Source organism: Nicotiana tabacum, chromosome 8, assembly GCF_000715075.1.
Source record: "Nicotiana tabacum cultivar K326 chromosome 8, ASM71507v2, whole genome shotgun sequence".
In the NCBI taxonomy this organism is placed as follows: domain Eukaryota; kingdom Viridiplantae; phylum Streptophyta; class Magnoliopsida; order Solanales; family Solanaceae; genus Nicotiana; species Nicotiana tabacum.
In genome coordinates, this window is record NC_134087.1 from 184,110,391 (window position 1) to 184,254,569 (window position 144,179).

General features: G+C 40.1%; 4 protein-coding genes and 1 pseudogene across 13 annotated transcripts in view; 3 read left to right on the forward strand and 2 right to left on the reverse strand.

Annotated features, from left to right (window-relative positions):
- The first annotated feature begins 5,231 nt into the window (after positions 1–5,231).
- On the forward strand, positions 5,232–9,633 carry LOC107820598 (14-3-3 protein 9). Of its 2 annotated transcripts, none has more exons than XM_016646912.2 (7): positions 5,232–5,434; positions 6,161–6,467; positions 6,587–6,674; positions 8,081–8,190; positions 8,269–8,417; positions 9,072–9,127; positions 9,211–9,633. In XM_016646912.2, exons 1-7 carry the CDS (start codon positions 5,371–5,373, stop codon positions 9,211–9,213), a joined length of 777 nt encoding a protein of 258 aa, XP_016502398.2. In that variant the 5' UTR covers positions 5,232–5,370; the 3' UTR covers positions 9,214–9,633. The 2 variants fall into 2 exon arrangements, with proteins under 2 accessions (XP_016502398.2, XP_016502399.2); XM_016646913.2 differs by having other exon boundaries at positions 5,233–5,434; positions 9,075–9,127.
- LOC107820599 (uncharacterized) lies at positions 9,209–12,495 on the reverse strand. Of its 3 annotated transcripts, none has more exons than XM_016646915.2 (5): positions 12,308–12,495; positions 11,481–11,522; positions 11,091–11,394; positions 10,518–10,578; positions 9,209–10,433 (listed from the first exon to the last, which is right to left on the reverse strand). In XM_016646915.2, exons 1-4 carry the CDS (start codon positions 12,446–12,448, stop codon positions 10,553–10,555), a joined length of 513 nt encoding a protein of 170 aa, XP_016502401.1. In that variant the 5' UTR covers positions 12,449–12,495; the 3' UTR covers positions 9,209–10,433; positions 10,518–10,552. The 3 variants fall into 3 exon arrangements, with proteins under 3 accessions (XP_016502401.1, XP_016502400.1, XP_075076032.1); XM_016646914.2 differs by having other exon boundaries at positions 10,518–10,584; XM_075219931.1 differs by lacking the exon at positions 10,518–10,578.
- Positions 12,496–16,430: 3,935 nt separating this feature from the next.
- Positions 16,431–21,999, reverse strand: LOC107820600 (ketol-acid reductoisomerase, chloroplastic-like). Its single transcript, XM_016646916.2, has 10 exons — positions 21,523–21,999; positions 20,788–20,880; positions 19,987–20,052; positions 19,724–19,864; positions 18,873–19,100; positions 18,661–18,778; positions 18,446–18,585; positions 18,165–18,332; positions 17,675–17,830; positions 16,431–17,144 (listed from the first exon to the last, which is right to left on the reverse strand). The coding sequence occupies exons 1-10, from the start codon at positions 21,820–21,822 to the stop codon at positions 16,776–16,778; spliced, it is 1,779 nt and encodes a 592-aa protein (XP_016502402.1). The 5' UTR covers positions 21,823–21,999; the 3' UTR covers positions 16,431–16,775.
- Positions 22,000–36,854: 14,855 nt separating this feature from the next.
- LOC142163440 (uncharacterized) lies at positions 36,855–97,872 on the forward strand (annotated as a pseudogene).
- A 43,510-nt stretch (positions 97,873–141,382) lies between these two features.
- LOC107763969 (uncharacterized) overlaps positions 141,383–144,179 on the forward strand; it is a 4,882-nt gene continuing 2,085 nt past the window's right edge. Inside the window, exons 1-2 of one of the 7 annotated variants that reach the window (XM_016582481.2) lie at positions 141,383–141,589; positions 143,224–143,399. In XM_016582481.2, the coding sequence (XP_016437967.2) occupies positions 143,313–143,399 (87 nt within the window). In that variant the 5' untranslated portion in view covers positions 141,383–141,589; positions 143,224–143,312. Of the gene's footprint in view, positions 141,590–141,881; positions 143,400–144,179 lie in introns of those variants that run through there. The other 6 variants (XM_016582480.2, XM_016582479.2, XM_016582482.2 and 3 more) reach the window with 6 other exon arrangements.

The following is a 144,179-nucleotide window of genomic DNA, read 5'->3' on the forward strand; positions in this document are numbered from 1 at the left end:
ATCCACCGGAGTGATGAGGCCTTTTGTCACACCCCTGACCACTTTCCTAAGCTAAAACCATCTCGACTTGCCCGACAACATTGACAGCAGTCTGAAAAGAAATCTAGCTCCAGTCTCTTTAGCCATCTGCAATCTGATATGCTGATTGAGTCCCTCAATAAACCTCTTCACCCTCTCCCTCTCGGTAGGAAGTATAAGGAGAGCATGACGGGCCAAATCAACAAAACGGGTCTCGTACTGAGTGACGGTCATACTGCCTTGATGGAGACGCTCGAACTGCCTGCGATAGTCCTCTCTTAGTGTAACAGGAAGAAACTTCTCAAGAAATATCTGAAAGAACTGGTCCCAAGTCAAAGCAGGCGACCCAACTGGTTTAGTCAACACAAAGTCATTCCACCATCTCTTGGCGGACCCTATCATCTGGAACACAGCAAAATCGATCCCATTGGACTCCACTATCCCCATGTTCTGCAGCACCTCATGGCAGCGGTCAAGATAATCATGTGGGTCCTCAAAAGCTGCCCCACTGTAATGAACTAGAAAGAGCTTGGTGAACTTGTCCAATCTCAATAAGCTCTCGGAGGACATAGCTGATCCACCAGTGGCACGTACCGCAACAACTAGCTGAACTACTCCAACTAGCTGAGCTGCTGGAGTATGGTACAGGGGAGCCATCTGCACTAGAGTGTGAGTAGCATGAGTCTATGCTCCTCCTCCAACCTGAAAGATGGCTGGTGCTAGAGGAAATATATCGGTCTGGGCCACACTCTCCATGAAGCCCACTAGACAGACCAAAGCATCCTGGAGTACGGGGGTAGCAATTAAACCCTCTCGGACCTGAGCTGGTCCCACTAGAATGGTTTGGGCTGGAGCCTCCTCATCAAATAACTGGAAGGGGACTCCAGGATCTGCGAACGTCGGCAGATCTACCTTGGGTCTCATGTGAAATAGAAGTCAGCAACTCAACTCGGGTTAACATGGTCCAGTACCGAAATCTGCATAGAAAGTGCAGAGTGCATTATTAGTACAACCGACTTACCAACCTCGGCGAAGTAATGACGAGGCTAGGACAAGACATTATCAAACAAACCTGTGCAATTTATCAATACATGTACACTAATAACAATAACTAAAGAAACAAGGCAAGAAGTATTGGGAAGGGGGCATGCTGAGGGGATTACAAGACAAAGAATTACAGCGGAACTGAGAACATGAACAATCAATATACCTTAAACAGATAAAAACGGGTAAACACAACAAAAGAAAGTGCACGGCATCACCCTTCGTGCTTTTGCTCTTAACCTCACCAGATAAAGTAATATAAACGTGCACGACATCACCCTTCGTGTTTTTACACTCAACCTCACCATAATAAATAACAGAAACGTGCACGACATCACCTTTCGTGCTTTATCACTCAAGCTCACCATAATAAATAACAGAAACGTGCACGACATCATCCTTCGTGCTTTAACACTCTCCCTCACCAAAATAATAAACAATGACAACGGGGAGATAGGAATATCAAGAACAAATCTTGCTTCAACACTTAGTTCCACAATACCCTCAACTTTGAGTCAATACTCAATCAATACTAAATTCAGTAAAACGTGATAAGAAATTGCTCAACACATCAAATAGCTAGTCTAAACATGAACAATGTGATCAAGAATACAACATTTACAAGAATAAGACTCACTCACAAGCTATGAATCGACAACAACGTATAGGTACTCGTCACCTCACCTATACGTTGCACTCAATATCCAAACACGTAGCAAATAGGAAAATAATACCTAATCCCTCAAGCCAAGGTTAACCACGACACTTACCTCACTCCAACGACCAAACTCAAAGCTCAATCACCACTTTTCCCTTCACACAGGCCTCCGGACCAATAGAATCTAGTAAATTACCAACCAAACAATTCAATTTAAGCCTTAGAAACTACCCACGATTGCAAGTAATTCAATTTAGGCCTTTTTTTTTTAAAAGTCAACAAAAGTCAACACCCAAGCCCGTTTGGTCCAAACCCAAAATTTGGACCAAAACTCGATTATCCATTCACCCCCGCCCGGATATATAATTAGTTTTGGAAGACCTCAATTTGAGGTCTAAATCTCCAAATTTCGAAATCCCTAGTTTCTACCCAAAAATTCCCAATTCCACTATGAAAATCTTAGATTCTAGGTTGAAATCTTGTAAAATGGAGTGAAAGATTGGAAGAAATGAGTTAAGAATCACTTGCCTATAATTTGGGAAAGAAGTGGTCTTTGGAAAATTGCCTAGATGGTTTCTTGTTTTGAAAATTTTGAAAAATGAACAAAAATCCCGTCTAAGTTAGGTTTTACACAGCTGCAGATATCGCATTTGCGACCTGAGCTTCGCAATTGCGAAGGGACCATCGCAAATGCGAGGTCCTTCACATCTCTGCTGCTTTCGCAATTGCGAACTTGAATCTCCGCAAATGCGACGAAAAATTCGCATTTGCAATCACTTCCCCTCCCATCTTTACTTCGCAAATGCGAAGAATTTTTCGCAATTGCGAAGACTGTATGGCCTAGCTTCTCTTCACATTTGCAATGAGAAGCTCACAAATGCAAACCCCTCAGAGGTCGCAATTGCGATGCCTGACCTTGCAATTGCGAGATCAGGGGCCTGCAACACCATTAGTTACACTAGCAATTATTTCCAAGTTCAAATCACTCCATAGCCTATCCAAAACTCACCTGAGCCTTCAGGGCTCCAAACCAAACATGCACACAAGTCTTAAAATATCGTACGAACTTGCTCGCGTGATCAAATCGCTAAAATAACACTTAGAACTACGAATTTAGCACCAAATCAAATGAAATTCTCAAGAACACTTTGAAGTTTTTATTTTCTCAACCGGACGTCCGAATCACGTCAATCCTACTCCGTTTCTCACCAAATTTCACAGACAAGACTTAAATATTATATTTAACATGTACTGGGCTCCGAAATCAAAATACTGACCCGATACCAACAAGATCAAACATTAACAATTCCTTAAAAACCATTAAATTTACAGACTTACAATTTTTAACAAAAAATCATAACTCGGGCTAGGGACCTCCGAATCTGATTCTGCGCATACGCCCAAGTCCCATATTTCGATACGGACCCACCGAGACTGTCAAACTACGAGTTCGATTTTGTTTACTCAAAACGTTGACCGAAGTCAACTAAATCATCTTTTTAAAGGCAAAAATTATTATTTTCATTAACTTTCAACATAAAAGCTTTCCAAAAATACGCGCAGAGTGCGCACGCAAATTGATGAGGGATAAAATACGGTTTTAAAGTCCTTGGAACACAGAATTTGGTTTTAAATTATAAGATGACCTATCGGGTCATCACAATTTAACTCCAAAAATAGTCTACGATGAAAGTGTGCTAGCCTTGATCCTAACCTCTATTTTAAAAGGTATAATTGGGACTCGCCCGAGTCTCGCTCTGGGGCGGATCTTTCGTAAAGCGCCCCTAGGCTTATGTGTAGGGCTTAGTACCGTGATATTTACACCTTGGTCGTCGAGGCTTACGCCTCAGACGTGCCCATCGCCCAACGTAATGGCCTCGCTTAATAGAACTTTATGCAATTGTGTGTAACTAAGATTGTAAATTCTCGAATTTTCTTAATAAATCGTTGACTATTCAGAATTATTTTTTTCTTAATCATAAATCATTAAGCTGAGAATATTTTATTTCATAATTAAAATAAAAATTATTACACTTTTATCCACTAACAGTTTGTTTGGATGGTTGTTACCCATTGTATCGTATCATATTGTTACTTTAAATCCAATATTTATTTTGATTGTTACTTAAATTTTATTTTATCATATCGTTAAATCCGTCGTTATATAACGACAAAATGTGTCACTTTATGTAACGACCAATTTGGTGTGGTCGCGTCATTACCTTGTCTTTTTCTCTCAATCTCACCCTTTATTATTATTAAATTATTTTATTTTGTCATTTACCCTACCATTTTATATAGTAATTTTACCTTGTATCGTATTTTTCTTTATAATATTGCAAGTTTATTCTTCATATTGCTTGTGCGTGATATCATGAAACGATGACAAATGACGCAATCTATCCAAACATTGTATTTATCAAACGATACAGTATAATACAATACAGTACGATACGATACATTATAAAACGATGCGTAACAATCATCCAAACAAGCTGTAAGACTGCTATGATAGTAAATTTTAAATAAATCTTTCATTTAAAAGTATTTATTTATTAATTTTTGTTATGTCTTTATCATATAATAGTCCATAATTTTTTTAATAATTATTTTCCAAAATTTTATTTTTTCACATTTACAAGATACGATACTTATTAATTTAATAACTTAGTATTAGCTAGTAACTATTTATAAATAATTAGTTATCATGGTATAATATGGTGAATTATGTGTCACTTTACTAACTTGTTGAAACTTAAAAATAAATGATGCTAGAGAATCAGATTTAAATTGTGAATTATGTTTTTATATAAATTCTCTTTCAAATAGAAAGCTTATTAAATAAAAGGAGTATTTTAAAAAAATCAAATTATAATATCAAAATTCTTTCAAGATTCATTATTCCTTAAGAGATACATATAAGATTTCGCAACGAATACATTACTTTTGAATGAATTATAATTTATTCATAGTTGAATTAAAATTTATAAATATTTTAAATGAATTATTTGTTATAATTTTATGATTTTAATGTAATTTTTATAATTATTTTTTATTTTATATTATCTTAAAATTCTTGAAATTAGTAAAATTTAAAGATCTGTGGGACTTACGCCCTATGTCTCAGAACTTACGCCTCGCCTCGTCAGGGATAAAACGCCTAGCCTCACGCCATGCCTTTTAAAACATTGATCCCAACTACTCACTAGGAACTGAATAATTTTGTGGAACTACATTAGTGGATTGTTACACAAATAGCGATCAAATACTGTTACTTTTTCTAACCGGTATATATAGATTACACATCAATTATATATAATTATACATAAATTATATATATATATATATATATTTGATATATTCGGTGGCTATTTTTAGTTTAAGAGATTACGTGAGCGACGATTTAGGTTAATTCTTCAAATATAAATAAATTGTAGGGGCTAAAGTATAGTGACAAAAGAGTTCAGGTAGAGAATGTGCATATACTCAGTCGAGAAGCCCTACTTTTGATATTTTCATTTTCACTCTCTGTCTGACTGCAGAAAAATCGTTGTCAGAGTAAGAACATTTGTCAGTGCCACAAAACCAAAAAAGAAAAAGGGGGAAAAATTCTTCCCCTTTTCAACACACAGAACAAAAATCTTCGGAAAATGGGTGAACGTGAGAACTTCGTGTACATCGCTAAGCTTGCCGAGCAAGCTGAGCGCTACGATGGTTAGGGTTTCATTCCTCTTTTTCCTTCTTATTTTTTCGGTCTACATGTAAATTAAGCTTTTCTTTAGATCTCTATATGCATAGATCTAAGTTAATGTTTGTGTTCTTTAAGTTTACTGCTTAAAAGCTTAAGTAGAGTAGTTGTGTATTCGCTTACTCCTTATTTATTACATAAAGCTTCATAATCTAAAATCAAATTTCAATGCTTTAAAATTTCAAGTTTCAATGAGCTACTAGCTGCTACTGTGTATTCGAAGAATTTGCAGGCTGGGCAATTTTTAGGAGAAGTTAATTTTTTTTATTGATTAAAAAGTTTTTGCATTAGAGAAAACTAGTGTATGGATAATTGTAGCTTTTGTAAAGAGTTGCCTAGTACCTGTGTTAGTGGGAGGTAGGAAGTACCCAGTGGAATAATCGATGTGTGTGTTAGTGGGAGGTAGGAAGTACCCAGTGAAATAATCGATGTGTGTGCAAGATGGCCTGGACACCACTGTAATGAAAAAGGATTGTAGCTTTTCTGAAGTTCTCGGTGAGCATTTTTTGCTGCAGAAGTCCTTCAAGAATCAAGACACTTCTTCCCCAAAAATGTTTTTGTTCAGAACTTCGACTAGTGAAATTTTTCCTTCACTGAGCCGTTCAGAACAGATTCTATATGTTCTATGACCGATTGGATTTGCTTAATTTTATTCCGTACTCTTTTTGTAATATTTAGAGAATATGTTACAGAGATGGTCGATGCGATGAAGAATGTTGCAAATATGGATGTTGAATTGACAGTGGAAGAGAGGAATTTGTTTTCTGTTGGTTATAAGAATGTGGTTGGAGCTAGGAGAGCATCGTGGAGGATCTTGTCTTCCATCGAGCAGAAGGAAGAGTCTAGAGGAAATGAGCAGAATGTGAAGCGGATTAAGGAGTACCAGCAAAAAGTGGAGTTAGAGCTCACCGACATTTGCAATAATATCATGACCGTGATTGATGAGCATCTAATTCCTTCATGTACTTCTGGAGAATCAACTGTGTTTTACTACAAAATGTGAGGCCCTTGTATTATATAGTTTGTTTTGAGTCAGAAATGTTGAGTTTGGTGTTTAGAAAGTTCAGAACTTCATAGGTTGTTCATTTTTGTTTAGCTCGTTTTATCTTTTGGTGCAGGAAAGGGGATTATTATCGATACCTTGCAGAGTTCAAAACTGGGAATGACAAGAAAGAGGTTTCTGATCTGTCTTTAAAAGCATATCAGGTATTCAGTTACTTAAGCATGTAAGAAAAAAATTATACTGTTTTTATAAAGAAGAATACAATGATACATATTGTCTGTTGCCTGTGATCTTCCTCTTATTTCTTGGTTGATTCCTTTTTAATGAGTGCCAGCATCCTTATCTAAAAGTAAGTGCTAGCATATGCTCTGCTCGATTGCTCCATGTCTGATTACTTAAATTGAGGCTATTCACTCTCTAGATATAACTTTTGTATTTGAAACTATCTAAATATTCATTCTGATTGAAGATTGAGTTCTTTGGTGAGAAACTACTGGGTTTGTTGTTGTTGTTATTGTTGTTGTTGTTGTTGTTGTTGTTGTTGTTGTTGTTGTATTGAAGATTGAGTTCTTTATGCAAAAGAGAAGATTTCAAAAGGTTGATTCGGTGGAGTGGGAAAAGTCGGAGATTTCGAATGTGGAAGGATATTTTTTTTTATCTGTATTGCTTATGTTGAACTGCAGCACGCGTGAGAAAGATCCTGTTTTGTCACTCATCTATCAGGGCTTGGAAAGAATCCCGCTTAAGATGGTCAATTACTTTTGGTATGTCTTATTAAAATGTAATCCACGACTGTTATTCAATCCAACATTTTACCTCTAATCCTATCTGAGGAAAGATAAGCAATGGTTGGCATGCTCGATGTGAGTGCTATCTTCATTTTGGAACACTTCACTGCAATTCTGAAGCTCCTAAGAAGGTTTTTGGAGTGGAGATTTGGTTGTTATTGAATGGTTGATGTTTAGCTTCATGATTTGCTAAAGAAGAATTTGATACAGTGGATAACCTTTTTATGAATGAAGACTGTTATCGAGGTTTGGCTGTGGTAATATCCTTGAATAATTCTACTGGATTAGTTTGCATTTATTGTTTCTTGGTTTTCAACCAATCCTTTTAATTTCTAAGATGCATGGCAGTGGACGTAAATGTTAACATCTGCATGCTAGCTGATAACAATGTAGCTGACAAATACAGACTATAAGATTGATATACCCATGATCTATTGGTTATATCCTATGGAGCCTCAGTTTTTTGCCACAATGCCACTTGTACCAGGGCTCTCCTTAGTGTATTACTTTTGTTTTCTTTCAGCTTCATGATGCAGCACATGGCATAAACATGATGTTTAAGTGTGCAACAAATTTCTTATTTTTCTTGTAACATCTACTAATTTGTGTCAACTACCACATTGTGTGCCCCAATTTGGTTACTTGGATGTTGGGAAGTAAAAGGCTTTTCGGGTTAAATTTGATTGTTAATGTGATATAGGGCCTCTCCCCTTGTCATTTTCTTCCATTCCCCTCTCTTCATGTTACATGTGTAGTGATTGTATTTGTTTTCTAACATGTATCTACTTCCACTTATTGTTCGTTCTAAACCTTGTGTACAGACAGCTACAACTACTGTGGAGTCTGAATTATCAACTACCCATCCCATTCGGCTGGGTTTGGCTTTAAATTTCTCTGTTTTCTACTATGAGATAATGAACTCCCCTGAAAGGTTTGTGTGGTTTTCATTAATTGAAGTCTACTCGCAACATGTTTTTCATCTCAGTTGATTAGAATCTGTTTTCATCAGGGCATGCCACCTGGCTAAGCAAGCTTTTGATGAAGCAATATCGGAGCTGGATGCCCTTAATGAGGACTCCTACAAAGATAGCACCTTGATTATGCAGCTTTTGAGGGACAATCTCACCTTGTGGACTTCTGACATTCCAGAGGATGCAGGTATGTGCAAGGCATATTCTCAAGGTTGCTTTGGTTTTTGCATAATCTACTAGTTGCTGGTTCATTAACTTTCTACCTGCTCTATTCTCCTCGTAGTTGCTACGGTAAACTTGAGTCGTCGTGGGTGCTAAGTTGCCTATCACAGATGAGAGATATCCTCTGAACGAATTAGTTGATCTATTCCGACCTTTAGATGGTATTTAGCGTGGAATGCACTGTACTGTTAGCAAATTATTTTCGGGAATTAAAACACTAGGGGACAAAAAGAAGAGTTGTACACGTCCTTTTTGTAGGGAGAAGGGAAAAATCGGGCAGAAAATACTAATAGTTGGAGATTTTTTTTCTTGTTCATACAGTGTATTATCAACTGTTGGATTATTTTAAGAAAGGATCTGCACAAATCTGCCCCCCCCCCCCCCCATTTTTTTTAAATATATTTATTTGCTTTCTGATTTAGGGTGAAGTTAAGATTACTTAAACTAGCAGGTTAAGACTTTTGAGTTGACAAAGGCTATAACAAAGGTGCCCTCTGTGGCACTACAACAATGCAACCAAATTGAATATATTTCGTTCTTTGTTACCATCAAGAGGAAACTCATCAGTCTGATATACCATATTATTGTTAAAAGTTCTCTCTTTTTCCTTTCTGAATAGAAGATGTACAAAGGGGAAATGCTGCAAACAAAGCGAGTGGAGTTGAGGATGCCGAGGTGGGTTCTTTATACATCTTTGTCTATGTTTTGGGATTAATGTAGTTTCCCTACTCATTCTAAATTTTGGTGTGCGCTTGCAGTGATGGGCAAATGAGTAGAACCTACCATGTGTGTTGCAGAGGGGAGAATGATGATTCATCCAGGCGATTGTTTATTAAGTCTTAATAGATACTTTGTTTCACCTACGGTTGCATCTTGCTGGAGATTGTTTTCACATTAGTCGGATGTCATATCTATAGTGAATTGTTTGAGTCATTATAAATGATTGGTTGGTCTCTAGCTGGTTTTATTTTTCAGATGACAGCTGCAGCTGAATGGAGGATATCAGCTGTGCTTGTCTCTCAAACCTTTATGATCCATCCTGAGTTTTGGTATAGTTCGTGCCTCCCACATGTAGCTTTAAAGCTATAAGCTTTCTTTTATAGCGTTGGTGTGCAGATAATATTCTGGAAGGAGAAGGTGTCTGCATCTCACTCTTTATATCAAGAATTACACTACTTTCTATCTGTTAAAAATCCCCAACTTTTGGAATTTTTTGGAACATTTGCTTTAAAAATGATAAAATCCGACGTTTATGATTTAGTAATAAAGTGACAAATATGAAACGAAAAAAGAAAAGTTCACTGAGCTTTTGGCTTGGGTTGACCATATTTGCTTACATCAGCAACTAACTGATACTGTTGGTTCAAGACTCCTGTAACAAAAATGTCTCTTTAGAGTGATGACGAACAATCAGTGCATGTTCTTTTGACAATCTAACATAGACCCATTCCAAAAGTTTGTTTTCTTTGTTTATTTTCCTTTTGGAAATGCTAGTAGTGCCCTTTGTGCAGTAGAATTCCAGTTTATCAAGAGGATGATGCATTTTGGCTGAAACTGCTTAATGAGCAGTAAAGAGTGCATCCTCATTAGGTGTCCCATTTAAACTGTAAATTTAAGGCAAAAATCCAAAAACACCCTTCAAGATACTCTACTGCTTAGAAACTCTAGACTTCTTTTTAAGCGCAGTAGTAACATATTCAGTCATGATTCTTCTCTTCACACTCCTGCCTCTCTTAGAAACACCAACAACATCATCACCTTGAGTAGAACCACCATATCCATCACGTCCAACAACATCACCTTGACTAGGAACACCATATCCATCAAGTCCAACATTAGTAACTTTAGTAGAACCACCATATCCATTACGTCCAACATCATCACCTTGAGGAGAACCACCATATCCATCACGCCCAACAACATCACCTTGAGTAGAACCACCATATCCATCTCGTTCAACATCAGTACCTTGCGTAGCAACCTGAAGGACCAAATCATGTAAAAAAAATTAAAACTATAAGAACGTCGATACATTAATACATAAAATTTTTAGGGAAGTAGTCACCTCAGTAATAGTTGACTGCTTTGTCAAGTTAATACTCAACCTTCATCAGCAGCTTGACTTCCTGTTACTTCATTTGTACCAGAATTACCCCACATATCAGTGTAAAAAATTTCTGAGAATATTAACTGTATTAATCCATTTCACTAAATTAATTAGAGGATTAGAATAGTCGCGTCAGTTTTCCGGCCAAAATTTGTATCTTCCGGTCACTTTTATCCTTTTTTATGTCAACTAGGTTTTACTAAAATGACTTTTGTGTCACCAGAAAAAAAAAAGGTGACTTTTGTGTTACAGAACTTAACTTGAATGACCATTGGTGAAATTTATCCCAAAGCAATCCAGTAAAATGTGTTAGAAATGGGAAAAAACATTGTACCACACAATTTGCATTTGCTTGCCACTCTTAAAAATCAATTGCCATGGTTGTCAATCAATCAATCAACTATATATGCATCAATCACTACTACTTGTATCCACTATTTGGAATTCTATTTCATTTGAATAATGCTGGTAAAAATCTTATGCAACAACGAAATTAGAGAAATCAGTACATCTTTTTCTAGCGGATCGAACCTTCTTTGTCAGTTGGTGGCAGCATAATATTCGGCATTGAGGAAGCTGAAGCATCATTGTTAGTCTTCTTCTTCTTTGTCTTCTTCTCGTGGCAGTGATTTGAGTAGTCTCTAACAGCTTCATCAGCAGAGAAACAAATGGTTTGAAGAGAGGCGACACAGCACTCTTGCCAGTTGAGTTGAGTTAGGTGTTTGATTGCTTCATCAACAGAAACAAACGCTTCTTCTGATGATATTTCCTCTTGTAATGTGGAGCGACTAAGGTCCATTAACTCCATTGTTTTCACCGCCTCAATCAGAACGTTCTGTGTAAACAATTTTGGCAAGGTAAGTAAACATTAATTAGCTATAATAATAAAAAATAGGAACGCCGTGAGCTATATTTTTTTACCTTTGTAGTCCCCATTTTTTTGAATCCGTGCATGCTAATGATCTGCAAAAATCATCAGTATATACAGAAAAGGATTAAGCTGGATTTATATGTCTCGAATATTCCCATTGCACAAGGAACAGAGACTCAGCACAGATTGATAATACATTTTATGAAATTGGCAGTTTCAAGCATCAAAACAACTCTACAAATAAATTATAAACAAATTTGCTTTGCAAATTCACATTATTGAGCTCCGATTAAAAACAAGTTGGAGAGATTCTCACCTCCGAGCATGAAATTTAGATAAACAGCGAAACAGTATAGAAATAGTACCAGTTTAAAACAAGCAGATCTATGCAGATTTTATCAACAATTTTGTAATATTGAACAACAAAAATATTATAATAAAATTCAAGGAATCGATCGGAACTGTATCTAATTCACTAATACAATACATTGTAGAGTAGAGTAATCTCAGTTTATATACAGACTGATATACAGAGATTGATGGCCAGTTCAGATTGATAATGCTTTTTATTGAAATTGGCAGTTTCAAGCATCAAAACGACTACAAACAAAATTCCTTTTTAAAAAGCCACATTATTAAGCTCAGAATACAAAGAAACAAGTAGGAGAGACGTCACTGAGTATGAAATTTAGGTAAAACAACGAAACAGTGAAGAAATACTCTAAAACAAGCAGATGTTAGCGTATTTTCTCAAACGATTTTTGAAATACTGAACGACAAAAGGAAATTATAGTCAAGCAAATCGATCGGAACCGCATTTAATTCACTATACAATAGACTGTAAATTCAGAGAGGAGCTAAGAACAGAGAGAGATACCTCCTTGAGATTAGCGATATTGAGATCATCGAGTTGCTTGTGACTGTGAATAATATCCAGGTAATTCTCTAAGCTTATCTTCTTCTTCTTCTTCTGTGTTTTTCCGCTCATCCTTCTGCCTCCATTTCCACTCATTTCCATCTCTCTCTCTGTTTCTCCGCGTAATTTTGCGTGTGTTTGTGAAAGTATGTGGATTTTGAAATTTTGAGCGTATGCGGGATATTTATATAGAGTACTAGTGATAGAATTAATGGTAACACGTTAAAAGCATTTTGGGGTCCACTTTCCCGCCACTACAGTGGAAGTAAACACAATACAGTTTTTTTTCCCCCTAACATTATTATAATCCAACTCATAAGGTTTGTGTTTACCATTATTTGGTGGTAAAATAAAAATAGAAAGGAAATATCTACAAATTTAATGGATGTAAGCTTCGCAACAGTAATCTTACTTGTGGTTCGGTATATTATACTTATTTTTAATTTTCTTGTAACCATTAGAATATTCAATTAAAAGATTCAATGTTTATCCTTTCATTACATGATATTGCCCAAAAAAAGAGGTGGCAGATGTAGCGTATTAGCTACAAATTCAATGGAACTCAATATTTTTGACATGAAATACATTCAAAAAATACTAAACCTTTCACAAACGTTATATTTTGAACCCTTAATTCTAAAAGAATAATAATGTTAGAATTAAGTGAGAATCATTCAATTGCTAATATCAACACTGGTATACGAATCGAGAGATGGAAGTAGCCCTTCCCTTTACCTTTCTACTTAAATATCAAGCTTTAATTAGCAACACGATTAGTACTCGTGACATACACCTATTACACATTTTGTGCCTTATTTCTTTACCGTTGAACTAAAACCCCATTTTCTCTTTTTTCTCAGTGGAAACATAACCGTCTTCGACATCAAGAAAAAAGAATCAGATCTAGGGTGTGTTTGGTACGAAGAAAAATATTTTTCTGGAAATTGTTTTCTTGGAAAATGAATGGTGTTATCACTTATTTTCCCATGTTTGGTTGGTGAATGAAAAACTTTTTCCGAAAAATATTTTTTAATGTTCGATTATTACAGAGTAGATTTTTTTTTTTGAATATAATTTTCTATGATACTCTTCTCATACCCACCCTCCCCCCAATTCCCATGTTCCCCCCCCTCCCCTGGCGCCAAATTACTCAACGTTTTCACAACTCTATTTTCCTTCAAGAATCCAATTATTCTTTTAAAAAATTTCACATAAACCCAAAGGAACTAATATGCTGATTTACTTTTTCACACGAGAACAATTTGAGCTTCATAACTAAAAAAATACAATTAATTTCGACCGAACAACCAATTTTGTATTTTTAAATGTTTCCTCCAAAGTTTCCCAAAATTATAAGCAAAATAAAAAATATTTGGCTGCTGAATGACTCAACAATACATATTTGGCTTGACCAGCTTGTTTTCTTCCTTCTATGATTTGTCCAGGTTTCGATGTTATTCTGAATTATTATATTTTTTAGCTGGAAATAAAATTCATTTTTAATTAATTAAGAGGGTAAGAAGTTTCAAAGAAGTAAAAGTGGTAAATTATGAATTTAAAATCCTAAATATTATTTCATTTAAAAGTTTTAAATAATGGCAATATTCAATTCAAATTCTTTTTCTTGCTTTTGTTTTACATTTTAGAATTTTCGAAGGATATTTAACGATGGTAGTGTAGCTTTGCTTTGGATGGTACCGTTGGTTTTTGATTTAATTAATATGTTACATGTCAGTTAAAGTCCAAATATTAAGACTTTTATATAGTTCAAATAAGAAAAAATATAATAAGTTTTTAATTGATTTTAAAGTCTATAAAATTAGAGAAATAATAAAATAACTATTTTGTCTAGTGTAAAATTAATTTTTGGAGGGTAAAAAAGATAAACGACATTTCAATAGGGGCTTTGTGCTTTTAATATATTATAGATTTCTATTACGCGTGGGTGGTGGGGGTCGAGGGTAGGGTGGGGTAGGGTAGGGGTGGGGTGGATGAGGGTAGAGGCGTGGGGGATGAGTTGGTGGGGGTTGGTAGGGATGAAGAATAGGGTGGGGAAGATTGAAAAAGAGTTTTGGAAAATGTTTTCCTTTATCTTAATAGGGAAAACATTTTCCTCTAATTGGAGGAAAATAAGTTGATGTGGAAAATATTTTCCAAAATATTTAAGCCAACCAAACATGGAAAAATTGGAAGACATTTTCCGGAAAATGTTTTCCTTCATACCAAACACACCCCTAGTGTCCAGTTTACTTGTAAGTGGACAATTTACGTAATTTTCATAAAGCACTATCTTTTTGTGGTAATTAGCTATCTATAGATACCATTTGCTATAGTACGGATTGTAGATACGTTTTCGGTTGTTATAAGATGTATTAGATGTATTTAAGCTACTTTTGATGAATACAGTAACAAAAATAGGCGTGAATCAGGGAAGTCCAGCTAATCAGTTGTTGTATTCGACTGTATTTATGGAGTAAAACATGGGATTACACCTGGACAGATTATTGTATTCGACCGTATTCACGGCGTGAAACAGAGGATTACACTATTTTTAAACGGAAAGTGAATCAATTAACATAATAGACTCCTAATATAACTCAACAAACTCAATTATAACACACAAATTTTGTATTTTCTTGTATAAAAAAGATTCTCAACCGAAAAATACCTCAAAAATATAGCAATCTTCAGAGAAATTATATAATACATCTGAATACATAAATTATATTAATTAAAAATATATATGAATACATTCATGGTATATAGCGAGACAGTGAATACAACGAAATACATAGAATACAACGGGATACGTTGAAAATACAATGAAAACAAAAGATAGCGAATATAATGAAATACATGAAATACAGCGAGATACATTGAATTACAATGAAAAAAATACAATGAATACAACGAAATACATTAAAATACAGCATAAAAACCAAGAACCAACAACTCTTTTCATCGGAAAAACCATAAACCCAACAGATCTTCGTCCATCATATTGTCTTCCTCTTGCTCAAAATTCATTGTCTCCAAGTTTTAATTTTGACTTTGATTCTTCATCTATTTACTAAATAATAATGAAGATGAATATTCATATGGCTCGAAGTCTACTACGTCCTCTCTCTTTTTCTCTCTGTTTCTATGTTTTGGACCTCCCTTCCCTTATGTGAGTCAGACTCAAAGTAAAAAAATTTGATGATAAAGTTAGAAGTTTGAAGGCAAATCAGAGCACAATTGAGGCTACAAAGTCTCCAGTTAATGTGAATCAGACTGAAAATTCAGCACCAAAGTACTCTTCTAGGGATAAAATTGCAAATGAGAATGGAGAAAGGGGAATTATAGAGAAGGAAGTGAGAAAAATTTCACTTTTTTTTTTTGGTGAAGAAGCATAAAAATGGGACAAATTTGGATGTGTCAGTGAAGAAAGGAGATGAAGATTTCGTTAAATCTTTGTTGAATTGTGATTTCTTTGATAGGAATTGAGTTACAGGTGAATCTTATCCTTTGTACAAACCCGGTTCTTGTTCTCTTATTGATGAGCAATTCAATTGTATTGTCAATGGTAGGCCTGATAGTTTGAAGATCTGAAGGGTCGTCTGAAAGTGCAGGAGGGAGGAGAGTGGGGTTTTTAACTAATGGTAGGTGATGTGGGTGAGAGGAATTTTGAGATTGAGAATCGTATTTTTAAGGAGTGGGGGAAGAGAATGGTATGTATGAAAGTAGAGAGAGAAAGAAAATAGTGTAACTGAATAGCGTATTTAGTGGCTTAGAGCTAACCAAAATTAGACATTTTGCTATAAACATTAAAAGATATCTATAGAATATAATTTTTTAAAATGGTATTTATTTACAATAAATAAGATGTTAACCTTAGGAGGTAAAAAATCCTATACTACACGCAACTTTTGTCCTTGCTAAGTTATAGCAGGTTGCTTGCCTAGCACTAAGGCTAGCACTATTGCCTATTGGAACAATGCTGATGGTTTCCATCACCTCGAGAAAAATTATAACAGATTGCAGAGGTAAAAAACGAAGAAGAAAAACAAGAACAAATTCGATCATTGTTCACAACGACACCCTGTTCATACAACTAGACTTGCACCTTTTATTTCGGAAAATATTTCTGTAGCTAAAGAGATACTGAGCAGTGTTATTATTCCGTTGATATGCAAAAGCTACATATAAATCCGAAGTACAGAGATCATATAGTTTGATAACCACAAACGAAAAGGTTGATTTTTTTTATATATAAATTACTAATAGAAATATGTTTACTTGGATCATACCCTCCAAAAATCACAGCATACAGCAATGATTCGCCTCTAAAAATGCTCAACTAGAATACACACACCTCCTAACTCAGAGCCTTACTCCTTCCAATTCCACCGAAATAATCACCATCTCAAGATGAGTGATACAAAGAGCTTTAGTTGCCAGTTTGTCTGAGCTCGGGACGGACAAAGTCAGCATCAGCAGGAACTGAAATGTCAACTGTTGGTCGCAATTGGGCACAAACTTCAATAGCTTCGTGCACAGGATCACATACGAAATTGGTCATAAGATCCATATTGATGGGAGCGTTATTGTCGACTGCCACCAATGCTTGCTGGGTGAGGTTGTAATCAAATCGAGGGGCCCACTTCCTAGATCCTAAACGAGCTGTTGTTGAGCAATTGTCAACCATGAATGACACTCCACGTGCATGCATGAAAGGATTCAGGGAATCAACTGACTCGATGACACTTTCATTTATGATCTCCGAGTAAGAATGACCTTTCTTCCTCAGAATCTCTATCTGTTTGCATTTGATAAAGAACAAAACATTAGGTGACAAAGATCTGTTACATAATACGGGCATATCTCTTTGCTTTTTCTTTTTAGATATTAAGGTAAGTTCCAATATCTCGACTGAGCTTTCAGGTTGTTTTTATTTTTTAGCACTTCAGGAAGCTTTCTGCAAGAGGCCACCTGTTAGAATTTTGCGAAAACCTCGAGCAAAATTTTACTTCCAGAAAGCTGAACTTCATCAAACAAGACCGAGATGCTCTCACACTTAGCTAAAACCATAGGTGTTGAACATCCATGTACCGTTATCATATTCAGAAGGAGAAAGAAGCAAAGAGGAAACCAGAATAAACAGAAAAAAGAAATGAAAATAAATTGGGAGGAAGGTAAAAAGGGCTTGTAGCTAAAGAGAGAGCAGATAAGAGAAGGGTTTTAAGGAGATATAAGTCAACAGAAGCTCAAAATACACACAGCAAGACGTCCTTTAACGGCTCAAACATAAAAATAAAATTAAACAAATGGATGAAATAAAAAGCAAACCTGGGCCATCATCAATGCGACGTAGACACCAGCAGTGAAAGGATACAGAGGACCCAGATCACCAGATGGTCGTGTTGCACGAACATGCTCACCAACTTTCCACATCCTTGTCTGGTCTATTTTGCCCATTGGGAAAGCTGGTAATCCCTCTTTCTCCTGTATGTACAAAAAAGAAGGTTAATAATCTTCATCTGATAATCAGTATTTGAGTTTTCCAAAATGCTGCAGAAGCCCTTGTATAATTAGGTTTCACCACAAGGATACACAATTTTGTCATGTGGTCAAACGAAAATGTAGGGGAAAAGCACCAAAAGCTAATTAGTACAGGCAATACAATCTAGTTTCCATCAAGGATATTAAAAACTAATGCGCCTCCACCATTCTCATCATCGGTGGGTTTTTTGGGCGTGGGGGGAGGGGGGGTGAGGGTGTGTGAGAGAGAAAGAGAAAGATCAACTGTTACGAAACTAAAGATGAAGAATCAACTTACAGAAAAGCGGCGGCCTGCCAAGACAACACTCCTGATCTCACTACCTGTTGCAACATCTTCATAGCACTCATACAAGATCTCCATGCAGGGGTAGTATGAAGCACTGTATGCAATCGCAAACTCCCGCTTTTCATCCCCAGTAAATGAATTGTATAGAGCTAACATACCCTAGTAAACATGTATAGTACACATATAACACTTTCAGAACAATTTGAGAAGCTACAAAAGCATCTTGCTAGAAATGATACATCAAATCAAAAGATTGAACAGTTAAGTTTTACCTTTGTTGATATGGTCCTAGAAATGTTTCCAGTTATGCACTCAACAGTATTCTTGTATGCAAGCTCTTCACTCATTCCATTTTCGGTGTACCTTCTGAACAATGACTCAACAATGCCATGGACAGCACCAAGTAATATGCCTAACAAGAAAACCAGTGAACCTCAACAATACTGGTTTAGTAAGTGAAAAAAACAGACTTCGGAAACATGCTAACCTCGCTCTCCAAATATATCACTTCTGTATTCCTGTTCTAGGGTAGTAGCAAATGTGAAGGGGGAACCAAGGGCAACTGACCACCCAAGAGCAACATCTGTGGCCCTTCCATCAATATCCTGTACAGTGAAAGGCATTACATCTCATAGAACATAAAAGCCAAGAGTTTGAGGGAAAATGGAAGAGGGTGAATTATAAAGGGCCGCGGAAGACCTGGTGAACTGCAAAACTTGCATTGATTCCAGCACCATTGATTTCTTTTCCTTGCACATATAGTCTCCTGACTGATGGGCCCATACCCTTGGGACATACAGCAATCACGCTAATGTTCTTGGGAAAGTCAAGGCCCATTGACTGCAAATGGCCGAGAAGGAATCCATGCGAAAGACCAAGAATACTATTTGGCTTCATGTGAGAAAACACTTCTTCATAGTTGTCAGCCTGCACATACATCAGAAAATTCAGAAAAAAAGGAGTAGTGAAGCAACTGGCACTACCTGCAAACCTGGTGAAGGAATACACTGTCTGATAAGCTATCAATAATTCCATTTTCTTGAGGTAAAATGTGTCAAAAAAGTTTATTTTTAATCCTTTTTTTAATTTCCATCCTTCGGTTCTCTATTTCAGTTCAAATATGTGTCCATTGAATAACAAGTTCAAGGATACAGTTGGTACACGAGATTATCAATTGATGACTTGGAGAAATATTCTTTGAAAAACGTGATTCCAGTAATAATCTGTGTTTTTGCTAACCAAAATAAACTAGTATCAATTCTATTTAGAATGTTCACAATCTCCCCATAGAAAACACTAAGTTTAGTGAAAGTATACACTAAACAACAAAATCACATCTAATCACCAGTGGTGGGAGCAGAAAGCACAAAGTTATGACTTTTGACATACGAAAACTAAGTTTTATCGTGCTTTGGAAGAGTAGGAAGCACTAAAACAAGATATCTAGCATCCTAGGCAAGACATTGAACTATCAGGTCAAGGGCAGCCTTCAATAAAAAGTATTACCAAGTCGTCACGAAAAAAACATGAGGCTAAAACAATGTGCCAACCTGAGCTGCATCAGAAATCAAAAGCAGCACTAGATCACTGGCAGAGATAGTTTCATATATGTCCCCTAAGGTACCATTCTCTTCAGTAAACCCAGCAGCACGGGCCTCAGCAAAGGAGTGTGAACCCTTTCTCAAACCAATCTGCATAAGACCAACATTCTTACTTCATAAGCTTCAACACTATGAGGAATTAATCTGTATCAACACCAGATTAAATCCAGTTTCAACTTCAACTTCTAAACCAGAAGAAAATGAAGTGTTACCTTAACAACTATATCAGATTTTGCTTCTGCAAGAGAATCCCTCAAATTCTGGGCTTGAGCTGGTCCCTACCAATAAGAAGTTATCACTAAGCTACTTGAATGTAGAAAAAAAAGGAATGAAGCATGAACAGAAGAGAGGAATAACATCAAATCTCACCTAAACCCAAAAAAAAGTGCATTTTTAGCTAAAATAATTCAATGCTATATATTTAAACTAGCCCACTAGTCAAAACAGTATTCAGATATATTGTGAAAAAATACCTTCTATGTTAATGATGAAATCCAACGACATAACCGATTATCAAGGGAAGCACAGTGTGAAATACATCAATTTTGAATGGAGGACGAAGTAACCTCTCGAGAAATACTAGAATAGAGAAACATTTTTTTTTGAGAAGGTAACAATAGAATAGAGAAACATTATCAGCAAATATGCTAGAAATAGCATGTAGAGCAGACGCTGGGCGAGAATACGATTTCTGAAAAGTCAACAAAATGAGTAGTGTTGCTTTTATTAAGTACATCCGAAAGATTGAACCTCTCTCGAAAAATAGCAAATGAGACAAAAAAAATTCTAAACTTCTACATATAGAAAGAGAAATCTTTTTCAAAAATTTTAGTTAACTAAACTCGTGGTATCAAATCGCACTCAAAAATACTATTCCCTCAGACTTCATTGAGCTTCAAACAGCAAGCTTTCTCTTTGCATTAATTTCATATTCCAATATGCAGTCAGAATGAAACATCCTACAGATATCCACATTGAATCAACTGAATAAAAACAAAACCAAGAAATTTCACCTGAGAACCCCAGCCTATGACTCCAATCTGCTTGATTCCCTTGAATGCATCCGGCAACAACTTGAACAAATCTCTCCCTCCTCTCACAATGTACTACACCACAATCCCAAACAATATACGTTACACGTCAAAGCCAAGAACTTCCCCATACAAAAATAAACATTTTCATCACAGATATGCCGAACAAAAATAACACTAATACTTCCGCTGCCAAAAAAACTGAATTATATGGTACTTCTGCCAAAGTTTTCAAAAATAAAATGCGAGACTGTTTGTTTGAGTTTTTCAAAGAAGATTTTGTAACAATATTTTAAAAAGGGAAAATGGTCAATTTATCCCTTTGTTATTCCAAACTAAACAACTTTACACTCTGTTAAGTTTTTGTCTAACATCATCCCTACCTTTGGAAATTTAGATAACAGCAACAAGCTCCAACTTGAAATAATTTCAAAACAGTAAAAAGTTGTAGGATAATTTGGACCTTTTTCCTACAAAAAATTTGGACACGTGAGTCCACACATTTCACGTAGTAGCTCCGTTGATGACAAGGTCAACTACAAGACAATTTGCTAAGCAATAGACCAAACGTGTAATGGAGAGCAAATTTGAGCTTTTTCAATGTAGTTTATAATATCTAAAATATAACCAAAAAACAAAATTCACACACAGACATACGCCATTCTTTTTGAAACGGAGGTAATAGGTGAAATACATTAGATAGGGGAAGAGATGCACCTCGTCGTGACCAGCAAGGGTAACTTTCTCCTTGTTGAATACGGAAGTTTCAAAATCGAGAGAAAACGGTGCCTTGATAGTAGCAGGCGCAGCGACCATGCGAGCATTAAGAGCCGCGCCGGAGCTTGAGCCAGAGCCATTACAGGAAAGAGATTTAGCTCGGAGAGGCTTAAGCGATGGGGACGAAGAAGAAAGGAACCCTAAGCTACCGGAAAGAGCAGGCTTTAGGGATTTGGATGCGGAAGAAGTGGAGGAGGAGATGGAGAAAGAAGTGGCCGTAGCCGCCGCCGCCGCCGCCATTGCTGCTCTGTGAGCTGCCGAAGTCTGTTAAAAGAGAGAGAGAGAGAGAGATGTTTAGATTTTTGTATAGCTAGGGTTCAGATATGCCGCATATATCTTCTGATTAGAGAAGCAGCGAGCTGAAACTGTGATTCTAATACCTCTCAACTTTTAGCTTTTACAATAGAAATTAGTATTACGCAATGCACGTCACCAATAATATTATATTAAGTTACAATGTTGCTTATTTTAGCATTTTAAATCTAATTATCTCAAAAAAAAATCAAAAATATCATATTGCTTCTCCGCATAATGTATCCCAAGAACGAAAACTTATGAAATTAAAAGATATGAATTATATGATCATCGAATAACAATTGGCATTATTAGTGATATAAACCTGAAATGTAACACGATTCAAGAATTTATATTAATTAAATAAAATATATATAATAATCTCTTAATTTAAATTACAACAAATAATTCTTTAAATATAATATTTTATCATTTGTCAATTTTCATTACCATCATACTATGTGTCAATCATGAAAGAGCGACATAAATTGTCCATATGCAGAAGCACGTTTCTTTAGAATTAATCCGCACTATATAATAATAATTGGATGTAACTCTTAGTTAAGTTAGTTAGTTTCAATTATGGCTTGAAATGCAAATAGTTTATGAATAACATGCAAGAGCTGCACATTTCACCTAATTTTTATAGCAATTATTTCTATTAGCTACCTTATATAATTTGTTTAATCTCTTAATTGTATGTATCGTAGTTTATTTCCGATTATCATTCCCTTTCCTTCAATAATCCTTCTCTCTTTTTTATTTTGAGTGGAGGAGCGGGGGAGTCAAATATTCACTTCTATCGTCATGATCATATGCACAAATCTAGAACTTAAAATTTAAGCATTTTTCTAGTGTTCTATCAATCATATTATATGGAGTACTAATTATTGGCAAAATTCTTATGCCTCTTTGACTTGGGAAAGAAATACCCCTTCCAACTTTCGCCAATTGCAATTTCCCCCCTTTTACGATGCAAGGTTTGTTTTACATGTACCTTATGTTTATCTTATTCCCTTTTTACATCTTATTTTGATACGATATTTTAATTAATTTTTTACTGTTAATGTGTTACCTTTAATCCAAATGGTATCATATTTTGGCCTAAATCATATATTGAATTTGTTTAAAATATAAATGAAGAATTCTTTTATATGTCATATTTTTATTCTAATAATATGAACAATATAAGTAATTACATTTTTTCTTTTTTATTTCATCATAAAATTATGAGAGTTAATATTCATTGTTGAAATTACCTACATGACTAACTTATTTATTTCTAAACTATTAATTTGTTGCATGGAATTTTGAATTATCATAGTTGATTATTATTTATTTATTTTTCTCAGTCATTATAAATAAATTTTCGCTTTTTGTGACAACCCGGCCAGTCGTCTCATGAGTTACTGCTCCGTTCTCCCCCCCCCCCCATTTCTGCTTCTTTATGCTTCGTTATCCGTGATTTATGTGATCGAGTTGATGGGTTTGCGTTTGGTGTGGTTTTGGTAAGAAATGAGACACTCAGTCTCTTTTAAGAAGGCTTAAGTTGGAAAAGTCAACTGAATGTTGACTTATGAGTTAGAAGGTTCGGGTGTGAGTTCCGATGGTTCGGTTAGCTTCGGGAGGTGATTTGTGACTTAGGAGTGTGATCGGAAGTGATTTTGGAGGTCCGGTGTAGAATTAGGCTTGAATTGGCGAAGTTAGTATTTTGGCGATTTCCGGTTGATAGGCGAGATTTTGATCTCGGGTGTTGTAGCTTCGTTATGTCATTTGGGATGCGTGTGCAAAATTTCAGGTCATTTGGATGTGGTTTGATTGAGTTTTTGATCAAAAGCGTGTTTCGAAAGTTTTTAGAAAACTTAGGCTTGAATTCGATGTGAATTGGTGGTTTTAGTGTTGTTTGTGGTGTTTTGATGATTGGAACAAGTTTGAATGAGGTATTTGGTTTGTGTTGGTGCCTTTGGTGGAGGTCCCGGGGGCCTCGGGGTGATTTCGGGTGGTTAACGGGAAGATTTTTGGACTTAAGAGAATTCAGAGTTTGCTGCTTCTGGTATTTCCGCACCTGCGAATTTTGGACCGCAGGTGCGGTGCCGCACATACGGAAGAAGAGCCGCAGAAGCAGTTTGGGAAGAATTTGCCAGGGGCCGCAGATGTGGCATATGGACCGCACCTGCGGAGTCACAGATGCGGCTCGTGGACCGCAGATGCGGAACCTGGCCCCCTAAGTGATTCCGCAAATGCGGAGGAATTACCGCAGAAGCGGCGATGGAGGCCGCAGATGCGGAACAACTGGGTAGAAGAATTAAAAGAGCTTTCGCGAAATTTTGGGTCATTTCACCATTTTTGACCTCGGCTTAAGAGCTTCTTGGGCGATTTGTGAGATGGATTTCAAGAGAACTTCATTGAAGTAAGGATTTTGGACCAAAAACTCGTTCCTATGCTATTATTTCATGGATTAGAGCTAGAAATCATGGAAATTAAGGGTAAAAAATGAAGGTCTAGGGCTTGAGTCTAAGAGGGCTTAAATTGAGGATTCGAGGGGTCATTTGAACTCCGATTATTCTGTTTTGATATGCATGAACTCGTGGGGTGATAAGGAATCTAATGATGTGAAAATTTCTGAGTTTCGGGAAGTGGGCCCGGGGCTCGGGTTTTGCTAATTTCGGATTTTTGATATTTTTCGATTGTTTTCGCTTGGGTTATGTTCCCGTAGCATATTGTGACGTATTCGTTCTGGTTTTGGTTAGATTCGACGCGCGAGGAGGCCGATTTGAGAGGCAAAAGCGTCGCGAGCTAGAGTTTTTGCCAGTTTGAGGTGAGTAATGAATGTAAATGATGTCCTGAGGGTTTAAAACCCCGGATTTGCACATCATAGTGCTATATTGAGGTGAGACACGCGCTTGATGATGAGCGTGGGGTCGTTTACTATTGGGGATTGTGACTTGGTCCGTCCCCGGTGATGCTTTTACCGCGTATTTGATTAAAGCTTATTTGTTGTCATTACTATTTGGACTGATTGCCATATTTGGGCTTCGTGCCAACTATTTGAACCGTTCGGAGAGTTTTATCACTATTTCCTCACTGTTTTGACTTACTACTTAAACTTAGTCGTACCGTTTTCCATTGTTTTACAACTCAACCACTTTTACTCGGTTTTGAAACAAAAAATGATATATTAAATGATGTTTTGGGCTGAGAACTATTATTTTACTAATGCCCGATGGGCTTATATGATTTCTGGACTGAGTATGGCCAAGGGCCAGTTGTGAGGATACTATCGGGTTGCGCGCCGCAGCAGTGTTATACTGATATTGATATGAGGCCGAGGGCCTAGATTTGATGTCACGAGATGGCTTGATATTACGCTTGGGCCGTAAGGAGCCCCTCCCGGAGTCTGCACACCCCCAGTGAGCGCCATCGACGAAATGTATGGATCGGGCTGCACGTCGCAGCGGGTACTATAGGGTACCATTCTATGTGTTGATTTTCCTTTCATGACTGTCACTTAACTGCTTATTTGTTATAGCATTACCACATTTCATTTTCATTGGTTTATTGCTTTCACATTACTTGTTTAAAACTGCCACATTATAGATTACTCCGTGTTTTTCCGTGATTTCTTATTCTCAGTCATTATTTATGATTATTACTCACTGGGTCGGAGTACTCACATTACTCCCTGCACCTTGTGTGCAAATCCATGTGTTCTAGAGGCTGAGTGAGGATTTTCAGTCGATCAGTTCATATCCGGGAGTATCGAGGTAGCTGCACGGCGTTCGCAGCCCGGATCTTTGCCTTCTATCCTTTCGTTTTATCCGCATTTCCTAGATTGATTATGTATTAGGCTGTTAAACTTGTACTAGAGGCTCGAGACTTGTGACACCAGACCTGTATGGGCTATGTAGTGGTATTATCATCTGATTTCTGTATATTTAACTCGTTGTCTTAAACTCTTATTAGAGTAATTTAGCAATTTAACTGTGTTAGCTGATAATGATTTTATAAGAAAATAGATTGAGGTTGTTAGTTGGTCAGGCTTGCCTAGCCGTCTGTTGGGCGCCATCGCGACCGGAGTTGGGGTCGTGACAAGTTGGTATCAGAGCCTAGGTTACATAGGTCTCGTAAGTCGTGAGCCAGTTTAGTAGAGTCTCGTGGATCGGTACGGAGATGTCTGTATTTATCCTCGAGAGGCTGTAGAACCTTTAGGAAAAACTTCACATTCTTGAAATTCTTATCGTGCGACTTTGTTTATCCGAGAACTAAACTTATATTATTCTACTCTCTCGCAGATGGTGAGGACGCGAGCTACCGGACGAGGTGGACGACCACCAGTGCCACCCACTGAGGCCACCAGAGGCCGTGGATGCGGTCGTGGACGTGGCAGAGGCAGAGCAGCGAGGGCAGCACCTGTTGATCCACCAGTTGCCCCAGCTCCGGATCAGGCTCCAACAGCACCAGTTCAGGCACCAGCTGTGCCCATCGTGATTTTGGGTCTTCAGGAGGCCTTGACACAGATCTTATCAGTTTGCACTGGCCTGGCTCAGGCAGTTTCAGCACTACCGCAACAGCTACTTCACAAGCCGGGAGAGGCAATCAGACCCTCGCTGCTCGCACACCTGAGTAGGTAGTGCAGGGACTACAGACGCTGGGGGCACCTCCAACTCAGCCAATTGCGCCAGTTCAGGAGTTCGTAGTACCAGACATATCGGATGATAAGTAGCATCGTCTTGAGAGGTTTGGTAGGCTCCAGCCTCCATCGTTCATTGGTGCTGAGGGCGAGGATGCCCAGTGTTTTCTTGACAAGTGTCAGCAGATGCTCCGTACAGCAGGGATTCTTGAGTCTAGTGGTATGGCATTTACCACCTTTCAGTTCTCGGGGGCTGCCTTTACTTGGTGGGAGGATTTTGAGAGGCGTAGGCCTGTCGGTGCAACACCCCTTTCTTGGCAGCAGTTCTCCGCTCTCTTCTTGGAGAAGTATGTATCGCAGTCCCGCAGAGAGGAGCTGCGTAGGTAGTTTGAGTGGTTGACGCATGGGGGTATGACCATGACCCAGTATGAGATGAGGTTTTCTGAGTTGGATCGTCATGCCATTTGGATGATTCCATCAGATCGTGAGAGGATTAGGAGATTTGTGGATGGCCTCAACTGATGGTAGCCAAATCTCAAGTCAATCTTTGAAAATACCTTGGCACCCTGAAGCTGATCGAACAAATCATCAATCATCGGCAATGGATACTTATTCTTGATTGTGACCTTGTTCAACTACCGGTAATCAACGCATATCCTCATCGAACCATCATTTTTCTTAACAAACAACACCGGCGCACCCTAAGGCTAAATGTTGGGTCTAATGAAACCCTTCTTAAGCAAGTCCTGTAACTGCTCCTTCAATTCTTTCAACTCAGGCGGGGCCATACGGTATGGCGGAATAGAAATGGGCTGGGTGCCCGGAGCCAAATCAATGCAAAAATCAATATCCCGGTCGGGTGGCATACCCGGCAGGTCTGAAGGGAAGACCTCAGGAAACTCGCGAACCACGGGCACAAAATCAATAAAGGCGACCCTAGCACTAGAATCACAAACATAAGCCAAATAAGCCAAACACCCCTTCTCGACCATACGTCGAGCCTTCACGTACGAAATGACACTGCGGGTAGAATGACCAAGAGTCCTCTCCACTCTAAACGGGGCAAATCTGGTAATGCTAGGGTCACAGTCTTGGCATGGCAATCCAAGATAGCGTGGTACGGGGATAACCAGTCCATCCCCAATATAACATCGAAATCGACCATATCTAAAAGCAACAAATCAACACGAGTCTCAAGACCTCCAATCACAACAATACAAGAAAACTCGATCGACCACGATAGAATCACCCACCGGTGTAGACACATAAATAGGAATACTCAATGAATCGCTAGCCATGACCAGATACGGTGCAAAATAAGATGACACATACGAATACGTAGACCCCAGATCAAATAAAATTGAAGCATCTCTATCACAAACCAGAATATTACCTGTAATAACTGCATCTGAAGCCTTAGCCTCGGGCCTAGCTGGAAGGGCGTAGCATCGGGGCTAGGCCCCACCACCCTAAACTACCTATTTGGGACGGCCTGCTGCTGGCTGGCCTCCATCTCTGGCGGCCTGAGCTCCACCTCCAGAACCTCTACCTCCACCTCTAGCACCTCTATCCCCACCTCTAACTGGCTGGGCGGGCTGTGGAACACCTGGTGCTTGTACCATCGCACGAGAACCCTGATGCTAAGAGCTACCCGGTGCCCGAGGGTAAAACTTGGCAATGTGACTCAGATCACCACAAGTGTAACAAGCCCTCGGCTGCTGAAACTGCTGGCCCTGTCGACCTGAGTGACCACTTCGGAAACTCTGAAGCGGTGGTGCACTGATGGGAGCTGGTGGCGCACTGTAAGGCCGCTGATTAGAATAATGCGTCTGAGAACCACGACCACCTGAAGTACCATGTGAGACCTGGAGAGATGACTGAAAGGGCCTAGGAGGATGGCCTCTACCATATGAATCTCTACCTCCAGATGATGTACCACTGAATCTGCCCGAATGACGGGGCCTCTTATCCGACCCACAACCACCTCCCTGTGACAGAACTATCTCAACTCGGCGGGTCACATTGGCCGCCTCCTGAAACGTGATCTCACTCCCAGCCTCCTTGGCCATCTGAAGACAAATCGGCTGAATAAGACCATCAATAAACCTTCTCACCCTCTCTCTCTCGGTGGGAAGTATGACAAGAACATGGCGAGCTAGATCAATGAACCTGGTCTCATACTGGGTGACCGTCATAGAACCCTATTGGAGGCGCTCAAACTGCCTCCGAAAGGCCTCTCTCTGAGTCACGGGGAGAAACTTCTCCAAAAACAACGCTGTGAACTACTTCAAAGTCAAAGATGGCGAACCAGCTGGTCTGGCTAAGCAATAATCCCTCCACCAAGTCTTAAAGGATCCAGATAGTCGAAAGGTAGCAAAATCAACTCCATTGGTCTCAACGATCCCCATGTTCCGAAGAACCTCGTGACAACTATCCAGAAAATCCTAGGGATCCTCAGTAGATGCACCGCTGAATGTAGAAGTGAAGAGATTGGTGAACCTATCCAGCCTCCTTAAAGCATCGGCGGATATTGCCGCTCCATCGCCGGTTTGAGCCACTACACCCGGCTGAACTACCATAGCTGGTTGAACCGCTGGAACCTAAACCTGGGGAGCTACTTGCTCCGGAGTGCGCGTAGCAAGAGTCTGAGCCCCTCCTCCAGCCTGAGAAGTGGCTGGTGCTACTAGAAGCAAACCCGCTCGGGTGACACTCTCCATGAGGCCCACCAATCGGACCAGAGCATCCTGAAGAACTGGGGTGGCAATGAACCCCTCTAGGACCTGAGCTGGGCCCACTGGCATTGCTGGGGACGAAACCTCCTCCTCAAAATCAACCTGAGGCTCCGCCACTGGTGCTGCTGCTTGAGGCTGAGCTCTGCCCATACCTCGGCCTCTAGCACGGCCTCGCCCTCGCCCTCTAGCACGGCCTCGCCCTCTGCCCCTAGTGGGAGCTGCTGCAGGGGGCTCGGGCTTCTGAGTGGTAGATGAGTAAGCGCGTGTTCTCTCCATCTGCAAAAGAATAGAGTAGGAATTCAATTAGCATTTGAGGAATAGATTCGCACGACAGGAAAGAACAAATGTGAAATTTTCCTTACTCTGTAGCCTATGGGGGATAAATACAGACGTTTCTATACCAATCCCTCAGACTCTACTAAGCTTGTTCGTGAGTTGTGAGACCTATGCAACCTAGAGTTCTGATACCAACTTGTCACGACCCGGATTTCCTACCCTCGGGAGTCGTGATGGCGCCTACTAATGTGAGCTAGGCAAGCCAATCCTTAATTGCTTACTTCATTAACCATTACTTCTTTTAACAATTGTCAGTGATCACATGAAAGCAACGGAATTAGATAAATGTGCGGAAGACGTAAATTTAAGAGACTGAACAATAATGCGGAAATCAACATATGCCTCTACCCAAGAACCGGTGTCACATTACTCACGAACTTCTAAGAGTACTAAATATAACCATTTGAAAGAAAAATATAAACTGTTTGTCTCGAAAACATGAGATAACAGACTAAAACAAAAGATAGAGGAGACGTCGGGCCTGCGGACGCCTGCAAGGCTACGTCGGTGTCTCACTGGAATGAAGGCTGGCTCCCGTGCTACTGCTGTTGTCCAAGACCTGGATCTGTGCAAAAGAGCACAGAGTGTAGTATCAGCACAACCGACCCCATGTGCTAGTAAGTGTCTAGCCTAACCTCGGCGAAGTAGTGACGAGGCTAGGACCAGACTACCAAATAAACCTGTGCAGTTCATATATATATATATATATATATATACACACACACACATCGGAAAAGAAATACAGAAATAACCAATAAATGTAGGAAGGGGAAACATGCTGTGGGGAGATAACAGTTTCAAATAGAATCCTCAATAAAGAAAGAAGCAACAAAGCCAGAATATCAACAAGAATCACAAGTCAACAATTTACACGGCATCACCCTTCGTGCTTTTGCTCTCATCCTCACCAAAAACAATACACGACATCACCCTTCGTGCTTTACGCTCTTCCTCACAATAGCAAACAATGTACGGCATCACCCTTCGTGCTTTAACACTCTTCCTCACCCCAAACAACAATCACAAACAAAGGGGCAAGTGAGTAGACAAATAATGGTAGAAATCCCGGCAAGGGAATACAATTAAACAGCTAAATCTCGGCAAGGGAACAATATCAGTATTTTCAGCATCCCGACAAGGGAGATAATCAACAAAGTAACAAACATCCCGGCAAGGGAGAAATCTAATAATTCTTTCTCTTTCTTTCACTTTCATTTCTTATCTCACTTTACCACTTAAGCCAACGCTTCATATGAGTTCAATCATCTCGTATCCTTTCACAATTCGTATTATAACTCGATCCAATGCTCCTTGAAGTTTAAGGATCATAATTTCTTTCACATGCTTGTTACAATATATAGAAATCATCATTAAGGCATGGAAGATACAACAAAATCAGAATATCCGCAATATAAATACTCACGATCATGCTAGACACCAACGTATAGATACTCGTCACCATGCCTATACGTCGTACTCGACAATTAGCACGTAGCAAATAAGACTCAACTCCAAATCCCTCAAGCTAAGGTTAGACCAAACACTTACCTCGAAGCTTTGAACACCACTCAAGCCTCAATTATAGCTTTACCCCTTGATTCCGCCACCAATCCGCTTGAATCTAGTCACAAGTTACTTAATACATCAATAGGTGCTAAATGAATCAACCCCAATGTATGAAGATGAGTTTTCCCAAAGGGTTCAGAGGCCTGCAATATTTTCCTGAACCTGCAACATCTGGTCTTTTAAGCCTACGGCATCCCGGAACCTACTCAGAACTCACCCGAGCCCTCGAAGCTCTAACCCAAGTATGCACACTACCTCAAAAACACTCTACGAATATATTTGTGTGATCAACATCGATATAACATCATGAACATCGAATTAAGCCTCAAGATAAATGAATTTTTCTTAGATTTCCTTTTAAACATCAATTTCCCAATTAGGGTCGTATCACGTCAAACGACGTCCGTTTTTAACCAAACTTTACAGGAGTGATTCAAAACATATATAAGACTTGTACTGGGTGCCAGAACAAAAATACGGGCCCGATACCATAGTCTTCTAATCAAATTTTATTTTCAATTTCCTTAATTATTTCAAGAAAACAATTTCACTCAAAACTTCATTTCTCGGGCTTGGGAGCTCGGAATCCAATTCCGGGCATACGCCCAAGTCCCATATTTTCCTACGGACCCTCCGAGATCATCAAATCACGGGTCCGGGTCCGTCTACCCAAAATGTTGACCAAAGTCAAATTTATATTTTAATATCAAAACTTAGCATTTTTCACAGAATTTCATGTATAAGCTTTCCGGCTACGCGCCCGGACTGCACATGCAAATCGAGGCAACCCTAAATGAGGGTTTCAAGGCCTCGGAGACACGAGATTCAATTAGCAACAGGTGATGACCCCTTTGGGTCGTCACAGTTAGGGGTGTCAATGGTTCGGTTCGGCCGGTTATTTTATAAAATTTGTACCATACCAATTTTTCGGTTATTCTATTATGTATAACCAAAATTAGACTTTTCGAAACCGTCCCAATCATGTCGGCTTCTCTTCGGTATCGGTACGGTTCGATTAATTTTCGGTATTTTTTTAATATCATGTAAAATTCACCAGTAAAAGTAGAATTGCAATAATATACGTTCTTTTATAGGACTTAGCAAAACTCTCTAGACATTTTTACTGTTTAAAAGGGTGATGAATTAAAAAAAAGATGGCTAGAGTATAGATCCATCAACTATTCTACAACAACATAAAAGAAATCAAACAAAGGCAAAGAAAATATTAATCACACGAGTTGAAAGATATACCAAGCTGAGACTCAAGAATGAAGTCTATAGAAGATTAAATATTCAAAAAGATAAATCTTAATTATATGAAAGGAAACATATTCAATACATTATAGTTTGTTACTCATAATCGCTAGAACACTTTGTGTCTTTCTAATAAAGATACTTGAAATAAGTTAGTTTAAGTAGAAGTAACATAATAGGTTTTAGAAATTAGTATTTTGAGTTTAATTACTTGTTGGCTTGTAATAGTTTTCATAATTTCAAGGCTCAAAGAAAATTTAATGCATTATTATTTTTAAACTTACTAAATAAATATATTTTTTACATGTAAAATTTATTCGGTACGATTCGGTATTTTTTCGGTTTATTTTTATAAAATAAAAAACCTACCTTAATTATCGGTGCGGTTATATATTTATATAAAAACCTACGGTTTCTTAAAAAGAAACCTAAAAGTCTGTTCGGTGCGGTACGGTTCGTTCGGTTTAGTCGGTTTTCGAATATCCATTGACACCCCTAGTCACAGTATCCCTACAAGAGTTTCTGAAATTGAAATCACCAAAAATCACAGGTTCCGATAATTGAGTAGATCCTCTAAGTTTTCTTGGATGGGACACTTAAGGCATTACGTGCTCTTGGATGTTCTAGTGAGAGAGCCGTGCGAGCTACAAACTAGAGGATATGGCCAACACATAGTAATAAACGGTATGGCTAGGAAGGCCAGCAAGAGCACTACCACTGACATGGGACAAGTTCACTAAGTTGTTCAAGAATAATTTTCTTCCAGACAGTCTGATGCAACAATATGCTAGAGACTTTGAGAGATTGGTTCAGACTCCAGATATGGATGTGCCAACATATAACACTAAGTTCTGTAAGCTGTCTATATATGCTCCTCACTTAGTGCCTACCGAAGAAGCTCGAGTTCAGAGGTTTGTTGATGGATTGGTTGGTCATCTATACACTGTAGTAGCCCCACAGATGAAGACTTTATCCTACTTTGATGTAGTCGACCTTTCTAGAAAGATTGAAAACAAGGGACGTGAGGAGCGTGCAACTAGTGATTTACGTAAGAAGTCCAAGACAGGAGGGGCTTTCAATGGTGGTTTTAGTAAATATAGAAGAGCAGGAAATCAGGGACAACAACAACAACAACAACAACAACAGGGTTCTCAAGCAGGGACACACATGTCTTCACAATCCACATATAGACCACATTACAGACAAGGTAATAGGGGACCATCATCTTCTGGACATCGTAATTCTGGCCGGATATATACCACTACTCCAGTATGCCAGACTTGTGGTAGATCATATTTGGGCCAATGTCGTATTCTAACTGGAGAGTTCTTTCGGTGTGGGCAGTTGGGACATCACTTGAGGGATTGCCCTCAGCCTCCGAGAAATTTCAACCAGGCTTCTATTCAGTCAGCTGCACCGACTCAGACTACTCGTAATACTTCAGGTGCTATAGATGCAGGAAATAGAGGTCAAGGTGATGGAGACCGTGCTACTGTGAATCAAGGACAAGGAAATGTTGGTAGAGGTCAGGCGAGAGTTTTTGCATTTACTAGACAGGATGCTCAGGCCTCGAATGCAATGGTTACAGGTATTCTTTCTGTTTGTTCATTTGATGCACTTGCGTTGATTGATCCGGGATCTATTCACTCCTATGTGTCCTCGTACTTTGCTTTGAGATTTAGTAGACAGCTCGAGCTATTGAATGATCCTTTTCTAGTTACTACTCCTGTTGGAGAGTCTCTATTAGCTGAATACGTGTATCGTGCTTGTCAGATTCGGGTTGAGGGTAGAGATACTCTAGCTGACCTTATTGTACTTGATATGATTGACTTTGACATACTGATGGAAATGGATTATTTATCTTCTTGCTATGCTATAGTCGATTGTCATGCAAAGATAGTTAAGTTTGAGATACCAGAAGAACCCAGTTTTATTCTAAGAGGGAGTCTGGTTCCAGAGACTTGCAAAATTGTATCTTTTATGAGGCTCAACGACTTCTGAAGAAGGGTTGCTTGGGTCTCTTAGCTATTGTAAATGATACAATAAAGGAAACAGTTAGTATAGAAAATTTACCAGTAGTGAGAGAATTTTCTGATGTATTTCCTGAGGATTTACCAGGATTGCCTCTAATACGAGAAATAGACTTTGGTATTGATTTGCTACCTGACACACATCCCATATTGATACCCCCATATTGAATGGAACCAGCAGAGTTGAGGGAGCTAAAGCAACAGTTGCAAGATTTGTTAGATAAGGGTTTTATTAGACCTAGTGTATCACCATGGGGTGTAACAGTACTGTTTGTAAATAAGAAAGACGGATCCATGACATTGTGTATTGACTACTGGCAGTTGAACAAAATAACAATACACAATAAATATCCCTTACCTCGTATAGATGTCATGTTTGATCAGTTACAAGGAGCTGCCCACTTTTCAAAGATTGACCTCTGTTCTGGTTATCATCAACTTAGAATCAAAGATGAAGATATTTCTAAGACTGCTTTCAGAACTCGATACGGGCACTATGAGTTTCTTGTGATGCCTTTCGGACTGACTAATGATCCAGCTACATTCATGGATTTAATGAATATGGTGTTCAAGCCATTTCTAGATAGATTTGTAATAGTATTTATTGATGACATACTGATATATTCTCGTAGCCAAAGAGAACACGAGAATCATCTCAGGACTATGTTGCAGACATTGCGAGAACATCGACTTTATGCTAAGTTCTCGAAGTGTGAATTATGGCTAGACTCGGTAGCATTTTTGGGGCATGTTGTATCCAAAGATGGAATTATGGTAGATCCTAAGAAGATCGAAGCTGTGTAGAAATGGCCCAGACCTACTTCTCCTACAGAGATTCACAACTTTTTAGGCTTAACAGGTTATTATAGGTGTTTTGTGCAGGATTTCTCCAGAATAGTAGCGCCATTGACCAAGCTAACACAGAAAAATACAAAGTTTTAGTGGACGGAGGAATGTGAGCAGAGCTTTCAGAAGCTCAAAACGCGTATGACAACTACACCAATATTAGACTTACCATCAGGTTCTGGAGGATTTTTAGTATTCTGTGACGCCTCGAGGGTGGGATTAGGATGTGTTCTCATGCAAAATGGTCGTGTTATTGCTTATGCTTCGAGACAATTGAAAAAGCACGAGCAAAACTATCAAACACATGATTTGGAGATGGCTGCAGTGGTATTTGCTCTAAAAATTTGGAGACATTATCTATACGGCGAAACTTGTGAGATTTATACTGACCATAAAAGTCTGAAGTATATCTTTCAATAGAGAGATCTAAATCTTCGGCAACGTTGTTGGATGGAACTACTCAAAAACTATGATTGTTCTATTTTGTATCATCCTGGAAAAGTCAATGTGGTGGCTGATGCATTGAGTAGAAAATCTATGGGGAGTTTGGCACATATAGCCCCTACAAAGAGACTTTTGGCCAAAGATATTCAGAGACTAGAAGATACAAGTATCAAATTTAGTGTCAGAAATTTAGAGGCATTGTTGGCTTGTGCTCAGGCTAAGTCTTCATTAATTGAGCGCATTAAGGCCACCCAATATGAGGATGAACGATTATGCAAATATAGAGATAAGGCCTTAGCTGGTAAAAGCAAGGATATGATTGTTGAAAGTGATGGCGTTCTTCGAATAGGTGACAGACTATGTGTAGCAAACGTAGATGGGTTGAGGCATGCTATTCTTAAAGAAGCTCACAACACTAAATACACTATACATCCTGGATCCACAAAAATGTACCATGACCTGAAGCAATTTTATTGGTGGGAAGGTATGAAGAAAGATGTTGCTAACTTTGTTTCTAGTTGTTTGACTTGTCAGTAGATCAAGGCTGAGCATCAGCGACCCGTAGGACTACTACAACAAATTGAGATTCCAGAGTGAAAATGGGAAAGAATTACTATAGATTTTGTCACCGGGCTACTACAAACCCTTATAGGTTATGACTTGGTATGGGTGATTGTAGATCGACTGACGAAATCAACACACATTTTGCCGATAAAGACTACATATGGTAGAGTCAGGTATGCACAGATATTTATGAACGAAATTGTCTGACTTCACGGAGTTCCAGTATCCATCATCTCTGATAGAGGATCATAGTTCACTTCACGTTTTTGGAAATCTTTTCAAGAAGCATTGGGTACATTAGTAGATCTTAGTACTGCATTTCATCCACAGATAGACGGGCAGTCTGAACGTACTATTTAGATCTTGGAGGATATGTTGAGAGCTTGCATTCTTGAGTTTGGAGATAGTTGGGACACTTATCTACCTTTAGCTGAATTTGCTTACAACAATAATTTCTAGTCCAGTATTCAAATGACACCATATGAAGCATTATATGGTAGAAGATGTCGTTCTCCTATCGGATGGTTTGAAACTGGTGAGACTAACTTATTGGGACCCGACTTAGTACAAGAAGCTATGGACAAAGTCCAGTTGATCAGACAGAGATTGCTTACAGCTCAAAGTAGACAAAAGTCTTATGCTGATAAGAGAAGAAGAGATTTGATGTTCACAATTGGAGACAAAGTGTTCTTACGAGTCTCTCCCATGAAAGGTGTGGTGTGATTTGGGAAAAAAGGCAAGTTGAGCCCCAGGTTTATAGGACCGTATGAGATACTAGACCGAGTGGGAGCTGTGGCTTATCGTTTGACACTTCCTCCTGAGTTATCTTTTATTCACCTAGTGTTTCATGTCTCAATGCTAAGAAAATGTATATCAGACTCATCTCAGGTGCTTGAAGCACCAACTATACCGCTTGATGAGAAGTTGTCTTACGAGGAAGAGCCGATGACAATTGTTGATAGACAAGTAAGAAAGCTACGGTCAAAAGAAATTGTGTTCGTGAAAGTTTTATGGAGAAATCATGCCGTTGAAGAAGCTACTTGGGAAATAGAGGATAATATGCGAGTCAAGTACCCCCATTTGTTTCAGTCTACAGGTACGTACTTGAGTTAAATTCGGGGATCAAATTTTATAAGACGGGGAGAATGTAATACTCCTCATTAAAAAAAAATTAAAAAAATAGGGTAGTTATGTAATTTGCAACAAAAAAAATACAATAAGAGATGAATTAGGGTCAAAGCCCTACGTTAGCTAAATTTAACTCGGCAGAAGCAAAAACGAACAGAAGCATCGAAGGCAAAATCACAAAGTTGGGTTTGCTCTTTTCTAGCAAACGGATTTACGGAGGAGGAGAATAAGTTAGGTAGTTGAATTCTAATTCTTTTTTCCAAGGTAATCTATATGAGATTTCCTTCACTCAATACTTAGCATAATATTAGTGATTATTTTGTTAACTAAGGGAAGAAACAAAAAAATTTAAGTTACTTTTTATTTAGTACGAACATGGCTTCTCATTAGATGAATAAATATTTTATTAATCTTATAGCAAACAATTTAGTCTAGTGTAGAAACTATATGAGGACAAGAAACAGTTTCATACGAAAATAAATCAAATTCTTAATGCCCTTTGTATATAGTAATATCAATAAATTATAGGACCAAACAGAGATTCAAAGGCTTTTGTTGAAGACATTATTTTTCAATTCAGAGGGTAAATTTTCTTACTTCAATTTGGTTAAGATTATCATCTCAGTGTATGTACAAAAGAAATTATTGTTGACAGTGATCCTTAATGATTTAGATTTATACATATGTTTGGCATAATCTGGGATAAAAGAAAAATATTGATGAATAAATATACGAGTAAGTTGAAATTGATAGGTTATAGACTAGTTGAATTACTCATAGTATGGATAAATATAATTCGGGAAATTGATGGTGGAACGTAAAACTCTGAGGATTTGGGTAATCTATATTAGCTATGAATTAGCTTAAACAAAGAAATTAACACAAGATCGATATTGATGTGATTATAGATTGATTGAAGAAAATCGTACAGATCGCTCGAGGTGACGAGTTTGATATTTCAACACGATTACAGTGAGTAGTAATCTTACCGCAATTTGTGTTTTCATAACTTGCATGATTTACACATGATTTTTAATATGAATATGTTACCGATTATTTTAAGTTGCATGTGGGATAAGTCTTTTACTCGATATGATACCGAAATAGTTACTTGAGAAGATTACCGTTGTTTTTAAATATTTTCATTGTCACTAGATCTATTTTACCGTTACTTGAATTTACTGTTATTGAAAAAAAATTATATGATTTGATAAGAATCGAAATGCCCTATATTATTTTAAAATATTTTCTATGGGTATATACGGATTACAGAGACAAGTATAAATGGGAGTAGACATTGAAGGATCCCGTAGCTAACGGCGGGTTCGTTAGACCTGGTGCACCTTGTAATTACAGATTACCGTTATAGCCCTCGCTTGTGGGAAGGTAGAACTAACATACCGTTACCGATTTCCCTCGAGTAGGGACTACCGTTATATCTGACTTCTTGCAAAGAAGTCCACAATTATACCGATTACATGATCCGTTCATTGAAACCTCCCAAATATGAATATTAATATTGTACAGTGGTTACCGAGCTTATTACTAAATTATTATTTGTATACTACATGAAGAACATGATGAGACTGAAAATTAATTATTATTTCTGAAAAGGAATTTTTATGTTATCTCTTGTTTGAGATACTAGCATGTTTCTGACTTGTCCCAAATAAAAACGGTTGTGGTTAAGTGTTATTACTCACTGAGCTAGCGACTCATTCCTCGCTAATTTTTTTTAGAGACAGCAGTTGACGCAGACGAGGATTTCGTTAGTTAGAGCGCACAAATTGATATTTCTCGGTGAGCCTCACACTTGTTCGCGTGGGCAGAGATTTTATTTATTGTTATGGTCTTTTCATTGAACTCTTAGAGTCGCTCCATAGTCATTATTTTAGTGTCATGAGTATTTTTTCGTTATTATAGTCTTATGTTGAGTATCATTCTCATTTATCAAAGTTGGAGATAAATTAGTATTTTCTAGTGGTTAGTTGGTGGTTTAGTTATGGTGAAGACTTGTATTGGTTAATTGACAAGTTGTCAATTGTTTGATATGATATTAGGATGTTTGGTTGTTGATTTTAGACAGGAAAATTTTTAGGATGGTCCAAACACAGGGGAAACTCTGTCCGATTTTCTGTACAATTTTCGATGATTCTTACTTGGGAATACTTGCTCCTAAGCGCCGGTCACAATCCTAAATTGGGTCGTGACAGAGTTCTACCCATTACTTTGTTACTCTGGTAGGAAATAATCTCTAATGCCGATACTTGCAAATAAATGGAGAAAACAATTGTGCAAAAGTTTCATACTTGACCAAAGTACGTTTTGAAGCTGTTGTACATGAAACATCAGCTTTATATACTCGTTGAATTAGTTTCTCGGCACGTACGTTGCATGTGTGTATCGAGTTCGTTAATTAATACATGTATTGTAAAATAATATTAAAACTATTAAAATAAAGTTTTTTGTAAGTATACATGAAAGAATATATAATAAATTTTTGTGGTGGTTATTGGGGAACGTAGTCAGTTGAATCGTTCATTAGAACCTACAAAGATGAACAATAAAAGTGTAATTAGATACAAGTGATTTGCATACTTATTTTGTGAATTTGAGGTTAAAAATTATAATTAAGTGTATCTCACCTAACATTCCTTATAGACGATATTCCTCGTATATGTTCTTTCCATCCGTTTTACTTGTCTATTATAATCAAGACTCGTGTATCGACATTGATATCCCTCGTAAAAATGCAATGTAAAGTTTTCCATGTGAGAAAACATGTTGTGATAGACATAATCCAACATTGAGTATTGTCTGACCTTTAGGTTTATTTATTGTCATTGCAAAATATAAGAGTATAGGGAATTATTTTTGCACGAATTTGAAAGAATATCCTTCATTTTCGGGGGGGGGGGGGTGTTGAATATTGGAATAAACACATGTTTCTTAGTAGATTGACCCGTTGTTATTTCGTTGTCATCAAATCCTCTGCAGATCATCCTTGTAGCATTGCATAAGCCATTTGAAGGGTCCAAATTTCTAGGTAGCATGATGGGCGCATTTTCTATCAAAATCAACCTATTCATGGAAATATAAATATGTGAAATTTTATTAGTATTTGTAAGCAAAAAAGTGTGTGTATGTATATATATAGAGAGAGAGAGAAAAAGAAATAAAATAAGAGAAACTTAAATAATATAATGGGTTTGACAATGTACCTATGTGGAGGAAGATTATTTGGTGTTAAAGTTTTTAGGTATTCTTCTTGATAGGAATTGTTGGTATCATCTTCTGCAAAGTCAAAACTAATAAATGTCTTGCTTTCACAGGAAACTTGTCTATCAATATTTTATTTAATTGATCCACAAATTTATTTCTACTTGCTAAAATAGGAATCCCGACAAGTATTTTCTGTTGTTAATTCCAAAATTTACAAGAGCAGAGACAATTAATGCAAGTTTAGTGAAATCATATTTGTGACCTTTAATGAAAAAGATACATTTTACGATGAATATGAGAGCAAAAGAAGATCCAAATTTCAGTAATTTCTTATTTCGTGTTAGTAATGGAGAAGAGCAAACCGTAAAGGTTAATTTGATAATTCTTCGCAACAAATAGTTGTCAAACACAGCAATGATGGTAAAGTAGAGGAATGTTTGATAAGAGAAGTATTTCCATCATTACATTAAAATGTCATTTATGTGCTGTTCATAACAGAATGGGCCATCTTAGCAAGTAGAAAAATGATTATAGCTCAACTAAAAAGTATTAATTATTAGTAGAGCTCTTCTTTGGTTCAAAGAAGTCCTTCCACTTTTCAACATGCTTATTGAAGTGTTACTTGAATTTTTGTCCCCTATTAAAGATGTAACCAACATTTTATGTTATAAAAAAATAATATAAATTAGTAAAGTGCAAAGTAAAAATGTAAAATGGTATTACCTCTTCATCAACAAATATAAGAATTCTGAAAATACCTTCAGGGGTTTTGTATGGCATTACTGTACTCATCCGGGATTACTAAGACTTTCATAATCCAATTGGATGAATATTTTGGTACCTTGTTAATAGGTACATATTGTTTTGTTAATTCTGTTTTAGTCGCCATGTGCTCTTAACCTGAGATGGTTAGATTGTCAGAGGAAAATAATATAATAGTAATAGGTTTTGTAGTTTCTATTATGTTTTATTTTGTCATTTCAAATAGACAATAGCTTAAAATATTTGTAAAAGCAGGAACAATTTGTGTTGGTGATAGCTTTTATAATGTAGTCAATATATGGGAATAACTGTAGTAATTAAGAAGTGAGGTATTATAAAACGTTTGAGCGAGCAATCGTAGAGAGCTGCTAGAAGAGTACTAAACAAATTAATATTGGAGCAAGCAATGTAAACTATTATTTAGGAAAACATCAAGTGAGTTCAACATAGCTTGAGTAGGCAATAGGTTCCTTAATCTAGCTGCCAGCTTGCAAAATATTAAAAAGAAGGGGTAAAATAGGAATAATTTATGATGGTAATAGCTTTGATTAATTTAGTGAAAATTAGTCTAAGGATATGCACATTGCGCGTGTACCATATATCAATAAGTATAAACTTTATAAAAGCCACGTTACAGGTATCATTTAAAAAAGTGTCTGAATTTTAAATAAAACTAAAAAAATTGAGTTCCTGAAAATAATGAATTAATATCGATCCTATTTATCTAAAACCTTAAAATAGAGTGTTATTACCATGGGCATAGGCACCTTATCTCAAGCAATATCACATGACACCGCTTTGAAAAACAAAACATAAATATATATGTATAGATCATAAAAAATGAAAATATTTGGTATAAATATGACACCACTTATTATTATAGTGATTTATTTATTTGTTCGCTTTTTTAAATATTGACACCACTTACAAAATTTTTTGTGTATGCCACAACTGGTTATTACATTGATGTAGTAGTTGAATGCAAAAAAGGAAAAAAAATATCTTTGGACTTGTAAAGATGAAGAATTTGGTTTAGTTATTTCCTTCATAAAAAATCCTAAATTAAAGCTAAAAAAAAGTTTGTGACAATGCTTATTTACAGAGCACTAAAGAATTTTAGTGACCTTCAAAGTATAAATTTACCATAAAGAAAAATTAAAAGAAAGGTTCCAACTACCATAATAACTAATATATCTATTCAATCAAATCTCTAAAATTGACAAATAAATAAAGAATAATACTTTGGTTGCATTAACAGCCAAATCAAAGGACAAACGTTAACGTTGATTAGTCTTATAGAGTTCTAGTTGCACATACACATTAGAAACAGAATCCTTGATTCTTCTTGCACGTTCTTTTTCTCTTGACGCATACTTTAATAATTACATTCTAAGGCGTAAAGAGCTTGAACTCCTTTTCATGTCCTTGCAAAGTATTTTCAAGATTAGTTCTAATTGCACTTTTAACATGTGATTACTAAAACAAACCGTGTGTAAATGTCACGACCCGAATTCCCCACCATCAAGAGTCGTGATGGCGCCTACTGTCGGAACTAGGCAAGCCAACCCTAACATACCTTTTCAACTAATTTTCAACAAGATAATAATAAAAATAATAAATTCAAGCGGAAGCCTTAATTTAATATTAAATGAACGAAAATGCGAAAAAATTAATACCATCCTCTACCCAAGATTTAGTGTCTCAATACTCACGGACTACTATAAGATACTACAAATAAGAGTTTGAAAAAAAATACATAAGGAGTCTGTTTCGATACAATGAAAACAAACAGAGATAAAATAGATGAGACTCAGGGCCCACGCACGCCAGCGAACTACCTAGGAGTCTCTGGACTGAAGGCACGCTCCCAATCTACTGTTACTGCGGTCCGTAAGCTACTCCCGAATCTGTGCACAAAAAGGGCACAGAAGTGTAACATCAGCACAACCGACCCCATGTGCTGGTAAGTGCCTGACCTAACCCCAGTGAGGTAGTGACGAGGCTAGACCGGACCTACCTCAAATAACCTGTACAGATATATGTGCAACAACGGAAACATATACAGAATTTAAACAGATAATAGGGAAGGGACATGCTGTGGGGTGTAACAATTTAGATATAAGACCAACGAACAGAGAGATGGAAACTGAATAATTAGCATCTATGAAAGAGAGCAAGTGAATCAACAACTGCACGGCACCAACCTTCGTGCTTTTACTCTCAATTCTCACCAAAACTGTCAAATATAGTGCATGGCATCACCCTTCGTGCTTTTCCTCACATAACTCTCACATCAAGGCACGGAATGACCCTTCGTGCTCAAATAATTAGAGACATGGTACGGAAAGACCCTTCGTGCATAAAAAATTAGAGACATGGCACGGAAAGACCCTTCGTGCATAATTATCAAAACATGGCACGGAAAGACCCTTCGTGCATAATCGCTCTTCCTCACCTAATCATCAGTCACAACCAATCGGGGAAAGGGAATATACAACAAGATTAAACATCCCGGCAAGGGAGAACAAATCAACAATAGGTCCCGGCAAGGGAAAAATACCACACTTCCTTCTTTAACTCATCTGATTCTCAACTATCACTTCATAATTATATTAGCAAGTAATTAGCTCAACTGTTTCACATCTTTTGAATTTAAAAGCAACTACGACTCACGGTCATGCTAGACTCCGGTGCATAGATAACCGTCACCATGCCTATACACCGTACTCCACAGTTAACACGTAGCAAATAACATCCAAATCCTAATCCCTCAAGCCAAAGTTCGAACAAACACTTACCTCGAATGCTCCAAACTCAACTCACGCTTCTAGTATAGCTTTACCTCTTGATTCCACTACCAATCCGCTCGAATCTAGTCATGAGTTACTTAATCACATTAATAATTACTAAATGAATCATCCCCAATGCATGAAAATAGATTGTTCAAGGTTTTTCCCAAAAAGGTCAAAAATACCCCCGGACCCACGTGGTCGAAACTCGAGGTTCGGACCAAAACCCGGTTACCCATTCCCCATGAATCCAAATATATGATTTATTTTTAAATCGGACCCCAAATTGAGGTCCAACTTCTCAATTTGTAGAAAACCTAGGTCCTACCCAAAACACCCAATTTTCCGCATGAAAATCTTTGATTTGAATTTGAAATTATGTAAAAGATGTTAAGGGATAAAGAAATTAAGTTAGAAACCACTTACCAATAGTTTTGGAGAAGAAAAGTTGTTTGGAAAATCGCCTCTTAGGTTTTGGGTTTTTGAAAAGTGAAAAATGACTGAGATTTCCGAACTTGTATACCTTTCTGAGGACCTGGCACGGACCGCACAAAAATGTGTTGCGGCCGCGCCGAGTGAGAGAAAAATTGGGGCTTCTCTGAACCCTCCCAGCGCGGACCGCACTGTTTTGGTGCACGGCCGCGCTGGTTGACCTGAAACCCTAACCCTCAGACTCAGCCACGCAGACCGCACAAAATGCATCGCGGCCACGCGGCTCTAGCGCGGACCGCGCGGAAATGACCGTGGCCGCGCTGGTGTCTGCAACACCTGAACCTGCATTTTCTTAATTCCAAGACCTCCTGGGCCCCATTCAAAACTCACCCGAGCCCTTGAGGCTCCAAACCAAACATGCACACAACCTTAAAAACATCTTACGGACTTACTCGTGCGATCAAATCGCCAAAATAACATCATATATATAGGATCAAGCCTCAAACACATAATTTTCTTTCTTCAACTTTCATAACTCAAATTCTCCATTTTTAGTCTGAAACACGTCATATGACATCCGTTTTTAGCCAAACTTTACAGATAGTGCTTAACACATATTTAAGACTTGTACCGGGCGTCGGAACCAAAATACGAGCCCGATACCTATATTTTCTAACTCCTTTTTATTTCAAATTTCATATCAAATTTCAGAAAAACAATTTCTTTCAAAAATTCATTTCTCAGGATTGGGACCTCAGAATTTGATTCCGGGCACACGCCCAAGTACCATATTTTTCTATGGACCCTCTGGGACCGTCGAATCACAGGTCCGGGTCCGTTTACCTAAAATGTTGACCGAAGTCAACATTATGCATATTAATACCAAAATTCATCAAATGTTTCACATAATTCACATATTCTAACATAAAAACTTTCTGGCTATGCGCCCGAACTGCGCACGCCAATCGAGATAACTAAAAGCGAGGTTTTCAAGGCCTCGAAAGCACGGAACAAGGAAGAACTACGGTGATGACCCTTCGGGTCGTCACATTCTCCACCTCTAAAACAACCGTTCGTCCTCGAACGGACAAAAGAAAGAAGTACCTGAGTCGGGAAATAAATGAGGGTAACGGCTCCGCATATCGGACTCGGACTCCCAGGTCGATGCCTCAGAAGGCTGACCTCTCCACTGAACACGCACCGAAGGAAAACTCTTCGACCTCAACTGTCGAACCTGCTGGTCTAGAATAGCCACCGGCTCCTCCTCATATGACAGATCCTTGTCCAATTGGACAGTGCTGAAATCTAACACGTGCGATGGATCTCCGCGATACTTCCGAAGCATAGACACATGAAACACGGGATGCACAGCTGACAAGCTAGGTGGCAAGGCAAGTCTATAAGCCACCTCTCCCACACGATCAAGAATCTCAAATGGACCGATGAACCTAGGGCTGGGCTTGCCCTTCTTCCCAAATCTCACCACGCCCTTCATAGGCGAAACACAGAGCAATACCCGCTCACCAACCATGAAGGCAACATCTCTGACCTTGCGGTCTGCGTAACTCTTCTATCTGGACTGAGCTGTACGAAGTCTATCCTGAATAATCCTGACCTTGTCCAAGGCTTCTTGAACCAGATCCGTACCCAATAATCGAGCCTCTCCCGGCTCAAACCATCCAACTGGAGACCGACATCGCCTACCATACAACGCCTCGTACGAAGCCATCTGAATGCTGGACTAGTAGCTGTTGTCGTAGGCGAACTCTGCTAAAGGAAAAAACTGGTCCCATGAGCCTCCAAAATCAATGACACAGGCTCGGAGCATGTCCTCAAGAATCTGAATAGTATCTCGGACTGACCGTCCGTCTGGGGATGAAATGCTGTAGTCAACTCAACCTGGGTGCCCAACTCTCGCTGAACCGCTCTCCAGAAATGCGAGGTAAACTGCGTACCCGGATCCGAAATGATAGATAGCGGCACCCCATGAAGGCGAACAATCTCCCTGATATAAATCTCGGCAAACCTTTCGGACGAATAGGTGGCTGCAACAGGAACAAAATGCACTGACTTGGTCAGCCTATCAACAATGACCCAAACTGCATCAAACTTTTTCCGAGTCATCGTAAGTCCAGTATCGAAATCCATCGTAATCCTCTCCCACTTCCACTCGGGAAGTGCAATCCTCTAAGATAGACCACCGGGTCTTTGATGCTCGTACTTAACCTGCTGACAATTCAAACACCGAGCCATGTACGCAACGATGTCTTTCTTCATCTTACGCCACCAATAGTGCTGCCTCAGATCCTGATACATCTTTGCGACGCCCGGGTGAATAGAATACCGAGAACTGTAGGCCTCCGCTAAGATCAACTCTCGAATCCCATCAACATTGGGCACACAAACTCGCCCCTGCAATCTAAATACACCATCATCATCTAAGGTTACTTTCTTGGCACCTCCACGCTGCACCGTGTCTCTCAAGACATACAAATGGGGATCCTCAAACTGCCGCTCGCGGATACGCTCTAATAGTGAGGAACGAGCAACCGTGCAAGCTAACACTCTACTAGGCTCAGAAATATCCAACCTCATAAGACGATTGGCCAAGGCCTGAACATCCAAAGCAAGCGATCTCTGGCTGACTGGAATATAAGCAAGACTACCCATGCTGGCGGACTTCCTGTTTAATGCATTGGCCACCACATTGGCCTTCCCCGGGTGGTATAAAATAGTAACATCATAATCCTTTAGCAACTCTAACCACCTCCTCTGCCTCAAATTCAACGCTTTCTGCTTGAATAGATACTGAAGACTCTTGTGATCAGTGTAAACCTCACACGTCACGCCATATAAGTAATGCCTCCAGATCTTCAAGGCATGAACAATGGCTGCCAACTCGAGATCATGAACCGGGTAATTCTTCTCGTGGATCTTTAACTGCCTCGAAGCATAGGCAATGACTTTACCTTCCTGCATCAACACTGCACCAAGCCCAATACGAGATGCATCACAATAGACCGTATATGGCCCTGAACCTGTGGGCAAAACCAATACCGGTGCCATAGTCAGAGCCGTCTTGAGCTTCTGAAAGCTCACCTCACACTCGTCCGACCACCTGAACTGGACACCCTTCTGGGTCAATCTGGTCATAGGGTCTGCAATGGATGAAAACCCCTCCACGAACAGACGGTAGTAACCTGCCAACCCCAGGAAACTCCGAATATCCGTAGCTGAAGCTGGTCGAGGCCAGTTCTTGACTGCCTCTATCTTCTTCGGGTCTACCTGAATACCTGCTGCTGATACGACATGACCCAGGAATGCGACCGAACTCAACCAAAACTCGCACTTTGAGAACTTAGCATACAACTGACTATCCTTTAGGGTCTGAAGGACCACTCTGAGGTGCTGCTCATGCTCTTCCTGACTGCGGGAGTATATAAGAATATCGTCAATGAAGACTATCACAAACAAGTCCAAATAAGGTCTGAACACTCGGTTCATCAACTCCATGAACGCTGCTGGGGCATTAGTCAATCCGAATGACATGACCAAAAACTCATAGTGCCCATACCGAGTGCGAAATGCTGTCTTAGGGACATCAGACGCCCTAATCCTCAGCTGGTGGTAGCCAGATCTCAAATCTATCTTTGAAACACCCTCGCACCCTGAAGCTGGTCGAACAAATCGTCAATCCGCAGCAGTGGATACTTGTTCTTTATCGTCACCTTGTTCAACTGCCGGTAATCAATGCACTTCCTCATCGACCCATCGTTTTTCTTCACGAACAACACTGGTGCACCCCAAGGTGATACACTAGGTCTAATGAAACCCTTATCAAGCAAGTCCTGAAGTTGCTCTTTCAACTCTTTCAACTCTGGCGAGGCCATGCGATATGGCGGAATGGAAATAGGCTGAGTGCCCTAAGCCAGATCAATACAAAAATCAATATCCCTATCGGGCGGCATACCCGGAAGATCTAAAGGGAAAACCTCGGGGAACTCCCGAACAATAGGAACAAAGTTAATTGATGGAACCTCTGCGCTAGAGTCGCGAACATATGCTAGATATGCTAGACACCCCTTCTCGACCATACGTCGAGCCTTGACATACGAAATAACACTGCGGGTGGCATGGCCTGGGGTCCCTCTCCACTCAAGTTGGGGCAAATCTGGCAAGGCCAAGGTCATGGTCTTGGCGTGACACAGAATAGCATGATACGGGGACAACCAGTCCATCCCCAATATAACATCAAAGTCGACCATGTCCAAAAGCAACAAATCAACACGGGTCTCAAGACCCCCAAACACTACGATACAAGAACGATGAACTTGGTCGACTACAATAGAATCACCCACCGGTGTTGACACATAAACAGGAATACTCAACGAGTCACTAGGCATAACCAAATATGGTGCAAAATAGGATGACACATATGAATACGTAGATCTGGGATCAAATAGCACAGAAGCATCCCTATCACAGACCAGAATAGTACCCGTAATCACAGCATCTAATGACTCAGCCTCTGGCCTGGCTGGCAAAGTATAACAATGGGGCTGGGCCCCACCTCCCTGAATCATATCCCTGGGACGATCTACTGTTGGTTGATCCCTACCTCTAGCGGTCTGAGCTCCACCTCTAAGACCTCTACCTCCACCTCTATGTCCTCTACCCCCGCCTCTAGTTGGCTGGGCAGGCTGTGGGGCAACTGGTGCCAGGATCATCGGGTGAGGTCCCGGCTGCTGAGAGATGCTGGAATCTCGAGGGAAATACCTGGCAATGTGCCTCACATCGCCGCAAGTGAAACAAGCCCTCGACTGCTGAGAGTAACAAAGTGGCGGGGCACTGATAGGTGCTGATGGAGAACTGAAGAGCTGCTGGTCAGAATACTGCGGCTGAGAGCCACGACTCACTGGTGAACCATGAGAAGTCTGGAGAGCTGACTGAAAAGGCCTCAGAGGATGGCCTCTACCATAAGAATCCCTACCTCCAGACGAGGTACCACTGAATCTACCCGAATGACGGGGCCTCTTATCAGACCCATGACCACCTCCTAGAGAAAGTGCCAGCTCTATCCGGCGGGCACCATCTGCCGCCTCCTGAAATGTAATATTACTCCCGGCACTCCTGGCCATCTGAACACGGATCGGCTAAACCAACCCATCAACAAACCTCCGCACCCTCTCTCTCTCGGTGGGGAGTATCACAATGGCATGGCGTGCAAGATCAATAAACTGTGTCTCATACTGGGTAACTGACATCGAACCCTGTTGGAGACGCTCAAACTGCCTGCGAAGGGCATCCCGCTGAGTAACTGGGAGAAACTTCCCTAGAAATAACTCTGAAAACTGATCCCAGGTCAATGATGGCGACCCTGCTGGCCTGGCTAAACAGAAATCTCTCCACCAAGTCTTGGCGGATCCTGCTAGGCGAAAAGTGGCAAAGTCGACCCCATTGGTCTCTAAAATACCAATAGTCCGAAGAACCTCATGACAGCTGCATATGAAATTCTGGGCATCCTCTGAAGGTGTGCCACTATATGTGGTAGTGAAGAGCCTGGTGAACCGATCTAGCCTCCACAGAGCATCCGCGGACATAGCCGCACCATCACTGGACTGAGTCACAATACCTAGCTGGGCTGCCACAGCTGGCTGAACTGCCACGGCTGGCTGAACTGCTGGAACCTGAGCTTGAGGAGCTACCGGCTCTGGAGTACGAGTATCGGGAGTCTGAACTCCTCCCCCAACCTGAGATGTGGCTGGGCTACGGGAAGCAAACCCGCCCTAGACATGCCCTCCATAAAGCCTACCAGTCGGACCAAAGCATCCTGAAGCACTGGAGTGGCTATGAAACCCTCTGGGACCTGAGCTGGGCCCACTGAAACAGCTGGGGCCGGAACCTACTCCTCAATATCGACCTGAGGCTCCGTCACTTGAAATGCTGCTCGGGGCTGAGCTCTGCCCCGGCCTCGGCCTCTGGCACGGCCTCGGCCTCGCCCTCTGCCCCTAATAGGGGCTGCTGCTGGGGGCTCAAGCTGTTGCGCGGTAGAAGAGGAAGCACGTGTCCTTGCCATCTGCGAAAGAATAGAGTGGAAAGACAATCAGTGTTTGAGAAACAGAATCGCACGACAAGAATGAACAAGGTGAAGTTTTCCTAACTCAGTAGCCTCTGCGGGATAAATACAGACATCTCCGTACCGATCCCTCAGACTCTACTAATCTTGTCTGTGAGTTGTGAGACCTAAGTAACCTAGGGCTCTGATACCAACCTATCACGAACCGAATTCCCCACCATCGGGAGTCGTGATGGCGCCTACTGTCGGAACTAGGTAAGCCAACCCTAACATACCTTTTCAACTAATTTTCAACAAGATAATAATAAAAACAATAAATTCAAGCGAAAGCCTTAATTTAATATTAAATGAACGAAAATGCGGAAAAATTAACATCATCCTCTACCCAAGATTTAGTGTCACAATACTCACGGACTACTATAAGATACTAAAAATAAGAGTTTGAAAGAAAATACATAAGGAGTCTGCTTCGATACAATTAAAACAAACAGAAATAAAATAGATGAGACTCAGGGCCCACGCACGCCAGCGAACTACCTAGGAGTCTCTAGACTGAAGGCACGCTCCCAATCTACTGCTACTGCGGTCCGTAAGCTACTCCCGAATCTGTGCACAAAAAGGGCACAGAAGTGTAACATTAGCACAACCGACCCCATGTGCTGGTAAGTGCCTGGCCTAACCCTGGCGAGGTAGTGACGAGGCTAGACCGGACCTACCTCAAATAATCTGTACAGATATATGTGCAACAACGGAAAGATATACAGAATTTAAACAGATAATAGGGAGGGGACATGCTGTGGGGTGTAACAATTTAGATATAAGACCAATGAACAGAGAGATGAAAACTGAATAATTAGCATCTATGAAAGAGAGCAAGTGAATCAACAACTGCACGGCACCAACCTTCGTGCTTTTACTCTCAATTCTCACCAAAATTGTCAAATATAGTGCACGACATCACCCTTCGTGCTTTTTCTCACATAACTCTCACATCAAGGCACAGAATGACCCTTCGTGCACAAATAATTAGAGACATGGCACGGAAAGACCCTTCATGCATAAAAAATTAGAGACATGGCACGGAAAGACCCTTCGTGCATAATTATCAAAACATGGCACGGAAAGACCCTTCATGCATAATCGCTCTTCCTTACCTAATCATCAGTCACAACCAATCGGGGAAAGGGAATATACAACAAGATTAAACATCCCGGCAAGGGAGAACAAATCAACAATAGGTCCCGGCAAGGGAAAAATACCACACTTCCTTCTTTAACTCATCTGCTTCTCAACTATCACTTCATAATTATATTAGCAAGTAATTAGCTCAACTGTTTTACATCTTTCGAATTTAAAAGCAACTACGACTCACGGTCATGCTAGACTCCGGTGCATAGATAACCGTCACCATGCCTATACACCGTACTCCACAGTTAACACGTAGCAAATAACATCCAAATCCTAATCCCTCAAGCCAAAGTTAGAACAAACACTTACCTCGAATGCTCCAAACTCAACTCACGCTTCTAGTATAGCTTTACCTCTTGATTCCACCACCAATCCGCTCGAATCTAGTCATGAGTTACTTAATCACATTAATAATTACTAAATGAATCATCCCCAATGCATGAAAATAGATTTTTCAAGGTTTTTCCCAAAAAGGTCAAATATACCCCCGGACCCACGTGGTCGAAACTCGAGGTTCGGACCAAAACCCGGTTACCCATTCCCCCATGAATCCAAATATATGATTTATTTTAAAATCGGACCCCAAATTGAGGTCCAACTTCTCAATTTGTAATAAACCTAGGTTCTACCCAAAACACCCAATTTTTCCCATAAAAATCTTTGATTTGAAGTTGAAATTATGTTAAAAGATGTTAAGGGATAAAGAAATTAAGTTAGAAATCACTTACCAATCGTTTTGGAAAAGAAAAGTTGTTTGGAAAATCGCCTCTTAGGTTTTGGGTTTTTGAAAAGTGAAAAATGACTGAGATTTCCGAACTTGTATACCTTTCTGAGGACCTGGCGCGGACCGCACAAAAATGTGTTGCGGCCGCGCCGAGTGGGAGAAAAATTGGGGCTTCTCTGAACCCTCCCAGCGCGGACCACACTGTTTTGGTGCGCGGCCGCGCTGGTTGACCTGAAACCCTAGCCCTCAGACTCAGCCACGCGGACCGCACAAAAATGCATCGCGGCCGCGCAACTCTAGCGCGGACCGCGCGGAAATGACCGCGGCCGCGCTGGTGTCTGCAACACCTGAACCTGCATTTTCTTAAGTCCAAGACCTCCCGGGCCCCATTCAAAACTCACCCGAGCCCTCGGGGCTCCAAACCAAACATGCACACAACCTTAAAAATATCTTACGGACTTACTCGTGCGATCAAATCGCCAAAATAACATCATATACATAGGATCAAGCCTCAAACACATGATTTTCTTTCTTCAACTTTCATAACTCAAATTCTCCATTTTTAGTCTGAAACACGTCATATGACGTCCGTTTTTAGCCAAACTTTACAGATAGTGCTTAACACATATTTAAGACTTGTACCGGGCGTCGGAACTAAAATACGAGCCCGATACCTATATTTTCTAACTCCTTTTTATTTCAAATTTCATATCAAATTTCAGAAAAACAATTTCTTTCAAAAATTCATTTCTCGGGCTTGGGACCTCAGAATTTGATTCCGGGCACACGCCCAAGTTCCATATTTTTCTACGGACCCTCCGGGACCGTCGAATCACAGGTCCGGGTCCGTTTACCCAAAATATTGACCGAAGTCAACATTATGCATATTAATACCAAAATTCATCAAATGTTTCACATAATTCACATATTCTAACATAAAAATTTTCCGGCTACGCGCCCGAACTGCGCACGCCAATCGAGGCAACTAAAAGCAAGGTTTTCAAGGCCTCGAAAGCGCGGAACAAGGAAGAACTACGGTGATGACCCTTCGGGTCGTCACAGTAAACAAATCTAAAAAATACATAAAAGGTGATAATATTGACATTAAATAAATAAGGACCAATTTATGGTTATAAATAATTAATATATATAATTACACACCTAACAAGAAAAAAATATATTATAAAGAGAGAAAAATACGATAGAACATGAGAAGAGATCTTTTAAGTTTTTTACATACCGGCATAGCCTACCTCTACAGATTGGGCAATGAATTACTAATGTAAAGTAAATTTTATTAGAGTTTACATAGTGATCTCTATGTAGTACACTCTTGTTCACCTCTTTTGGAGTCCCAAAAAGAAGAGTAACAATATTCACGCGGACCATGTCATCCATTGCTATATGCGTGCTTCGTTCTCCATTGTAGTCTACGGGCCATCAAATATATACGTATTTTATTTATTGTTGAATTTAGATATTTTTTCAAATAAGAAAAGGATTAGTATATGGTAAAGTTTATTTAAAGTCCTACATATTAGTTCGAATAAGGAAAGATTTAATAAGAATTTTTTTAGCTGATTTAAAAGTTTAAATTTGAAAAATAACTTAATTACGATTTTGTTCATTATAAAATCTATTTTTAAAGGACAAAAAAGGCGAACGACATTTTACTAAGGGTCTTTGTGCTTTTAATATAGAATTGATATTGGAATAACTGTAATAACTAAAAAATGAAGTACTACCAATTGTTTGAGCGAGCTATCCTGGGCGCCAGTTAGAGGAGTACTAAACTTATTAATATTGGAGGGAGCGATATAAAGTATTGTTTAGGAAAAACATCAAGTGAACTCAAAATAGCTTGAGTATACAATAGGTGCCTAAATCTGACTTCTAGTTTGCAAAATATTAAGCAGAGGACTATTATAATACCATGAGCATACAACAAAAGTGTGACGCCTTTAATTAAAATTAGCTTATTGATTTAAGCTTCTTGACAAAAGTTATATCTACACATAGAATTGGGTAAAACTAAGCAAGGACATAACATACTTGATTTAGACACTTTTTGTGAAGCATGGACATGAGAGGATTTATAAAATAAAAGAGTAATTCTCAATAGTCCAAATGAGTTAGATGCATGTGAAGTCATTACTTGGTGAAATAAAAAATTTATTTTAACCAAAAAAAAGAAGAGTAATTTAATAGTTTTATAGAAGTATTAAATTTAACTAAGATACTTGCAAACGTGGGTTTGTAAAAATGATTTACAAACAGATTCAAAGTTATAGGCTGCAAATTTTCTTATAAGGATAACATTTCACAAGTATTTCCATACGATGTCAAACAAACCATTGTTAACACTTGTTTTGTCGTTGTTATGCTTTAATTTAAAGGGAGCAAATTTTCTACATAACAATATAGAGATTCTCCATAGCAGCGACAAAAAGGCTATTACAATATTATATAAGACAACAATATAGTAACAACAAAACTCGGGTAAAAAGTCATTTAAGTTAATATTTTAATGTATATGCATTTTTACATACATAACAACCAAGAGTATAGGGAAAGTTGATATAAATACTACTGATATAACCGTTGCAAAATAACTTAATAGTGATACATTGTACAAAGATAGTGTAGGAACTAAGGTGCAGGATGAGTATTTCCTTCGGACACGGACATAATACTCCTTCGGACACAGACCAAAAGTAAGGATATTCATGACAGAATGCTCTAGTATTTTTTGCAACTTTCATTAGTCTAAAACCTATTACTATTGACTATTCCTCAATGTCTTTCCTCCTTTCCTTATATAATTTTTTTGTCTTTTTTTTTCCGTCGGACCATAAACTGTGTTTTTTTGATTCAGTTTATATACCATGCTAACCATTTAAATCATGATTACAAGATGGGACTATGGAGTATTTGAGTGATGATGTATTTATATTTACATATTTAAACAATAACAGTAAACAAAGGCTAGAGAGAAACTAAAAAAAGGTAAGGAAGAAAAGTGCAATTTCAAATAAACTCTAATCAAGCCTTAAAAATTGACACTTTAAAAGTCATCTCCCAATTCTAACAATTTCATAGATTATATCAGTTGAATAAATGTAAACAATGATTCAGAAACCAATTAAGGTAAACTTTTAATAAAATAAACGAAAAACAAAACCAAGAAACTTACAACTTGACTTTGCTAGAGATAACTATGGGCTAGGATTTAGGGTTGGGAAGATGGAATAGTAATAGCGCCAAAAATCTGATAAAAAAGGAGATTAGGAAAAACTGAGTAGGAAAAGACTAATTGAAAAGGATAAGAATTTGGTGAAATAGAGTTCAGATTCCATAATTGTTATTTTAATGGAGAAAAACGAAGATTGAGAGAAAGTTGTCATGGAATTCTGACTTAACCAAATGAATCGATGCAATTGTTGGAGTGGATCAGAATATGATAAGGCGTTTGTTGCCGAAGAGAGGTGCGATGTTGAGAGAGGCACGTGTAGTTTTTTTTTTTTTTTAAAATTAAGTAGGGTAATTTCGTATAATTTTTCATAAATAAGGGTAATTTCGTATAAATTTTCATAAATAAGGGTAGTTTCGTAATTTGACTTTTAGCTAAAGAGGTTCATGCTTTTAATATATTGTAGATGTAGATTAGTATAAAACAGTTTCAGTAGGTTTTGTATTCTTATAATTTTAAAAATACAAGTTAATGGTTTTTAACAATAAATTGCAATACTTTGAATTTCATAGAGTTTGTATACGGTGGAAATCGGGGCTATCCGATTTCGTCATTCGATGGAAAAAGTGATACCACGTCGGAAGACCAGGACATCGAGCTCGGGGTCGAAGTTCCTTTCCAAGGTCGAGGTCGATATCACTTACCGAGGTCAGAAGAAGGCATACTTCGAGATGATGCCAGTATGATTCAGTAACGGAAAGAGCGAGATACCCGTAACGGACCAAAAATCATGGCATGAATTTCGGAATGGATTGGTCTTCGGTGGTTAATCAGTTGTCAAATATAATTTTCTACTATAATTAGAAGTGTACATTTATTTAGGACTCCCCTATTATATAAAGGGGGATCCCATCCATTTGTAAGGATTATTGTTCACTGATAAGAGAATACACTTTATTACTTTCTTGCTATTCCACTTACTGTTCATCAGAGTTGCTTTATCATTTGCTATTCCTATTATCATACCTCAAGACTATCATAGGTCGAGGTCGAGATTTGGCTTACACATTGATTTGATTTACTTTATTCTCTAACTTATCTATTTAGTTCCTTGTTTATTAATTGGTATTGGATGGAATTACATATCCTTAAATCACAATATAAGTTTAATTGTTACTCGAATTTTAGGGTAAACAGTTTGGCGCCCACCGTGGGGCTAAGGATAATAGTGATTGTTTCAGTGTTGATTCTGATAACAGACATTATTTCACACTTGTTCTTGTCAAGTATTTTTTGCTCTCAGGTTAAAACATATCAAACTCACAAAACGCACCTGTACATGGCAATGATTTTCTCGGATTTCAAAGGGAAAATGACAATGTAATTGCTCCAGGAGCCGGGGTGCCACCGGCTAATCTCGTAGGGGAACTGGTTGCCGATCCAGTCGATATCAGTTCACATGTTGCTCTAAATACAGACCTAGTGCGAACCCCGAAGGGAGTGTACGCAAGGAAGGCCGATTTGGTGGTCAAGGTACACAGGGCAGAGGAGACGTAGGAGTTAGTCTCCAGGTGATATTCGAGATACTACAGGCTCAACAGGCCGCTACCGCTCAGTTGCAAAATCAACATAGGACTCCAAGTGGGGTCGACCCAGAAATCACTCGCCATACAGAGCCAGTGCTAGAAAGATAGAACGGTAACGAATTAGGGACTGATCCTACAATAATAAAAATGCTCGAGGAGCTCACCAAAAGAATTGAGTCAAGAGAGAAGAAAATAGAAGATAATGATAAAAAAGTGGAAACATATAACTCCCGAGTTGATCAGATACCGGGGTCACCCCCGATCCTAAAGGGTTTGGATTCGAAAAAGTTCCTATAGAAGCCTTTTCCTCAAAGTGCGGCTCCGAAGCCTACTCCTAAGAAGTTCCGTATGCCAGTTATACATAAATACAACGGGACCACTGATCCTAATGAACACACCACTTCGTACATGTGCGGAAGAAAGGGAAATAACTTGGAAGATGATGAGATTAAGTCCGTTTTGTTGAAAATGTTTAGGGAAACTTTATCAAAGGGAGCAATGATTTGGTATCACACGCTGCCACCAAATTCCATCGACACATTTGCCATGTTAGCAGATTCTTTCGTGAAGGCATACGCCGGGGCCATAAAAGTCGCAACAAGAAAATCTGACCTTTCCAAGATAAGACAAACGAATAACGAAATGCTGAGGGAGTTCGTATCCCGATTTCAAATGGAACGCATGGAGTTGCCACCGGCTACAGATGATTGAGCCGTTCAAGCTTTCACCCAAGGGTTGGACGAGCGAAGTTCGATAGCATCACGACAGTTGAAACAAAATTTGGTCTAGTATCCAGCTGTAACTTGGGCAGATGTGCACAATCGATATCAATCGAAGATCAGGGTCGAGAACGATTAGTTAGGAGCCCCTTCCATTTCAGTACATCCAAACAGATTGGCAGTTAAAACCTCAAGGGACGTCGACAGAGAGCCAAGGTTAAACAGAGAAGGATATTAACCGTATACTGCAGATCGAAGGAACAATAGTTCAGGACGCAATCCCGCCCGGAATGACCGAAGAACTGATAGAGGACAGAATTCTCGGGGGCTTATGAGCAAAAGTGGTTTTGATAAGCATGCTGATCTCATAGAGGCACCTCGATTATCAGAATATAACTTTAGCATCAACGCATTGGGCATTGTATCGGCAATCGGAAGGATCAAAGATACTAGGTGGCCCAGACCCATACAGACCGATTCTTCCCAAAGAAATCCAAATTTGATGTGCAAGTATCATGGCACGCACGGTCACAAGACCGAGGATTGTAAGAAATTAAGAGAGGAGGTAGCCTATCTATTCAATGAGGCCCACCTTCGAGAGTTCCTCAGCGATCGAGCCAAGAATCATTTCAGAGAAAGGGATGCCAACAGGAGAAATGAATATGAGGAACCCCAACATATTATTCATATGATCGTCGGTGGGGTTGACATTCCACAGGGACCCATATTCAAATGCACTAAGGTATCAATCACCAGGGAGAAACGAACCCGAGATTATGTGCCCGAAGGCTCCTTATCATTTAACGACGAAGAAGCAGAAGGCATTTCACAGCCATACAACGACGCTCTAGTAATTTCTATCTTATTAAATAAAGTTTAGGTTAAGCGTGTTTTAGTAGATCAAGGTATCTCGGCGAATGTTATCTGATCAAGGGTCGTGGAGCAGCTCGACCTACAAGATCAAATCGTGCCCGTAGCTCGGGTCGTAAACAACTTTAATATGGCCAGTGAAAAACCTAAAGGGGAGATTATTTTGCCAGTGAACGTGGCTGGAACCATTCAAGATACAAAATTCCACGTGATCGAGGGCGACATGAGGTACAATGCCCTACTCAGAAGACCTTAGATCCACAACATGAGGGCAATCCCCTCGACTCTCCACCAAATGATGAAATTCCTGATGCCGAACGGTGTAAAAACAGTATACAGGGAGTAGCATGATGCAAAGGAAATGTTTGCGGTCAATGAGGTAACGCAAATATCAACGCTATGAAACTCGAAAAAGTCGAGCATCAAAGGTAAACAGGAAGCCAAATAGCAATCACACCACCAACCTCGATCGAATTAGGGAAGCCGGAGATAGAAGAAGAAGAAGAGGATTTTCTAACTCCTCTAACTTTTATGGTTCCCGAAGATTCGAATGCCACCAAATCAATGGTCGAAGAGATGGAACAGGTTATATTGATCGAGTACATACCCGAGTGAAAGGTATACCTAGGAACGAAATTAACCCCCAAACTCAGGAAAAAGCTTATTCAATTTCTTATTGATAACATAGATTGTCTTGCTTGGTCCCATTTAGACATGACAGGGATCCCACCGAAGATAACAACGCATCGGCTAAGCCTTGACCCTAGGTTCAAACCGGTGAAACAAAATAGAAGGCCTAGTCCGAGGTAAAGCACACATTCATAAATGACGAGGTAACTAAACTTTTCAAAATTGGGTCTATTCGGGAGGTAAAATATCCCGAATGGCTAGCCAATGTAGCTGTAGTCCCTAAAAAAGGAAACAAACTTAGAATTTGTGTAGATTATTAAGATTTAAACAAGACAAGCCCCAAAGATTCTTTTCCACTACCTAACATCGATCACATGATCGATGCCACGACTGGCCACGAGATCCTTACCTTTCTCGATGCGTACTCCGGGTACAATCAAATTCAAATGAACCCAAAAGACCAGGAAAAGACTTCATTTATCACCAAGTATGGAACATATTGCTATAATTTAATGCCCTTCGGGCTAAAAAATGTTGGAGCTACTTACCAATGCCTAGTAAATAAAATGTTCGAAGAACAAATAGGTAAGTCAATGAAAGTTTATATCGATGACATGCTAGTTAAGTCCTACACGTAGAGGACCATTCGTCTCATTTGCAGGAAATGTTTGAGATTTTGAGGAAATATAACATGAAGCTCAACCCCTAGAAATGTGCTTTTGAGGTCGGTTCGGGCAAATTCCTGGGTTTCATGGTGTCAAATCGGGGGATAGAGATCAACCACAATAAAATCAAGGCCATCGAAGACATCATCGTCGTGGACAGTGTAAAGGTCGTGAAGAGGTTAATTGGACGAATAGTTGCTTTAGGTCGATTTATCTCGAGGTCGTCAGATTGAAGCCACAAATTTTTCTCTCTACTAAAAAAGAAGAATAATCTCTCCTAGGACCCGGAATGCCAACAAGCATTAGAGGAATTAAGCAATACCTATCGAGCCCACCACTACTTCACACTCCAAAAGCAGATGAGAAACTTTACTTGTACTTGGCAGTATCGGAAATGCAGTAAGTGGTATCTTAGTTCGAGAAGAACAAGGTACGCAGTTTCCCGTTTATTATGTAAGTCGAACCTTAGGAGAAGCAGAAACTAGATATTTACACTTAGAGAAATTGGCACTCGCACCGATAAATGCCTCTAGAAAGTTAAAACCGTACTTTTAATATCACCCCATATGAATGTTAACCACTTATCCACTTTATAATATTTTTCACAAGCCCGAACTATCGGTCCGATTGGCCAAATGGGCCATCGCACTCAGTGGGTACGATATCAAGTATCAACCCCGAACGACCATTAAGCCTCAAATTTTGGCGGATTTCGAGGCTGATTTCACGACAACCCTCGTATCCGAAGTTGAGAAAGAACTTTTGATAATATCGGGCACATCATCGGGGGGTATGGACCATTTTCACGGACAGTGCTTTGAATGTGAAGGGGTCCGAGTTAGGCATCGTTTTGAAGCCGCCCACAAGTAGCACTAGCAGTCAGTCTATCAAAATTTCTAGGTTGACTAACAATGAGGCGGAGTACGAGGCCATGATTGTAGGTCTCGAGTTACCTAAAAGCTTGGGAGCAGAAGTCATTGAAGCCAAGTGTGACTCTTTACTGGTGGTGAATCAAGTAAACAAAACCTTCGAAGTTCGAGAGGATAGAATGCAAAGGTATTTAGACAAGCTGCAGGTAACTTTGCACCATTTCAAGGAGTGGACTTTACAGCATGTATCTCGAAAACAAAACAGTGAGGCCGATGCACTTGCAAATCTGTGGTCATCGGTCGAGGAAGATGAGATCAGCTCGGGGACTGTCGTTCAACTCTCGAGATCTGTGATTGAGGAAGGTCATGCCGAGATAAACTCTACAAGCTTGACCTGGGATTGGAGGAATAAATATATTAAATACTTGAAAAATGAAAGCTCCCATCGGACCAAAAGAGTCGAGGGCCCTACGAACCAAAGTTGCTCGATTCACATTGGATGAAGATGGAACAATATATAGAAGGACAATCGATGGACCATTGGCAATATGTTTAGGACCAAGAGACACCGATTATGTTTTACGAGAGATCCATGAAGGCACTTGTGGGAACCACTCCAATGCCGAATCGTTGATTCACAAAATCATTAGAGCATGATATGTTACGCCCCGCAATATTACGTCGATATTACATCCTGCAGTATTATATTACGATGATGTTACGCCTTGCAGTATTACATTGCGATGATATTAAGCTTCACAGTATTAAATTACGATGATATTGCACCATGTAGTATTGTACGTTGAATTTGTTATAAGGTAATTGACATCAGTCCAATGAAGAGATTATTTGGAGATTATAAGGATTATGCTATTTCAAATAAGTGATGAGCAGATTCATGAAGGTGAGAGGGGAAGCAAGTCAATGAAAATGAATTTTCGTCCAAGTTTGGCATGTTGGGATAAAATACGGGCCGAGCATTAATACCCGATATTTATGGACTAGTACCATACAAGATACCACATGACCATGATAGCAAGATGTACAAAGTATATTAAAAGTGAGTAATATTTTAAGTAATTTGAGGTAATTCTTAATTATGTGGATATTTGGTTAATTGTGGATTTTTGGGGGAAGATTAACCATGTAATTAAGGAAATAGATGGATAAAACTTGGATAAGTTTAAATCCACCCAACGTGGCAGCCATTAAGAGACTAAAAGAATGATTCTTGAATTAAAGTGCAACATGGCATATTTGGAAGATTAAGGGGGCTAAATCATTAAATTAGTGGGAGGCCTACTAACTAACCCTTTTAAAAAAATCATTTGAAATTGCTAAACTTCATTTTTGATACAAAAGATTACGGATGAGAACATTTCATTTGAATTTCCAAGGAAAGCAATGAAGATTGGTGCTACCATCCCAAGTAGCATTACATAGATCTTGCTTTCTTCCTTCTCTACAATCTACACCATGAATTTGAATAGATTCTCTTCATATTACGTGCAAACCATTCTAAGATTCTCAAACATCTTCAAATACTCTACTGAAGAGGAAAACTTAACGTCAATCTACATTGTAGTAGCAATAACGTGGGTGGTATTCTATGGAAGATCGGTGTAATCTTTCTCAAGAATATCATAAGGATTTTTCCTACTAGGATCCGGCGTTACGCATTTTGTCGCAATTAATGTGCGTTGAAAGATTGTTAAAAGAACCGACTCATGTATATTAAGGCTATCCCTCCTTTCTTTTTGACATGATCTATACGAAATAAACGAAACGAGCAAATGCACAACTTTCATAAATGACTCTATTCATAGAAATCCTAGGGGTGTGTATATTCTTGATTTCCCATGTGAATTATTATTATATCTTCTGTTCATGGGTCTCAGAAAATACGTAAGTTGATAAAGTTTGTTTCATGATATTAATCAAAGGTATAATGGTCGTATGACATTCCGAGAGATTTTATTAACGTAATTCTCATGCACTGCATTCATTCATACATGTACATTGACCCATGACCAGATAATGTTATATACACGTATATATATATATATATATGTATATGGGATATGGAAAAACCTGATCAGCTGGTATACGTTGATGAATTGCCCATAGTGGCCGAGATGATATGATGGGATTCCCTCAGAGGCTTGATGATGTTATGAATGCATATACCTATGCATGGTATAACATTTATACGCATATGCATGACATTATAAATAGTGAAATGATTCACAGAGCTACGCAGATATACATGTCGAGTCTTTTACTCAATGTTTCTCTTATGTCTATTATTTACTGATTTTCATTCATTACATACTCGGTACATTATTTGTACTGACGTCCCTTTTTCTTGGGGACTTTGCATTTCATGTTCATAGGTCCCAATAGACAGGTCGAGAGCCCTCCAGGTAGGCTATCAGCTCAGCGAAAGATGTTGGTGCGCTCCATTTGCTTCGGAGTTGCATGTTTGGTTAGTATGATTTAGACGTGTATTATTTGGTATGGCGGGACTCTGTACCGTCCTTTATGAAAATTACATATTCTTAGAGGCTTGTAGACAGATATCATGTACGTAAAGATTGTATGACCTTGTCGGCCTATGTTTAGTGTACGAGTGGTTATTTTGGTCTTATATGCCCGTACTTCATATGTATAAGTTTGTATTCCCTCATGCTTTACTCCGGTTCATTTACCTATGATAGAATGATATGAAAGATACATTACATTGGTACTCGGTTTAAGGTACCTGGTACCCGTCGCGACCTATCGGTTAGGGTTGTGACAAAAGTGGTATAAGAGAAGTTCTATCCTAGAGAGTCTACAAGTTGTGTCTAGTAGAGTCTTATTTATGGGTGTGTTGTGCACCACACTTATAAACAGGAGGCTATAGGACATTTAGGGCTGTCACTCATTATTCTTATTCTAGATCATGTAGTAGAGCTTAGTCGTAGGAATTCAAATTCCTAAATTCCATTTTATTCATAATAAGACGATACCAATGTCCAGAACGCTAATTGGTAAGAGATTGAATGTGGCTGTGGAAGAGTTTAGTCAGAGAAACTCGATTTTTCATGATGCTTACGATCAGTAAATGTAAGGTCTTCAGTAGATCATGTGTGTACTAATACGTGTAAGCATTTTGATAAGGAGCCCTAAGACAAGATTATCTATCCACTCTTATGGTAAAAAGTAATGAAAGAGTCAGAAGGTACAATTTTCAACAAGTAAAAGAAGTAAGGTGAAGATACATTTCGAGCTACCTTCACCAACAACGGAGATATATACAATTTTTGATCACACCCATTTCAATTGTGCCCTATAGGGGTTGACAGATGTATTTTAAGAAAATGACGGGATATCAGGATTCGACTGGGGTTAGAGTGACCCAAAATGGTGAATAGATTGTTTGCGTTAGTTCACATATCCGAAGGGTATTGCAAAAGTGCTAATAGATCTCCTTTTGAGACCCCCAAATGGTGCACTCTAAAATAGTACAAAAATAGGCAATAAAAGCCTTGATGGGATAAATATTACTTTAGTATGACTCCCGTCCCTAGTAGAGAAAGAATGTTAGGCAATTCGAAGAGCCAGTGGATGCAGCAAGGGGAGTTAAAAGCAAAAAAAATATCTTGTTGAGGTTTTCAGAATAAAGTAATAGATAGAAATGTTAGTAGGAGATAAGAAGAGAGTTAATGAAGCGTTATGAGTAAGATGTGATACATGGATGATAACGGTAGATTAAAAAGATGAAAATATTACAAGTCTATAGTCAAGGGAAGGAAAGGACGAGAGGTGACATGCCTTAAGACAATAAAAGAGTATAGGCCATAAAGTCATATTCTCATTTCAGGAAATACGTATGTGACTCCAATATGACTACCAAAAGGAAGAGTTAGACCCCAGAATAATAGAAATCAGTATAGGCTGGTGAATAATATAAACTAAACATGAATTAGGGACTGAGTGAGGTGATAATGGTTGACATAATGAGAATTTTAGATTGCATTCCATTGATAATAGAATGAACAACAGAAGAAGACTTATGAGAAATTCAGAGAATGGTCATTCAGGAAGACGCTTACCTAAAGCAAGCAATGTGAGCAAAGTTAAGTTTAAGGGACTCTATGTGCCAGCTACACCAAGTGTCACCCTCGCGAGTAAGGAAATTTGTTATCCTTGGTACAGAAGGATTACCACAAGGCGAGTAAGCGTTACCGATGAACTGAAAAAACACCAAAGATGAAGAAGTAAAACATATATATGTAGATCATCGTAGCGCTAAATCTTAGTACTCCCCTAAAGGGGGGAATATAGAGTGATGTAGCATTAAGTCAGAATTAAGTGGTTGTAGTAACTATGGAATAATAAAGGAAGAATGCGATAAGACTGAGAAAGGGATAAGATTGCACTTATCCAAATCCTATAGATATGTCACCATTCCAGAACATTATGCAAGCACGATGTCAAGAAAAGAAAGTAAGGGTTCCTGCCCGAGATATTATTGATAAATAAGGAGCTAGTACGATACGTAAGTTAAGATAAAAGACATAACCCAAGAAAGATTACACAGAGTATTGATATGAAAATAGGCCAACGAGTAGTTAGTAGTTGACTCAGGAAGAGCCTAGTTATGGATAGACAAGAGGATACAAATAAATCAACAAATCGTGTAAGATAAACATAGTGAACCCCAACATGGGGAATTCAGTCTCGCAGATAGATATGGCATTGTGACCCTTGAGAAATATTCAGATAGGAGTTGGGATAATTAAAGGTACCGTATGAGTGTTATAGAAATAAAAGAGAGTCCCACTGGGAAGACAGTGAAAACTTTAGTTCAGACGCAACCGTACGAGCACATGAGTGTGAAAGTAAGTAACTATGGACAATTATAGGTGAGTACGAACATAAAAAATTTTGTCGAGTAAACGATATATCAAGCTTATAACTTTACAAGAGCCAGAAGGTCTCCCTAAGTACTACAACAAAGGCTAGCTGAGGAAATAAGGAAGAAGGGTTCAACCTAAGCATAGTAACTTGAAGAAGAAATAGTCTTGTAACAACAGTCTCACAACAATATTGTATGCACTCCATAAGAAAGTGGAACCTACGGTGGCTAATGAACGAGAGGTAAAATCAAAAGTGATATTTAAGGTCACATGAGTTGTATGGAATTCAATATGTGTTGGCACTAAGGTAAGCTAAGTATGCATGCGACAAGGGGGCAGAAGGACCAGGAAGAGTAATTACTTACATTTAAAGAAAGCTAAGAAGGAACGAAAAGAATCAATCGATTAATAATCCAGAGTTAGTTACGTTATGAACGCACTTAAGAGTTAAGAATTTTATACATGTATCATATATGTTGATAATCATACAGACATAGAAGACTCCAGTATAAGTTAAAAAGAAAAAATTGAGCCTAGGGCATAGACATACGCCCATTAAAGGCTAAAGTAATAACTAATACCACGAGCCGCAGACCGGAAGATAGCTTAAGCCTACATAAAGGCTTATCAGAAGGAAGAGGAGACTAAAGAGTTACATCAACGAAGTAAATTAGGAGTCTGATTATTGGACCCAGAAACTTATAGAAATCGTGATTGAGAATGTTGCAAAATTACTCTTAGTATCAGAGGTACAAGAGAGATTGTACAACAACCATATGCTATAACAGCTCTACGATAAATCCAGTTATAAGAGTACCAGCCTTATAAGGAGTCAGTATGAAGCTCTCATCAAGTCATGTAAAGAGGTGCAAGTATTATAATAGAAGTTCAAGTTATGGATGTGAGTTGTACCTAGGTGAAAGGGAGGTCATGAAAGAGATGGAAGATATGATACGAGATTGTAAAGTTAGTAAGGTAAAGGTGAACAACGTATGAAATACTCAAATGCAAACGGTTGTGAATAGTCCATACTTAGAACAAAAGGATAGAAGCACTGGGATTCAGTATCCAGGAATGATAGCGGCATCGTCAGTGGCTTATCTTCCAACCTATGGTTTATAGGTATTGAGAGGTCTAGTTAAGAGAGTAAAGAAGAGTTAGAGATAATGTGATATCTCACTTAATGTTCCAGAATAATATAAGAAAATCGGTCGCAAGCTAAAGTATGGTAAAGTGACACGGTTTTAGGAAGACAGGAGTAAGGATTAGAAAGGGCAAGTGAGAAGGTGACGGTAATAGATAAGTCCTCGGGATTAAGCCCATGAAAACAAGAGAGATAATGGTTTTTCTAAGTTATAGAAAGTTTAGTATATCCTGAATGAACTCAAAGGAGTCTAAGACTAATAATATCTAGAAAAAAATGGAATGCTACCCTGGTAGTGGAATGAGGGTGTGATTGTGATATATAAAGGATGGCGTTTGGGCCTTCGACTGAGTAATGATTTGAAGAGGATTTCATGGATTGTACGGAATTAAAAATGTAAGGTGAATCACACTGGAATGTTATAAAATACGATTATTGAAGTACAGTATCACCCTTAAGTGGATCAGGAAAATCACTTCAAATATTCCTCGATATAGCATAAGCCCTAGTGGAAATGTATTACATAAGAAGTTTCAAGTTATCAATGGAATCAACATTGAGGTGAATCGACAATGGATGGATAAAAGGTACAAAGTACGAGATGAGATTAGACCATCATTCTTAAGATGAACAGTAATGAAGAAGCGTTAAAAGACTTAGCTTTATGCATATAGGATAAGCAATAAGAGTAACCTGGAGTTTGGTCGCAGACTTCAATAACAATAAATCGAAGTAAGAGTCATGGTATAGTATGACCTACTTAGAGGTAGTAAAGCTAATGACACCCAGATGGACAACTTGACATAATTTTATATATGTTCACAAAGTGAGGCCTGGAGATTGGCTAAGAGCTAGTGGAAAGAGGAGAGAAGCATCACATAGGCGCACATACAAAGTTAGAATCGTACAACCTGCATGATAGAAGGTAGCAACAATTATGAGATTAGAAGGAATCCGACTGCAAGTCGTGGTGTGAGAAAGATGCTTAAAGGGAGGAATGTAGTAGCCTTTGGATTTATTCAAAGAACAGTTGCCTAAATGGAAAGGAGAATATTAAAGTACTCGCAAGAGCTATGAGTTATGAGAATAATAAGAGCATCAGTCAATATTCGATGACGAATGTTCCAAAAGGGGGAGTGATGTTACACCCTGCAATATTACGTCGATATTACGTCCCGCAGTATTATATTATGATGATGTTACGTCCTCCAGTATTATATTACGATGATACTACGCCTTCTAGTATTACATTACGATGATGTTACGCTTCGCAGTATTAAATTACGATGATGTTGCACCCTGTAGTATTGTACGTTGAATTTGTCGTAAGGTAATTGACATCAGTCCAAGGAACAAACTATTTGGAGATTATAGGGATTATGCTATTTCAAACAAGTGATGAGTAAATTCGTGAAGGTGAGAGAGGAAGCAAGTCAAAGAAAATGAATTTTCGTCCAAGTTTGGCATGTTGGAATAAAATACGGGCCAAGCGTTAATACCCAATATTTATGGACTAGTACCATACAAGATACCACATGACCATGATAGCAAGATGTACAAAGTGTGTTAAAAGTGAGCAGTATTTTAAGTAATTTGAGGTAATTCTTAATTATGTGGATATTTGGTTAATTGTGAATTTTTGGTGGAAGATTAACCATGTAATTAAGGAAATGAGTGGATAAAATTTGGATAAGTTTAGATCCACCCAACATGGCAGCCATTAAGAGACTAAAAGAATGACTCTTGAATTAAAGTACAACATGGCACATTTGGAAGATTAAGAGGGCTAAGTCATTAAATTAGTGGGGGGCCTACTAATTAACCCTTTTAAAAAAATCATTTGAAATTGCTAAACTTCATTTTTATACAAAAGATTACGGATGAGAACATTTCATTTGAATTTCCAAGGAAAGCAATGAAGATTGGCGCTACCATCCCAAGTAGCATTACACAAATATGTTTCTTCCTTCTCTAGAATCTACACCATGAATTTGAATAGATTCTCTTCACAGCACATACAAAACATTCCAAGAGTCTCAAACATCTTCAACTACTCTACTAAAGAGGAAAACTTAACGTCAATCTACATTTTAGTAGCAGCAACGTGAGTGGTATTCTATGGAAGAACGGTGTAATCTTTCTCAAGAATATCATAAAGATTTTCCCTTAGCACGATCCGACATTACATATTTTGTCGCAATTAACGTGTGTTGAAATATTGTTAAGAGAATACGCTCAGGTATGTTAAGGCTATCCCTCCTTTCTTTTTGGCATGCTCCATACGAAATAAACGAAATGAGCAAATGCACAACTTTCATAAATGACTCTATTCATAGAAATCCTATGGGTGTCTATATTCTTGATTCCCCATGTGAATTATTATTATATCTTCTATTCACGGGTCTCAGAAAATACGTAAGTTGATAAAGTTTGTTTCATGATATTAATCAATGGTATAATGGTCGTATGATGTTCCGAGAGATTTTATTAACGTACTTCTCATGCATTGCATTCATTTATATATGTACATTGACCCATGATCAGATGATATATATATATATATATATATATATATATATATATATATATATATATGTATATATATATATATATATATATATATATAGGTTACGTCGTTATATACGCACCACTACCTGATCAGTTGGTATACATTGATGATTTGCCCATAGTGATTGAAATGATATGATGTGATGCCCTCAGAGGCTTGATGATGTTATGAACGCATATACCTATGCATGGTATGACATTATACGCGTATGCATGATATTATAAAAATGAAATGATTCACAGAGCTATGCAGACATACATGTAGAGTCTTTTACTCCATATTTTTCTCATGTCTAGTATTTACTGATTTTCGTTCCTTATATACTCGGTACATTATTTGTACTGACGCCCCTTTTGCCTGGGGACTCTGCGTTTCATGCCCGCAGGTCCCGATAGACAGGTCGAGAGCCCTCCAGGTAGGCTATCAGCTCAGCGGAAGATGTTGGTGCGCTCCATTCACTTAGGAGTTGCTTGTTTGGTTAGTATAATTTAGACGTGTATTGTTTGGTATGGCGGGACTCTATCCCGACCTTATGAAAATTACGTATTCTTAGAGGCTTGTAGACAGATGTCATGTACGTAAAGCTTGTATGGCCTTGTCGGCCTATGTTTGGTGTACGAGTGGTTATTTTGGTTATATAGGCCCGTACTTCATATGTATAAGTTTGTATTTCATCATGGTTTACTCTGGTTTATTTACCTATGATAGAATGATATAAAAGATACGTTACATTGGTACTCGATTGCATAAGGTACCGGGTGCCCGTCGCGACTCATTGGTTTGGGTCGTGGCAAAAGTTGTATCAGAACATCAATCAACATTCGAGGACGAATATTCCAAAGGGGGGAATGATGTTACGCCCCATAATATTACGTCGATATTACGTCCCGCAATATTATACTACGATGATGTTACGTCCTACAGTATTATATTACGATGATGTTACACCTTGTAGTGTTACATTACGATGATGTTACACTTTGCAGTATTAAATTACGACGATGTTGCACCCTGAAATATTGTACGTTGAATTTGTCGTAAGGTAATTGACATCAGTCCAGGAAAGAGATTATTTGGAGATTATAGGGATTATGCTATTTCAAACAAGTGATGAGTAAATTCATGAAGGTGAGAGGGGAAGCAAGTCAATGAAAATGAATTTTCGTCCAAGTTTGACATGTTGGGATAAAATACGGGCCGAGCATTAATACCCGATATTTATGGACTAGTACCATATAAGATACCACATGACCATGATAGCAAGATGTACAAAGTGTGTTAAAAGTGAGTAGTATTTTAAGTAATTTGAGGTAATTCTTAATTATGTAAATATTTGGTTAATTGTGGATTTTTAGTGGAAGCTTAACCATGTAATTAAGGAAATTGGTGGATAAAATTTGGATAAGTTTAAATCTACCCAACGTGGCAGCCATTAAGAGACTAAAAGAATGACTCTTGAATTAAAGTACAACATGGCACATTTGGAAGATTAAGGGGGCTAAGTCATTAAATTAGTGGGGGACCTACTAACTAACCCTTTTAAAAAAAATCATTTGAAATTGGTAAACTTCATTTTTGATACAAAAGATTACGGATGAGAACATGTCATTTGAATTTCCAAGCAATGAAGATTGGCGCTACCATCCCAAGCAGCATTACACAAATCTTGCTTTCTTCTTTCTCTACAATCTACACCATGAATTTGAATAGATTCTCTTCACAACACGTGCAAACCATTCCAAAAGTCTCAAACATCTTCAAATACTCTACTGAAGAGGAAAACTTAACGTCAATCTACATTGTAGTAGCAACAACGTGAGTGGTATTCTATGGAAGAACGGTGTAATCTTTCTCAAGAATATTATAAGGATTTTTTCCTACTACGATCCGGCGTTACGTATTTTGTTACAATTAATGTGTGTTGAAAGATTGTTAAGAGAATCGGCTCAGGTATGTTAAGGCTATCCCTCTTTTCTTTTTGGCATGATCCATACGAAATAAACGAAACGAGCAAATGCACAACTTTCATAAATGACTTTATTCATAAAAATCCTAGGGGTGTCTATATTCTTGATTTTCCATGTGAATTATTATTATGTCTTCTATTAATGGGTATCAGAAAATACGTAAGTTGATAAATTTTGTTTCATGATATTAATCAAAGGTATAATGGTCGTATGACGTTTCGAAAGATTTTATTGATGTACTTCTCATGCACTGCATTCATTCATATATGTACATTGACCTATGACCAGATGACTTTATATATGCGTATATATGTATATGGGATATGGAAAAAGATTACGGTGTTATATACGCACCACCACTTGATTAGCTGTTATACGTTGATGATTTACCCACAGAGGCCGAAATGATATGATGGGATGCCTTATGATGATGTTATGGACGCATATACCTATGCATGGTATGACATTTATATGCATATGCATGCCATTATAAAAATGAAATAATTCACAGAGCTACATAGATATACATGTCGAGTCTTTTACTCCATATTTCTCTCATGTCTATTATTTACTATCATTCCTTACATACTCGGTACATTATTTGTACTGATGTCTCTTTTGCCTGGGGACTCTGCGTTTCATGCCCTCCGGTCCCGATAGACAGGTCGAGAACCCTCCAGGTAGGATATCAGCTCAACGGAAGATGTTGGTGCACTTCATTCGCTTTGGAGTTGCTTGTTTGGTTAGTATGATTTAGACGTGTATTGTTTGGTATGGCGGGACTCTGTCCCGACCTTTATAAAAATTACGTATTCTTAGAGGCTTGTAGATAGATGCCATATACGTAAGGATTGTATGGCGTTGTCGGCCTATGTTCAGTGTACGAGTGGTTATTTTGGTCTTATAGGCCCGTACTTCATATGCATAAGTTTGTATTCCCTCATGCTTTACTTCAATTCATTTACCTATGATAGAATGATATAAAAGATACGTTACGTTGGTACTCGCTTGAGTAAGGTACCGGGTGCCTGATAACTGCAATTTCTGCATGTTTTTTATACCCATTCTTACCTGAGCTTTGTGCATTTATTGCCATATAATAGTCCCAAAATGCTTACAAATGACACTTGATTGCAGGTTTGAGCGACAAGATGACAAATACTAAAGATCGGCTAAAAAAGGAGTGAAATCTGCCAAGTGTCAAGAGACAACTGAAAGGGGGGATCAAAAGGCCCTGCGCGGTCCGCACTGTTCTGTCACGCGGCCGCGCAGGAGAGTTCAGAAGCTGGGCATATCCAAGTTCAACCTGCGCGGACCACACTGTTTTGCCACGCGGTCGCGCAGGAAAGTTCAGAGGCCATGATATTTTTAAGATAAGCTGCGCGGTCCGCGCCTCTTTTCGCGCGGTCCACACCTAGTTCCAACGCGGTCCGCGTCCCTTTTTGTGCGGTCCGCGCCTAAGAGAATCAAAGAAGCAAACACTCGAGACAAAAGCCCATGCGACCGCGCACCTAATCAGTGCGGTCCGCGTGGATGAAGTTCATGCGGTCGCACGTCACTTTTGTGCGGTCCGCGCCCCCCAGTACCAGATGCAAGTAATGAAGACCCAGAGCCCTACGCGGCCGCGCATCATTTGTGCACGGTCCGCGCCAGACCCTCAGGGGTATTTTTGTCCGGTTTTTCTTGTGAAGTATAAATAGAACATTTTACTTTTTAGCAGGAGTTTTTTGAAAAAGGCAGTTCGAGAGCAGAGAGCAGCTGAACTCGTGTTACCTTATTATCAGCCTATTTTGGGCCATTTCTTCTAGTTTAAAAGTGGAATCAAGTAGATTAACATTGTAGTTAACTATTATGTCAATTTCATCTATTATTTTTTTTGATTTTTGTTACTACTATGTCTAGCTAAACCCATTAGCTAGGGTTGTGGCTCAACCCTAGTGTGGGAAATTGATGGGTGTGATTGTTTAGTGTATGAATGATGTTGGGTGTTTGCTATTTGGATTAATCTTAAGTTTTCACTAAGATTTGGTGGTTGCAAAAACTAAGTCTAGCTTAGTGGGTCTTGACTCTTCTTGAGAAAGAGAGTCTATGACCTCAAGATTAACTCCAACAAGGAATCGGGATGGACCCATGAGAATGGTAGTCCCAATTAACGGGTTAAACCTCGAGAAAGTAATTACCCAACTTGAACCATAAGTTGCTTGGGAAAATTAGCCTACCCATTTGGCCTCGAGAGAGTCAATTGGCCAAAATCACTCTCTCTACCGAGAGGTGTGAGAGTGGGTGTAAAAGGTGCAACGGTTATAGCATAAGCCCCATATTCGTCATTCTTGCATTAGGAATTTCTACCCGTTAGTGGACCACCTAGGTAAATGCTGCATCCCTAGTGCTTTTATCTATCTTGCATACAATTTAGAATCATAATTTTAGCATAACCTAGTTTTACAACTGTAGTTGATAAATTGTAGCTCTTAAACAAAAGAAAACCAAAAATGTTAGAAGATCAATTATGAGCTAAAACACTATCCTAGACCATACAAATACTCGACTCCAATTTGAAGTTCCCTGTGGAAAATCGACCCCGATATCGCTATTGGGTAAAGTATTAGCGCCCACTCATCCTTAGGTTGAGTCTGCCGCGATCACTTTTTGGCGCCGTTGCCGGGGAGCTTTACGGTGTTGACTATCTGTGTAGCTAGTATTGTGTTTTGCTTCTCTTTCCTTCTTATTTACTAATTTTGCGTGTTGATCAATCAGGTACCATGGCTCTTAATGCAAATGACCCTCTCGGCAATGTGATAGTGGGGGAGGAGGTAGAAGATATAGAACAAGATGAGGTCTTACCTCAACTTCCACGGAGAGGTCAGAATGTCAATATAAATGCAAATGAGAACAACAACATTCCAGACCCTCTTCCGCAACCGCCGAGAGTGGCTCCCAGAGTTCTACCAAATCAAGGATACGCCAGTGCTATTGTTCCTCCCCGAATCCGGGCGGGGAACTTTCAAATCACAAATGTTATGCTGACCTTGCTCGAGCAACGAGGTTATTTCACGGGTGCCTCCAATCAAAATGCCTACAAGCACTTGAAGGGGTTCGTGGATACTTGTTGGGGTAGCAAGCAGACAAACGTGTCCAAGGACGCGTTGAGATTGAGACTTTTCCCGTTCTCTCTTCGGGGTAAAGCATTGGATTGGTTAGAAAGGCTCCCCAATCATTCTATCACAACATGGGATGAATTGGCGGACAAATTTATTGCCAAGTTCTTCTCTCCAAGTCATATGGCGGCTCTTCGGGATGAAATTCTAGCTTTCAAGCAGGAGCCAACAGAACCTTTGCATGAAATATGGGAAAGATATAGAACAATGGTGAAAGAGTGCCCTAATAACGACATGACTGAGGCTATGATTCAACAAACTTTTTATCGGGGCATCAACACCACAAATCAATGCATTGTGAACCAATTGGCCGGAGGAAATTTTATGAAACTTTCTTACCAAGAGGCATGCTATGTACTTGATGAAATGACCGACACCTCTTCGGCATGGCAAAGCCGAGCAAACGTGCCACAAGGTGACCCCACGGTCATCCATTTGCACAAGGAATTGCACGATCATGGCCAAGCAATAGCCGAACTTACAACAACTATGAATCAATTAGCAAAGGCGCAATTGCAACAAGTCCAAAACCCGCGCCAAGTCAATGCAATGGAAGGTGTTTCTATGTTGAAAAGGAGGCAAAGAGGACAACAACCTCAAGGTAATTGTGAACAATATGACAACAACAATGATGGTGGTGGGTATTCGAATGAAGGTTTTGATGACCAAAGTGAGGAAGTCCAATATGTCAACAACTACCAAGGGAATAGAGGCAACCAAGGGAATCAGCAATGGAGACCCCAAGGTAATTGGGGAAATCAACAAGGCGGCAATTGGAATTACAACAACAATCAAGGAGGCAATTGGGGGAACAATAATTCTGGGAATCAAGGAAATTGGAGCGGGAACAACAATTGGAACAACAACAATGGTGGTCAAGGTATTAGGGGGCAAGGATATCAAAGGCCTCTAATGTATCAACAGCCCAATAACCCACCTCCGTTCCAATCTCAAGGGTCGAGTTCGTCGGGCAATGACATGAGTCGAATAGAGAGCATGGTCGAACAAATGATGAAAAAAATCAAGATTCCGAGGCCCAATTAGCTTCACATAACACATCTATCAGGAACTTGGAAGTGCAATTAGGCCAAATCTCTCAATCTTTAAATACTCGCCCAAAGGGTGCTCTACCAAGCGACACGGTAGTAAACCCCAAGGGAGGACACAACAATCATGTGATGGCAGTGACAACACGAAGTGGAAGAGGCGGTGATGTGCATGCCTCAAGAGATAACCGAGTTCCGGTAGATGAAGATGAGTTGCAAAATGATGAGATCCCATTGGTAGTTGAGGATGTTGTCGAATCAAGTGCAAATGATGATGGGAGAATTGCAATTGATGAGGGTGAGGAGGAGACTCAAGAGGCCGTGAACCCGTTTAGGGAACACGTCATTGATATGCCCGAACCGGAGGTGCCAAAAGCCAAGGCACCCTTGCCTAGACCTACTCCGCCCTACCCTCAACGGTTGGCCAAGAAAAAGGGTGACAACCAATTTAAGAAATTTATTGAAATGATGAAGAGTTTGACTATCAATGTGCCGTTGGTGGAGGCACTCGAGCAAATGCCGGGATACGCAAAGTTCATGAAAGATTTGGTTACAAAAAAGAGATCAATGGAGTGTGAGACAATCAAGATGACCCATCAAGTAAGAACAATTGTGCATTCTATGGCTTCAAAACTTGAGGATCCCGGCGCATTCACTATCCCATGTACCATTGGAAGTGCCGACTTTGCAAAAGCCCTTTGATACTTGGGGGCAAGTATCAATTTAATGCCATATTTGGTCTTCAAGACCTTGGGAATCGGACAACCTCGTCCAACCTCTATGAGGCTTCAAATGGCGGACCGATCAATGAAGCGGCCTTTGGGAATTATTGATGATGTCCTTGTTCATGTTGATAAGTTCATATTGCCAGCCGATTTCGTGATCTTGGATTGTGAAATGGATTTTGAGGTGCCTATCATTCTTGGGAGGCCCTTCCTAGCTACGGGAAAGGCCATGGTTGATGTGGAAGCGGGAGAATTGACCTTCCGTGTTGGTGATGAAAAGGTGGTGTTCCACGTATGCAAATCAATGAGGCAACCAAATAGCAATGATGTGTGCTCGTTTGTTGACATTGTCACAACAATGATAGTGGATGACACAAGCGCTATGGCTAATGTTGAGGACCCACTTGAGGCCGTGCTATTGAACATGGATGTTGATGATAATGCTAGAAGGGTGGAGTGTGTGAATGCATTACATGACATGGGCTCATATTCTTATGAACCGAGGAAGTTATCTCTTGATCTTGAAAATCGCAAAACTCCTCCCACCAAGCCATCTATTGAGGAGCCACCGGTGTTGGAGTTGCAACCACTTCCTCCTCACCTCAGGTATGAATTTCTTGGTCCTAATTTTACTTTGCCGGTTATACTTTCTTCTTGCTTGACTAACGTGTAGGTTGAAGCCACTTTGGCGGTTCTTCAAAAGCGCAAGCGGGCAATTGGATGGACCTTGGCGGATATTCGGGGTATTAGCCCCGCGTTTTGCATGCACAAGATAATATTGGAGGATGATGCTAGGCCTTCTCTTGAACATCAAAGGAGACTCAATGAAGCCATGCAAGAGGTGGTTAAAAAGGAATTCATCAAGTGGCTTGACGCCGGTGTGGTGTATCCAATTTCTGATAGTTCGTGGACTTCTCCAGTACAATGTGTGCCAAAGAAGGGAGGAATGACTGTGGTGACTGTCACACCTCCTTTTTCCGCCCCCGCGAGGGGTGAAGGAGTTTTCTCCAATTAAAGGACAATCGAAACGGGGTTTGTTTATTTATTTTAGAGTCACCACCTAGGAATTTTATGGCGTCCCAAGTCACCGGTTTTAATCCCGAATCGAGGAAAATATGACTCTGTTTGTCATTTTGCGAACCAGAAATCCGAGTAAGAAATTCTGTTAATTCGGGAGAAGGTGTTAGGCATTCCCGAATTCCGTGGTTCTAGCACGATCGCTTAACCATTTTTATACTTGGCTTAATTATCTCGACTTACTAAATACATATTTTCTTGTTGCATGATTTTGTTACCGCTTTTGTTTAGATTGTTTACAATTATAAACCTTTCTTGAAACGAATCACGCGTACGTATATTCGTATTATATATATATTTTATAAATGTAAAGAACCGTGTCACGCATACGTGTACATGATAAGATTGATAATATTATTTTTTGTTTATTTTTATTATAAAAATAGACTTATGTTCGAAATTGTGCTTAAAATAAAATTAAGAACATTCGTCGCTCTTGTATGATTAAATAGTGAACTGCACATCTCGGGTTATATGAAATTAATTTAATATCCTCCGAAGAACCCCCTTTTATTAAAAATGTTTGCTCGAATTTGCGCGAACGCATAAATCGAATTGCCTTTAGAAATGTAATCAGGTCACGCGAACGTATCCCTAATTACACAAAATATTCTTGATGGTAATATAAATTCTCTACAAATGTTTATTATGTCCATCTATTTTTAAATGTGAAAGTCATGGGAAATCACCGATTGGGACGCCTCCAAATTTCTTGAAAAGAATTCAAAATTTATTAGGTATTGACCCCAGGTTATATTTTAAACGTATGAATTATATACCTCAAAACTATTCAAATTTAAAGATTTAATGATATGAAAAATAAACAACGTGCAACTAAAACTACCATTTTTATCGTGAATACAATATCCGTATTTTGTTTATGTATTTTTAGTACTTGATAATTATATGCACAATTTGTTTGTTATTTTCCTAGGCTTAAGACTAAGTGTATATGTTTGAAAATTTACCAAAAAAAACGAATTACGTGCAAAACTAGGAAAGAATTAATTGATAAGCAATCTAATAGTTTTCGAAGAATTTTCATTGTTCTATTCGGAGCAAACTCTATTTTGTATATCTTTGACTTAAAATGTTGCAATTCGTATTTATAAATCCCACCTCCTTCTCATCAACTTGTTTTTAGTCCAAAGTTCTAATTATTTGGTTAATTTGCTTACAATGATTGAATTTGAGATAGATAAAATTAAGCCAATTTTCTTTATCTCGGCTTATGCAAGCTATTTACAAATAATAAATCTACACTTTGTAAAATTATTGACATTATTTTATATACTATTTTTAAGAAATGAATTAATCGCATTCCTAAAATAAATGGGCCATTTGTTATTAAGAAAAAAAAAACTAATCTACAAATTGATTTAATAAAATGACATTACATGTAACGTAATTATACATCTGAACCATCCGTAATATTCCAATATCGTAAACGTAACGGATTATATCAATTCACCTCTCACCTATGGTTATACACATAACCGTTATCACGCCATATACGAACAAAATACAACTTACATCATCTAGCTTTAAACAAAAATCGGATGTTTGACGAGATATGCTAGTAATGTAGTTTCTTGATATTTCCATACTATCCTATACTTAGCCAACAAGATCACAAGATTTAATTAATGGCTAGCTTTCTGCCATGTTCCCTATCTTGACAATTCGAAAATAAATGTCATCACTAAACTTCAAAATAAATAAGATTACCGCAGAATTTATACTACTTCAAAAGGCCAATTGGCTAATAGTTCTCATGTCAAGTATAATACTATATTAACCAACTAAAACAAAACTGAAACTTAACTAATAGATTTAAATGAGTAGAGGACATAATTGCAATTCCAAACTTCATTTACTTGCAATGTTGAAGCTTTTCATGACATGAATCTACAGATATGTACCTGGAAATGAGAGTAAAAGAGGTAATACTTCAGCAATAGCAGCAACAGAAACCCAACAACAGAAAAATGCCAATGATTCAGCAGATTTGAGCAAAACCAGCAAGACCCGTGAAAAACCAGACGAACAGTAGCAGAAATTTTATGAAAATTTCAGATTCAATCAAACAGTATCACCAAACAAACCAGGATAGATATGAGGAAACAATATTTCTGACTTCTCTTATTTTTTCTGTTATGTTTTTCTTTTGTGTGTGTGTGTGTGTGTGCTTTTTTTTTTTCCTGTTTTTCTCTTTCTGTTTTTTTTCTCTGTCTATCTTCTTCTTGTCTGTCCTCTTCTCTATCTATTCTCTGCTGAAATCAGTCCCTAACACCTCTTCTTATACAACTTATTTTCCTTTTTTTCAGCCTACTGCCCGGACCCCTTTTCCCCTTTTAAAATCAGAAATTTCCACTCAAATAACACTAAGTCTGGATTTTCAATTAATCAAACCACTAAGGATACCTTTTCCCCTTAATTTCAGCCCCTTCCACTTTCTTTGGTTTCCCATTAGGATTAATTAATACCCCACTGATAAAGCACTAGCAATAAAGTATCATGCTAACTGTTTTATTCCCCAAACACCCCTGAAATTCCCCTACTATTACTGCCCTAACCAAACTGCCCACACTTAACAATTATCTAAACTAATCTGCCTAACAGCTAACAACCAATTCCTAAAGTAAATCAAACAACCATCCTATCCTCACAGATTGATTGGAACTAACAGACTGAACTTGAATAAAAACATATTAACACCACACAGAACTCAGCAGAACCATTTAAACTGAAATTGAAAATCGAACTAAGATCAACATGAATGCAGGAACATTGTCAGCATATTGACAATGCCCTGAAACTAATTGCCTAGAGATCAACATACACCACATCCATTTGACGAACTTATTGATTTACAAACAAGAACGATTTAATTGACGAGTACTAATCAACTGATTACCTACAATAATTGTCAACAATCAGTCTATAAATAATCAGGCATTTTCAATCAGCATTGACAAGAACAGAGGTTTTAACAACTAATCAACGAACTTATCCGAATTGATTACACATCCTATAACTATTCACAACAAAGAACATAAACAAATTCAACCAAATAAAAGGGATACTGGGAATGAAAAGATGAATTGAAAGAATGTGGACAATTAATCAAAACTAAACTACACAAATACACGGATAAATAAAAACTATAAACACAGGAAAAGAAAAAGGAGAAATACCTCCAACCTTCAAAACTCATACGGACACAGGCTCAAACTAGGATTCAGACCTTTGAGGTTGAACAGACTTTATTCGAAGTATTCTCAATTGAGAATATCTCGATTAAAGTCTCTTAGACCTCAATCTCTCATTTAATTTGGGAAAATTCCACAATTTGGATTTTTAGGGTTCCTGATTCTTTGATCTAAAATTCGTACATTTCTAGACATATTCGAACCAAACCAACGGTGGTTTAGGCACGAGGGAGGTCAGGTGGATAACTGGTGTGAGTTTGGGGTAGGTTGGGGTAGGGTTAGGTTTTACTCTTCTTTAAATGAAGATTCGAGCAGTTCCAGGAAGATTCAAACTATGCTACTAACAGGTTCATGACGAGGATGGACATGGGAAACTATGGTGTTAATTAGGAAGCCATCGGAGAAAGTTGGGTTTTCAGACCAAACTTTGATCGAAGATTTGAGATGTTGGGGCCTGATTCGAGGGAAACTAACACCAGATCTGTAAAGAGGATGTCGTGGGGAAGCTATGTTGTTAAGATGGGGTCATTTGGACTACCGAAACCGCCGTGAGGCGATTTCCGGTGGGCGGTGCACGGTGGTGGACGGTGGGGTTCATCTGGTCTCTGAATATCAGAGACGAAGGGGAAATGGGGGGGGGGGGGGGTATGGCCTAGGGGGAGTGGGGTGATGAGTTTAATTATATATACTAGGGGGAAAAATGAATCCTGGCCGTTCGATCATGCGAGATCAACGGCCTGGATCAATTCCTTTAAGGGGAACGGTGTCGTTTGGTTTTAATTGGGGGTTGGTTTGAACCGGGCAACGGGTCGGGCCAGGGAATGGGTAAAGGAGACGGCCTTTGAGCCGTTGGATCATGCAGGACCAATGGCCGTGATTGATCGCCTGCTGAAACAACGTCGTTCGGATGTCTTATGAGATTTGGACCGGGCAAAAAGGGTGTTTGGATTGGGCTGTGAGGGGGGTTAATTTGGTTTGGGTCTGGATTTCGGTCCAGGTCCGATTTTCCTTCACATTTATGACTCATTTTCTATTTTTCTTTAACTACAAAAATTAGACAAAAATTCTAAATAAATTGTAAAAAATCAAAAAGTAAAATTAAACACATATTATTTAACACCTATAATAATTAATGCTCAAATTAAAAATTTAAATAAAATCAACACAATGGCAAGAAACACATATGCATATTTTTTTGTGATTTTCTTTCTGTAAAACAAACCTGTTAATTCCTAAGTTGAAAAACTAAATCTTAAATGCACATATTGCATTATTTATTTATTTATTTATATTTTTAAATGCATTAATAAAATTACTCACGCACATATACCTATGCAAACAAACAGGAAATCCGTACAATATTTCCTAAAAATAACACATAATTAAAGAAAAGACCTAATTTCAGGAATTATTTTGGAGTAATTTGTATGAGGCAAAAATCACGTGCTCACAGCTGCCCCTCTTTGTGCGGAAACTCGAAGAGTTTTCGTGCAAAGATAAAGTGAGCGGATACGAGCGATTTTTGCCTGTTTGAATACGCCGTGGGAAGCATTTTTTTGAAATATTTGACCGAACCTCTGCTTCAAAGGTTTCCTACATATCCTTGGCTATAAAGAATCAGGTCAATGTAGTTCGGGAAGTTTTGGTAGCTGGGACTACCATGGGACTGTGATGTTACTGCTGTTGCGTGTTGCTTTTACTGCTTGCTGACCTCCTTATTACACCCTGCTTAAAGAAAACAAAAAGCTAGACTAGACCATGGTATATGAATTACAAAATCTTATCTAGATCATGCCCTTGCATTTCTTGTTGCTTTGATGTCTTGGTGACTCTTTGGTATCCTTTGTTTCCGATTTGTCTTGTATTCTTCTTTGACCACCGATCTCGAACTGCTTATTTCTTTTCGCATTGTTTTTCATTGTGTCTTGTACTTCCTTCCTCTGTTTGGGATTCTTGTTGTTTCCTGCTGGGGATTCGGTTGGATTCCTCTGCTTTATTGACTCTAAGTGTACTCCTCTATTATATGGGCGGGCTCTTGACTTCAACCAGCAATGTCAAAAAAATAAATTGCCATTCTGTTCTTCAGGGGGGCTCCTGATTACTTAAAATTTGAATTGTATTCCCTTATTCTTCAGGTGGGCTCCTGATTGCTGATACTTCAACTGTTCTTCCTTGTTCTCCAGGTGGACGCCTGTTTGCTGATATTTCCATTGCTCTTCCTTGTTCTCCAGGTGGACGCCTGATTGCTAATATTTCCATTGCTCTTCCTTGTTCTCCAAGTGGACGCCTGATTGCTATTTCAACTGTTCTTCCTTGTTCTCCAGGTGGACGCCTGCTTGCTATATTTCAACTGCTCTTCCTTGTTTTCCAGGTGGACGCCTGATTGCTAATACTTCCATTGCTCTTCCTTGTTCTCCAGGTGGACACCTGATTGCTAATACTTCCATTGCTCTTCCTTGTTCTCCAGGTGGATGCCTGATTGCTATTTCAACTGTTCTTCCTTGTTCTCCAGGTGGACGCCTGCTTGTTGATATTTCCATTGCTCTTCCTTGTTCTCCAGGTGGACGCCTGATTGCTAATACTTCCATTGCTCTTCCTTGTTCTCCAGGTGGACGCCTGCTTGCTGATATTTCCATTGCTCTTCCTTGTTTTCCAGGTGGACGCCTGATTGCTATTTTAACTGTTCTTCCTTGTTCTCCAGGTGGACGCCTGCTTGCTGATATTTCCATTGCTCTTCCTTGTTTTCCAGGTGGACGCCTGATTGCTAATACTTCCATTGCTCTTCCTTGTTCTCCAGGTGGACGCCTGACTGCTAATACTTCCATTGCTCTTCCTTGTTCTCCAGGGGGACGCCTGACTGCTATTTTAATTGTTCTTCCTTATTCTCCAGGTGGACGCCTGCTTCTTCTCTCACCGGGTGTTTCCTGAAACAACTATTGTTTTTGCCCCTGTTTAAAATCAAAGAAAATTTTGTTAGTTTAAGGCATGGTGGTTAGTTGTGGCATTCTTGCTGGGGGTGGAGTTTCTCTTTGTCCTGTTTTACTGCCTTGGAGTGGTTAAAAAGACTATTTTGTCCTCATAATTGATCCTTAACCGTAGGATCCCCAACTGTTGTTTTCACTTCAAACCCCTTCAATCGTAATCATATGTCTCTCCTGACATTACTGAACCACTTTTCTGATTCAACTTTTCTCACACCCATATCTTATTTTCGTCCTATTACTTCCCGCCTATCATGGCCGTATTTTGCTTTGTGCAATCTTGAATCTTGGTGGTATACCTTGACATTCCTTTTTATTTGCTTGGAACGAAACTTACCTAAAAAACTTTAGATGAGTAAGATTATTAGTGACAAAACATGATGATTTCGACAATTAAGAATGAAAAGAAAAATCCAAATTTGGATGACTGTTGGAGATAGGAATAAGGAACTTATCTGATTGGAGTTACTGGCACCAATGATCAGGGTATGCATTTTGGATTAATCAGCCCAGTCTATTTAACCAATCTCCTTTTCAATCCTTCCAAAACTTCCACAAACCAATTTTACTTTTTGCCGACTTACGGACCTTGTTTGACTTGCAGTGTCTTAAAGAGTTTTCACTGACAAACCTTCCTTATTTGTTTATTTCTTAATTCCTTTTCGCCTTATGGTGCCTGCGAAGGTTTTCACCAATAAGACTCTCTCATTTTACTTTCTCTCAGCTTCCGTCGTCTCATGGTGCCTGTGCGGTTTTTCACCTATAAGACTCTCTTATTTTCATCGCTTTTTCTTGTTTGGACCAGAGTGTTATGAACCATCTCCATTTGCTTGACTTTGCATTTTTCTAAGATTGATCGAAAGGTCTTTTGGTATGTGGTTGGAATGAAAGGGTATCAAAAGTTAAACAATTTTGAAATGGGTTTAAAATTACAACTCTTGGAATCATTTTTCTTATTGCCAATACAATTCCTGCCCCAGTTTCTTGATTGGGGGTCTCTTGATGTTTCATTTTATGCATATTATGCATATTATGCACCCTATGACCGAGCCGTGAGGCGCCTACGTATCCTCTTTGAGGAATCAGGTCAAACGTAGTTCACTTCAATAATAATAATTTTTTTAATTGATTCCAAAAGAGGGTAGGAAAGAAACAAATATGGCTCAAAGGGGGAACAAAGGGTACAATGTTTAGATAGTAGAATGAATTGCCTTTGTCATTCCAATCTTCGAAATAATGCCAAATACAAACATTCAATAACTATACCAAAGAAAAATCATGCATAATATATTTTTACCGCATCAGAATTGATAGCCATGTCTATGCATTTTCCTTCAATATCTGTTAAACATAATGCACCATTGGACAATACTCTGGTCACAATGAACGGTCCTTGCCAATTCGGGGCAAATTTGCCCTTTGCTTCAACCTGATGTGGAAGAATACGTTTCAGCACATGTTTCCCCACTTCAAACTTTCGGGGACACACCTTTTTGTTGTATGCTCTTGCTATTCTTCTTTGATACAATTGGCCATGACATACTGCTGCCAATCATTTTTCATTAATCAAGTTTAACTATTCCAAACGGGTTTTGACCCATTCATCATCATCAATCTTAGCTTCGGCGACGATCCGAAGGGAAGGAATTTCAACTTCTGCAGGAATTACCGCCTCAGTGCCATATACCAACAAATAAGGAGTTGCTCCTACTGAAGTGCAAACAGTATTGCGATATCCCAACAACGCAAATGATAATTTTTCGTGCCATTGTCTTGAACCTTCTACCATTTTCCGAAGTATCTTCTTTATGTTTTTGTTGGCTGCTTCGACCGCTCCATTTGCCTTGGGCCGATATGGGGTAGAATTGCGATGTACAATCTTAAACTATTGACATACCTCTCTCATTAAGCTACTGTTAAGATTAGCACCGTTATATGTGATGATCACCTTCGGGATTCCGAATCGACATATGATATTTGAGTGAACAAAATCTACCACAGCTTTCTTGGTCACCGATTTGAATGTTTTGGCCTCAACCCATTTGGTGAAATAATCAATGGCTACCAGAATGAACCTGTGCCCATTGGATGCTGCTGGCTCAATTGGTCCAATGACATCCATGCCCCAAGCGACGAAGGGCCATGGTGTCGACATTGTGTGCAACTCGGATGGTGGAGAATGAATCAAATCCCCGTGTATCTGGCATTGATGACATTTGCGCACAAAACTGATACAATCTCGCTCCATGGTAAGCCAATAGTAACCAGCTCGGAGAATTTTCTTTGCCATCATATATCCGCTCATGTGGGGTCCGCAAACTCCCGAATGTACTTCAGACATGACAGCCGTAGCTTGTTTAGCATCTATGCATCTTAATAATCCAAGGTCTGGTGTTCTTTTATACAAAACTCCTCCACTTAAGAAGAATCCATTTGCCAACCACCTAATGGTTCTCTTTTGATCCCCTGTGGCTTGCGCTGGATATATCCCCATTCTGATATACTCCTTGATGTCGTGGAACCATGGTTCACCATTAAATTCCTCTTCAACCATGTTGCAGTAAGCGTGTTGATCGTGGACTTGAATATGCAGTGGATCCACATAAGCTTTGTCCGGATGGTGCAACATTGATGCCAAGGTGTCCAATACATCGGCGACTTTGTTATGGATTCTTGGAATATGCCTGAACTCCACTGATCAAAACCGTTGACAAAGATCATGTAAACATTGTCGGTATGGTATGAGCTTCAGGTCTCGTGTTTCCCATTCTCCTTGAATTTGATGTACTAGACGATCCAAATCTCCCAAGACCAAGATTTCCTGGATACCCATGTCTGCAGCTAGCCTTATCCCCAAAATACAAGCTTCATACTCAGCCATATTATTGGTGCAATAAAATCGAAGTTGAGCCGTAACAGGATAGTGATGCCCGGTTTCAGAAATAATTACAGCTCCTATCCCGACTCCTTTCATGTTAGCAGCCCCATCAAAGAAAAGTTTCCAGCCAGGTTTTTCAATTTGCTCCATCTCATCGATATGCATTATTTCTTCATCGGGAAAATAAGTTCTCAATGGCTCGTACTCCTCGTCGATCGGGTTTTCGGCTAAATGATCGGCCAATGCTTGGGCTTTTATTGCAGTCCGAGTCACATAGATGATGTCAAATTCTGTGAGCAATATCTGCCACTTTGCAAGTCTCCCTGTTGGCATAGGCTTTTAAAAAATATATTTCAACGGATCCAGACGCGAAATGAGGTAAGTAGTGTAGGATGACAAATAGTGTTTCAATTTCTGAGCTACCCAAGTTAGGGCGCAACATGTCCTTTCCAGATGAGTGTACTTAACCTCATAAGCTGTGAACTTCTTGCTAAGGTAGTAGATGGCCTGTTCTTTTCTGCCGGTGAGGTCATGTTGCCCCAATACACAACCAAATGAATTTTCCAAGACTGTCAAGTAAAGAATCAAAGGTCTTCCTGGCTCTGGCGGAACCAGCACGGGTGGGTTTGACAAGTATCCTTTTTATCTTATCAAATGCTTCTTGACACTCATCAGTCCACTTGACCGCAACATCCTTCTTCAACAATTTGAAAATAGGCTCACAGGTTGTCGTGAGCTGAGCAATAAACCTGCTGATGTAATTCAACCTCCCTAACAAACTCATTACTTCAGTTTTGTTCCTTGGAGGTGGCAATTCTTGGATGGCTTTGATCTTTGATGGGTCTAGCTCTATGCCTCGCCGACTGACTATGAATCCCAATAGCTTTCCAGATGGAACACCAAATGCACACTTGGCAGGGTTAAGCTTGAGGTTGTACCTGCGAAGTCTCCGGAAGAATTTCCTCAAATCCCCAACGTGGTCGGCCTGATGCTTTGATTTTATAATCACATCGTCCACGTATACCTCAATCTCCTTATGTATCATATCATGAAACACCGTGGTCATTGCTCTCATGTAAGTTTCCCCGGCGTTCTTCAAACCAAATGGCATTACCCAGTAGCAATAAGTTCCCCATGGGGTGATGAATGCCGTCTTTTCTGCATCTTCTTCATCCATCAGAATTTGATGATACCCGACATAACAATCCACAAACGATCCTATCTCATGCTTGGCACAATTATCGATCAAAATATGGATATTGGGCAATGGGAAGGTATCCTTTGGACTTGCTTTGTTGAGATTGTGGTAATCGACACATACTCTAATCTTGCCGTCTTTCTTTGGCATAGGAACGACATTAGCCAACCAAACAGGATATCGAGTGACCCGAATGACTTTTGCATCCAACTGTTTGGTGATTTCTTCTTTAATTTTTACACTCATATCAGTCTTGAACTTCCTCAACTTTTGCTTGACAGGAGGCACCATTGGATCAGTGGGCAATTTGTGAACCACTAAATCAGTGCTCAAGCCTGGCATGTCGTCATATGACCATGCAAAAACATCTTTGAATTCGATGAGTGCTTTAATTAACTCTTCCCGGATCTTTGGTTCGAGGTGGACACTTATTTTAGTTTCTCGGATATTATTTGTGTCTCCTAGATTGATGTCTTCGGTATCACTCAGGTTAGGTTTGGTTTTTTCTTCAAAATGAATTAACTCTTTACTAATCTCTTCGAAAGCCTCATCCTCATCATATTCTGATTCATAATCACAATATACTTCTTGAATTATTATTTCGAAACTAGATTGATTTTTAAGACTGGGCTGAGGATTCCTTATGCATGCCATTTCACTAGAGCCAGCGTAAAAAAGACTGTACAAAAAAAAGAAGAAAAAGAAAAGAAAAACTATCAGGAATGATAATGAAAAGGAAACTGTATTTCATTGGATGATGAAAGATAACAAGGTTTGCACACTTCAAACAGACTGTAAGATAAACATTTGGATTACAACCCTGAAGTAACCCAAACAAATTGAAGGAAAATCAAAATAAACTACCAAGACTCCTTTCGAATGGGGAGATGAGTGGCTTTCCAATTATTAAGCTTTGTCTCTGGCCCAACGAATTGAACTTCCGCGTAGATAGAACCTTCACCGCTTTCCACCATGTTCACATCGTCAAACAACTTTTCAAATCTTTCAATTAATTCCTCCTCAGGATTAATCATGGATTTAGGAATTGTTGTTATCGGGTGATTTCTGGTACCGGACTTGACAAAAGACTTTGATAGATGTGGTACTGGCTTTGGAAGGACCCATGCCTTCTGTTTTGGCTTTCTGGCCTTTCTCACGTCTGTGACAGTGGGTATGAATCCCAATCCAAATGTTCCCTAGTTCTCGGGAAGAGATACTGGTTGTATAATGCCTTTCAAAGATGAGCCCAAACTTTTTCCGGGTACAAAACCATTCTTCAACATTTCATAGGCTACCATGATTGATGCGGCGGTTATCTTTGGATTCAGAATGTATTTCCCCTCCAGAATTTTCTCTACCAACATTGTGTTGGAAACCTGGTAAACCCATGGTCCCTGGTCATTTTCTACTCCCTCGATCGGTACAATGGCATTGCTGTGAGCATTTAAACTGTCTTCCCCATGCACAACTATTTCTTGTTTTTCCCATTCAAACTTGACCACCTGGTGTAGTGTTGACGGGACTGCTTTAGCAGCATGGATCCATGGTCGACCCAACAGTAAATTATAAGAAACAGCTATATCCAACACCTGAAACTCCATTGTGAATTCAACTGGCCCTATTGTCAGTTCCAGCACTATGTCGCCAAATGAATCTCTGCTTCCACCGTCAAATCCCCGTACGCAAATACTATTCTTTTGGATCCTCTCCTCTTTTATTTTCAACTTTCTTATAGTGGAGAGAGGGCAGATGTTTGCGCTTGACCCGTTGTCAACCAACACCCGGGTCACTACGGAGTTTTCACATTTCAAGGTGAGGTAAAGAGCTCTGTTGTGCTCAGTACCTTCCACAGGCAATTCATCATCAGAAAATGTGATTCTGTTTGCCTCAAAGATTTTGTTGGCTATTTTTTCCAAGTGATTCACGGAGATCTTATCAGGAACGTGTGCCTCATTCAAGATCTTCATTAAAGCTTGACGGTGCTCGTCAGAATGGATTAGCAATGACAATAATGAAATTTGAGCGGGCATCTTTTTCAACTGTTCCACGATAGAATAGTCATGCATCTTCATCTTTCTCAAAAATTCTTCCGCTTCTTCTTTAGTCACGACTTTATTCATTGGTGTTGGATTATTTTTAGTTTTTCTTAACTCTTCGGGAGTAAAACATCTTCCGAAATGAGTCAAGCCTTGCACCTCACAGACTTCTTCCTTGACTTCTTTTCCTTTGTACATTACTGTCACCCGTTCGTAGTTCCATGGAATAGCCTTGTTGTTGATCACTGGTAACTGGGTTACTGGCTTGATAATAACCCGATCTACACGGGCTCCTTCCACGACTATGATGGGTTTGCTGGCCACCCCTGGTACAATCACCTTTAACCCCTCCTGCTTCGTGGCAACTTTGCTCGAAGATCCCTTCTCAACTACCACAGATGCCTCATCACCATTTTTGTTCTGCTTAGGTACCGACTTCTCCTCTGCTAACTGTTCATCTGGCTTGGCTTCATGAGACCGAATCATCATGACGGTTTGTGACGGCTTCTTTGTTTCCACATCAGCCCGTACTATTTCTATCATATTGGCCTCCTGATGGGCTGGCATTAGATTTCTGTTGATATTGGGAGCTTCGGGGGTTTGAACTTAAATTTTATTAGTATCAATCAGCTCTTGTATTGCATTCTTTAAATGCCAGTACCTTTCTGTATCATGGCATGGTGTACCAGAATAATACTCACAGCTAACGGTGTAGTCCAGATTCTTTGGAGGAGGATTGGGCAGCTTGGATTGTATCGGCCTTAGCATGTCTAACTGTCTCAACATGTGGAACAGACTAGTGTAGGATTCTCCCAATGGAGTGAAGGTTTTCTTTTTCTGCACCCTTTCACCCCTGAGTGCTTGATTAGGCCTGAAACCTGGTCCGGGGTAGGTTCGCGGATAAGGATAGGTACTTGGTATGACAGGAGCACGCCAATGAGCGTGGGCAGGTGACTGATTGTATGCTTGCGCATGGTTGACGGAAAAATGAGGTTCTGACGGGTGATAGTAGTGTTGGGGTGAATTGTGGTGGTAAGTTGATTGGTGGGATCGATGTTAATTGTAGTAATGAGGTGAACCTCTGGATCTTGACCAAGTTCCTGAATCAACCATCGCCGCCTCCTCCCTTTTCTTCTTTCCAATCCCTCCTACTCCGCCTTGAATAGCTTGAGTAGTTGCCTTAATAGCCGAATAACTCATGATTTTATTCGTCTTGAGGCCTTCTTCCACCATACCTCCCATCTTCACTACTTCGTTGAATGATTTTCCTATTGTTGAAACCAAATGGGCGTAGTAAGTAGGCTCCAAGGCTTGTAGGAAGTAATCTACCATCTCACTTTCCTTCATTGGAGGGTCCACCCTTGCTGCCTGTTCCCTCCACCGGAAACCATACTCTCTAAAGCTTTCATTGTGCTTTTTCTCAAATTTTGTCAAGGATAGTCGATCTGGGATGATTTCCAGATTGTATTGGAAGTGACAAGCAAATGCCTGTGCCAGGTCATCCCAGGTGTACCATCTCCCATGGTCCTGGTGGGTATACCACTCCAAAGCTGATCCGCTCAAACTTTGACTGAAGTAAGCCATTAATAATTCGTCTCTTCCCCCAGCTCCTCGCATCTTGCTGCAGAAACCCCTCAAGTGGGCTACTGGATCGCCGTGCCCGTTGTATAGGTCAAATTTGGGCATCTTGAAACCAACTGGTAATTGCACATTTGGGAACAAACATAAGTCCTTGTAGGCCACACTGACCTGCTCTCCTAACCCTCGCATGTCTCGGAACGATTGTTCTAAGCTTTTGACCTTCCTGAACATCTCTTCTTGTTCGGTATTTTTGACTGGTTTGTCAATTTCTGTTGGGAGGTCAAAACGGGGAGTAAATGAATGGATTTCGGAGGCTTTGAAAGTGGGCTCCGGGGGGTAGTATTGGTTCTCCTAGGCCTGGAATATAGGCTCACTAGGAGATTTATGGAATGTAGCTGTGGGAGGTGCCACAAAGATAGGAGTTACTGGTGGAGGAGGCTATGGAACTGATTTAGGAGGTGGAGACTGCGGTGTATGAGAGGTGGTGCCTCGGTAGTGCTGGTAGATGGGGAAACTCGGGGATAGTTTAGTGGTAGGACTATCCTGAGTTTAGGCTAGCGATGTGGTGGAGGCAGGGTTAGCTGGGTAAGATGGGGGTGGTTGCCCTGTAGACCAGGCCCGATACATCTCGGCCATTTGCTGCTTAAGTTTAAGCATCTCTTCTTTCATTTTACCGACATCCATCTCCTCTATCTCAATACCTGTGTCGACATCCGGGATAGACATGCTTTCGGGTATCGGTCCTTTTGATCTGGTGTGATAATGATAATATGCCAGTATACTCTTAGAAAAACTAACTGCTTGAATTCTGGAAATGAACAAACTTGTTAGTTTTGAGAGTTTAACACATATATAATTACACGTTGAGATGCAATGTTCCTAGACAAATAACCCTTTTCTATCATGCATTTGCTCGGCTGCTTATGTCATCCCAGCTTTTCTTGACCTTTCTTTTTATTGTCACTCACTCTTTATTTTATTCCTTTTTATGATTGTGGTCGAATCTTATAGAGATTGCCTACGTATCATGCCCCCGCATGAATCAGACCGTGCGTAGTTCCGGCCGTAAAGCAATTGTCAACACTTTTATTTATTCTTGAAATAATACAAAGATGGAACAAACACTACATTTGGAAAACATTATAAGAAAATTGTTTAAAAACTTGACACAAACCCAAATCAAACAAAAGACACAACTCTTAACAGCTCTGAACATGCTCCACTTCCCACTTTTGTTTTCAATTATTGGATCATCTGCTCACGGTGGGGCTTGACCCGGCTGACCTCCTAGCGTGCGATACATTCTTTCTAACTCCATTGCCAGATGACGGGCAGAAATAGGTGCATGCTCTATAAACCTTTCATAATCCATCCCTTGGCAGTTTACATAACTTTGAAAGGTGTAAACCGCTAAATCATGGATTTGTGCCCTGAAATCTTGGAGACGTTGGTCTTGGTTTTGTAGTTGCTGTTGGCGAGTGGTGGCTATATCTCTGATACGGTCTTCACGATCTAAATCTGACTCTAATTGAGCTCGGAGTCTGGCCTGATCGAGTCTTGCCTGTGCTCTTTCTCTGTCGATGTCTGCGTGCTGATGTTCTCTATTGTACCTTCTCACTTCTTCCAATTGTGCATGGAGTTGAGCTTCTGAATGCATCCAACGGTCTTTCTATTTCTTGAATTGTGCCCTGTCTTCTTCGGATTGCCTTACTTGGCATTCCTTATTAGATTTGGCCTCCTCGTGTAATTGTTGGATTCTTTCTTTAGCTTTGCTCAACGCCTTTTCGGTTTTTGCCAAAATGGAATCATAATCTTGCATTTTTTCCAAAAGATTGGCGATGATTTTTTGATCTTTCCAACTTCTCATTGGTGTTTCAGAAGCTTTCTTCACTTTTTGAAATTGAGCGTGAAGATTTTTATTTTCACAAGCCAAACTCTTCTTTTCACCTTCTGCTTCTTGTGCTTGTAAGTCTTTCTCCAAATTGAGGTTCCTCAAACTTTCCTTTAAGGCATGGATAGTCGCTTTGTATCCCTTTTCCTTTTCTCCCCAAATCAATCGCTCTTGGATTTTATCGTTAAAGGTTTGAACATGGGGTCTTTTTATTGGCCTTCTTAGATCGGGTTCTGGTGCATCATCCACGCGGGATCGTTTCTCAAACCATCTTGCATATCCTGGATTTATCTCGCCTTTTGTTGTGTCTGGAACTTGAGTATCATCTTTCAAGTATTGACATCCATTCCACATCTGATGAATTAAAGCCTCGGGAAGAGTGGCTTCGGGGTGTAACTCGATTACTTGCATACTCAAATCCTCATCATCAGGTACCACTTGGTATCTCCCTAGTTGTCTTAAAACTCTCTGCGACGCATATGGCTGGACGCTTCTCAATCCCAATAGCAGCAAATAACTATTCAAGGTTGACATGTGTATCACTTCTCTTGTCGGGAGCCATCCCAAAGTCCACTCAATTTGACTTGCCGTTAAAGATCTTAGATGAGATACCCATGCTTCTATCCCTTTTGGAGACTTATAATCTTTTATTCTTTCTTCATAACTCTCGATAAAATTATCATTGCTTGGACCATACTGCATGAACTTGGGCTGATGTTGGAGATGTTCAATCATCCATATTTGCAACAAAATTTTACACCCTTCGAAGACCTTTGCCCCTGATTTACATAAAGTCAACGCCCGATAAATGTCGGAGAGAATGATCGGGGCAAGGGTGTGATTTTCCTTGGTAGTGAGGACCTGTACGACTTTCGCTGTGCGAATATCAATTGTTCGTTCTTTGTTTGGGAAGACCATGATTCCCAGAAAAGCCACCATGAAAGCGAAGCGACGGTGAATCTGCCAGGTGTCTTTGTTCTGTTTGTTAGTAAGGCCCTTTTCATGGATTTCAAATCCGTCCGGCTTTCCGAACCTTGAATATAGGAAGTTGAAAGAACAACACCCGTAGACAACATTGCTTTTTCTGATTTGATTACTGATGTTCAGAAGACCAAAGAATCGATGCACTGAGGGAGCCTTTGGGAATATCAGATTTTGATTTCTCAAATCTCCATCAAAACCAGCATATCCAGCTATCTCTTCTAATGTAGGAGTAAGCTCGAAATCAGAGAAACGAAAGACATTGTGAACAGGGTCCCAAAAAGTTACTAACGCCGCAATCAAATCATCACGTGGTTTAACTTTCATAATATCTGTGAGAGTTCCCAAATGCTTAATGACCCATTTCTGACCATCTTCTCCTGACTCATGCCACCACATCTGAAGCCGAAATAGAAACTAATCTACATCTGCGAATTGTGGGTTTTGGGTGGTGCTCATTTTGTATCTGCGATTAATTTTAACAAAATCAAAACTCATTTTGAAAACAGACACTCATAAAAAGAAAAATCATTTTTTTATTTAACTCTTCTTTTTTTTTTCAAATTTAAAACTATTTTAGGAATTTTCTAAAACAACCCATTTTATTTCTCGGCTCTCACAATGATTTATTTTTCAATTAAGCCGGTCAACAAGCAAATCCGAGGCAAATGAATGCACAAGTAGCGAGTAGGATGCATCAGGATGGTCTTTTCATTTTGGGTTCACCTGTCCTAGACAGACCCAACCCTATGTTGAGTCTCCAAGGTCAAATGTACATGATGCAAATAGACGTTCCTACTAGGGATCCGGTACGAGGCTGAGTTATTCTAAGTGAAAAACCTGAGGCAGATTGTTCTAGACCTGGCTTACCCAAACGGACAGTTTGAGCCGAAGTGGGGGCAACGTACCGGGAGCACGAAAGTCTACCCGGCCTAGTTACTTGTCCCAACTTCGTCTTATTTGGTATGACTTCTAACAGAAAGGTGGGCCACGCGCACGTGTGCACCATAAATTCAGAAGACTCAGAAAGAAGGAGGGTTTCGTAGCAGTTTTATATACACAATTCAGATAATATTAAAGCGGTAAAAGCAACGTTTAGTACATTAAGAACAAATATGTGGGCAAATCAGATAACCAACAAAGCCAACTATAACAGCTATTTTAAGCTTGAATTCTTGAACCCTGAACCAGTGGTTCTGGGTCTTCATCCCCAACAGAGTCGCCAGAGCTGTCACACCTCCTTTTTCCGCCCCCGCGAGTGGTGAATGAGTTTTCTCCAATTAAAGGACAGTCGAAACGGGGTTTGTTTATTTATTTCAGAGTCACCACCTGGGAATTTTATGGCGTCCCAAGTCACCAGTTTTAATCCCGAATCGAGGAAAATATGACTCTGTTTGTCATTCTGCGAACCAAAAATCCGAGTAAGGAATTCTGTTAATTCGGGAGAAGGTGTTAGGCATTCCCGAATTCCGTGGTTCTAGCACGGTCGCTTAACCATTTTTATACTTGGCTTAATTATCTCGACTTACTAAATACATTTTTTCTTGTTGCATGATTTTGTTACCGCTTTTGTTTAGATTGTTTACAATTATAGACCTTTCTTGAAACGAATCACGCGTACGTATATTCGTATTATATATATATATTTTATAAATGTAAAGAATCGTGTCACGCATACGTGTATACAATAAGATTGATAATATTTTTTATATTTTTATTATAAAAAAAAACTTATGTTCGAAATTGTGCTTAAAATAAAATTAAGAACATTCGTCACTCTTGTATGATTAAATAGTGAACTGCACATCTCGGGTTATATGAAATTAATTTAATATCCTCCGAAGAACCCCCTTTTATTAAAAATTTGCTCAAAGTTGTGCGAACGCATAATCCGAACTGCCTTTAGAAAATGTAATTAGGTCACGCGAACGTATCCCTAATTACACAAAATATTCTTGATGGTAATATATATTCTCTACAAATGTTTATTATGTCAATCTATTTTTAAATGTGAAAGTCATGGGAAATCACCGATTGGGTCGCCTCCAAATTTCTTGAAAAAAATTCAAAATTTATTAGGTGTTGACCACAGGTTATATTTTAAACGTATGAATTATATACCTAAAAACTATTCAAATTTAAAGATTTAATGATATGAAAAATAAACAACGTGCAACTAAAACTACCATTTTTATCGTGAATACAGTATCCGTATTTTGTTTATGTATTTTTAGTACTTGATAATTATATGCACAAATTGTTTGTTATTTTCCTAGGATTAAGACTAAGTGTATATGTTTGAAAATTTACCAAAACAAAAACGAATTACGTGCAAAACTAGGAAAGAATTAATTGATAAGCAAACTAATAGTTTTCGAAGAATTTTCATTGTTCTATTCGGAGCGAACTCTATTTTGTATATCTTTGACTTAAAATGTTGCAATTCGTATTTATAAATCCCACCTCCTTCTCATCAACTTGTTTTTAGTCCAAAGTTCTAATTATTTGGTTAATTTGCTTACAATGATTGAATTTGGGATAGATAAAATTAAGCCAATTTTCTTTATCTCGGCTTATGCAAGCTATTTACAAATAATAAATCTACATTTTGTAAAATTATTGACATTATTTTATATACTATTTTTAAGAAATGAATTAATCGCATTCCTAAAATAAATGGGCCATTTGTTATTAAGAAAAAAAAACTAATCTACAAATTGATTTAATAAAATGACATTACATGTAACGTAATTATACATCTGAACCATCCGTAATATTCCAATATCGTAAACGTAACGGATTATATCAATTCACCTTTCACCTATGGTTATACACATAACCGTTATCACGCCATATACGAACAAAACACAACTTACATCATCTAGCTTTAAACAAAAATCGGATGTTTGACGAGATATGCTAGTAATGTAGTTTCTTGATATTTCCATACTATCCTATACTTAGCCAACAAGATCACAAGATTTAATTAATGGCCAGCTTTCTGCCATGTTCCCTATCTTGACAATTCGAAAATAAATGTCATCACTAAACTTCAAAATAAATAAGATTACCGCAGAATTTATACTACTTCAAAAGGCCAATTGGCTAATAGTTCTCATGTCAAGTATAATACTATATTAACCAACTAAAACAAAACTGAAACTTAACTAATAGATTTAAATGAGTAGAGGACATAATTGCAATTCCAAACTTCATTTACTTGCAATGTTGAAGCTTTTCATGACATGAATCTACAGATATGCACCTGGAAATGAGGGTAAAAGAGGTAATACTTCAGCAATAGCAGCAACAGAAACCCAACAACAGAAAAATGCCAATGATTCAGCAGATTTGAGCAAAAACAACAAGACCCGTGAAAAACCAAACGAACAGTAGCAGAAATTTTATGAAAATTTCAGATTCAATCAAACAGTATCACCAGACAAACCAGGATAGATATGAGGAAACAATATTTCTGACTTCTCTTATTTTTTCTATTATGTTTTTCTTTTGTGTGTGTGTGTGTGTGCTCTTTTTTTTCCTGTTTTTCTCTTTCTGTTTTTTTTCTCTGTCTATCTTCTTCTTGTCTGTCCTCCTCTCTATCTATTCTCTGCTGAAATCAGTCCCTAACACCTCTTCTTATACAACTTATTTTCCTTCTTTTCAGCCTACTGCCCGGACCCCTTTTCCCCTTTTAAAATCAGAAATTTCCACTCAAATAACACTAAGTCTGGATTTTCAATTAATCAAACCACTAAGGATACCTTTTCCCCTTAATTTCAGCCCCTTCCACTTTCTTTGGTTTCCCATTAGGATTAATTAATACCCCACTGATAAAGCACTAGCAATAAAGTATCATGCTAACTGTTTTATTCCCCAAACACCCCTGAAATTCCCTTACTATTACTGCCCTAACCAAACTGCCCACACTTAACAATTATCTAAACTAATCTGCCTAACAGCTAACAACCAATTCCTAAAATAAATCAAACAACCATCCTATCCTCACAGATTGATTGGAACTAACAGACTGAACTTGAATAAAAACATATTAACACCACACAGAACTCAGCAAAACCATTTAAACTGAAATTGAAAATCGAACTAAGATCAACATGAATGCAGGAACATTGTCAGCATATTGACAATGCCCTGAAACTAATTGCCTAGAGATCAACATACACCACATCCATTTGACGAACTTATTGATTTACAAACAAGAACGATTTAATTGACGAGTACTAATCAACTGATTACCAACAATAATTGTCAACAATCAGTCTATAAATAATCAAGCAATTTCAATCGGCATTGACAAGAACAGAGGTTTTAACAACTAATCGACGAACTTATCCGAATTGATTAGACATCCTATAACTATTCACAACAAAGAACATAAACAAATTCAACCAAATAAAAGGGATACTGGGAATGAAAAGATGAATTGAAAGAATGTGGACAATTAATCAAAACTAAACTACACAAATACACGGATAAACAAAAACCATAAACACAGGAAAAGAAAAAGGAAAAATACCTCCAACCTTCAGAACTCATACAGACATAGGCTCAAACTAGGATTCAGACCTTTTGAGGTTGAACAGACTTTATTCGAAGTATTCTCAATTGAGAATACCTCGATTAAAGTCTCTTAGACCTCAATCTCTCATTTAATTTGGGCAAATTCCACGATTTGGATTTTTAGGGTTGCTGATTCTTTGATCTAAAATTCGAACATTTCTAGACATATTCGAACCAAACCAATGGTGTTTTAGGCACGAGGGAGGTCAGGTGGATAACTGGTGTGAGTTTGGGGTAGGTTGGGGTAGGGTTAGGTTTTACTCGAATCTTTAAATGAAGATTCGAGTAGTTCTAGGAAGATTCGAACTATGCTACTAACAGGTTCATGACGAGGATGGACAGGGGAAACTATGGTGTTAATTAGGAAGTCATCGGAGAAAGTTGGGTTTTCAGACCAAACTTTGATCGAAGATTTGAGATGTTGGGGCCTGATTCGAGGGAAACTAACACCAGATCTGTAAAGAGGATGTCGTGGGGAAGCTATGTTGTTAAGATGGGGTCATTTGGACAACCGGAATCGCCGCAAGGCGATTTCCGGTGGGCGGTGCACGGTGGTGGACGGTGGGGTTCATCTGGTCTCTGAATATCAGAGACGAAGGGGAAATGGGGGGGGGGTATGGCCTAGGGGGCGTGGGGTGATGAGTTTAATTATATATACTAGGGGGAAAAATGAATCCTGACCGTTCGATCATGCGAGATCAACGGCCTGGATCAATTCCTTTGAGGGGAACGGTGTTGTTTGGTTTTAATTGGGGGTTGGTTTGAACCGGGCAACGGGTCGGGCCAGGGAATGGGTAAAGGAGACGGCCTTTGAGCCGTTGGATCATGCAGGATCAATGGCCGTGATTGATCGCCTGCTGAAACGACGTCGTTCGGATGTCTTATGAGATTTGGACCGGGCAAAAAGGGTGTTTGGATTGGGCTGTGAGGGGGGTTAATTTGGTTTGGGTCTGGATTTCGGTCCAGGTCCGATTTTCCTTCACATTTATGACTCATTTTCTATTTTTCTTTAATTACAAAAATTAGACAAAAAATCTAAATAAATTGTAAAAATCAAAAATAAAATTATACTCATATTATTTAACACCTATAATAGTTAATATTCAAATTAAAAATTTAAATAAAATCAACACAATGGCAAGAAACACATATGCATATTTTTTTGTGATTTTCTTTCTGTAAAACAAACCTGTTAATTCCTAAGTTGAAAAACTAAATCTTAAATGCACATATTATATTATTTATTTATTTTTTTGTATTTTTAAATGAATTAATAAAATTACTCACGCACATATACCTATGCAAACAAACAGGAAATCCGTACAATATTTCCTAAAAATAACACATAATTAAAGAAAAAACCTAATTTCAGGAATTATTTTGGAGTAATTTGTATGAGGCAAAAATCACGTGCTCACAGTGACTAATGACAATAATGAACTTATTCCGACTCGTACTGTGACGGGTTGGAGGGTATGCATGGACTACCGGAAGTTGAACAAGGGGACTAGAAAGGATCATTTCCCATTGCCGTTCTTGGACCAAATGCTTGATCGTCTTGCAGGCCGGACTTTCTATTGTTTTCTGGATGGGTATTCAGGCTATAACCAAATTATCATTGCCCCGGAAGACCAAGAAAAGACAACTTTCACATGTCCTTATGGCACATTCGCCTTCTCTCGAATGCCATTTGGATTATGTAATGCACCGACGACTTTCCAACGATGTATGATGGCAATCTTCACCGATATGGTGGAAGACATTTTGGAGGTCTTCATGGATGATTTTAGTGTGGTCGGGGAATCTTTTGGTGATTGCTTGCAAAACTTGGATCGTGTATTGGCCCGATGCGAAGACACAAACTTGGTTCTCAATTGGGAGAAATGCCATTTTATGGTAGAAGAAGGCATTGTGTTGGGTCACAAAATTTCAAAAAGAGGGATTGAGGTTGATAAAGCGAAAATTGAAGTTATCTCGAAGCTCCCTCCCCTACTTCTGTCAAAGGGGTGAGGAGTTTTCTTAGACACGCGGGTTTCTACCGAAGATTCATCAAAGACTTCTCTAAGGTAGTTAACCCGTTGTGTAAATTGCTTGAGAAAGATGCCAAATATGTGTTTGATGAGAAATGTATGGAGGCTTTCGAGCTTCTAAAGCAAAAGTTGACGACTACCCCCATTATTACCGCACCAAATTGGAGCTTGCCCTTTGAGCTCATATGCGACGCTAGTGATGTTGCGGTGGGGGCGGTCTTGGGCCAAAGAATCAACAAGATGTTCCATCCGGTGTACTACGCAAGTAAGACAATGAATGAAGCTCAAAGGAACTATACGGTCACCGAAAAGGAATTGCTTGCCATTGTTTTTGCCATGGAGAAGTTTCGCCCATACCTTATGGGGGCCAAAGTGATTATTCATACCGATCATGCCACCCTTAGGTATTTGATGTTGAAGAAAGATTATAAAGCGAGGTTAATGAGATGGGTGCTTCTTCTTCAAGAATTTGATTTGGAGAACATTGATAGAAAAGGTAGTGAAAACCAAGTGGCGGACCACTTGTCTCGATTGGAGGAGGAAGGGAGGCCTTTGGATGGCCTTGAGATAAATGATGCTTTTCCGGATGAACAACTCCTCTCGGTTTCAATGCTAGACATGCCATGGTTTGCCGACATTGCCAATTACCTTGTTGCCGGTGTGGTTCCGTATGAGCTCTCTTCTAACCAAAGGAAGAAGCTCAAGCGGGATTGCTTGGATTACTATTGGGATGAGCCATATCTTTTTAAAATCTACACCGATGGTGTAATTCGCCGGTGTGTTCCTGAAGAAGAGCAACTGAGTATTATGGAAGCTTGTCACTCTTCGCCCTATGGTGGCCATCATGGCAGGGTAAGGACGACATCTAAAGTGTTGAGCTATGGTTTCTATTGGCCTTCGTTGTTCAAGGATGCCGGTGACTTCGTGAAAAGATGTGATGAATGCCAACGTGCCAGAGGAATTTCGAAGAAAGATGAGATGCCCCTTAACACAATTCTAGAGGTTGACATCTTTGATGTTTGGGGGATAGACTTTATGGGACCATTTGTAAGTTCCTGTGGCAACACTTACATCTTGGTAGCGGTTGACTATGTGTCGAAATGGGTTGAGTCCATAGCTTTGCCAAATAATGAAGCTCGAAGTGTGGTGTCATTTTTGAAAAAGAGTATCTTCACGAGGTTTGGCACTCTACGTGCCATAATTAGTGATGGGGGTTCTCATTTTTGCAACCGGGCTTTTGACTCTCTGCTAGCCAAGTATGGGGTAAATCACAAGGTAACCACTCCTTATCATCCTCAAGCGAGTGGCCAAGTTGAGGTGTTCAACCGTGAGATTAAGAGTATTTTATCTAAAACTGTCAATGCAAATAGGACTGACTGGTCGAAGAAATTGGATGATGCTCTTTGGGCTTATCGTACAGCTTTCAAGACACCAATTGGTATGTCGCCGTACCGGTTGGTGTTTGGTAAGGCTTGTCATCTTCCAGTAGAATTGGAACATAAAGCTATGTGGGCGCTGAAAAAGTTGAACTTAGAATGGGATGTAGCTGCAAATCTTCGGGTAGAGCAATTGAATGAACTTGATGAGTTTAGGTTTCATGCTTACTCCAGCTCGTCCTTGTATAAGGACAAGATGAAGTACCTTCATGACAAGTATGCCAGAGGGAAGGAATTCAAAGTGGGTGATATGGTTCTTCTTTTCAATTCCCGGTTGAGGTTATTTTCGGGCAAGTTGAAGTCCAAGTGGAGTGGCCCTTTTGAAGTGGTTGGGATAACTCCCTTTGGTGCCGCTGATCTCAAAAATAAAAATGGTGAAGTCTTCCGAGTCAATGGGCATCGCGTCAAGCATTATTTGGGAAAGATTGATGACAGCCACGTGGTGGCGCGCATTCATTTGAAATGACTGTGATGGTAACATGCGTCGTGCCGCGACATTAAATCAGGCGCTTCGTGGGAGGCAACCCATGTCTTTTTCCTTTTCTTTGTTTTTCTGTTGTAGAGTAGGATTTTTGAGCTGATAATTTGTGAAGTGTTGCAGGGATTATGTTGAACCAGTGCAGGGAAGAAGTACAAAAAAAAATGATCAGTCCATGGAAATTGCCCCACGCGGCCGCGCATCAAAGCAGTGCGGTCCGCGTGGGCTTGAGCAGCAGTGAGTTCATCCTCAGAAAAAATTCAACGCGGACCGCGTCCATTTCTGTGCGGTCCGCGTTTGAGAATCTAGAATTACCAAGTCTCTGATGAACTCCCACGCGGCCGCGCATCAAAGCAGTGTGGTCCGCATGAGCTGAGTAGTCAAACTGTGACTAAAAGAAAACCAGCGCGGACCGCGGCCATTTTTGTGCGGCCGCGCTGGTAGGTAAGCTGAAAGCCCCAGGGTTTTTCTATAAATAAAAGCCTTGGGCCTCATTTGAACCTTTTCGCAAATTTTCATCTGGAGCTCTAAATTTTCACTGTTCATCCGCACTCCCTGCTCATTTAGTCGATTTTTCACTAATCCCTGGTAACAAATCTTGTTCATTTCATGCATAGCCTAATTTTTTGTTTCTTCTCATTACTCTCTACTAGTATAACTTCTTATTTTCACTAATTCTTAATGACTGTTAGTTTGGATTTCTATTGTTTAGTGAGACTTAGGGGCATAAATCCATGTAATTAATTGAGTAGGGACACTGAGGGGTCAAATTCCGATCAAAATGGGACTTAAAGAGAAAATTGTTTTCCGCCTCAGTTAAATCTGCCCTATGCGGCCGCACAACATTTTTTGCGCGGTCCGCATGGCTTATTTTTGTGTGCTATGATGAATCGCCTCCATGCGGTCCGCGTGACATTTCTATGGGGTCCGCGTGAGTCTAGCACGGCCGCGGTCCAATACAGTGCGAACCGCGTGTGAAAAGTTCAGAGAAGTCACCATTTTGGCAGTTCACCTGTGCGGTCCACGTCCATTTCTGTGCGGTCCGCGATGAAGCTACGCGGCCGCAACACAAAACAGTGTGGACCGCATCGGTTCATTCAGAGAAACCATTGTGTGAATCAGTAAACTGCGCGGACCGCGTGCCTTTTGGTGCGGTCCGCGTTCCTCTATCTGTGAAACTGTGTCTGCAATTCTTTCATTCAATTGAACTGTCCATTTCATATCATGTGCTTTTACTAACAATTCTAGACATGTCTTCCTTGCAGACAATGGTTCAAAAACATGTAGCTAAGAAGTGAACGGGGAAACAAATACAATCCGGGAGAGGTGGTTCTTCCCGTGGGGGAAGGGGAAAAGGAATTGTAAAGCTAAATCCTAAGACCAGGGAAGCAGATAAAGCTGCATCTCACTCCACGGGGAGTGAGTATGCTTCGTCACGGAGCATTACCTCGGAGTCTTCTCCAACACATAGGGCCACTTCATTCCAACTCCGTGACCCTCCTTCCCCGGATCATGATGATATAGCCTCTTCCAAGGAGCCGGTCGATGTTATCTCGGACTCGTCTGATGAGTTCGGAGCAGAAAAAGACAAGGGGAGCACTTACTCCACGTCTCCCACAGCTTCAATATCAGGGGATAGTGGAGGATATGCCGAAGGGGTGAACCACAGGTTGGAGGTATAGAGAGAACCAGGAAACTAGAAGCATGGGAGGATAGGTTTGTCAGCGAGGTCGCTTTCCACAAATTCAGGGAATGGTGGCCGAAGAGAAAGTTGATTCCGGAAAGGCGGTTCATAGACGCCGATCTTGTCCCACTCAACCCTCACATGCAAGCACAATTCCGCACTAGAGAGGGTTGGGGATTCTTCAAAGAGAGAGTCGAATTTGAAAACGAGCATATGGTGAAGGAGTTTTATTGCAATGTTCACCACACAGTTCGGAACTTTAAAACAACAAAAGTAAGGGACAAGATAGTAGTCTTTGATGGGAAGTCGCTGAATGACTTTTTGGGGTTTGCAGATGAGGACGAGTCTCAATATCTTGAGAAGCTGGCATTGAAAGAGGAGGTTCGTCCGTGGTTGGACGAGCATTTAGCAGCTCCAGGTACAATCTCTGTGTGGTTGAAGGCACCGGAAAAGATTTTGCGGAACACCCTCAACTTTGAAGCAAAAGGGTGGTTAACCTTCGTGTGTATTCGACTTAACCCGTCTACACACGATCACTCCGTCCCCCTTCCTCGGGCTGTCTTGGTGGCAGCTATCATGGCGGGCTTCCCTCTGAATGTGGGAAACATAATGTCGAGGGTGATTTATCAAGTCGGGAACGAAACAAAAACAAACTTCCCCTTTCCGAACACACTCTCCCTTTACTTCAGAGAGTTGAAAGTGAAGAAGAAAAGATATGATGTTACGGTACCTACTGTCACACCTCCTTTTTGCGCACCCGCGAGGGCGCAAGGGAGTTTTTTCCAATTAAAGGACAATCGAAAGGGATTTGTTAATTTATTTCAGAGTCACCACTTGGGAGATTTAGGGTGTCCCAAGTCACCAATTTTAATCCCGAATCGAGGAAAAAATTACTCCATATTACAGTCTGCGTACCAGAAATCCGGATAAGGAATTCTGTTAACCCGGGAGAAGGTGTTAGGCATTCCCGAGTTCCGTGGTTCTAGCACGGTCGCTCAACTGTTATATTTGGCTTGATTATCTGATTTTATACAAATATGAACTTATGTGCAAATTTTAACTTTTTACCGCTTTATTATTATTATTTTAAAAGAATGTGAACATCGCTTAAAACATGTCTTTGGACTGCGTCACATAAAATGCACCCGCAATCCGGAACATATTTATTTGATGTTTTGGGATTTGGATCTGGGTCGCATGAAATGCACACCCAAGTTTTAAGAAAGTAGATTATTAAATACGCACCCAAAGAGACTATCGTGTTATTATTTTGGGAAAAACCGTGAAATTCGCTAAACGGCACGTCCCGAATTCTGAATACTTTGATATATATACGTTTCTATAGGGCCCCGCAGCTTTGTACATTTTGTTTGTCGAAGCTCGTCTCGTTCTATTTTTTAAAAGGAATTTGCGACGTCATGGACATGCATCTCGAACCACGTCACAATCAATGTACCCATGATTAGAAACACATTTCGAATCCGTCGAGATTTGGATTTGGGTCACATAAATGCGCACCCGAATTTAAGAAGGTAAAATTATTAAATACACGCTTAAAGAGGCTACCGCGTTATTATTTCGGGAGGTCGTGAGATTTGCTAAACGACCCACCTCAGGGACTGAATGCTTCAATATATACATTTAACGATGGCCCCGCAATTTGTGCGTTTTCTTTATTTTTGTCGAGGCTCATCTCGTCCTTATTTTAAAAGGATATCCTATAGCAACTACGTTCCTTGTCGCGTTTGTCTATACTAATTGAAAATAGTAGATAGCCCAAATTAGTTACATGCTTGCAGGCTTATTTATAGCAAGATTCAAAATGCTTTTACAGAATAATAAAAAAAAACGTGATCACGCCCATGGACAACTAATCGAACATTATGGGCCCAAACCCAGCTCATGCGAGATGGGCCAGACTTGGGCCACTGTTTATCCGATACGGGCCTGCTTGGTCTGTTTCGATCTGGGCTCGACCTTCATGAGGTTGAGGCCCTGAACTGGTTCTTTGTTCTAAAAATGAGTTTATCAACTTATATGCGACAATTTGACAGAAGGGAGAGAACTTAACTAGTAGTGGATAGTTTTCATACTTGACCTACATTAGAGAATATACTACACAATCAAACTAAGTCTAAGATACGACTTATTGCAATGGGAATATTTTCATCTAACAGCATACATATATGAACTAGCATTCACTAACCTACATTGATATACTAGGCATGCAGGCTACTTCTATTGTCCAAACGAAAATGTAACTATTATATAATACATGACATTTAATACAACAGTCCATGTATATATAAAGACAATCTGCAGGTCTTCTCTTTTGCATTCATGCTCAAACTTTCAAGTTACATTGGTGGTATTAGTCGTGTACCTGGTAAGGAAAGGAAAGGAAGAAGGAGAGTAATCAGTTGAGTAGTATGCAACAAGCAACAGCAACAACAACCAAACAACAACAAACACAGCAGCAAACCAACAACCACAAATGTTCTCCGCAGTCCACAGACAAACAGCAACAGTTTCCAGAACAAAGAAAACCAACAGATGGTCGAGCACCAAACAAGTAATCCCAGAAAAGAGTAGTGAAACAAAAGAAATAATAGAGTATTCGATGCAGCAACACCAGCAGTTCAACAATCACAAGCAGCTCAATCAGTGCAAACAACAGAACTTGGCCAAGACAGCTCGACCAATATGAATTCTTCTGTAGTTTTCAGACAGTGTTTAGTTACAATATTTCTGGAAATTTTTTTCTGTTTTTTTTCCAGTTTTCTTCAACTCACAGGACCTCTCTTCAAGACCAAATTTTCAGCCCCTTTTAAGTTCTGAAATGGCCTCTTTATAAGACAAACAACCAGTGCAGTCAAGCTGCCTGGATTCTGCCAATTTGCAGACTGCCCATACCCTTTAAACCCATGCCTAAGCATCTTTTGATGCCAGCCATTTGTTCCCCACGCCTGGCTTATTCTTTAATCAAGAGTTATGGGCTCATTTTAGTATTCATTTTAAACCCCATACTCTTGTGTCTTGTTCCCCATTGGTATTAGTTTAATCCCAATATAGTACCCTACTTGTCAGCTTACTTAAACTAAGCTTTTTCCTATTTTTCTCGAACCCCAGACTACCCTTGTTAACCTTGATTATTACTGCCCTAAACCCCTTGCAGCATCAGGGCATTTTGAACTTCTGAAAGTTCAATTCAAGACTGCCCTAGCCTGATTCTTTTGATTTGTTTACAATGCAGTTACAAGCTAGTAGTCACAGCTAATGCCAAGCATCCAATTAACAATCAACTGGTTCATTCACTTACGTGAAGTTGTACGAATTAGAATATTTGAGCATTCAGTCGTAGGAAGTTAATCGACAACATTTATCAAGTCGACTATACTAATTATAACAGGTAACAATCGGTCGTTCATATAAACAACTACATACAAGGACCTAAAGGGCTTCAGACAACTTTGGTCAATCACTGGGAACCTATATAAGTTATTTATGCGACGACTATCCTAATCGGACATGCTTATCACAGGATACATTCAAATCATACACAGAAAACAATCGACCAAATAAAAAGGTCTTTGACAGAGATGGAAGAAATTAAGAAAACTATCAGAAAATAACAAACAATCACAACAAAGCATGCTAACGACTTAATTAGCAGTTGAATAAAACAAAAAGGAAAAGAAAAACTTACCGAAAAATGTTTAAACCAAACTGACCCAAATCTGACTCAACTTTGACCATTTGAGACCGAACAAACTTTAACCAGGGTTTTCTCACATGAGAACACCTTGGTTAAGGTCTATTAGACCTCAGACCCCTGTCAAGACTGGCCAGATTCCACAGGTTCATGTGTTCTAGGGTCTGGATTTTCAGATCTGGTTTTTTAGAAGTTGTGGGTAGATTCGGACCAAACCAAGCTTGGTTTGGTCACGAGGGAAGTCATGGGAGTGTCTGGTACGAAGATGGTGAGGTTTGGTATAGATCGAGTTTTGTCTCGAATCTTCAAATCCAGATTCGAGACGATGGGAGGTGATTCGAGGTACATGGTTAGTGGATTCGTGCTCAGGGTGGTTGGATGTTTCAGGGGTGTGAAGGGGGTGGTCACCGACGTTCATGCCGTCGGGTTCTGGTGAAAGGTATATCAGGGCGGCTGCTAGGGTTTGGGGGTTCAAAGCTTGGGGAAGGAGACGAGTGAAGGGGGGGTTCGGATAGGGGCGTGGGGTGAAGGGTTAAGTTTATATACGTAAAGAGTAATTAGATCCTGGCCGCTGGATGCATCGAGATTGATGGCCAAGATCTTTTACTTAGAACGGAACGACACCGTTTGGCCTCGGTTGGGGGTTGGTTCGGACTGGTTCTTGGGTCGGGTTTGGAAACGGGTTACTGACAGGGAGCCTGGGCCGTTGGATTGGATTGGTTGGAACGGCTGAGATGAGCCGTCCTTGAAACGACGTAGTCTTGGTATTGGACGACGTCGTTTCGATGACCTGCGGATGGGTCTTGGGTTGGCTGACTTGGACTGGTTTTGGGCCTTCAAAATTTTGAAATATCATAGGCCCAATCCGATTTCTTGCACTTTTTTTTTTGTTTTCTAATTTTTTGAAATACAACTAAATTAAAAAATGAATTTGAAATACCTATTAATCAATACTTAACCCAATTATTCACACACCTATATAAAAAAAATTTAAATGGTTAAATTACAACCTAGAAATGCATACATATTTTTGTATTTTGTTTGATAATGATTAAATGCAAAATGGACAGACCCACAAATGACTAACAACACATGTCACGGAAAACTCGAAAAATTGTACAACGAAGTCATTTGTCTCTATTTTTATTTTCTTTTGGAGTGATTGTCCGTGAAACAAAAATCACGTGCTTACAGCTGCCCCTCTTTGCACGAAGACACGAAGGGTTTTCGCGCAAAGATAAAGCGGGCGATTTTTGCTCGTCCGAGTACTCCGTGTGAAGCATTTTTTGAAAAAGATTTGACCGAACCTTTGCTTCAAAGGTTTCCTACATATCCTGGGCTGAACAGGAATCAGGTCAATGTAGTTCGGGAAAATTTTGGTAGCTGGGACTATCGTGTGATTGTAGTGTTCGCTGCTATTGTGCGCTGTTGCATGCTGCTGTAGGATGCTACCGCTCAACCAATCTCCCTGTTACATTGTTCTTGAAAGGAAAAACAAGAAGCTAAGCTAGAGTATGAGATCTCATCTATCTTCAACTTGTTCTTGTTGCCTTGCTTCCTTGTCGGCTAACGCTTTCCTCTGATGCCTTTATTTTGTGAACTTGGGAGATGATGCTGGCCCTTTGCTTTTTCTGAATGCCAGTTTTCATCACTTTTCTTGATCTGCTAGGAACATGGCCCTCTTCTTTAAACCTTCCAATGGTTTCTTCAGTGGTATCATAGTTTGTTATGTTGGGCGTGCTATAACGTTCCCAAACTGCTTCTTTGCGCTGGGGATTTTATTGTTTCCTGCTTGGGGGTCTCTGTTGTAACCTTCCGCCTTCAGGTGAGGTTACTGATTCCAAAATCTAGAGCTGAAAAGTATTCCCGCATTATACTGGTGGGCGACCTAGAACTTAAATGTATTCCCGCATTATACTGGTGGGCAACCTAGAACTTAAAAGTATTCCCGCATTATACTGGTGGGCGACCTAGAACTTAAATGTATTCCCGCATTATACTGGTGGGCGACCTAGAACTTAAATGTATTCCCGCATTATACTGGTGGGCAACCTAGAACTTAAAAGTATTCCCGCATTATACTGGTGGGCGACCTAGAACTTAAAAGTATTCCCGCATTATACTGGTGGGCGACCTAGAACTTAAATGTATTCCCGCATTTTACTGGTGGGCGACCTAGAACTTAAATGTATTCCCGCATTATACTGGTGGGCGACCTAGAACTTAAATGTATTCCCGCATTATACTGGTGGGCGACCTAGAACTTAAATGTATTCCCGCATTTTACTTGGTGGGCGACCTAGAACTTAAATGTATTCCCGCATTATACTGGTGGGCGACCTAGAACTTAAAAGTATTCCCGCATTATACTGGTGGGCGACCTAGAACTTAAAAGTATTCCCGCATTATACTGGTGGGCGACCTAGAACTTAAATGTATTCCCGCATTATACTGGTGGGCGACCTAGAACTTAAATGTATTCCCGCATTATACTGGTGGGCGACCTAGAACTTAAATGTATTCCCGCATTATACTGGTGGGCGACCTAGAACTTAAATGTATTCCCGCATTATACTGGTGGGCGACCTAGAACTTAAATGTATTCCCGCATTATACTGGTGGGCGACCTAGAACTTAAATGTATTCCCGCATTATACTGGTGGGAGACCTAGAACTTAAATGTATTCCCGCATTATACTGGTGGGCGACCTAGAACTTAAATGTATTCCCGCATTATACTGGTGGGCGACCTAGAACTTAAATGTATTCCCGCATTATACTAGTGGGCGACCTAGAACTTAAATGTATTCCTGCATTATACTGGTGGGCGACCTAGAACTTAAAATGTATTTGAAATTGTTTCCCCGTTCTTCCGAGAAAATTTTCGACAATCGGTAGAAAATTTTCTGCCCCGATTTTTGGTGGTTTCCCTGGCGTTGCATTTTGCTCCCCTTATCAATCCTTTGTTTTCCTGCAGCAGACAAAAGGATTTAGTTAGTTTTAATCGTGGTGGTAGAGGGTGCCTTTCCGGCTGATGATTTTTCCTCTCTTCCCTTTTTCTTGCTCTATGTCCCCATAATTGGTTGGTGGGCAAAATTGCCTGCTGGGGGTCTCTAGCCTGTTGGGGATTGATTTTCAATTTATCCTCTTTTCTGCTTTCTCTTTAAGCACTTGCGGTGGGAGTCTGCTTTTACTCCCGAATCCACTCCCTTTAGGAGCTTACTTCCTCCAAAACTGCAGGGCACGATCACTGCATTGCCTGGGACCGGCCTTTAAGACTGTTTGTGCTATCCTGCATTGGACGAATTCCCCTTCGGTCTCTGGTAGTAAGCTTTGAAAAATCCTTTCAAGACAAATTTTAGGAAAAGAAAATAAAAGATAGAAAAGGAGAAAATCTTTCTGAACCAATATTTGGTGGGAGAAGAAACTCAGAAGAACTTATCTGGAGGATATGACTGGTTCCCGTGATCATGACGTGCACCATAGATTCCCGACCCAGTCTATTTGTATCAATCGATTTGCCCGATGGTCTGACTTGCTGGGGATGATAAATGAGTGTCCATTTCGTTGCGAATGTGGTAGCTTTTGTTGATCTGTCTTGTCGCCTCATAGTGCCCTTCGAGGGGTTTTCACTAATGAGACTCTCTCTTTTCTCTCATCTCCCGGCGCCTTATGGTGCCTGTGAAGGTTTTCACCAATAAGACTCTCTCATTTCATATCCCTCATCTTACGTCGCCTCTCGGTGCCTGTGAAGGTTTTCACCGATAAGACTCTCTCATTTTATTTCTTTCGAGGAATCGGGGTGTTGTAGATACAACCCTCTCTTCTGGAGATTCCTTTGACCATCAATTCATTCCCAGTCTTACGATCCTCTTCTTTGCTGGGGATCAGTGTATTATTCTCGGCCTTATTTGCCTGACTTGGCATCTCTTGGACATTGATCGGGAGGTCTTTTGGACGTTGATGTTGATTTTGGTGTGGGGTTAAAGAAAGGTTATAAAAATGAACATAATTTGATGGGTGATGTGCTACAACTTTTGGAATCAAACCTTTGTTGGAACTTAAAACATAACCTCTGCCCCAGTTTTCTTGCTTGAGGAATTTATTTTTTATACTTATGTTGAGCTATGTGCGTTACGCACACTGCGCCTATTATGCACACTATGTACATTATGCATCCTATATTCACTATGATGCACACTATGACCGAGCCGTGAGGCGCCTACGTATCCTCTTCGAGGAATCAGGTCAAACGTAGTTCCCAACGGTTTTGTATTTCTTATGATTTTTATCTTCCTTTTTCTTTTTCCTTCTTTTCATTTTTCTTTTTCTTTTCTTTTCTCTCTTTTTTTTTCATGTCTTTTCCATTAGTGATTCCAAAAGAGGGGTATGAAAGAATAACTTAAGGCTCAAAGGGGGAAGCAAGGGTTAAAAGTGTTTGGATAGAAGAAAGAATTGCCTCCGTCATCTCATTATCCAATAAATGCCAAATACAAACAAATGAACCAAAAATTGCCATAATTAAAGAAATTACGCATAATATCTCTTGACTGCATCTGAATTGATAGCCATGTCGACACATCTACCCTCGAAATCTGTCAAACACAAAGCACCGTTGGACAATACTCTGGTCACGATACAAGGCCCTTGCCAATTTGGGGCGAATTTGCCTTTTGCCTCGACCTGATGTGGGAGGATCTTCTTCAATACCTGCTGCCCTACTTCAAACTTCCTGGGGCGCACCTTCTTATTATATGTTCTTGCCATTCTCTTCTGGTACAGCTGACCATGGCACACTGCTGCCAATCTTTTCTCATCTATCAGGCTCAACTGTTCCAATCGAGCTTTGACCCATTCTTCATCATCAATCCCGGCTTCAGCGACAATCCGGAGGGACGGAATTTCGACCTCTGCTGGTATTACGGCCTCGGTTCCGTACACTAAAAAATAAGGAGTTGTACCTATAGAAGCCCGGACGGTAGTGCGGTAACCTAACAGAGCAAAGGGTAATCTCTCGTGCCATTGTCTGGACCCTTCCACCATCTTTCGCAATATCTTCTTGATGTTCTTATTGGCTGCTTCGACCGCTCCATTTGCCTTGGGACGATATGGGGTGGAATTGCGGTGTGTAATCTTGAATTGTTGGCATACCTCTCTCATCAAGCTGCTATTAAGATTCGCACCGTTATCCGTGATGATCACTTTTGGGATCCCAAATCTGCAGATGATATGGGAGTGAACAAAGTCCACCACTGCCTTTTTGGTTACCGACTTGAAGGTTTTAGCCTCAACCCATTTGGTGAAGTAATCAATGGTCACTAGAATGAATCTATGGCCGTTGGATGCTGTTGGTTCGATAGGTCCAATGACATCCATGCCCCATGCTACAAACGGCCAGGGTGCTGACATCGTATGTAACTCTGTTGGCAGAGAATGAATCAGATCTCCATGTATCTGGCACTGATGGCATTTCCTCACGAAAGTGATACAGTCGTGTTCCATGGTGAGCCAATAACACCCTGTTCGAAGGATCTTTCTTGCCAATACATATCCGCTCATGTGTGGCCTACAAACTCCAGCATGTACCTCTACCATAACCGTCGTGGCTTGATCGGCATCTATACATCTCAACAATCCCAAATCCGGGGTTCTTTTGTACAACACTCCTCCGCTGAGGAAGAAACCATTCGACAAACGCCGAAGGGCTCTTATTTGGTCTCCAGTGGCCTGTTCTGGATATATCCCCATTCTGAGGTATTCCTTGATATCATGAAACCAGGGTTCGCCATCTGGTTCGTCTTCTACGGCGTTGCAATAAGCGTGCTGATCACGGACCTGGATGTGCAGAGGATCAACATACATTTTGTCAGGGTGGTGCAGCATTGATTCTAAGGTGGCCAAGGCATCCGCAACCTCATTGTGAACTCTCGGGATATGTTTGAATTTCACCGATCGAAATCGCTCGCTCAGATCATGCAAGCATTGTCGGTATGGTATGAGCTTTAGATCTCGTGTTTCCCATTCACCCTGAATTTGATGTACCAAGAGGTCGGAGTCTCCCAAGACCAAGACGTCTTGGACATCCATGTCAGCAGCCAAGCGCAGACCCAGAATGCAAGCTTCATACTCGGCCATATTATTGGTGCAATAGAAGCGTAGTTGAGCCGTAACAGGATAATGGCGTCCTGTTTCAGAAATGAGTACTGCCCCTATTCCAACCCCTTTTGCGTTTGCAGCTCCATCGAAGAAAAGCTTCCAACCTGGTTCCTCAGTTAATTCCATCTCATTTGTATGCATTACCTCTTCGTCGGGAAAGTACGTTCTTAAGGGCTCGTACTTTTCATCAACGGGATTCTCTGCCAAATGATCGGCCAGCGCCTGGGCTTTCATGGTTGTCCTCGTCACATAGACGATATCAAACTCTGTGAGCAGAATTTGCCATTTTGCCAACCTTCCCGTGGGCATAGGTTTCTGAAAGATATACTTCAATGGGTCCAAACGGGATATGAGATAAGTAGTATACGAAGACAGGTAGTGTTTCAACTTCTGAGCTACCCAAGTTAGGGCGCAACATGTTTTCTCGAGTCGAGTGTACTTGACCTCATGTACTGTGAATTTCTTGCTAAGATAGTAGATGGCCTGCTCCTTCCTTCCTGTGTCGTCGTGTTGCCCCAGCACACAACCAAATGAATTTTCCAGGACCGTCAGATAAAGAATTAAGGGCTTCCCTGGCTTAGGCGGGACCAAGACGGGTGGATTAGACAGATACCCTTTGATTTGGTCAAAGGCCTCCTGACACTCTGCCGTCCAACCTACCGCAGCATCCTTTCTCAGCAGCCGGAATATGGGCTCACAAGTTGCGGTGAGTTGAGCGATGAACCTGCTGATGTAATTGAGTCTACCCAGCAAACTCATTACCTCTGTTTTGTTCCTTGGCGGTGGCAAATCTCGGATGGATTCAATTTTGGACGGGTCTAACTCAATCCCCCGTCGACTGACGATGAATCCTAGCAGCTTTCCTGATGGAACCCCGAATGCGCATTTGGCCGGGTTAAGCTTGATATCATACCTCCGGAGTCTTTGGAAAAATCTTCTTAGGTCTGCTACATGGTCCTCCTGACGCCAAGATTTGATGATCACATCATCAACATACACCTCGATTTCTTTGTGTATCATGTCATGAAACACAGCAGTCATTGCTCGCATGTACATTGCCCCGGCGTTCTTTAACCCGAATGGCATTACCCGATAGCAGTAGGTTCCCCATGGCATAATAAACGCTGTCTTTTCCGCATCCTCCTCGTCCATTAGGATCTGATGATAACCCGCATAACAATCTACAAAGGATCCGATCTCGCGCCCAGCGCAATTATCGATCAAGATATGGATGTTGGGCAATGGAAAATTGTCCTTGGGACTTGCTTTGTTGAGGTTGCGGTAGTCGACGCACACCCTGATTTTTCCATCCTTCTTTGGGACTGGTACCACATTGGCCAACCACTCGGGATATCGAGTGACCCGAATGACCTTTGCCTGCAACTGCTTAATCACTTCTTCTTTGATCTTTACACTCATTTCTATTTTAAATTTCCTTAGTTTTTACTTGACCGGAGGGTATGCCGGGTCAGTGGGCAATTTGTGAACCACTAAATTGGTGCTTAATCCAGGCATATCGTCATATGACCATGCAAAAACATCTTTGAATTCCATGAGGGTTTTGATCAATTCTTCCCTGACATTCGGCTCAATGTGGATGCTAATTTTGGTCTCTTGGACGTTATCAGCGTCTCCTAGATTCACAGCCTCAGTGTCATTTAGGTTAGGCTTGGGTTTCTCTTCAAATTGGCACAGTTCTCGGTTTATTTCTTCGAAGGCTTCACCTTCGTCACATTCAGATTCATCGTCACAAATGACCTCTCGCATCATTGAGTCGGATTCTGATTGATTTATTAGACTAGGTCGAAGATCCGCTGTGCATGCCATGTCATTAGAACCAGTAAAAAGAGAACTGTTCAAAAAGAAAAAGAACAAAACAAAATTAAAATGGGACAAAAGAAGAGAACTTTATTAAACTTGCGGGATAAAAGGGTTCACACTTTTACAAAACGAAAGTAAAATTTGGATTACACCCTTGAATAATCCGAACAAACAAACAAACAAAACATAAATCAAAGCCTACTACCAAGACTCCCCTCGGACAGGAAGAGGAGTAACTGTCCAATTGTTGGTCTTGGCCTCAGGCCCCACAAACTGTATCTCTGTTCCGCTGGAACCTTCTCCAGCTTCCACCATACTGACATCAGCAAATAGCCTCTCAAAACTCTAATTCAGGTCCTCATTTATACCGATCAATGGTCCTAGAATCTTCGGGACCGGTGACCCCCTGGCACTTGCTTTGACAAAAGACCTTGAGAGACGTGGCACTGGTTTGGGCAGAAACCAAACCTTCTTCTTCATTTTTCGCGCTTGCTTCCTATCTGCTGCGGTTGGTTTGAACCCCAATCCGAAAGTTTCCAGATTTTTAGGAAGGGAGACAGGTTGGACAATCCCTTGAAGCTCGACTCCCAGGCCTTTTCCTGGCACAAATCCATTACCCAGCATTTCTGAGACCATCATGACTGTTGCGGCAGCTACCCTAGGGTGCGGGATGATTTCTCCTTCAGAAATTTTGTTGGCCGACCCTGTATCGAAAATCTGGTAGACCCAAGGACCTTTGTCATCAGCGGTCTCTATGAAAGGTACAATGGCTCCGCCTATGGTGCATGTTGTGTCCTCGCCGTGTAACACGACCTCTTGTCTTTCCCACTCGAACTTCACCATCTGATGTAGGGTGGAGGGCACCGCTTTGGCTGCATGAATCCATGGTCGTCCCAACAGCATGTTGTAAGATACTGTGGCGTCTAACACCTGGAATTCCATGGTAAACAGGACTGGACCAATGGTCAGTTCAAGCACAACATCCCCTACAGTGGCTGTTCCGTTTCCATCAAACCCTCGGACACAGATACTGTTCTTGTGGATCCTTCCGTGGTCGATCTTTAACTGGTTCAAGGTAGATAGTGGGCAAATATTGGCGCTTGAGCCGTTATCCACCAATACTCGAGTTACCACCGAGTCTTCACATTTGACAGCTAGGTATAAAGCTTTATTATGCTCCGTACCTTCCACCGGCAGGTCATCATCTGAGAATGTTACCCTGTTCACCTCGAAAATCTTGTTGGCAATGGTTTCCAGGTGGTTTACAGAAATCTCATTGGGTACATGAGCTTCGTTCAATATCTTCATCAGGGCCCGACGATGCTCCTCAGAATGGATCAGTAATGACAATAGAGAGATTTGGACCGGTGTTTTTCTCAGCTGTTCGACCACGGAGTAGTCCTGCACTTTCATCTTCCTCAGGAACTCCTCAGCCTCTTCTTCGGACACAGGTTTCTTGGTTGCAACTGGGTTGGTTCTTTTTAGCTCCACCGGAGCAAAACATCGACCTGATCGAGTCAGCCCTTGCGCTTCACAACTGACTTCTTCCACCTGTTTTCCTTTGTACATCACCACCGCCTTTTCATATTTCCAAGGCACAACCTTGCTATCAATCATTGGCAGCTGGACTACAGGCTTTATGGTAACCAGTTCTCTATGTGCCCCCTTCAACACAACTGCAGGTGCGGGCGGAATCCCTGATATTACCAACTTGCTTGGCTCGGGTTTGCTTGTTACGGTGGATGGACTCTTTCCCAATATCACTACTGGCTTGACGCTCCCTCTCTGTGACTGTACCCTCGTTCCCCCACTGGTTGAGACTTCCTTCGGGGCGGCTTGGATCATCATCACTGTTTGTGAGGGTTTTTTCAACTCTCCTCCCTCATACACCAACTCAATCATGTAAGTCTCGTGGTGCGCTGGTAGTGGGTTTTGGTTGATGTTAGGCGCCTTCGGTGTCTGGACCTCGATCTTATTGGTGTCAATGAGATCCTGTATGGCATGCCTCAATTTCCAACACTTCTCGGTATCATGCCCGAGCATCCCTGAGCAGTATTCACAACTTATTGATCGATCCAAATTCTGAGGTGGGGGATTTGGTTCTCGAGTCTGGACAGGACTAACCAAACCCAATTGCCTCAACTTGTGGAACAAAGCGGTGTAGGTTTCTCCCAACTCCGTGAAAGTTCTCTGTTTCCGCAACCTGTCATTCCTAGCATCTGGATTTCCCGAAAGCCTGCCCCTGAAGGGTTTCTATACGCCCTTGGTGGTGGATAGGTATTTTGTGGTGGTGCATATATGTTCTGGGGAGCCGGCGCGCGCCATTGCGGGCGAACCGGAGGCTGGGTGTATGCCTGGGCCTGGTGTACGGAACAATGTGGTTCTTGAGGTGGATAGAAATTTTGTGGTGGGTTGTATGGGTAGTTTGACCTGTGAGGTCTGGGTTGGTTGTAGTGTGGCCTGCCAGCCCTAGACCAACTGCCTGCCTCGATCGTGGCAACCTCTTCTTTCTTTCTTCTCAGCGCACCTCCTGTGCCGCTTTGAATAGCCTGGGTTGTGGCCTTGAGTGCCGAATAGTTCAAGATTTTGTCAGACCTTAGACCCTCCTCTATCATGACCCCTATCTTGACCACCTCATTGAAAGATTTTCCAACCGTTGTCACCAAGTGACCAAAGTAGGTTGGATCCAATGTTTGCAAGAAATAGTCCACCATCTCTCCCTCTCTCATGGGAGGATCGACTCTAGCTACTTGTTCTCTCCAACGGAATCCGAACTCGCGAAAGCTTTCCCCAGGTTTCTTCCCAGTTCTTAATAATGTGAGACGGTCAGGGACTATCTCGAGATTGTACTGGAAATGACCTGCGAAAGCCTACGCCAGATCATCCCAAGTATACCACCTACTGGAATCCTGCCTGGTATACCATTCTAGTGCAGATCCGCTCAGACTTTGGCCGAAATAAGCTATCAGCAACTCATCCTTGCCGACTGCCCCTCATTTTGCTACAGAATCCCCGCAAATGTGCCATGGGATCACCGTGCCCTTCATATAAATCAAACTTAGGCATCTTGAACCCAGCCGGGAGTTGGACGTCTGGGAAAGGGCACAGATCTTTGTATGCTACGCTGACTTGATTGCCCAGTCCGTGCAAGTTCCTGAAGGACTGCTCCAGGCTTTTGAACTTTCTCAATACTTCCTCCTGTTCAGGGGCCTTAGCCGGCTTTTCAATTTCTGCCGGCACTTCCAAATGTGGATTGTAAGTTTGTGGCTCGGGTGCATGGAATGTAGGCTCAGGGGGATAGTATTGTATATCGTGAGCCTGAAACAATGGCTCACTGGTCGTTCTTTGCAAAGGGCTGATGTTGGTCCCACAAAAATGGGAATACTGGGTGTTGGGAGAGGTTGATGGGGTGGTGGAGCTTGGGAATCATGAGGGCTTCTTTCTTGATGATAACGGGGATTTGGGAGACTCGTGGAAGGGCCGAAGTGAGGGTATTCCGGCATGTGTCCCAGTGGTTCAGGGCTCTTTTGGGCTTTGGCTAGGGCTAGCTGCATTGCATTCATCTCTAGTCCCATCCTTTCAATCTTTTCCATCGCTTCTTTTAACAACTGGCTCATCGGCCTTTCTTCCTCATTACTATTCTCTGAAGTAGTCATGCTTGTTGCTACCGGTCCTTTGGATCTGGTTTGGTATGAGTGTGTTGCCAGAGTTCTTTAACAACTAACTTGTCTGAATCAGACAATACCAAACTTCGTTAGCGTTAGAGTTTAACAGATTTGACCATAACACATAGAGGATGCAATGCACCTAGGCAGTTAACCGTTTCTACATGCTTTGCTTCAAACAACATGTGTCATCCCGGTTTGCTCATTCGTCTCTTTTTAAAGTACTTTGGGAAACCCTGAGTTTTATTTTATTTTTGTATTTTCTTTTGTTTCTTTATTAAAAGCGGTCGAATCTTATGGGGATTGCCTACGTATCACGTCCCCGTGTGAATCAGACCAGGCGTAGTTCTGCCTCAAAGACACATAGAAATTCTTCTGGAGTCACTTAATTTCATTAACAAAATTTGCTATTACACATTGTTTCAAACAAAAATAGCAACAGTACAGACTCCACGGTTTTAAACTTGGTTTGAAGAAAAGAAAACAACATATGGGAAAACAACAAAAGCCAAATAAACAGGACTTGACCAAAAACTAATTCTCCAACTTAAGGGCCCGCGAGGCATCATTCGGCCTCTCCGCGGCTCTAGGTGTGAGGTCTCTTTGCAGGCTCTTCAACTCGTTCATAATCCGGTGGACGCAGCCCATGATGGAAACAAGGAGGGTCTTCCGAGGTGTTCGCTCACATGCCAAGCATTTCATGTAGATGTAATGCCCGATTTCATCAATCCTTGCTCGAATGTTATCCCTTTCGCTGAACAACTGCTTGATTTGTTGGTTCTTTAACCCCAGTGCCTGAGCATTGTCGGCAAGTCGATCCTGGAACAACTCCATTTGTCTTTCCATGCAGGCCATTGCATCGTAGCAATGTCTTCTGTCGGCCTGGGCGTCTCGTGCTTGTTTGACGATCCGATCATGTAGAGTGGAGTTCGTCTCCCTTAATATTCCGACGCTCATTTCATAATCCCTTATGACCTGTTGCAAACGCTTCTTCCGGGCCATTGTGTACTTTGCCCATCTGACCTTCATCCCTGCTATGCAAGCTTCTGATTGTTCTAATTCTTCTTGGCTTTGGATGACCTGATTTCTCAAACTCGCTATCAATCTTTCGTCGGAGCGACGCTTCTGTCGGTCAACGTTACTCTTACTGGCTTGGCGAAGGCGGGCCTTCAAGGTTTGGTTTTCTTGGGCTAGCTTGTTTCTTTCAGCCTGCTCCGAAGCGACTTGCACATTGTTCTCAAATACAAGCCTTTCGACTTGTTGCTTTAGCTTCCTGATTTCAACCCGGTAACCTTCCTCCCTTTTTAACCATCCCCATTGCTCTTGTGAATCATCTGTGAAGTGTTGGACGTGGGACCTTTTAGCAGGTCTTTGCCGAATCTGAAACCTTCTTTCGAACCAAGCATCGTACTTTGGGTCTACCTCACTTTTAGCTAGTTCTTGCACCATGGTCTTGGGCTCCAAGAATCTACATTCATGCCACAATTTTCTAATCTTCTCCTCGGGGAATATGACTCCCGGGCTTAATTCCAAGGCATGCTTGCTCTGATCTTCATCAGTAGGGACTACTTGAAACCTGCCCAGTTGTCGTAATACCCGATGAGGGGCATATGGCTGGATGCTGCGAAGCCCCATTAAGAGAACATGACATTCTTCAGCCGACATGTAGATCACCTCAGTATCAGTCAACCAACCGAATGCCCATTCAATTTGGTCAGCTGTTGTTGACCTTAACCGTGTAAACCATGCTTCGACACCTTCAGGAAATCTGGCGCCTGTCATGCGCTTCTTGAATCCGCTGATACAATTCCTCTCGGTCAACCCGTGGTTCATGTATCCTACTCGGTGATGGAGATGTTCCTGCATCCATAGCTGAAGTAACAGGTTGCAACCTTGGAAGAACTTGCCTCCTTATCGGCATATAGTCAGAGCCCGGTAGATTTCGGACAAAATCAAAGGAACCACAGTACTATTGGTTCTTTTGATTGCCACGTCGGCCATCCCTACCAGACCTATCTCTATCTTTTTATCCTTCCTTGGACAGACCATGACTCCCAAGAATGCTGTGATAAAAGCCAAAGTACGTCTTGCTTCCCATTTGTTTCTGTTCCCGCCGTGAGTTAGCCCAAGGTTCGGTTCCTCGAAACCCTGCGGGGTTCCGTACCGCTGATACAAGAAATGGAGATCACAACATCCTCTCGATAAATCGTCATGTTGTACCTTCCGACTAATGCTTAGTAGATCCAGAAACGCATGCGGAGACACTGGCCTTGGCGAAAGCAAATATTGCCCTCTTAACCTCTCATTCAATCCCGCATATCCGGCAACTTCCTCAAGTGTCGGTGAAAGTTCAAAGTCAACAAAACGGAATACATTGCGGGTTGGGTCCCAAAATGGTATTATAGCTTCAAGAATATCTGTCCTCGGCCTAACACCCAACAAATTTACAAAACCTCCCAATATTCTTCCTACTACCCCTTTGCTATCGGCTTCCAAGTCATTCCACCACATGTGGAGTTGTAGAGGGACCTCGCTGAGGGCCGAGAATGGTTCATTTTGCTCTGTGCTCATCCTGCACATTTATTAAGGTGACCTTTTAGGCGAAGACAAAAACCTTTATTTTGACTCTAAACAAAAGATCTTTGATCACAAAAACAAACAATATATGTATTTATATACATGTGTATATATATGTACATATATGCTTTATGGTATATCATTTTTGGTAAAATGAAAAAGGGAGTTGGACCCGATGAAGGTTGCCTACGTATCCCACATCCGGTGAGAATCAAACCGACGTAGTTCGGGTAATAAACTAACTAGTTTATTTATTTATCATTATTTCTTTTTTTTTTTGAAAATAGAGTAAAATAAAATAAAAACTCATTCCTCATTCTCAGCTTGCTATTTTTTCTCTTTTCTCTTTTCCTCATAAATATACCCATTTTCTTTTCTCTTCTATCTGCATTTTGTCATTTTTTTTATTTATTATTTTTTTTTGTAAAAATTTCCCAACATTCAAAACCGGTCATCATGCATGTTTGAAGCAAATAAATGCACAAGCAGTGAGTAGGATGCATCAGGATGGCCTTTTCTATTTCAGGTTGCTATTCCTAGACGGACCCAACCCCTGTGTTGAGTCCCCTAAGTCAAAAATGCACATGATGCAAATAAGCGTTCCTACTAGGGATCCGGCATGAAGTTGAGTTATTCTAGGTTCAGAACCTGGGTGTTTGTTCTAGACCTGGCTTACCCGAGCGGACAGCTCGAGCCGAGGGGCAGCGTATCGGGAATACAGAAGCTTCACCGGCTTAGCAACTTGTCCGAACCTCGTTCTAAATTGGGATTTGACACTATACAGAAAAGAAGTCGTATGAAGTACACCCTTCTTCATGATTTAGAAGACTCAGGGAGGATAGGGGTTTCGGCACAGTTTATATACAGTTCACGTAATATCAAAGCGGTAAAAGCAGCATTTAGCACATTAGGCTCAAAACATGTAATAAAATCAGATAATAAATAAAGCCAAATAATAACAATTATTCTAAGCTCGAATTCTTAACCCTGAACCAGTGGTTCTTGGTCGTAGTCCCCAGCAGAGTCGCCAGAGCTGTCACACCTCCTTTTTGCGCACCCGCGAGGGCGCAAGGGAGTTTTTTCCAATTAAAGGACAATCGAAAGGGATTTGTTAATTTATTTCAGAGTCGCCACTTGGGAGATTTAGGGTGTCCCAAGTCACCAATTTTAATCCCGAATCGAGGAAAAGAATGACTCCATATTACAGTCTGTGTACCAGAAATCCGGATAAGGAATTCTGTTAACCCGGGAGAAGGTGTTAGGCATTCCCGAGTTCCGTGGTTCTAGCACGGTCGCTCAACTGTTATATTTGGCTTGATTATCTGATTTTATACAAATATGAACTTATGTGCAAATTTTAACTTTTTACCGCTTTATTATTATTATTTCAAAAGAATGTGAACATCGCTTAAAACATGTCTTTGGACTGCGTCACATGAAATGCACCCGCGATCCGGAACATATTTTATTTGATGTTTTGGGATTTGGATCTGGGTCGCATGAAATGCACACCCAAGTTTTAAGAAAGTAGATTATTAAATACGCACCCAAAGAGACTATCGTGGTATTATTTTGGGAAAAGCCGTGAAATTCGCTAAACGGCACGTCCCGAATTCTGAATACTTTGATATATATACATTTCTATAGGGCCCCGCAGCTTTGTACATTTTGTTTGTCGAAGCTCGTCTCGTTCTATTTTTTAAAAGGAATTTGCGACGTCATGGACATGCATCTCGAACCACGTCACAATCAATGTACCCATGATTAGAAACACATTTCGAATCCGTCGAGATTTGGATTTGGGTCACATAAATGCGCACCCGAATTTAAGAAGGTAAAATTATTAAATACGCGCTTAAAGAGGCTATCGCGTTATTATTTCGGGAGGTCGTGAGATTTGCTAAACGACCCACCTCAGGGACTGAATGCTTCAATATATACATTTAACGAGGGCCCCGCAATTTGTGCGTTTTTCTTTATTTTTGTCGAGGCTCATCTCGTCCTTATTTTAAAAGGATATCCTATAGAAACTACGTTCCTTGTCGCGTTTGTCTATACTAATTGAAAACAGTAGATAGCCCAAATTAGTTACATGCTTGCAGGCTTATTTATAGCAAGATTCAAAATGCTTTTACAGAATAATAAAAAAAACGTGATCACGCCCATGGACAACTAATCGAACATTATGGGCCCAAACCCAGCTCATGCGAGATGGGCCAGACTTGGGCCACTGTTTATCCGATACGGGCCTGCTTGGTCTGTTTCGATCTGGGCTCGACCTTCATGAGGTTGAGGCCCTGAACTGGTTCTTTGTTCTAAAAATGAGTTTATCAATTTATATGCGACAATTTGACAGAAGGGAGAGAACTTAACTAGTAGTGGATAGTTTTCATACTTGACCTACATTAGAGAATATACTACACAATCAAACTAAGTCTAAGATACGACTTATTGCAATGGGAATATTTTCATCTAACAGCATACATATATGAACTAGCATTCACTAACCTACATTGATATACTAGGCATGCCGGCTACTTCTATTGTCCAAACAAAAATGTAACTATTATATAATACATGACATTTAATACAACAGTCCTTGTATATATAAAGACAATCTACAGGTCTTCTCTTTTGCATTCATGCTCAAACTTTCAAGTTACATTGGTGGTATTAGTCGTGTACCTGGTAAGGAAAGGAAAGGAAGAAGGAGAGTAATCAGTTGAGTAGTATGCAACAAGCAACAGCAACAACAACCAAACAACAACAAACACAACAGCAAACCAACAACCACAAATGTTCTCCGCAGTCCACAGACAAACAGCAACAGTTTCCAGAACAAAGAAAACCAACAGATGGTCGAGCACCAAACAAGTAATCCCAGAAAAGAGTAGTGAAACAAAAGAAATAACAGAGTATTCGATGCAGCAACACCAACAGTTCAACAATCACAAGCAGCTCAATCAGTGCAAACAGCAGAACTTGGCCAAGACAGCTCGACCAATATGAATTCTTCTGTAGTTTTCAGACAGTGTTTAGTTACAGTATTTCTGAAAATTTCTTTCTGTTTTTTTTCCAGTTTTCTTCAACTCACAGGACCTCTCTTCAAGACCAAATTTTTCAGCCCCTTTTAAGTTCTGAAATGGCCTATTTATAAGCCAAACAACCAGTGCAGTCAAGCTGCCTGGATTCAGCCAATTTGCAGACTGCCCATACCCTTTAAACCCATGCCTAAGCATCTTTTGATGCCAGCCATTTGTTCCCCACGCTTGGCCTTATTCTTTAATCAAGAGTTATGGGTTCATTTAAGTATTCATTTTAAACCCCCATACTCTTGTGTCTTGTTCCCCATTTGCATTAGTTTAATCCTAAATTAGTACCCTACTTGTCAGCTCACTTAAACTAAGCTTTTTCCTGTTTTTCTCGAACCCCAGACTACCCTTGTTAACCTTGATTATTACTGCCCTAAACCCCTTGCAGCATCAGGGCATTTTGAACTTCTGAAAGTTCAATTCAAGACTGCCCTAGCCTGATTCTTTTGATTTGTTTACAATGCAGTTACAAGCTAGTAGTCACAGCTAATGCCAAGCATCCAATTAACAATCAACTGGTTCATTCACTTACGTGAAGTTGTACGACTATCCTAATCGGACATGCTTATCACAGGATACATTCAAATCATACACAGAAAACAATCGACCAAATAAAAAGGTCTTTGACAAAGATGGAAGAAATTAAGAAAACTATCAGAAAATAACAAACAATCACAACAAAGCATGCTAACGACTTAATTAGCAGTTGAATAAAACAAAAAGGAAAAGAAAAACTTACCGAAAAATGTTTAAACCAAACTGACCCAAATCTGACTCAACTTTGACCATTTGAGACCGAACAAACTTTAACCAGGGTGTTCTCACATGAGAACACCTTGGTTAAGGTCTATTAGACCTCAGACCCCTGTCAAGACTGGCCGGATTCCACAGGTTCATGTGTTCTAGGGTCTGGATTTTCAGATCTGGTTTTTAGAAGTTGTGGGTAGATTCGGACCAAACCAAGCTTGGTTTGGTCACGAGGGAAGTCATGGGAGTGTCTGGTACGAAGATGGTGAGGTTTGGTATAGATCGAGTTTTGTCTCGAATCTTCAAATCCAGATTCGAGACGATGGGAGGTGATTCGAGGTACATGGTTAGTGGATTCGTGCTCAGGGTGGTTGGATGTTTCAGGGGTATGAAGGGGGTGGTTACCGACGTTCATGCCGCCGGGTTCTGGTGAAAGGGATATCAGGGCGGCTGCTAGGGTTTGGGGGTTCAAAGCTTGGGGAAGGAGACGAGTGAAGGGGGGGTTCGGATAGGGGGCATGGGGTGAAGGGTTAAGTTTATATACGTAAAGAGTAATTAGATCCTAGCCGTTGGATGCATCGAGATTGATGGCCAGGATCTTTTACTTAGAATGGAACGACACCGTTTGGCCTCGGTTGGGGGTTGGTTCGGACTGGTTCTTGGGTCGGGTTTGGAAACGGGTTACTGACAGGGAGCCTGGGCCGTTGGATTGGATTGGTTGGAACGGCTGAGATGAGCCGTCCTTGAAACGACGTAGTCTTGATATTGGGCGACGTCGTTTCGATGACCTGCGGATGGGTCTTGGGTTGGCTGACTTGGGCTGGTTTTGGGCCTTCAAAATTTTGAAATATCATGGGCCCAATCCGATTTCTTGCACTTTTTATTTTGTTTTCTAATTTTTTGAAATACAACTAAATTAAAAAATGAATTTGAAATACCCATTAATCAATACTTAACACAATTATTCACACACCTATATAAAAAAAAATTTAAATGGTTAAATTACAACCTAGAAATGCATACATATTTTTGTATTTTGTTTGATAATGATTAAATGCAAAATGGACAGACCCACAAATGACTAACAACACATGTCACGGAAAACTCGAAAAATTGTACAGCGAAGTCATTTGTCTCTATTTTTATTTTCTTTTGGAGCGATTGTCCGTGAAGCAAAAATCACGTGCTTACACCTACAGTGGCCCCCTACTCATGGTATGATCAGTTGGGTCCGGACAACCCAAAGAGAGGAAAGAAAACTCCATCTTCTACCTTCTCCGCACCTGGCCAGTCCGAAGAGCCAGTTGCGACAGAGCAGCCCTCTAACCCTACTCCTAATGAGACACTTCCCCCAGGTCCTTCCTCCACAGCTGGTCCATCAATTGCATCTGATCCGGTGATTCCTTCATCAAAGACTCACAGGTTCACTACCAACCAGCTCGCACACTCCCTTGCCAGTTTAAACAACTGGATGTCAGTTGCGACATCCAAGTTATCTTCTTTGACCACTGTTGTGCAGGCACAGGGAGCACCAGCTACCGTAGAGATTCCCTCCGCCATTGAGGATGTTTTGAAAAAGATCTTGGCCAACCAGGAAAAGATGATGGCAACACAGGATACCTTGACCAAGGAGGTTGGGGAACATGGAAAAGCTTTGGAAAAATTGGCTCGGGAGCACAAAAAGCTAAGGAAACAGAAAGCTTCCAAGGAGTCAGTTGCACAGTTGAGAGGGGATGTGGACAAGCTGCTAGCGGATCAGATGCCATTCGACTTATTATTTGGAGATCCAGCTGGAGAGCCAGCAGTAGAGCAGCCACAAGCAGAGGAGGATAGGCCAAGGAAGAAGAGGAAGCTTCCTAATACAGAGGGAATAGTGATCGAGGTGGCTCCCCCGTCTAATACAGCAGATGTTGAGCCCTCTTCAGTTCCACTAGTTGATGAGCAGGATCATGAGCAGACACCTGTCCCAGCAGCAGCAGGCTGGGGACCAGTTTGATGAGGCTTGAGGGGCCGCTCTATATCCTTTGCTTATTTTTGATTTTTGATGTCTTATTTGGTAGTTAGCATTGGGGACAATGCTAGCTCTTATTCATGGGGGTGTGGCCCTACTATTTGGATTAACTGTCAGGATGACTGTATATATTATTTTACCTTCTTTTAATTTCTATACATTAGTAGTGGATAGATGGTTTGTGTATAACTGTTCATTCCAGATGATCTTCAGAGTTTATGTATATATTCATTTCCCCCTGGTTGTATATTCTACTCCCCGTTTGTACATATTCATTAGGTTTTCATCTTGATTTTCTATTTTTTGTTTTAGTTGCAAAGTTAGGCTCGTAGCCTTTGTGTTTTGTTTTGGCGTTTGCAATAAGCCCTTGGTTTTCTTAATGCCACGGTTCTTTCCAAGGGTAGATATTGTGCGAACCGGGTGGCTCTTCCCAATGATAGATGGTGTGACTTCTTAAGGGTTTGAGTCCGTTTTTGATTTTTCTTTTCTTTTTTATTTATTTATTTATTTTCAAAGTTTTTTGTAGTTAAGGATACCTCAGGCAAAGCCTCACTTGGGCCTAACACATTTGCCTTTGATCCTATGGTCGAAGACATTATGTTGTGTTTAGGATGGTGAAAGTTGTGGCCTTGAGACTCTTATGTTGACCAAATAATCATCACGTGGTCATTTTGGGCCATGGGGCGCTTGAATCATATCTAAGGTTGTTGTAGGACCTCGACTCCGTCTTAGGAAACCCTTGAGTGTGTGTGGTGAGAATTCGAATCGCGAGCCCAAGTACCGAGCCGATGGTCTAGAACTTGCCCTGAATGTTTGTTGAGGCGAAATCATAGGTAGAACTTGACTTGAGACGTGAGTATAGGCTCTCCTTGATCCAAAATGCAAAATTTGAACACTTTTCATGACCTACCAATGAAATAATCCCTAGTTCAACCCTTTTGAGCCTTAAATCTTTTTCGTTCATGAACCAAGCTAAAAACCTAAACCCGTTCCTAACGAAACACCCTCTTGGCATCCAAATCTTCCCTTGAGTAAATGACAAATGTCTAAGTTTGGGGGGGAGAGACAGGAAGGGCATCAATGTGCTAAAAAGATGCAAAAGCAAAAGAAAAGGAAGGCAATGAAAAAGAGAAAAAGACAAAAAGAAAGACAAAAATGAATAAAAACCAAAAAGGGAATCCAAGGACGACAAAAAGAAGTGAAAAAGGGGTAGAAAAGTGATAAAAAGGAGAAAGGATTTGAATTGCAAAAGAAAGAGTGACAATGTGTCCCTCTAACCCCTTGAAAGAAGTGAACTACTCAATTGAGTCAAGAATGTGTGCCAAAATAAATCAAAAGAATGGCTTAAGGGAAGATTAAACCCATTTGAACAAAAACACGTCCTACCTCTACCAAAAGTCGTCACAATGACTCCTCAAAAGCCCTATATGATCTTGAGTTGAGGGAAGCCTACATTAGTGGATACTTACATAAGGGGCAAACATATGGTACTTAGAGCCGGACTCAGGGCCTCTTCTTTGTGAGAGACGAGAGAGAAATCCATTCATCTCGATTTGTGTGCAAATACTCTAATAGGTGAGATTCACTCAGGGAAAGTCAAGGATATGTGAGTTTGGGTTCCATGATGACCAAAGAAATTGAGAAAGGTTCCGTGATGAAATGTGTCAACTCTTGATGCTCTTGTGTCGCACTTGATCCACAAGTTTGCAAGTTTAAATATGTTGAGGATGCATTTGCATTGAGGGCAATTGCTAGTCCCAATTGATGCATGCTGAGGTTACTTTAGGATAAACAGGAATTACTTGGTTGTTTTCCATTGAGGGGTAGGTATCATTTTATTTGCTTGAGGACAAGCAAAGGTTTAAGTTTGGGAGAGTTGATAACTGTGATTTCTGCATGTTTTTTATACCCATTCTTACCTGAGCTTTGTGCATTTATTGCCATATAATAGTCCCAAAATGCTTACAAATGACACTTGATTGCAGGTTTGAGCGACAAGATGACAAATACTAAAGATCAGCTCAAAAAGGAGTGAAATCTGCCAAGTGTCAAGAGACAACTGAAAGGGGGGATCAAAAGGCCCTGCGCGGTCCGCACTGTTCTGTCACGCGGCCGCGCAGGAGAGTTCAGAAGCTGGGTATATCCAAGTTCAACCTGCACGGACCACACTGTTTTGCCACGCGGCCGCGCAGGAAAGTTCAGAGGCCATGATATTTTTAAGATAAGCTGCGCGGTCCGCGCCTCTTCTCGCGCGGTCCGCACTCAGTTCCAACGCCGTCCGCGTCCCTTTTTGTGCGGTCCGCGCCTAAGAGAATCAGAGAAGCAATCACTCGAGACAAAAGCCCATGCGACCGCACACCTAATCAGTGCGGTCCGCGTGGATGAAGTTCATGCGACCGCACGTCACTTTTGTGCGGTCTGCGCCCCCAGTACCAGATGCAAGTAATGAATACCCAGAGCCCTACACGGCCGCGCGTCATTTGTGCGCGGTCCGCGCCAGACCCTCAGGGGTATTTTTGTCCGGTTTTTCCTGTGAAGTATAAATATAACATTTTACTTTTTAGCAGGAGTTTTTTGAAAAAGGCAGTTCGAGAGCAGAGAGCAGCTGAACTCGTGTTACCCTATTATCAGCCTATTTTGGGCCATTTCTTCTATTTTTAAAGTGGAATCAAGTAGATTAACATTGTAGTTAACTATTATGTCAATTTCATCTATTATTTCTTTGATTTTTGTTACTACTATGTCTAGCTAAACCCATTAGCTAGGGTTGTGGCTCAACCCTAGTGTGGGAAATTAATGGGTGTGATTGTTTAGTGCATGAATGATGTTGGGTGTTTGCTATTTGGATTAATCTTAAGTTTTCACTAAGATTTGGTGGTTGCAAACACTAAGTCTAGCTTAGTGGGTCTTGTCTCTTCTTAATAAAGAGAGTCTATGACCTCAAGATTAACTCCAACAAGGAATCGGGATGGACCCATGAGAATGGTAGTCCCAATTAACGGGTTAAACCTCGAGAGAGTACTTACCCAACTTGAACCATAAGTTGCTTGGGCAAATTAGCCTACCCATTTGGTCTCGAGAGTGTAAATTGGCCAAAATCACTCTCTCTACCGAGAGGTGTGAGAGTGGGTGTAAAAGGTGCAACGGTTATAGCATAATCCCCATATTCGTCATTCTTGCATTAGGAATTTCTACCCGTTAGTGGACCACCTAGGTAAATGCTGCATCCCTAGTGCTTTTATCTATCTTGCATACAATTTAGAATCATAATTTTAGCATAACCTAGTTTTACAACTGTAGTTGATAAATTGTAGCTCTTAAACAAAAGAAAACCAAAAATGTTAGAAGATCAATTATGAGCTAAAACACTATCCTAGACCATACAAATACTCGACTCCAATTTGAAGTTCCCTGTGGAAAATCGACCCCGATATCTCTATTGGGTAAAAGTATTAACGCCCACTGATCCTTAGGTTGAGTCTGCCGCGATCAGTGCCCGTCGCAACCCATTAGTTTGGGTCATGACAGGATACTACTGGGATAGCATGGAAAAAGACACTAAGGAGTTTGTTCGAAAATATGATAAATGTCAAAGGTTTGCACCGATGATCCATTAGCCCGGAAAGCAACTTCATTCAGTCCTATCCCCGCGGTCATTCATGAAATGGAGGATGGATATCGTCAGCCCTCTGCCAACGGCCCCAGGTAAAGCTAAGTTCATTTTATTTATGACTGACTATTCTCTAAATAGGTTAAAGCACAAGCATTTGAGAAAGTAAGAGAGAAAGAGGTTATAGACTTCATCTGGGATCACATCGTATGTCGATTTGGGATACCTGCCAAAATAGTGTGTGACAATGGAAAACAATTAATCAGCAGCAAGGTAACGAAATTCCTCGAGGACCACAAAATAAAAAGGATATTATCAACACCGTATCATCCTAGTGGGAATGGACAGGCAGAATCGACAAACAAGACTATAATTCAAAACTTAAAGAAGAGGTTGAACGACGCTAAGGGGAAGTGGATATAAATTCTACCCGAAGTTATCTGGGCATATCGAACAACATCAAAGTCAAGTATGGGAGCAACCCTATTCTCTTTAGTATATAGCTCGAGGCCTTGATTCTGGTCGAAGTCGGGGAACCTAGCACCAGATTTCGACATATAACGGAAATATCAAATCACAAGGCTATGAATACTTGCCTCGAACTAATGGATGAAAAATGAGAAGCTGCGCTCATTCGGATGGCTGCGCAAAAGCAAAGAATCGAGGGATATTATAATAGAAGAACCAACCTTCGCCACTTCAGAATCGGGGACTTAGTTCTGAGGAAAGTCACCCTCAATACTCGAGACCCAAACAAAGGGACATTAGGCCCAAATTGGGAAGGACTATATCAGGTCCTCGGTATCATTGGCAATGGATCTTACAAACTTGGCACAATGAAGGGCGAACAACTGCCAAACAATTGAAATGTATCACTCCTCAAACAGTATTATTGCCAAGGTATGATTTTCCCCCTTTCCATTTGTATTTGATACTAACTTATTGCAGGTGTCTGATCGAAGACGTCGAGAAACTCTTCAACATGAGGACCTTAGGTTTTAAAGCACGCGTTTCCCTCTTTTTCCCTTAGATCGGTTTTTATCCCAAATGGGTTTTTCCGGCGAGGTTTTTAACTGAGGAAAATTCAACAGCATCCAAGGCTTCTTTGCAATCAACCTCGAATACTAGGGGGCATCACCCTTGGATATTATGTTTTCGAGGAAAGTCGAGCCCCGATGGCAAAACATCTTGTGTCTAAAAGAAAACTTTCTACTATACGAGCTCCATACTTATGATTTTGTGAGAAATGGCTCAAGGGCCAAGCACAAATACACCTCGAACACTCGGGGACTGTCATCGACGATCGACATATTTGAGTTATCTAAACTTGAATTCATAAGACCTCAAAGAGGTACCCCTCGATCTATAGGCCAAGGACATTATTCTCAGGGACTAATCGAAGTGTCATTGGAAAATAATCCCAAGAGGCATACCCAAAGGCTACATCCAAATTAATGCTGCTAGGAGATGTCCGAATCCTACAATCACAATAAGCCTTCAAATTCTTTGAAAAACCAGTTAAAAAAGGCTACCCTTGGCAAATAATCAAAAGGGCTTCAATAAGATCAGCCCTCAAAAACTTTAAGAGGAATCAAATTATCTTAACACAAACGTGCTAAGGCACAAAAAGCAGAGGGGTTTTAATCGACATCGAACTCTCAAAACACCAATGGGTAAAATATACATACTAGAGCATAAAGAAAATTGTACTAAGTATTTTAAGACGAAAGAGGGGGAAAATAGCCATCTTTTAGAGGCCATATCGGCCCAATCTAAAGAGCCTAAGGGCCAATACACTTGGAGTTCGAGATCTTGTTCTCACTCTATCTGGACCTAAGGGTTCGATTATCCGAGCCTAAACAAGAACTGACTTGACTATAGCTCGGGGACTCATTATTATCTGACACAAACCCTAAAGGTTCTATGCCTCAAGTTTGAACCTTATTCGAACTCGACTGTGGTGACTTCGAAGAAGCCACCCCAAAACCAAAATCTCGAATGTATCGTTCAAAGCATAAGATTGTACTAAAATTTTGCAAAGAAAAAAACATGTTTGTAGATAAAAGTTGAGAAGTCATTCAAAAGGGAAAATTTCCTTATATATATAGGCAAAAATATGTACAAGGGACAGATGGGGGTCTTACAGAAAAGAAAGGGAAAAATAAAAAATCCTAACTATGCCCGGGGCTGTTTTTTCCCTCGTGGGCAGCTTCTCCTTCGGGCCTCTCATCGTTATCGGACCTGCCTTCGCTGCCTTCATCATCATTGTCGTCATCAAAGGAGACAAGAAACCTGGCATCAGCTTCAAGCTCCTTAGCTTGATCTATCTCTTCGGAGAGGTCAATACTTCGAGCGTGGATTTCCTCGAGGGTCTCCTTCCGGGATTGGCACTTTGCCAAGTCATTGATTCGTCACTCTCGATTGGAAGCCTCCTTTAGCTACATTTGAGCAACCTCGGCATCGGCCAAGTACATGACTATGGATTTGTCAGTCGCGATCTTCGTCTCCCCGACCTCTACCTTGGCCACATCAATCTCGGCTTCGAGCTCCTCGATCCTTTTGGCTTGGGCTGAACTTTTCTCTTTAGTGCCCCGAAGTTGGACCTCGGCCGATGATAGTTTGGCCAAAGCAACTTCTTTCTCTGCGGCAAGGCGGTCCATGTTCTCCTTCCATTGATCACAGTCAGCTTTGATTTGATCGATTTCCCTTTGGAGCAGGTCGATCCTTTCTAGCTTTTGCTGCAACTGGGATACTGAAGTATTAGCCTCCACAGTTGGGTCGAGACCATACTCTTTAAAATTGATAGTTACCTGATCGTCTAGCTCAGCCTCTTCCTTACGAGCCTGGGCCAAGTCTGCTCGAAGGTCCCTGAGCTCCTCCTCCTTTTGACCGCAAAGGAGCTTCAAAGCATTCCTCTCCTCCGAGGTCTTCTGGAGCTCGGCCTCACATTGGCTCAGATCGGCCCTAAACTTGGTGAAAGCCTACGCAAAAAGAAAGATATAAGGTAGGATAAAGGGAGAAGAAGGAAAGGAAAATTACAACAATGGGAATTAATACTTACTTAAGATAAAAGGCGTTGGGCCTCTTCAAAAATGGTGGATGCATCGTTGGGATTGGCGGTATCATCAACCCCAGTAAAGCAATCCCGGAAGGGATCCTCTTCACTAGGGACTCCACCTATGTCAGGCATCTGTAGAGCCCGAGCATCCCTTATGGCCTTCTCAAAAAAGGCTGGTAGAGAGGGAGAGTGACCTATTTCCATGGCCCTGAGCGAATCGCTCGCGGCACTCTGATCAGCCCTGGGGGTCCCAAAACCGACCCTTCTGGCATGATTATTGATTCTCTAGGGATAATCTCAACCTCGAGCGATTCGGGGTCTTTGCCTGAATCTTTATTCGAAGCCTCCTCATCACGAGGCAGGGTCTCGACAACCGCGTCTGACTTGGAAGACTTGGTGAACTCGACCGGCTTCCTTACTCGAATCACCAACATCGAGTCGTCGCCCTTATCTTCATCATCTTCTTCTTCTCCCAGCTGGCAGGCCGACTCTATAGTCATAGAGATGAGATTTCTCCTGCGTCTTTGGACTGGAGTCCTTGTAGGTTGGGGATCCTCGAACTCCGAGACCCTCTTCCTTTTATTATCTTTCCCCGACTTCGGGGCCGTGGACTCGAGCTCTTCCCCAGGCAAGGTCGGCCTCATTTCAGCGACATCTTCAATGCCTGCATAAAAGAAAGTCAAGTGTAAATAAAGAGAAACTTTAAAAAAAAGAGTTGGGGGGAGGGGAATCGAAAGCTTACAAAATAAACTTACCATAATGTTTGGCTTCCCATCTGCCCCTTGCCAAGTCACTCCAGAAGCGCTTGACATAAGATGAAGTCGCGGCCAACTTTCGAACCCAATCTTCGAGGTCAGTGACCGCGTGAGGCATCCAAGTGACCGCTATAAAATAGATGAAGGCATTACATAAAGAAAAATATGGAGTACGAAGACTAATGAATAAAAGGTATCACTTACGTTCGGGGTTCCACTTCTCTGGGAACGACATTTTCTCCTCTGGGATGAGGTCGCAAGTCCAAACCCGCACATACCGTGTCATCCAACCCCGATCTTTGTCCTTATTGTTGCTCGTAAAAAGGCCTTCATCGCTCGGCGTTGGAGCTTGATCAACCCTCGGAAAAGCCGAGGTCGATATAACCGTATTAGGTGGTTGAGGGTGAACTCCAACCCCTTGGCCTTGCTGGAAAAAAAGCGAAGCATGATCACTATGTGCCAAAATGATGGGTGAACCTAACCGAGGGTGACCTGGTACCTCTTGCAAAAATCAATAATAACTGGGTCGATAGGACACAGTGTGAAGGGGTAAGTATAGACACTTAGGAACCCTTCCACATGAGTGGTAATGCTCTCTTCGGGATTGGGGATCTGTACCATGACCTCGGCCCTTAGCTACAATCTCTCTTTATAGCCTTGAGATTTTTCACTGGTATCGAGAAAATGTATCTCAACTCATGCTCACATCGGCCAAGGATCGATAAAGGGTTCTCGACTTTAATGTCAAACTTTAGGATGCAAGGGCTGGGAACATACTCGTGAGGGAGCGATTCTACCGGCATTTTATCATTGGTCGGCGGGGAAGAAGAGGAAGAAGCTTTCTCCTTTTGTGGAATGGTCTTGGAGGTTTTCTCAATTGACTTAGATAGAAGGAAGCGGAAAGAGATGAAAATTGGTGTTTTGGTACTAACAGAATTGACTCTACGGGTGGTGGAAGATAAGAGATGGAGAGAGGAAGAGACTTAGAAAGCTTTGTGAAGGTAGAAGTAAAGTTTTGATTCAACCAGGAAGCCGATATTTATAGGCTCACGGCGATGGTTCGGTGGTGCTAATAGCCGACCGTCGTTGGCAAGCATGAATGGTTTGAGGAACTGTATAGACTGGACGTTTCGGTCACCTCGACCACTTATGTCACGAGGATGATGTCATTCTTGGGGTCTCTAGAAAATCAAGGCTCAAGTCGTTTCTTATCATTTTATTCTAAGAAACGAGGGGACTATCTGTATACGGTGGAAACCGGGGCTACCTGATTTCGTCCTTCGATGGAAAAAATGATACCACGTCAGAAGACCAGGACATCGAGCTCGGGGTCGAAGTTCCTTTCCAAGGTCGGGGTCAACATCACTTATCGAGGTCAGAAGAAGGCATACTTCGAGATGATGCCGGTATGATTCAGTAACGGAAAGAGTGAGATACCCGCAACAGACCAGAAATCATGACATGAATTTCAGAATGGATTGGTCTTCAGTGGTTAATCATTTGTCAAATATGATTTCCTACTATAATTAGAAGTGTACCTTATTTAGGATTCCCCCATTATATAAAGGGGGATCCCATCCATTTGTAAGGATGTTAGTTCACTGATAAGAGAATACATCATTACTTTCTTGCTATTCCACTTACTTTTCATTAGAGTTGCTTTATCATTTGCTATTCCTATTATCACACCTCGAGACTATCATAGGTCGAGGTCGAGATTTGGCTTACATACTGATCTGATTTGCTTTATTCTCTAATTTATCTATTTAATTCTTTGTTTATCAATTGATATTGGATTAAATTATATATCCTTGAAACCATAATACAAGTTTAATTGTTACTCGAATTTTAGGGTCAACAGAGTTCCTAAATAAAAAACCCATGACCAAAAGTTTCCTGGAATTAGTTGTACTATCAAGGGACTATATTCCAACGTGTGAAAACTAAAACACAAATGATTATTGGTAATTTTATTAGTATTATGATTATGTACTTTAATTTCGCCGTTGAGGAAGTTATGTGTATACGGTTGAAATCAGGTATGCCCGATTTTGTAGGCTCGGGGAGTTGCTTCGAGAAAAAGCTTAAAACGGACCTGGCTCGAGCTCGATGGCGGAGTATAGAACTGGAAGACCGAAGTGCTCGATGAAAACCAAGGCCGAGTATGACCAACATCGAGATGATACCGTTATGGTTTAGTAACAGAAAGAGCGAGATTCCCTCAACGGGCCGAAGATCCCGGCGTAAATTCCGGAACGGATTTGTACTTGGCGGTTAGACAACTGTCCAATAAGATTCTCTACTATAATTAGAAATATACCTTACTTAGGACCCCCTATTATATAAAAGGGAGCCCATTCATTTGTAACACATTATTCAGTGACAAGAGAATATACATTCTTCATTTTTCTTGCTTACCATTCATTAGAGTTGCCTTATAATTTTGTTGTTCTTTCTAACCTACCTCGAGGACACCATAACTCGAGGTCAAAACTTGGCTTGCACACTGGTTTGACTTGCTTTATTTCTTCAATTTAGATATTTAATTCCTTGTTTACCGATTGGTATTGGACTAAATCACGTATCTTTAAAACTACAAATAAGTTTAATTGTTACTCATATTTTTGGGTAAACATTATGAAGATCTACAACAACAACAATAACATACTCAGTATAGTCCCACAATTGGGGTCTGGGGAGGATAGAGTGTATGCTGACCTTACCCCTGCCTTTAAAAAGGCAGAGAGACTATTTCCGGAAGACCCTCGGCTCAGGAAGGGGAGGGGCAAACAACAACAAGCAAACCGATATGACAACCAAAGCAAAATACAAAATTAGCAAAAGGTAATGCAATCAGAAAACTGAAACACAAGACAACAAAGCTACTGCTACAAACAAGGACAACACTCGACCATTTAACTCTTTACCTTTATTCTCAATCTCCATACCTTCTTATCCATGGTCATGTCCTCAGTGAGCTGGAGCAACGTCATATCTTGCCTAATGATCTCTGCCCAATACTTCTTCGGCCTGCCTTTACCTCTCCGTTGGCCCTCCCATGTCAGCCTCTCACACCTCCTCACCGGAGTATCAATGCCTCTCCTCTTCACATGCCCAAACCATCTAACTATTGCCTCCCGCATCTTGTCCTCTACAAGGGCCATACCCACCTTGTCCCGAATAACTTCATTTCTAATTTTATCTAACCTGGTATACCCGCACATCGACCTCAATATCCTCATTTCCATCACCTTCATCTTCTGGACATGGGATGTCTTGACCGGCCAACACTCCGCCCCATACAGCATAGTCGGTCTGACCATCGCTCTATAGAACTTACCTTTAAGTTTTGGTGACACATTCTTATCACACAGAACATCGGAAGCGAGCCTCCATTTTATCAACAAACAAAACCAAATAGCACATTTTATCCATACGTGCAGAAGAAAGAAAAAGATTAATATATTGATGCGTACCTCCACAAATTAATGTAGCTGACACAATTACTTTTGCATTGGCCTTTGAGATAATGCAGAGCTATCTTGAGAAGGTTCAAAACCGAATGAAGAACCATGTTGATCTAAATTGTCGCTTGTGGAATATCAAGTTGGGAACAAGGTAAATGAAGATTCCAAAGCAATACTTATTTGCGAGGACTCCTATCTGCTGCTAAAAACATAGGAGCTTTGCCCATTCAAAACATATTGAGAAAGTAGCGTATCGTGTTAGTATCACTTCTTGGTGGAAGATTTATCATATTTTTCATGTTAGTTTGCTTAAACCTTTCTAGGAAGACAAGGATGACCTCTCAAGAAGCCAGCTCACTAAACCAACATCGAGAAACATATCAGTGAGAAAACGAATGATAGAAGCTCTACTTGATGACCAAAAGACCATAAGAAATTCTTGGTGAAATAGAGAGAATATGATGCAGAGGAGAACACATAGAAGAAAGTTAAGCGTCAATGCTTTCAACAACCTGGTGGATGACTATCATGCAAGGAAGGTGTCAAGCACGTTGCTAAATAGGTGCGGAAGAATGTCATAGATTACTTTTGAGATATGCCCCATGACCCCTTAGCTTATCGCGCTCCTCGGTGCCTTGACGAAGCTCCCAGCGCACGATTCCGTGGTCTTGGTGGCGCATGTGCCAATGTCGTCCTATCGATAGCCCGCGTCCATCAGAAGGTAATTTAAACATCTCCCTTCAGCAGGCAGCGTTCGTGTGCAGCCAACGACTACAAGCAGATACCTTCTCCCTTTTGTTCTAGTTTATGTGAACCTATTTCCTTTTTGGTCTGTTCCTAAAAAAATGACCAATTTCTAAATTTGGTAACAATTTAGTTTAAACTTACAATTCTACCTTAATGAGAAGCTTTTATAACCACACAAATATTCTGGGCCCCTTTTTAACTTGTTTAGGATTACAAATTTCAAAAGTCTTCCTTTTTTCTTAAACTCCGTGCTCAATCAAACAGATTTACATAAATTAAAATGAAGATAGTAGTAATTAACTAGCACCCTCGTGGAGCGCGCACCATCTGAAGCTGAGAACACGGACGCGTCCTCTCCCAGTGCAATCCATTCGACCAACTTTTCCTTTGTAGAACTTTAGGTCATTTTTCATTAAATATAGATTAGCTTTACTTCGTTATTTGCATTATGATTTTCTAGCTTATTTAAATCATCTTTTGTAACTTTGGTGTGTAGTAGTCGAAGTTTTCAATAAGCATTCAAATTTCTATATCGGTGTCTCTCTCGTGGTACCACATTGACTTCTTGTTATCTTTGCTCTCTTTAATACAAATAAAACTTTCATTCAATTCTCTCTTTGCATACTATGATCATGATATTGGCTTTTTTGTATAACACTAACCGTCTAGTGTATCATATATAATGGACCTTCGATTAGCAAAAAGTAATCACAAGAAAATTAGTTACTTTGTCTTACATTGTCCTTCCAAAATATCTCGGTCGAGCCAGTACTAATGTTACCCGACATAAATATTTAAGTATGTAATTTTTTTTATTTTTTTTAAATGTTGGTGAACAGAGTAGCCAATAGAAAATGTATGGAAAGTGTATATATCTGTTGGAATAACTAAAATTTGTACAAACTAGTTTGCATATAATCTTAATTTATGTGGTGATGTTTGATTAAACACGAGATTATATAATTTTTAAATAAAAAAGTATGATATTTTTTTTGGAACAAATAAATAAAAAGAAAGCATCGACAGATGTACACGTTAGAGTAATTGTTATTTAATAGATAAACCTTGCGAATTATTAAGGACTTGCACAATTTGTAAGCAATGTAGGAAATGGAAATGGATAAGTACGATCAAGCTTTTTCTTTTTCTTGTGTTTTAATCATTCTTCCAAGTAAAATACTCTTCATTAAAATAGAAACTACTCCTATTTTATTACGTATGACTATCGTTTCTCGCTGATGTTACACAATTCATAAGGCAGGCTTTTTTGCACACGTGTCGACAAAGAAACCAGGCGGAACTCTCTCTCCCTTTACGTTTCTCGAAAATTTTCCAACTCAACAAAATTCCCCCAACTCATCTGTTTCTCTCTGTCCTACTTGTGTTGTGCTTTTTGTTCTCAATCGTTCTAGCAAAAGTTTACCTGTCTTGAAAAAAAAAATACCAGGACTCACTTTTTGCTTCTGGGTATTCTTATTATTAAACAGTAAGTTCTTATGCTTCAACTATAGTGATCATTTCCTATACTAACCAAGCTGCTTTTTTAATTTTTCTTTTGTAATAGATAGATAGTGATAATCTAATAAAGCTATATATTGTATATTTGCTTTCTGTTTTGTGGGTATTGTTTCTTGATCATGGCGATGATGAATTTTACCTGTTTCTCTTTGAAGAATTTTAGGGGCGGAAGTATAGTTTTTTTTTAGTACATACTTGCCTTTTCTTTTGTGACTAGGAGGTCACGGTTCGAGGGTAAACAGTCTCTTGCAGAGGTAAAACTGCGTAATTGTGGTCCGAGCTACCTTTTGCCTTTTCTTTTGTGGGGTTTGATGATAATTATTTGGTTGTTGTATATATTGAACTTTGCTGGTGGGTTTTATTTTATGTGCTTATCGTTTTGAAAGAAATGGATTGATATATCTTCTCTATGTGAAATTTATGGGGTTTTAGGTAAAGTAGCTTGCTTTGTGTCATGTTTTTGATGAATTATTTCATGGGTTTGGAATGCTTTTGTTGTAAATTTGGTATGAGGTGTAGTTTGGGTAATACGGAAGCTCCTTAAACCCTTTTGTTGACTTTAGCTGACCGAAAAGGCTTTGGAATCTTGATTACTGCAGATATTCCATTTTGTCCATTTGTAGGCCAAAAAGTTGCTCTACATACATGAAGCATATGGTCCAAGAATTATAGCTGTGCAAGTTTTTTAAGGAGTTCTGGGTTTTGTTATTTGTATGATGAATCACTAAAACGTCATTCCGTTAAGAAACCCCTTGGCTGCACTCAGAGGTGGATCCAAGATTTAAGTTCTACGGATTAAACCTATTATAGTTTTAGACTTATGGTTACCTACTAACTTATCAAAAAATTATGGTTACCTACTATTTGTTGCATTTTTAGTGGAGCTTTGTAAATTTATGCGCCGCGTTAAAAGTACTAGTTCAGACGAACCCGGTAATGTAAAGCTGCATCCGCCCCTGCGCTGCACTTGGCTGCCATCATCATCTTATTAAAAAAATTCCATTCTTGCCTTCTTTATAATTATCTAAGATATCTGTTTTGCTGATTGATTTGTGAAACTTATGAACGGCTGAAGTTTTGATTGTTGAAACACGGGGTGAACTTATCCGGTGAGCCTATCAAATGACTTCTCTTAGTTAAATGGTTGAGTTTTTGGACTATTTTGTATTCTTTTACTTGATCGGTTCAATGACTGTTAATGTAGCAGTAGGTCGGATCATCCTATTATAAGAATACTTACCATGTCCCTTTAATCCAGAGAAATAAAATAATGTTACAAATAGACGAGCTTGTGCTATTTATATGCTAATTCAAAGCATTCTGATTTAGTTTCAAGTTCTGTTTAGAGAGTTTCAACTGTACTGTTATAATTCAGGTAAACAATGAACAGAATTTTGCTAATACTAATAAATGGTTCTATGAGTGCACCGTTTGAACTTTGTTGTGGAGATTGGATTATTTGTGTCTTGTTTATCTTGGGGCATCAATTTTACATCAGTGCGGTGATTTAGAGAGGGGGTGGCTCATGCATTTGATTGAAGTTGGCGAATAATCTTGCTCAAGAGAATTTTTTTATTTATGATCTTATACAAGCTCTAATAGTGCAGCAACTTGTCGAGTTCTGCAGCTGAAAGCTATATCATATTGCAGTACTTTGTTGAATCCCGGAAAAGGTATCAAAGTGTTATGCAATGGATATGAAAGGTATATCATGGGTTGGAAATATATACCACAAATTTGAAGCTATGTGTTTGGAGATGGAAGAGGTTATGTACCAGGTAAACTTCATTCCTCTCTAAATTAACTTTTCTTTATTCCTGTTTAACTAGTGACAACATATGTTCGATATATCCTTTGTACCCAACTAATAGGTGCTTGTATCTTTTGTTACAAGGAAAAAGACATTGGGTTTAGTAAGAGGAAAGTCTAGATAAAGACTATACAAACTTGCCCCTCATTCGTAGCCCATAATACTAGCCTTATTTTATTAGAAATTTGTTGTAGGTTGGACATGTTTGATACTTCAACTTGTCTCAATGATTAACAAAATGCTAGAATTGGCAAAAACTATATCCTGACTTTTGCAGTTAGGTGATAGCATTGTACTTCAAGTTCTGCATGACAAGCAACTTCCTATATTTATATGGTTTAAGGATTCCTATATTTATATGGTTAGGAAGGGATGCCTTGGAGCAACGGTAAAGTTGTCTCCGTGTGACTTATAAGTCACAGGTTCAAGCCATGGCAGCAGCTACTAATGCTTACATCAGGATAGGCTGTCTACATCTTACCCCTTTGGGTGCGGCCCTTCCCCGGATCCTGCGTGAACGTGGATGCCTTGTGCGCTGGGCTGCCCTTTTTTTTAGTAAGGATTCATACAGCTGATCCCGACAAGCTTAGCAATTGAGGCGTAGTTGTTGCAGTACTGCTGATCTTGTCTTGAGTTTTATTAGAAGACTGCTCTCTTTTAGTTTAAAAAGAAATACTACATTTATTTCATTTTTCCATTCACATGAAATTTATGTTTGCTACTTTCTGAACTCTTGAGTTGGTAAACT

Bases quoted from the DNA above. Each gene is read 5' to 3' on its own strand.
- LOC107820598 (XM_016646912.2), top strand. From the start codon at position 5,371: ATGGGTGAACGTGAGAACTTCGTGTACATCGCTAAGCTTGCCGAGCAA. The intron at 6,675-8,080 runs GTATTCAGTTAC...CCTTGTGTACAG, and splicing joins TGTCTTTAAAAGCATATCAG to ACAGCTACAACTACTGTGGA. The intron at 8,418-9,071 runs GTATGTGCAAGG...CTTTCTGAATAG, and splicing joins TGACATTCCAGAGGATGCAG to AAGATGTACAAAGGGGAAAT.
- LOC107820599 (XM_016646914.2), bottom strand. From the start codon at position 12,448: ATGGAAATGAGTGGAAATGGAGGCAGAAGGATGAGCGGAAAAACACAG. The intron at 11,523-12,307 runs GTATCTCTCTCT...TGATTTTTGCAG, and splicing joins ATATCGCTAATCTCAAGGAG to ATCATTAGCATGCACGGATT. The intron at 10,585-11,090 runs GTTCGATCCGCT...GTACAAATGAAG, and splicing joins GCCACCAACTGACAAAGAAG to TAACAGGAAGTCAAGCTGCT.
- LOC107820600 (XM_016646916.2), bottom strand. From the start codon at position 21,822: ATGGCGGCGGCGGCGGCGGCTACGGCCACTTCTTTCTCCATCTCCTCC. The intron at 19,865-19,986 runs GTAACACTTCAT...GGTCTTATGCAG, and splicing joins AATCTGATATAGTTGTTAAG to ATTGGTTTGAGAAAGGGTTC. The intron at 17,831-18,164 runs GTAAGTTGATTC...TTGTACATACAG, and splicing joins TGGCAGGCCGCCGCTTTTCT to GAGAAAGAGGGATTACCAGC.